This window comes from Bidens hawaiensis, unplaced genomic scaffold (assembly GCF_021521415.1).
Source record: "Bidens hawaiensis isolate Kalapana, Puna unplaced genomic scaffold, B.hawaiensis_p1.1 tig00001236_1, whole genome shotgun sequence".
Lineage (NCBI taxonomy): Eukaryota > Viridiplantae > Streptophyta > Magnoliopsida > Asterales > Asteraceae > Bidens > Bidens hawaiensis.
This window is the reverse complement of record NW_027491070.1, coordinates 2,650,703-2,785,758: the sequence shown is the minus strand read 5'-3', so window position 1 is coordinate 2,785,758 and position 135,056 is coordinate 2,650,703. Positions and strand designations below refer to the sequence as shown.

At 35.8% G+C, this 135,056-nt stretch overlaps 3 protein-coding genes and 2 pseudogenes across 5 annotated transcripts; all 5 read right to left on the bottom strand.

Moving 5' to 3' along the window:
• Window positions 1–9,355: 9,355 nt before the first annotated feature.
• LOC143566517 (uncharacterized) lies at window positions 9,356–11,031 on the bottom strand. Its single transcript, XM_077053200.1, has 2 exons — window positions 10,164–11,031; window positions 9,356–9,360 (listed from the first exon to the last, which is right to left on the bottom strand). Exons 1-2 carry the CDS (start codon window positions 11,029–11,031, stop codon window positions 9,356–9,358), a joined length of 873 nt encoding a protein of 290 aa, XP_076909315.1.
• Window positions 11,032–52,378: 41,347 nt separating this feature from the next.
• Window positions 52,379–53,713, bottom strand: LOC143567724 (uncharacterized). Its single transcript, XM_077054068.1, has one exon. It carries the CDS (start codon window positions 53,647–53,649, stop codon window positions 52,447–52,449), a length of 1,203 nt encoding a protein of 400 aa, XP_076910183.1. The 5' UTR covers window positions 53,650–53,713; the 3' UTR covers window positions 52,379–52,446.
• A 26,989-nt stretch (window positions 53,714–80,702) lies between these two features.
• On the bottom strand, window positions 80,703–128,148 carry LOC143566507 (GDP-fucose transporter 1 pseudogene; annotated as a pseudogene). The gene is made up of 2 exons (XR_013141245.1): window positions 127,588–128,148; window positions 80,703–80,758 (listed from the first exon to the last, which is right to left on the bottom strand). The product of XR_013141245.1 is annotated as a GDP-fucose transporter 1 pseudogene (transcript).
• On the bottom strand, window positions 81,524–85,599 carry LOC143565736 (disease resistance protein RPV1-like; annotated as a pseudogene). Its single transcript, XR_013141120.1, has 5 exons — window positions 85,111–85,599; window positions 83,999–84,806; window positions 83,650–83,967; window positions 82,970–83,260; window positions 81,524–82,820 (listed from the first exon to the last, which is right to left on the bottom strand). The product of XR_013141120.1 is annotated as a disease resistance protein RPV1-like (transcript).
• On the bottom strand, window positions 85,692–88,292 carry LOC143569076 (toll/interleukin-1 receptor-like protein). The gene is made up of 2 exons (XM_077055068.1): window positions 87,598–88,292; window positions 85,692–85,869 (listed from the first exon to the last, which is right to left on the bottom strand). Exons 1-2 carry the CDS (start codon window positions 88,134–88,136, stop codon window positions 85,692–85,694), a joined length of 717 nt encoding a protein of 238 aa, XP_076911183.1. The 5' UTR covers window positions 88,137–88,292.
• Window positions 128,149–135,056: the final 6,908 nt, after the last annotated feature.

Here is a 135,056-nt window from a genome sequence, read left to right as displayed (position 1 = left end):
GATGATTTTTTAAAACAGTAAACACCATCATATATTGTAAACAAGTTTGCTGACGTTTATATGCTAAAGTTGTGTGGATAGGTTTTTTGTATAAAATTAGAAAATAGCTGTTTACATATCTTATAATTCTTGAAAAAATGTGGACTTATAAGAAAAAATATAATATTGTTTCCAAATATAGTAATATGATTCCATAATAATCCACCATTAAAATGTGTTTAGAAGAATATATTACTCCTATTTAAAAAGGTAATTGCCAACTTGTAGTTTGAAACTTTTGGTCAAAGTATTCCGTAGAATCGTACCGTGATAACGACCATGGGCCAAGGTTGGCAAGTTGATTGATATTAGTTGGTAATTTGATTGATATTAGTTATTTATAAACCAAAATTATATTCTTATGTTCTAAGGAATAATACATGGATTATAACTTTTGTAAAACTTTACTATAAGAACCATTATTTGTCGTGTAACGTCTGGGCGCCATCGTCATCACCATCATGCTCAGCAGCACTTTTATAGGCGGAGTCGCGGAGAGGCGTTAAGGGGGTGCTTAGGGCCAAGGTGCCACCCGGTTAGCACTTGAAGGGGTGAAAGGAGGAGGCGCTAAGGTGGATATGGTGACATGGTTTGTAGTTGGTGCTATATGTGCGAAACCACAGTAGGTAACCTAAAAAGTAAAAACCTTGCATTTGTAATTCGTAACAACTACTAATTTACTCAAAGGTAGGCAAACGGGTTTATGATATAAGATATACTTGATTTTTCTAAATGATTAATAGATATTATATATGATTTATATACCATATAAAATAATTCTCTTATTAAAATTTCATTACACAAAATAACTCTTAAGGTGTACAAATTGTAAAGGTTGAGTAAAACCCATAAATTAGGATATTATGAATGTGAATACTTTTAAAAAGAAATAATTTATTACAAAAATTTTCTAAATTTCAGCTTAACAATATGGATGTGTGGTATAAATTCATATATCATTACGAATTTGTTAACGGGCTTCTTATTACTATGGGATAAAATGTAAAAAGTTCAATCTATCTATGTGGCAATGAAGTGTCATTAAAAAAAACGTTTTTTTAGCATTTCATTACAGATTCCCTTGTTAACAAATTTAGTATAAGACAAATTGTATTAAAAGATACACTTTATAATTAAACATATAAAAATTGTACCAGGAGATTTATGATTAAATTTGTATGATATTAGGCTGAGGGGTGTGGGGGGGCTCTAACGGGGGCGCGAGTGGGGGCTCCAGCCAATAATATTGTGACGTGTGGCAGAGAGAGAAACTGGATAAGATGGGTGTTGGAGCCCCCGGTGGAGCCCCTGGCCCTGGTGTGGAGGGGCGCGAGCAGGGGCTCCAGCGGATTTTTTTTTATTTTTTTATAAATATATTCAAAAAACGTATTATTAAAAAAAACTCATAAATTATTAAAAAAAACACACATTAAAAAAAAACATTAATATCTAAAAACATCGATTGGTCCCGGCCCGTCCGTTGCAAGTTGTTTTTTTCGGTGGACGCGTCTTCTTGCTTCCGTAGCATCACTGTGTGATTCTTGTGTCTCCGGAACAACAAAGTTAGGAGACGGTTGTATGTTGGATTGTTGAAAGCCGGATGTTTCTTGCGACCCCGAAAAAAACATCGATTGGTCTGGTGACAACCATAAATCGTCGTAACTATAACCTGAATCTAGGTTTGGGTACCAATTACCAGGCATGTTTTTAAAAAAAAATTTGGAAGATGGGTTGATTTTGGGTTTTTTTTTGAAGTTGTGGTAATTGTTTTATGTGATTTTGGGTGTGGTAATTGTTTTAGGTGATATTGGGTTTATATATAGGAAAAATAAATTTTTTTTATTAAATTAAAGAGCCCAACGGCTCATTTGTGTACACTCCAACGGCTATGTCACGCACCCCAATGCTCCTTTACGCCACCTTTCTCCCGCGACCCACCTTGCGACTGCTTTGAATTCCGCGCTCGCGCCCCTCTCGCGCCCCTCTCGCGGCCCGGTGGTGTGGTGCTCGCGTCTGGGGGCGCGAGCGGAGGGGCTCTCGCGCCCCCGCTGAAGCCCCACACCCCTCAGCCTTAAGCGACAAGCAATGCTATTGTGTCCCATATAGTCATTGACCTATGAACTAGACACCAGTGGAGTTTTGGAGTCAATGATGTAAAACTATGACAGGGCTGACCAGATATGTTAAATGTATACCCTCATAAACTTGGTTAAAATACAATGTCAATTTACTTGTTTGTTTACCCTTGAAAAATCCTGTGGATATATATATATATTTTTTTTTTTGAACAAAACTAATCTGTCATTTCAAATAAAAGAATTCAATTACAATAAAGAGGCAGGTAAGCGGGCAACAAGCTGCGCCGCTATCCCCTTTTGAATAGCAAAACCGATCCTACTGAAAATAAAATTATCGTTCGTTGGCGTCGTTGAGTTACTGTGCACGACCCGCTGAACTGTTTTTAGAAACGTAGCAGCATCGGGAGCAAGAGACCAAAATGTATCAAAAGCAAAAGGAATGAAGGCGTGTTGATTCTCCACACACGCCTTCTCGTGCTTAGCAATTTTTCCTGCTTCTGTCTTTAACACGGCTTGCCTAGCAACAAACCTGGTGTCCCTAATCCCGACAAGAGGGGACACCCCAGTAAGGTCCACACAAGCATGCTTCCCCCCAGCCCATCCAAACACAAGAATGTCCGCTGGTCGGAGAGTAGACTTTCCTTCACGCGGATCCGACAAGAAATTCACAGGAGCCTCTTTTCTTGCCGAGATTCCCGCTCATTTTAACACGTCAAAAAGGACATCCCTGACCAAATCATGTCTATATTTAAATCCCGGGAGTTCTTTGCAATGAACCGCATGTTCACCAAAATTGTCTAAACACGCCTTACGACAAACCGGGCGGGGCTCATCAACTGGGAACATGGGGATCATTAACCGATATTTAAAAATAGCTCGGTACTCCACTGCTGACATGTGCTTGCCTAACCCTTCGATGGGGGTGACAGTCAAAAAGTCTTGAGCAGAGTAGCCTGAAGACATTCTAATACCGCTCTCTGACGAGTGGACATGCCAAACTTTTCTCCCAAACTTTGGACGGTTTTACTATAAAGGGCACTCGCCAAAACATTTTGGGCTTTAGGGGGGGGTGTCCTTATTAGCGAACCCGCCAAGATCAAGATCGGGAATAGAGTTATGCAAATAATCCATTGCACACCCAAAATCGGAATCTACCCCATCAACACCACAATCACGCAAAATGTGGTCCTGTAACTTCCAAGATTGTGCTCTCGAGGCTACGAAAGCATAGGTGGAAACATCCTCAGCTGAATATAACCCTAAACCACCGAAATGGATGGGGAGAGAGGCCAGTCTCCATTGAAAGTCTCCAAAAAACGGACCCACACATACCACAATATCCTCAATCGCCGCTCGGAGCCCTTTGTCAAAAACAGAGACAGCTTCCTTAACAAACATAGGCTGGCATGTTCGGAGTCCGAACAACAACTTAGCCACCCCCATACATGAGCGAAGCAAGAGAAGCTCACATTGAGGGTCACGCAGGAGAATAAGACATCTCATTAGTTCCATAGCTCTTGAAGCTCTGGTACTGGCCAAACTACTGATAAATCCCGCGTCTCGGCTAACCGCACCTCCAAGGAGTTTTACCCCTAACTCCGGTCTCCCAATCCCGATAAGAAATAAACCTACTTTTTCCTTTATCCCATTGCACGACGGCCAATATACTTCGGTCTTTTTATTATTAAGCTCAAGCCCCAGACTTGGCCCCTTGGATCTAATAATATCCAGGGCTTTAGCCACTTCAATGGCGTCTCCTATAATCGTACCATCATCTAAGTACCATGCATGGAAAGGTAACTTGCAACCATCTCGTACTTGATGAATGAGGGGGTGTAAAGCTAATGCAAAGAGAAGTGGTCCTAACGGATCGCCTTGTTGAACCCCAGTCATTGACTGGATACAATCATGTATTTTGGTATGTATTTTGGATGCTTCATTACTTTGGATGCTGTTTTTTATTTCTGGCTTGGATTTTAATATGTATTTTGGTTTTTACACATTTGAAAATCAAGCAATTGCTGATGATCCATAGTCCAAATGGTTGAGATGATACTCCAAAAGACCTTGTTTTAAATAAACGGATGGTCTTGGTACTCAAATTCATTGAATTTTATTCATTCGAATTCGTTGTATTGGAACACAAATTTGCACAAAGAAAAAGGGAAACCGGATCTCCAAGATGTTTTATATGGCAGCTCAAGTTTAAGAAAAATCCAAAAAAAGTAAAATCTTACAAAAGTTAAAAATCTCACTAGTCACGTGACTAGAAGTATTTCCATGTATCAAAATAAAATACCCGTATAAGTGTAAAAAGTAAAAACACATTGGTGAAAGACTTTCTAACCTATTTTTACACCTCATTTTCTCTTCTTTTTAGTTTGTTACATGTTTAGCACTTCTCATAGACAGGGCCGATCTTGATGATTTAAATGCCTTAGCAAATAGAAAGAAAAAGACCCTTAAACTGTAACAAATTATATAAACTATATCTTTTAAACGACGATCAATGGTGGCCTATTGATGGACTTGACAATGACTAATGGAGGTTGATGGTGATGGACTTGGTGATTGGTTATTTGGCAGTCGACTGCTAGACTCTTTCCCAGGTCGTCACCACTCTTTCTTTTTAATTGTTATTTTTTATTTATATCTTATACTTTTAATCTAAGCCCAATAACTCAATAAGTTACAATTGAATATTTAGATTCTGGATCAAAAAATTATTGGGACTCAATAATTATAAGGATATAAACGTTTAACGATATCCAATAATTTAGGCCCTCAAAGAAAAGGACCTCAATAGGGGATGTGGCTCGCCCACCCTTGGGGTTGGCCATACTCATAGGGTAAATATATCCTATGTCGCATCATAATTACCGGATACTTACCTATAAAGAGTAAACTACACGGATTTTACATACGATATAAACTTATATACTTTCATGTTGACCCGTCTAAGACAATTTGGTCTTGTGAAAATCAAACTTTATAAATATGAAATATCATAAAGTGATAGAAACGTTCAAAATGAAGAAAGTGAAAGGCATGTGAGATTGATAGGTGGTACATAAAACAACTTCAAGATTTATGCCAATTGGCATGATACATTGGAGGTAAAGTTGTGTAATTATGATATAAGTAAAGGGTGTAATATGTAAAAAGTTGAAAAAATGAAGGGTATTTTGGGAATTTAGTGGGCCGGCTGATGTTGAAGACCATTCTTTCGACGACCGGTCAGTCTGACAAGACAGAATCTACCAGTGTAACCAGTTGGATTCCACACACCAATGTACTGCTAATTAAGCAGAAGGTACAACACTTTACAGCATCTTGTTATTGTCAATTCACATTCCCATTTTAAACTTCTATGGCATAATTTGTATTTAAGGATTTTGGTGACCTTAATTTGTAGTATAATTTATCCATTAACATTTATAAAAGTATAAGCTCGTAAGCCTGCTCAAGCTTGATATGCAGAGACGTGACTCGCTTAGTGCACGGGTGTCCTTGTTCACCTTCCTTTTTTTTCTTAGTCATGTAAATTTTCATGATTTCGTCAGAAATTTTTTTATAAGTATTAGTTCGGTCACCCCTGAATATTTTTGCTCCCTCTATGATTTAGTTCTAGTTTCGCCAATGTCGATATGTAAAGTTCGGGTTTGAGGTCGCTTACTAATCAATTTTTTTAACGGCCAATAATATAAAAAATGAAAGCATTAGCAAGGAGCTGACCAAAACCGTCTACAAGAACCCAAACATACCAGAAAAGAAAAACAAACACATATAAACCAGAAAACTTAAAACGGCTCGAAGGGTTTTCATTCCACCTCTCCCAAGTAATAGATTTCTATATATAACGATTCTTTGAATATAGTCACTATAATCTCACCCACCGTCTTATTGGTCGGTTTTTAAAACTTGTTAAAACTCTAGAAGTCGACTCGTTTACACCCCTAGCAGACACTAGTGAGCTGCTAGCAGCATATCAAGTTATCAATGGTCGCATGCTATATACTAGTGTGAATATGATCACATGCCAAAAAAAAACATCTCTCAATCAATCAAATTCACCTCAAATAATTGAGCTATAACCACAACTAAACAAATTTGTTGTTGATGTAAAATAATAGTGGTAAGTCCATGTAAACAAATTGGTTGAACATCACTCGAGTCATGGTTCTTTATTCCACTCAAAGGCACACATCCATTAATCCATCCCATGGTTACCAAAACCACAAGAATTTGAATTAAAAAATTCTAAAATATATTCAATAGAGGTAAAATAGGTATAGGCATGGCCGAATGGGTATGAAAAAAACCGACCAGAAACCGAATAAACTAAACCGATGTAAACGATGAAAGGTGACTTACTGAAAAGTCATAGTAAATTTGCGTAGTTCTAGTGAAAACATTATTTAAGTGTAGCAAATTAATTTGGTTAATTACTAACACAAATCAACTTGAACCAATTGATTAGTTGTTAACACACCTAATTAACTTGCAATCAACTTGAATTACCTAAGTATTTGATTTACAAGACCTTGAGGACCCATAAAATTATTAGTATACATCATTACATCAATGAGGACCCATAAAATTTTTCACTATGTCACAATGACGAAATGGTGATAAGTGTACCTAACATTTAGCTTGTCTTACTTCGATGACAATGGTATTGAGTTGAGTTAGTTATAAGTATCACAATGACACGATGTATTGATATAGTGACATTAATTAATGTGTTCTTTTAATGTAAACATAAGTGCACTTTCTTTTTGTGTGTATTTAATACATATAATTTCGGGTTAATGATTTCAAATAACTCATGGTCGGTCTCGAATTTAAATACTTTTTATACACTTTACTTGTAACCCTTTAAACTAGTCAAAATTTGATGAGGAGACATTCAACTTTTTTACACAAATTCCTTTTAATCATTTTATTGTAAAAATATTTCATGGTAAAAAGTAATTAGTTTGAATTTTTTTCTAAGTATTTTTGTTTTAGATAAGTTTGGAAATCTAATATACCAAAATAGGTTAGGGACTTTTTTTTAATGATTTTATACATGTATTAAAGATTAAAAGTTATGTTATAGTAAAGTTGGGTTGAGATGAAAAATAAGAAAATATCTTAGTTTTTGCTTAAGATGAGAACCCAATTTTTTTATAATTCTTTGTGTGGCCGGGGTATTTTAGGCATTTAATCATTATACAGTTTATGGATTTATGCAATGCATCAAATGAAATTTTGGTGTTTCTTAAAGCCATTTTAGTAATTTTTAAGACAAATATATTCTTCACATTGCATTAGAAAGCCATTTTAGAATTTTGAAAAATAAATTACAAAAATAAGAATTGACCACTTATAAAAAAAAGACTATTTTTACCCTTCATTGACAAGTGATTGCACCATTATCTAGTAGACTGAAAAGCTTGTTGCTCTTACAAGTAAAGGACCACTAGCACATATTTGAAGTTCAGTTACACACAAATATGATGATAGAGATGATTGTTTGCCATTGAGTTCAATCCCAAAATGATTATATCTTTTGAAGTGTATATTCCAAGTCTATGATTATTCCAAGCTTTGTGATTTTACATATTAGATTTGTGACCAATTTACATAATACAATAGAGGTATGGAAATTAAAATCTTGTTAGGCAATGGTTTTAAGATATTGAAAGTATAATGTGAATTAGCATATGAAGCATAGGATATTAAAGAAAAATAATACTATTTTATTGATGAAATTAAAACTTATCATAAACATCAGGCTATTACATTTTGGGTGTCACAAACAAGTACTAAAATTGGCCCGTGTGCCCGACTTTCTGAGTTCACGGTTACCGTCCAATTTCCAAAATTTAATTGTGAGCTTAAGGTAATTAAGATCCTGAATAATTAATTATCCATATATGTATTAACATAGTTGGGCTTAGGTTAATTTGAATTTAAAAACTCCCTCTTGTGAAAACGTATAGGAACCCTATAAATAGAAAACAATATTAAGAAAACTATGAGTCTAGTTTCAAAAATAAGAAATTTAAAAACCCAAATAGAAACAACAAAGGCTGGCCACGTCCACTTTGGTGGAGGTGGTCGGGATTTTTTTTTAAATATTCTTTCAGGTTGGTGTTCAAGTTTGAATCTCAGCTTATATTATATGTACGTTCTGAAATATAAACAACACCGCTTGAGAAATATGAGTTGTTTATATGTGGTAAGTTTAGATAAAATCAACAAAGACCAACTTTCAACAAGAAACAGCCTTATTAAATTTCACCATCATGCTCTGCAGCACTTTTATAGGCGGAGTCGCGGAGAGGCGTTAAGGGGGTGCTTAGGGCCAAGGTGCCACCCGGTTAGCACTTGAAGGGGTGAAAGGAGGAGGCGCTAAGGTGGATATGGTGACATGGTTTGTAGTTGGTGCTATATGTGCGAAACCACAGTAGGTAACCTAAAAAGTAAAAACCTTGCATTTGTAATTCGTAACAACTACTAATTTACTCAAAGGTAGGCAAACGGGTTTATGATATAAGATATACTTGATTTTTCTAAATGATTAATAGATATTATATATGATTTATATACCATATAAAATAATTCTCTTATTAAAATTTCATTACACAAAATAACTCTTAAGGTGTACAAATTGTAAAGGTTGAGTAAAACCCATAAATTAGGATATTATGAATGTGAATACTTTTAAAAAGAAATAATTTATTACAAAAATTTTCTAAATTTCAGCTTAACAATATGGATGTATGGTATAAATTCATATATCATTACGAATTTGTTAACGGGCTTCTTATTACTATGGGATAAAATGTAAAAAGTTCAATCTGTCTATGTGGCAATGAAGTGTCATTAAAAAAAACGTTTTTTTAGCATTTCATTACAGATTCCCTCGTTAACAAATTTAGTATAAGACAAATTGTATTAAAAGATACACTTTATAATTAAACATATAAAAATTGTACCAGGAGATTTATGATTAAATTTGTATGATATTAAGCGACAAGCAATGCTATTGTGTCCCATATAGTCATTGACCTATGAACTAGACACCAGTGGAGTTTTGGAGTCAATGATGTAAAACTATGACAGGGCTGACCAGATATGTTAAATGTATACCCTCATAAACTTGGTTAAAATACAATGTCAATTTACTTGTTTGTTTACCCTTGAAAAATCCTGTGGATATATATATATATTTTTTTTTTTGAACAAAACTAATCTGTCATTTCAAATAAAAGAATTCAATTACAATAAAGAGGCAGGTAAGCGGGCAACAAGTTGCGCCGCTATCCCCTTTTGAATAGCAAAACCGATCCTACTGAAAATAAAATTATCGTTCTTTGGCGTCGTTGAGTTACTGTGCACGACCCGCTGAACTGTTTTTAGAAACGTAGCAGCATCGGGAGCAAGAGACCAAAATGTATCAAAAGCAAAAGGAATGAAGGCGTGTTGATTCTCCACACACGCCTTCTCGTGCTTAGCAATTTTTCCTGCTTCTGTCTTTAACACGGCCTGCCTAGCAACAAACCTGGTATCCCTAAGCCCGACAAGAGGGGACACCCCAGTAAGGTCCACACAAGCATGCTTCCCCCCAGCCCATCCAAACACAAGAATGTCCGCTGGTCGGAGAGTAGACTTTCCTTCACGCGGATCCGACAAGAAATTCACAGGAGCCTCTTTTCTTGCCGAGATTCCCGCTCATTTTAACACGTCAAAAAGGACATCCCTGACCAAATCATGTCTATATTTAAATCCCGGGAGTTCTTTGCAATGAACCGCATGTTCACCAAAATTGTCTACGCCTTACGACAAACCGGGCGGGGCTCATCAACTGGGAACATGGGGATCATTAACCGATATTTAAGAATAGCTCGGTACTCCACTGCTGACATGTGCTTGCCTAACCCTTCGATGGGGGTGACAGTCAAAAAGTCTTGAGCAGAGGAGCCTGAAGACATTCTAATACCGCTCTCTGACGAGAGGACATGCCAAACTTTTCTCCCAAACTTTGGACGGTTTTACTATAAAGGGCACTCGCCAAAACATTTTGGGCTTTAAGGGGGGCGGTGTCCTTATTAGCGAACCCGCCAAGATCAAGATCGGGAATAGAGTTATGCAAATAATCCATTGCACACCCAAAATCGGAATCTACCCCATCAACACCACAATCACGCAAAATGTGGTCCTGTAACTTCCAAGATTGTGCTCTCGAGGCTACGAAAGCATAGGTGGAAACATCCTCAGCTGAATATAACCCTAAATCACCGAAATGGATGGGGAGAGAGGCCCGTCTCCATTGAAAGTCTCCAAAAAACGGACCCACACATACCACAATATCCTCAATCGCCGCTCGGAGCCCTTTGTCAAAAACAGAGACAGCTTCCTTAACAAACATAGGCTGGCATGTTCGGAGTCCGAACAACAACTTAGCCACCCCCATACATGAGCGAAGCAAGAGAAGCTCACATTGAGGGTCACGCAGGCGAATAAGACATCTCATTAGTTCCATAGCTCTTGAAGCTCTGGTACTGGCCAAACTACTGATAAATCCCGCGTCTCGGCTAACCGCACCTCCAAGGAGTTTTACCCCTAACTCCGGTCTCCCAATCCCGATAGGAAATAAACCTACTTTTTCCTTTATCCCATTGCACGACGGCCAATATACTTCGGTCTTTTTAATATTAAGCTCAAGCCCCAGACTTGGCCCCTTGGATCTAATAATATCCAGGGCTTTAGCCACTTCAATGGCGTCTCCTATAATCGTACCATCATCTAAGTACCATGCATGGAAAGGTAACTTGCAACCATCTCGTACTTGATGAATGAGGGGGTGTAAAGCTAATGCAAAGAGAAGTGGTCCTAACGGATCGCCTTGTTGAACCCCAGTCATTGACTGGATACAATCATGTATTATGGTATGTATTTTGGATGCTTCATTACTTTGGATGCTGTTTTTTATTTCTGGCTTGGATTTTAATATGTATTTTGGTTTTTACACATTTGAAAATCAAGCAATTGCTGATGATCCATAGTCCAAATGGTTGAGATGATACTCCAAAAGACCTTGTTTTAAATAAACGGATGGTCATGGTACTCAAATTCATTGAATTTTATTCATTCGAATTCGTTGTTTTGAAACACAAATTTGCACAAAGAAAAAGGGAAACCGGATCTCCAAGATGTTTTATATGGCAGCTCAAGTTTAAGAAAAATCCAAAAAAAGTAAAATCTTACAAAAGTTAAAAATCTCACTAGTCACGAGACTAGAAGTATTTCCATGTAGCAAAATAAAATACCCGTATAAGTGTAAAAAGTAAAAACACATTGGTGAAAGACTTTCAAACCTATTTTTACACCTCATTTTCTCTTCTTTTTAGTTTGTTACATGTTTAGCACTTCTCATAGACAGGGCCGATCTTGATGATTTAAATGCCTTAGCAAATAGAAAGAAAAAGACCCTTAAACTGTAACAAATTATATAAACTCTATCTTTTAAACGACGATCAATGGTGGCCTATTGATGGACTTGACAATGACTAATGGAGGTTGATGGTGATGGACTTGGTGATTGGTTATTTGGCAGTCGACTGCTAGACTCTTTTCCAGGTCGTCACCACTCTTTCTTTTTAATTGTTATTTTTTATTTATGTCTTATACTTTTAATCTAAGCCCAATAACTCAATAAGTTACAATTGAATATTTAGATTCTGGATCAAAAATTATTGGGACTCAATAATTATAAGGATATAAACGTTTAACGATATCCAATAATTTAGGCCCTCAAAGAAAAGGACCTCAATAGGGGATGTGGCTCGCCCACCCTTGGGGTTGGCCATACTCATAGGGTAAATATATCCTATGTCGCATCATAATTACCGGATACTTACCTATAAAGAGTAAACTACACGGATTTTACATACGATATAAACTTATATACTTTCATGTTGACCCGTCTAAGACAATTTGGTCTTGTGAAAATCAAACTTTATAAATATGAAATATCATAAAGTGATAGAAACGTTCAAAATGAAGAAAGTGAAAGGCATGTGAGATTGATAGGTGGTACATAAAACAATTTCAAGATTTATGCCAATTGGCATGATACATTGGAGGTAAAGTTGTGTAATTATGATATAAGTAAAGGGTGTAATATGTAAAAAGTTGAAAAAATGAAGGGTATTTTGGGAATTTAGTGGGCCGGCTGATGTTGAAGACCATTCTTTCGACGACCGGTCAGTCTGACAAGACAGAATCTACCAGTGTAACCAGTTGGATTCCACACACCAATGTACTGCTAATTAAGCAGAAGGTATAACACTTTACAGCATCTTGTTATTGTCAATTCACATTCCCATTTTAAACTTCTATGGCATAATTTGTATTTAAGGATTTTGGTGACCTTAATTTGTAGTATAATTTATCCATTAACATTTATAAAAGTATAAGCTCGTAAGCCTGCTCAAGCTTGATATGCAGAGACGTGACTCGCTTAGTGCACGGGTGTCCTTGTTCACCTTCCTTTTTTTTCTTAGTCATGTAAATTTTCATGATTTCGTCAGAAATTTTTTTATAAGTATTAGTTCGGTCACCCCTGAATATTTTTGCTCCCTCTATGATTTAGTTCTAGTTTCGCCAATGTCGATATGTAAAGTTCGGGTTTGAGGTCGCTTACTAATCAATTTTTTTAACGGCCAATAATATAAAAAATGAAAGCATTAGCAAGGAGCTGACCAAAACCGTCTACAAGAACCCAAACATACTAGAAAAGAAAAACAAACACATATAAACCAGAAAACTTAAAACGGCTCGAAGGGTTTTCATTCCACCTCTCCCAAGTAATAGATTTCTATATATAACGATTCTTTGAATATAGTCACTATAATCTCACCCACCGTCTTATTGGTCGGTTTTTAAAGCTTGTTAAAACTCTAGAAGTCGACTCGTTTACACCCCTAGCAGACACTAGTGAGCTGCTAGCAGCATATCAAGTTATCAATGGTCGCATGCTATATATTAGTGTGAATATGATCACATGCCAAAAAAAAACATCTCTCAATCAATCAAATTCACCTCAAATAATTGAGCTATAACCACAACTAAACAAATTTGTTGTTGATGTAAAATAATAGTGGTAAGTCCATGTAAACAAATTGGTTGAACATCACTCGAGTCATGGTTCTTTATTCCACTCAAAGGCACACATCCATTAATCCATCCCATGGTTACCAAAACCACAAGAATTTGAATTAAAAAATTCTAAAATATATTCAATAGAGGTAAAATAGGTATAGGCATGGCCGAATGGGTATGAAAAAAACCGACCAGAAACCGAATAAACTAAACCGATGTAAACGATGAAAGGTGACTTACTGAAAAGTCATAGTAAATTTGCGTAGTTCTAGTGAAAACATTATTTAAGTGTAGCAAATTAATTTGGTTAATTACTAACACAAATCAACTTGAACCAATTGATTAGTTGTTAACACACCTAATTAACTTGCAATCAACTTGAATTACCTAAGTATTTGATTTACAAGACCTTGAGGACCCATAAAATTATTAGTATACATCATTACATCAATGAGGACCCATAAAATTTTTCACTATGTCACAATGACGAAATGGTGATAAGTGTACCTAACATTTAGCTTGTCTTACTTCGATGACAATGGTATTGAGTTGAGTTAGTTATAAGTATCACAATGACACGATGTATTGATATAGTGACATTAATTAATGTGTTCTTTTAATGTAAACATAAGTGCACTTTCTTTTTGTGTGTATTTAATACATATAATTTCGGGTTAATGATTTCAAATAACTCATGGTCGGTCTCGAATTTAAATACTTTTTATACACTTTACTTGTAACCCTTTAAACTAGTCAAAATTTGATGAGGAGACATTCAACTTTTTTACACAAATTCCTTTTAATCATTTTATTGTAAAAATATTTCATGGTAAAAAGTAATTAGTTTGAATTTTTTTCTAAGTATTTTTGTTTTAGATAAGTTTGGAAATCTAATATACCAAAATAGGTTAGGGACTTTTTTTTAATGATTTTATACATGTATTAAAGATTAAAAGTTATGTTATAGTAAAGTTGGGTTGAGATGAAAAATAAGAAAATATCTTAGTTTTTGCTTAAGATGAGAACCCAATTTTTTTATAATTCTTTGTGTGGCCGGGGTATTTTAGGCATTTAATCATTATACAGTTTATGGATTTATGCAATGCATCAAATGAAATTTTGGTGTTTCTTAAAGCCATTTTAGTAATTTTTAAGACAAATATATTCTTCACATTGCATTAGAAAGCCATTTTAGAATTTTGAAAAATAAATTACAAAAATAAGAATTGACCACTTATAAAAAAAAGACTATTTTTACCCTTCATTGACAAGTGATTGCACCATTATCTAGTAGACTGAAAAGCTTGTTGCTCTTACAAGTAAAGGACCACTAGCACATATTTGAAGTTCAGTTACACACAAATATGATGATAGAGATGATTGTTTGCCATTGAGTTCAATCCCAAAATGATTATATCTTTTGAAGTGTATATTCCAAGTCTATGATTATTCCAAGCTTTGTGATTTTACATATTAGATTTGTGACCAATTTACATAATACAATAGAGGTATGGAAATTAAAATCTTGTTAGGCAATGGTTTTAAGATATTGAAAGTATAATGTGAATTAGCATATGAAGCATAGGATATTAAAGAAAAATAATACTATTTTATTGATGAAATTAAAACTTATCATAAACATCAGGCTATTACATTTTGGGTGTCACAAACAAGTACTAAAATTGGCCCGTGTGCCCGACTTTCTGAGTTCACGGTTACCGTCCAATTTCCAAAATTTAATTGTGAGCTTAAGGTAATTAAGATCCTGAATAATTAATTATCCATATATGTATTAACATAGTTGGGCTTAGGTTAATTTGAATTTAAAAACTCCCTCTTGTGAAAACGTATAGGAACCCTATAAATAGAAAACAATATTAAGAAAACTATGAGTTTAGTTTCAAAAATAAGAAATTTAAAAACCCAAATAGAAACAACAAAGGCTGGCCACGTCCACTTTGGTGGAGGTGGTCGGGATTTTTTTTTAAATATTCTTTCAGGTTGGTGTTCAAGTTTGAATCTCAGCTTATATTATATGTACGTTCTGAAATATAAACAACACCGCTTGAGAAAGATGAATTGTATATATGTGGTAAGTTTAGATAAAATCAACAAAGACCAACTTTCAACAAGAAACAGCCTTATTAAATTTCAACTTTATACTTGAATCATTAAATTCATAAGTTTTAACTCAATAAATAAATAATAATAATCAGCGGAGGCTTGGAGGGTGTACGAGCCGCATCATCGGTGGGGGCCCATAAGTTTCGGGGGCACAAACTTTTTTTATACATATTACATATATATGTATTTTTGGTATAAAAAATAAGGTTATTTGCAATGGTTTATGATATAATTACATGCTCAGAATGATTTCTGTTTATAAAAAATCGATCGATAAAAGTTTTATCCATGTACATTAGCGAATAAAAAAATTTCGTTAAGGCCTACGGGCACTTTTTATTTTGGCTCGGTCAAAGTATTTAAATTCTCGAAGACGGCCCTGATAATTATAATAATAATAATAATAAAGTAAGTTTAATACAAATTAACATACAAACAACATATTTATTTTGGTAGTGAATTATATGTATGGAATGTTACTAGTTAGTACTTAGACCATGTGTAGTCATAAAGCTTCACTACCAGACATTATGAGTCACGTGACGCCCAATCGGAGTTATGGTTTTTACAAAAACAGGCTGTAGTCATAACTCTCTACCCCAGGCATTATACGCCACGTGGCGCCCAGTCATTATTAATTTTATTTGTTTTTTTAAATACTAAATCATTTAAATAAATTAACATAAAATTAAAAAAATACATTAAACTTCCAAATAAAAAGTAAATTAAAAAAAATACATCAAATTAAAAAAAAATACATAAATAACTAATAAAACTAAAACTTATTTATATTTTTCTAAAATTTTCGCTCGTCGAGTGGCTTTTAGAGATTGGACTATCGGGTCGTCTTCGGATAACTCATTTAATAAAACCTCGATGTCTTTGTCCATTTCATTCCTTCTAAGTAGGTCGACGGCGTCCAAATTTACTTGAAGTCGTTGGGTTCCAAGGTCTTGTAAAGCTTGGAGTCGAGAGTTCATTTCTTTGAATTGACTTTCCAATTCGGGATTTGAACCCGTTGCCGACGACGAAGCGACCACTTTCCCCCTTCCCTTGGCCTTGCTTCTTCTACCCCCCGGCCGAGCCATCTCGGTAGTATTCACGGCGTCATTATCGCTTAGGTTGAAGTTTCGAGCGTCGGAACAGGGCGTGTCTGGATTAACCGAAGACGATGTTTTAGACTTTTTCTTACGCGGACCACCTTCGGCTTCAGCTTCGGCATCCAACACCATGCCCCATTTTGGGTGAGACCTCAACTGTTCTTTCCAAATGCCAAAGTAGTTGAAGGCCCCCCGACCTTATGTTGATACTCTGTCAACGCGTTTTTCATGACTTCCGCGTCCGAGACATCGCTACTCCTATGTCGATTCAGCCGAGAGTAAACCGTATGGAAAGCCAAGCATTTGGTGTTTATGTCGCCCCATTTCGACAGTAACGAATCTTTTTCTCGACGTAAGTCCCGCCAAGCTCGTGGAACAACTCTATAATTTTGTGCCAAAATACCCCTATTTTTTGATAGTTCGCTAAAAAAATAAAAACATTACAAGTTTAATGTTTGTTATAAGAAATTTTAAAAAATATATATGTATTTTAAAAACCTACCGCATTTGGCATCTTCCGATATCGCGCACCAAGCACGAGCACATAGTACGCACATGTCGATACTCCACGGTATCACCGTCTTTTAACCCGAGGTTCGCCGGTGGACTTCTTTCCGTGTTTTCTCGGACGTCCGCGTTGGCTCGAATCGCCTACGGTCTCCGGGACGGGTTGTGTCTCCGGCACGAACTCAACCTCGGGTTGGGTCTCCGGGACGGGTTGGGAACCCGAAACGGAAAAAATGTTTGCGGGTCATACATATGCGGGACGGGTACGGTTGGCGTCGGGGCGGTAGATTGGTTCGGTTGTGGATTTTGGTTGCCTTGACGGGCATATTGACCGAAACCGAGAATAATTTGGTTAGTGCCGTCTCCGTGAATTTAAATACCTAGGCCGAGCTAAAACAAAAAGGCCCATAAACTTTAACGAAAATTTTTTATTCTTTAATGTACATGGATAAAATTTTTATCGAATGATTCATTATAAGCAGAAACCATTATGAACATGTAATTATCTCATAAACCATTGCAAATAACCTTATTTTTAACACAAAAAAACACACATATATATAACATGTATAGAAAAGTTTGTGCCCCAAAAAATTATGTGCCCCGCCGATGGTGCGGCTGGCACACCCTCCGAGCCTCCCTTGATTTTGGTTGTTATTCGGAAACATTATGGTATAAATATTTGTGTAAAATATATAAATTGGTATAAGAGTGGAAGGAATGTGTTAAAAAATGAGTTTGGTTTGTTTATATAGTATAAATATAATTAATATATATATTTTAAAAAAACCCCCAACGGCTCCAAAAATGGCCTCAACGGCTCTTTTTTTTTATTTGCGTGCCGTGATATAGCGTTCTGCATAAAACGTTGCCAAGAAAAAAATACATAACGCAGAGGGGCGGTATACCCCCACGATTTCCTCAAAACATACTCACACAACGCACCACTACGGGTGGTCTTATGATCGAGTCTTGCCAACTAAAAAGAAGAAAAAATAGGCCCACAATAAAAGGCAAACGGGGGTGGGTGCTGCTAACGTCAACTTTCGGTGCACCAGAACACAAAAACTTTCTTTTTCTTTACTTTTTTCAGGACACGCCACGTGGCCTCACTCATAACTAAATTCGATAAAAATTATGTGTTAAATGATGAAAGGCTTCGAGATATCAATATATCATTATCATATAGATAAATGGTTTAGACTTTAGAGTTAAGATATGATGGTTCTCTATCTGTATCTTTATAATTTAACTAATAAATATAATATTTTTAATTTATACATTATTTTTTAATAACTTTCCCCAACCCATTATTCATTACCATCTCTGTATTCATTTGTTTTATTATTATTTTCAATATAAACTGATTTATAATATAAATTTATAGAAGGGTTGATAGAAATAAAGTATTGTGGAACACTCTAAATTTGGAGGCTTCTTATATCATTTTACCAAAATTTAGAGATGGAGTTTGGGGATAGAGAATGGGTTGGAGTGATTATTTGGATGTTTTTTCTAAATTTTAGAAATGAAAATGGATGTGGAGAACCCATTGGGAATGCTCTAACTCGTACAGGTAAAGGGAGTTCGTGTTATCTTTTAAGTTTCTTGACGAAACATAATTTTAGGGTAATTTTTGTTTTTTATTCTTTTTAGTTTTACGCATCGGTTAACCCTAACAATAGCGTTGTTAGTCCACGCTGCCTTCAACTTTTTTTATTTATAGATCCATCACTGATTATGAATGTATAGGTTATACATAAGGTACAAATACAATATCATTTTTTCATTTTTAGTTTTATTGTTTAGTAATGTACGCCTGGTTATACATAAGGTATAAGTAGAATAATTGTTTAGTAATGAAACCTTAGCGACAAAAATAACAAATTTTAAATTGTTGAACTGAAATGGCAAAGTTGACCAAACTACATGGATAAAAACCGCAATTCACTCTATAAATAATAAACAATATATAATTCTTTGAAAACAGTGGCCTGTTACATCGTCTTCATGATAATTAAAAAAATTCTTGAAAAGTAGAGGATTCATAACGGGATTGATGTAATCCGGTTATTTGATTACTTGCTCAGATAATTCTAACCAACATTTGTAGTTAATACAATTTTGCTGTTAAAAAAAATTAAAGAATTCATATAGTAATTTTTTAACTTTTAAAGTTTTAATCTAAGTAATAGGTTTTTCAGTGTTGATTAAAAGGCCTATCTGGCTTTCTATTTGCATTTTCAATGGGCCGCAACTCAAACCATATTGGACTGATCTGGTAAGACACTCGGAGGCTTTTTAACAGTCTCCAACACATATGAAGTTATGAACTGGGCTTTAAAGTTTAAATTTTAGCAGGTCCAAAGAACATACATTTAACAAGTCCACTGGATCATTTTCTTGAAGATGTGTTTGTGAATTGTTTTTTTTTTTTTTCATATATTTCACAGAAAAAAGTGATCTAATACCAAATAACATACATAAAATTCACCTAGTCTTGCATACTTGATGCCGAGTTATTTTTGTGGTCTTGTTCAAATTCGATCTCCAAACCATCAGTTATCAACCCACAACCGGTCACAACTTAGTAGCCCTTGTTCTTACGTTTTACAAAAAATATTGTAATCGTTTCATCAACAACCCCGTTTGAACCAAAGAGTATGTGTAATTGAGTCAACCTAAATGGAGAAGTAATTGAATTTTTAAAATAAATACGGCTTCTTTAACTTGTCCTCATGAAAACGAGAGTAATTGGATCCCAAGAAACTGCATTTGGTGACACACCCTTTAATCGCATTTGGTAGAAAGGTTAGCATGGTACCAAAGGGTGAATTTTTATGTGCCCATTTATAACAAAAGATTCACCAACTTTATATAGACCCGTTAAAAGGGAGATAAACACTTTGACTATTTGATATTTTGGTTTTTGGATGGATAAAAGGAAACACGTGTGCGTGGATCTAATAGGGGTATCCCCTCTAGTGGGTCAGACATTTTGGCTTGGAAAGTGGCACTTTCACACTGTGTCAGACTGTTTTAAAAGTTGGTTCATGCAAAGTGAACAAACACAAGAAAACGTGCCCTGACAATCAACACATATTTATATCATATGCATTTGATACTTTTGGGTTCCTACGCCTGAGCGATTGCCCGTTTGCCTTTATTTCAACGTAAAAAGTCTTTGATTTTAATTTTAAAAAAACATTCAAGAACAATTCTTGTTTATCAATTGTGCATTTGAACATTAGCATAGTTAATTGTTCGAATATGTAATTTATGCTTTTCAAGTTTCATTTTGAAGTTGATATTATTTGTACCCTAAAAAGCAATTGTATTCTGGTCCAACGACATGAGAGTGACGGTTAAAACATAAGATTTGTGGTCTTAGGTTCAAAACCGACTTAGGGAGGTAGTCTAGCAGTGGTGGCCAGTGAGTTTCCTCGATGGTGTTCTTGAGTCAGTCAAGTTTGAAACATCAAAATCAGTATAGAGTATGGACAGTTGATATTCTGTCTTAAGAAAGTGCACTCGGATATTAGGGGTAATTCCAAACACTGCTAAAAAAAATATTATACTCTAAAAACAAGGACATACTATAAGATATTTACAACTCATTTATGTCGGCAATCAGTTGACCCGATATTTATGTAATTCGAATCCCTAATTTAAGGTATGCAAATAGTTAGTGATGGAGGCCCTACACTTTTATTTCATCTAGAATATTTGATTATTTTCAAACACACGTTTAGATTACTTGGACCACATTTTATAAATAACTTTCATTTTAGACTATAAATCTAAAGAAATATGATAATATTAGAAGAAAACAAATCTATGCTTTAAGATCTCAAATTAGTAAGGTAAGAACATAGATTAATTTTCTAGTTATAGAGAATATATCCGTGCAAGTTGTTATTTTAAAATTGACAAACATGTGGTCAGTGATTCTTTTCATTCTTTTCATGAGGTCGGTTGTCTATCGCTAAATGTTAAAATTTTGGCATGTTTCACGTCGAATCACATAACAAAAGGTAAACCAAATTAAATGTGCATGACAGAAGTACGGGAATCGTCATTAGAAATGCATAATTTAAATACAATAACAATATAGTTTGCTTTGTACGGGTTTTCACTTTTTAAAGTCTAACCATTAATATCAAGCTAATATTTACAAAATGACATAATCATTTAATTAGTAATCTAATCAAACTATCAAAGTAAGCTAAACTTTATAACAAAAAAATCAAATACTTCAATTGAGGGCTTACAACCTAATCGGAAATCGGATTCGGACTAGGGATAGTGGAGCGATGGATTGAGGGTCATGAGCGATGCAAAGTAGAGGTAGGACTAAGTCGGCAATCACATGAAACATCGAGTGAGTCTCTTTCTTTCTTTCTTTTTTTCTAACAGACTGAGTCTCCATAAACATGTTTAAAAATCTGACAGAATACGAGGCTCTATGACTAATTCAGGTATTTTTTTAAAGAACTAAACACAATTTAATGCTGACGGATTTAATCGAAGTGACCTATAAAAAACAACCAAACAACCCCTTATTCATAATTGCATGAAGGAAAAAAAAACTAATTATATTGATTAGTTCGTTTACCAATGCACCGAAAAGGTTACTTTATTAGATTCCTTTATACATGAGTAAGAGAGAGACATATTGTGTATAGGGCTGACATATCGTGTATACCCGTACACGATAAGACACGAACATAAAACGTGTATACCTGTACATGACACGAAAACTTATCGTGTATCTGTAACCTAAACACGAACTTGTTATTACCTGGTTTACACGATAGTACACGATAATATGGCCGGCGACAGGAGGAAGGCCGGCGACACGATAATAGTACACGATATTTATGGCCTGCTAAAGATGGAATGATGGACGATATTAGCAGCGGAGAGAGATATGGCCAGAGACAGGAGGAAGGTCGGCAACGGGTGATGGCCGGTATGGCCGACGACGGTGGATGGATGATGAGAGGCAAATAGGTGACAACTGTGGTTTGGTTTTTAAGAATGGTTTGGATGAATTTAGGGTTAGGGATGATATAATATAACTATATTATATATATATATATATATATATATATATATATATATATATATATATATATATATAACCAGGTATTAACAGGTACCTAACAGGTAAACATGTATTATACCTTTTTAGACATGAAAATTAACAGGTAATTTCGTGTCTACCTATTTAGTACACGAAACCTGTTAAGGCCTTAGCTTTTACCTGTTAAATTCGTGTAGGTATGTGTCATGTATTCGTGTCTCGTGTATAAATTGTCAGCCCTAATTGTGTATGTATATTTATTAATGTATATATATTTAGAGAGAGAGAGAGAGAGAAAGAGAGAGAGAGATTGTGCAGCAAAACATGTGAAGAGGAGAACATGATGTGGGGCATTTTGACAGTTAGGAATTTTGGGCCCATCATCTATTCAATTTTGCATATAGGATGTGGTCCACCTCGGCCCCTGGCCCATTATGAAATAATGTCAACCCGGTTGACCCAGTCACGACGGGCTAAAACTATGCCGGTACATCATGTGAATACAATTTAGTTGTGCCAAAATTACTGTGGACAATCGCAAAATAACTAGCAAGAAGCTACATACACCCAAAATACACAAGGAGAATAACTAAAATACGCGATAACACGTCAAAACTAAACCATAAATATCACCACCAAGAAAACTCTCCTTGATTTGCTGGTGATAAGGCGGAGGAATGTAAGGATGACTTTAAGTCATCGTGCCCCTATACACTGGGCGACACACGTGCTACAATGGCAGAGAAAAAGGGTCGCAATCCTGCAAGGTTGAGCAAAGTCCAAAAGCCCGTCCTCAGTTCGGATGGCAGGCTCCAGAACCACTAGTAATCGTTGGTAAGCCATAGGGCGGTGAATCAGTTCCGGGGCCTTGTACACGTCGTCACGGTGGATAGGTCTTAGGGAAAGTAAATTTTTGGATTATTAATTTATGTGATTACAATTACTTGAGCATTAATGAAATTGTTTCTTAAAACATATATTAGTTTATTTTCACATTCAGAATTCTCAAATAGAAAATAATTTCTAAAAATCTTTTGTAGCTCAACATTCTGAAGACCATATGGTCTTAAAGTTTGGGAAAATCTAGCATTCATGTCACTTTGATATATGACTAAATAATACATACATCATAGATGCCATAAAATTGCACAATTGCCAATTTAGTGTAAGGTGGTGTCTCCATTGTACAACCCATCAATGCACATTTTCTAAAGGCATAGTGATAGTTCTTTTCAAAGTGTGGTGCAATTGAAAAAAGCAAAGGTACAACTCTCCAAAAGCTAGACAATGAGTGTTGTTTGTACAATTTACCAAAATTTGATAGGTGGAAGTAAAGTGGTATGTTAGGTAACACTTTTTTTACAGCTTATAAAATGATAATCTTACCTTCCTTAGCAAGTAAAGATGGCAACATGTCTCCAATAGCAAATTTAGGTATCCCAAGCTCTACATCGAGACCGTTTTAATTAAAATACTGCAAGAACCGCATAAATATTTCATACAAGTGCAATATACTGTTCTTGTATTGATTAATTAAAATTCTTCTTGTATTTGTCACATGTATATGTGTATATTATTTTGTGTTTTTTAATGAAAAATAAAAGGTAAACATGATAGCACATAGATTGTATTAAATTTGATGGATGGAATGTGTAATGTGAGGGGAGGTGACAGTGGAAGCTCAATACAGTGGATGGGGGACACAACACAATATCATGTGATTTCATACATCTTTCCCTTTCTCCCTCACTTTCATGAACATGTTGGAATGTGCCCACTATGCTCAATTAATTTCCTTTATTGAGTTGTAATTGTAACTTTATTTAATTGTTAAAAACTTAAAATAGAAGTTACATTTTGAATCATAGGGGTTATTACTTATTACTCATTGATGGTCGGGTATTTTGTATATATATTAGTGTATTAATTATGTAGTTTTATTGAGTATATTGTTAGAACTTTGGTACTTCATACGTGCTTTTGTATTTCAAGTTATTGATCACTAAAGATGTTAAATTGGAGACTTGTGCTAGCATGGAATGATATCTCGGGAAAACCAAAGCATGATTTGATGTCTTGGGAAGTGTTACAAGGATTCGGGAAGAGTATGGATGAGAAATCATAAGTTGATGCTAAAACTGAACAAGATGGGTTGACAAAATGCGACCTTGAAGTAAAACGAGCATATCCTGAGCTAGGAAATGAGTTACGGGAGCCATAATATATGAATTTTGGGTTTCTCGACGAGATGAATCTGAAAATGAGGTTTTCTTAGGTCTCTATACGCGATGGGATGGTCATATGGCAATCGCGTATCGCGATGGACATAAAAAACGGGAATTTTAGGTTTATATCACATTCTTCATAAACAAGAACCCGAACTCCGTATTGACGGCCAGCAGCAACTATTAGGCATTTTTGGTGAATTCCAGGGCTACCAATCATCTCTTGATCAATCCTAATGGCCTTCCTCATCATAATTGAAGATCTATCGATTATAATGCTCGGCTAGTCTTCTCCGAATCATACTCGGGATTTATAGTTTGTAACTTTTACAGTTTTCTCATGTGATTAAGAACATTCTTGTATAATTATTGATGGTTGATATATGATTATTGATGTTTAGTATTTCTGTGTGTTCAGTTGGTTTAGGTTTACATTGGTCTGAACGATTTGTTACTAGTTGCTAGATAATTAGTCATATAACTGTTTGGTTAGATTGAATACGATAAAACATACAATTACCCTTAACTGAGTCACACTGGCAAGGACTGTTTGATAACCAGTGCCGTGTGTAAAGTAATTGTTGATGTCTAAGGTTTTGTCTGATTGATCAGTTTTCAGTTAATCGTTAATAATTAATCTGTTAGGTTGCATGAGATACTGTTGGTTGCTTACTTGAATTCCCGGGTGTGATTTGCTTTGTTAATTGTTTGAAATTCGTTTACTTGTTCATTGCTTAGTTCTCTTAATTTACTAAAAATTGCTTGTGTGATCAGCACTAAAACTAGTTACTTCATAATAGTAAATCTGTTACACGAATTCATTTACCACATACTCCTTCTGATATGATACCCAAATTGCTCTAACTATTTAGAATAATTAGGTTTTTAATTGACTCAAACGACGGTCATCACTCATCAATTTCATTGTATTCATGTGTATAACCCATATACCAACAATTTGTATTAAGGATTCATTCTATTCTAATAATGCAATCAAACATGCATGTAATGTGAGGGGTGGTGATAATATAACTATAAAGGTTTTATAATGGTGTGTTGATTTTTACTTATACAGAAGTCTCTATTTCTACCGATGCATATTTATATAAACTACATGATAGGGTATCATTTTTTGTTAACTGAAATTTAAATCAAACACGCTGCCGGAGATGGAAGAGTCGTAAGGAGTCATGTGTGTGTGAGTGTTTGTGAATCTGAAGAAGGTGTTGGTGTTGGTGTTGGTGTTGGTGTTGGTGTTGGTCTTGAACTTGGGGTTTGAATAATAATAATAATAATAATAATAATATTGGGAGAGAGATGGGTGGCAGAAACGGTGAGCACAGGGGGGCTGTGGGAGTGAGAGAGAGAAGGGTCACTTCACATATGATAGAGGCTCCATGTGAAGGCTATCTTCTTTTAAAAAAAATGAAATATAATATAATAAAATTTATGTTTCGATACTTTCTAAATTGTTTATGTGGCAAAGATAATATAATAATAATAATAATCAGTTTTCAATATTTTCAATATTTTCCATTTATGATTTAAAACGAGTCCCTTCTTTCCTTATTCAAATCGCGATGGAACCTACGGATTTGCTTGAATTTATTAAAAAAAACCAACTTAATAATAATAACTTAATAATAATAACAATCATAATTTGAAACCTAAAAAAATAAAAACAAAAAATGATGGTTTGATTTTATGTTTATGTAAAACTAAACATTATGTTCAATTTCGATTTTGCTTGTCACTAAAACCAAAGAAACCAATTAAACAGAATTATCAAAGGTTTTTATTTTATTTTAAACGCAGGTTGGTAAAAATCGGGTGGTGGTAACCCAAGCGTTGTCGGTCCTGGGTGTTAAGGCAGTAAGTAGATGCAAATTCGGAACTAAAACAAAATATAAAACCAAAAATTATAAAAATTGAGGTAGCCCAATAGGGAGTCAGACAGTTTTTAGTAAAATTCAGGTATTAGTAAAACACAAACATTGTCGATCCCGGTCATTGAAACAATGAGTCTACGAAAATTCAATCAGCTAATGTCATGTTTGCTACAGTACCAGAACTAAAACAAAATAATAAGAAATGAAGACAAACACAAAAATTGATATTTGGTTGGTTTTTCGTTGCGCTGGTTATGGTACCATAATTAAAACAAAACGAGGTATGCTAGTCTACACAAATCCAGTCGCTTTCCGTTAAATTTGTTAAGGTATATAAACTAAAATATATAAAAACAACCAAAATTGACATTTGATCGGTTGTTCTTGCATTCGTTACGATAAAATAACTAAAAATAAAAAAACGAAACAAAAAAAATCCTACCACCAATTGGGTGCCGCAAAGTTGCCCAATAGATACTTTGCGACATCAAAGTTCTTAAATATTATTATTAGATAATGTTAAGTAATTTATAATTGTTTAATATATAATTTAACCCGTATATTTTAGTAAAATGTATTCAACTCCTTTTTTTTAATTTAAGGTTTTTCAAGGCCAGTAGTTGATTGAAAACTTGAAGCTTGTAACATGATGTATTGGTTCAATCTTCTTGTTATATTTTTGTTGTTTTGTATGTGTAAGATTTTCTTGGTTAAAGGTTTCTCATGATAACGGATATTCAACATCTTATATTTTGCATTGTATATTATTTATTTATTTTTAAGTCATAGTCTGTAAAAGTTGTAATAGGGATTGTTTGCCAATCTTGTGTTAAATTAATAAAAAGTCGGACAAATTAAGAGATAATCTCTAAATCATTTAGCTTGTTTCTGAAACTTTACTATCAAGAAACTCTTGTCAATTTTTATTAACCTTTTTACTATGTCACATTTTATATAGCAACTTTCTATAGTCAACTTTTGAATGCACTAAATTACGTCTTCATACGTTAAAATCATGTTGACGGACCACAATGACTTATTTAACCAATTGAATTTTACGTTTTTAAAGCATGACTAGTAAATGTACATGTGCATTGCAGTAGAGTTTTAAACCGATTGAAAACAATAAAAGCGAATACTCAATACCGGTCGTGATAATACCGACGTCAGTACCTGTGTTGTGAAGGAGATCGACACGTGTTTCACATCGATTGAAAAATATGGAAACGAATATCGATGTATCTCCCGATAATCGTGGCACTGATACCTATGTTGTTTGGTGGCTATCACTTTGGTTCATCAAGGCACAAGTATTGTAACGACACACGGTATAGTTTGTAACCCTTGAAAGTGCTAATTCTGAGTATCACTTTGTTTTTAATAAAATTTATATCTTAACGTTGCGAAAGAAATTGATCAAAACCACGTAATTATCTTTTTATTAAGTTACAGACGCAACATATAAAATATGTAACACGGTATGCTATATATGTATTAGAGGAGACAATACTATACATGTATCTCATGGCATTGCCCCCAATAGGAAGAGTAAGAAGGTTGTCAATTCATGTATTAACATGTTTAACAGGTTAGAAACAACTTGCTTAACATAAGTATCATACATGAATACGACTTATTTAATTACTTTATATGTCATGTTTATAAGACAATTTTAAGTTTCTTATACAAATAAGGAAAAATTACGGAGTCTCGTCTATCAATTTTAGCACATTAAAAGAATAGTAAAATCACATCATACTTTTTTGATTAATTGGTTTTATCGTGTTTTAAACATATGCCCGGTTAACAGCATTATAAAAATAACCGCCTTAATTTGAATAAGAAACATTGAAGAGTAGTTTACTCAAAACCAAAAGTTACTTTTTGATTATATAATAATGCAATATTAATTTATAACTTTCTTTTTTTTATATTTATTTATTTTGTTATCTTGCTTATGATATGTTATAAAAATGAGAGTCAAATGATATATCCACAAAATTACCTATACAAAAAAATAATCGGCCTATAAAAAAATCTATAAAATTTGTTGTTATTATTCTTAGTATCATTAAAATTTATTTTATTGATAACTTAATTTTTTAGCAACTTAATTAGTTAAAAATGTCAAAATTGCCGAGTGATAAGGAAAAAGCTAAATCAGTTTTTGATGTATGGAATTTGTGATCATCAACATTGATAAGAGAGATGACACCCTCTCCAAGAACAAAAAAGATGCCTTCATCCAAATAATTATATTCAAAATGAAAGAATTACTATTTTATATCATAAAATTAATTAACCGCAAATACGTGATTTGGTCTTAAATACCAGAAAGATTATTGCTAAATTTTCGATTGAAAATTACTAAATTTACATTGCATATAAAAAATTTGGATGAAAAACGGGTAAATTTACACTACTACGGAAAAAACATGGGGACAGGGCCAACCCGGGCACTCAGTATACTTCGCCAATGCATATGACCTCACTCTAGGCACCTGCTCCACGCTCAAGATTTGCGAATACAACATAGTTTGCGGGGTGTGTACGGAAAACAATCCAAGACAATGTAACAATCTAATTATCTAATTCACTCATTCACTTCATCTACTTAATTTGTATTTAGACTACATGGCCATGAGGTTTGTTTTTATTAGTCTCTAACATTTTCACCTTTTTAGCACCCGTCAACCCGTCTCCCCCCCCCCCCCCCGACGCCCTGGTATATCGGTGTTTGGCTCCCTTTGACCCCAGAAGATGCTGACATCGCCATGGGTGATGCCCCCATAACCTCCCATAACACATGTTCTTATTGCAATTCTATGGGTTCTATAAATAAAACTGATTTTTATATAAAGCGGACCGTATGTCTATACAAATATGCACATCCTTACATATTTAGTCGGTGTATTTTTTTTAATTTTGCGTAACTTCCACATTTGTGTATAAAAATATACTAGTCAGGTGCCCGCGCGATGCAGCGAGATACGCACGAACATTATCGATGTCAGTGCGTTCCTCGCAACAGTACGTGCATATATAAAAATCTAATTGAAGTTGAAGGACTAAAATTGTAATTTATTTTTGACAAAGTTGAACTTAACCGTTTATTATATGGTTAAAGACAAAAGTGCCCTTAAAATCTTATAATTTGATGCATTAAGTATTGTATAAGTTGCATTATTGATTGGACCTCTTAAAATTTAAGAGGTCCTTCACTCACTCTTTATATATAGTATAGATGTGTAGGTTAGGTGGGTTAACTTTTCAAACTTAAAAACAAGTTTGCAGTTGGCCTTTTATTTCAATGGGATTGTAATACTTGAAATTGAGTTCTCAAGTTTGAAACATGACTCAATAAAGTTTTTTACAAAGTAGTGTGTTTTGTCCTTCAGAGTGATACTAGATAACTTCAGTCTGAAACGTGATAATAAGTATAAACTTTGTCTCCGAAAGACATACTCAAGTATTGTGATAGTTTCAAATACTATAAAATAAAAAATTAAATAGGTTTAAGCCAGAAAAAAACTAGCTCGAGAGATACAGTTTTTGGTAAATGAGTAAAATGAAATAGAAAACAGAAAAAATGCATGAATCATACGATTGCGACATCATTGATGGATACGTTACAATTAAAAAACCATAAACTCGTTATCAGAAAATGACTTTTTACCAATATTAATCGCCTTAAAATCATCAATCAAACTGCAAAAATTATATATCAAATTATTATATTTATAGTAATATTTTTTGGAACTGTTTTTTATTATCTTAAATGTATATAAACAATACTTTAAAAGTTTTTTAGTTGTTCTCTATATTCTCTTAAACCATTAAATTATTTTATTTATAAATAGAGGTTTCTCATGTATTTGACCCAAATTCATGGGTATGGGTCTCACCAAACTCAGATAACCCTTTAAAAAGTTAAAAAATCTCATAAATTAAAAATTAATCTCACCATATATTTGATAAGAAAATTCTTTAAAATATAAATATATTAAAAATTAATATCAAATTAAAAAAAATGTATTATTTATAATTAAGAAACTATTTTATAGTAAAAAAAATAAGCGAATCATGGGTCTCACCAAACCCAGAGAACTTTTACACTGGGTTATAACATCTCATATATTTGTGAAGCCCTTTAATCATCAAATCTTAAGTATAATATTAATTTTCTTACAATAAAAAAATTAAAATCCAAAAAAATATATAAATATTATAAACGAGTAATATAAAACAACACTTTAATACAAGGATAAAAGCTAGTAAAGTAATATAAATGTAAAAAAAATTGTTTTGCATAAGATAGATTTTTACATAATATAAAAGAAAATAAATTTTCAATGTATATGAGATTCAATGTATATGAGATTCATGTATTTTAGCCAATGTTTTTAAATTTGAAAATATCATGAAAATCTCACACACTCCTATTTATCTCCCAAAAAATATCATGTTATTTATTTTTCTGTATATTGAAGTTTTTAAAGTTTGTATATACCTGTGAATAAAACAAGGATTTGTTACCCTGATGCGTTGTTATAAAATTCAAAATTATGTGCCGATTAATCAATAGTTCTCATTATGTTAGTCGACAAATGACTGGCTATTACTACTACACTGCCTTGGTGGAAATTTGATAAAAATACAATAAAATTGTACAATTTAATTTATGACATATCTTATCGTACCAGTTTAAATTTTGCTAGTCATGACTTTAATTTTTTTCACAAGTATATTTTAATTTTTTTTTTTTGAAACTTTAATATACTAATATTAGTTAAGGCACCTTTTGTTTACTTTGACAAGTTTTAAAGTTTAAGGGCACTACTATTTCCATCTTTAGAAATAACATTCACATTTTTTTAATTTTGATGTGATGTTTATTTTTCAATTTACCCTTTTAATTTGATGATTTTATATATGATATTTAATAAATTTAAAATGTGACGTCTTTATGTGTTCGAGTTTAATTATATTTAAATATACATTTTATAAAAGATTTAGGTTGTATTCAATAAAATCTACCTAGATTAACTATAGATAAAATAAAATAACTAGCAATGAGATATTTGAATTTATGATTTATCTCGAGCATCATATTATTCGTATATCAAAACTCTTAAAAGAAAACATAAATTTGTCGTAAATAAATAAATAAAATAATTGAAAATTTACCGGTCAAATTTAAAAAGTGTGATTTGTGGTTTTTGTTCATGTGGTTTATTCAAATTTGTTATTTCAGTCCCAAAGTTTAAAAGTTGTTATTTTTGTTCCTAAAATAGTAAAATTTAATTTTTGTTGCAATTTGCATCCTCATGATTTGTTAAAATATGCTATTACATTCCAAAATATATCAATGAAATAGATGAAAACGACAAAAAAAAAATTCTAGTAACAAAAATAGCATGTTTTAAACTTTTGAACCGAAATAACAATTTTATACATACCATAATAACAAAAAAGTGAAAAACCATAGTTCTTTCAAGCAAAAAAGTGTGAAAGGTAATTTCAACATGTGAATACTGCATAGACTACTCTTGCTCTAAAGTTTAATATACCAAACTTCAATTAAGTGATTATTATTTTTTGTTTTTTATTATTTCAATTTAACTAAAATATTTGGCGACTTTTATTTTGTTAAGTTTTGATTTAAAATTAATTAGATAATTAACTAAAAATAATTAGTCTACATCTTGGTGCTTGTATCGACGATATTTATATTTATATATTACGCCAATATTTTTATATTTTAGGTGTTTTGATAGTTTTTTGCAACATTATGTAAGGTCTTAAATCAATATTTAATGTAAGGTGACTTGATTAGTAGGCATACGTGATGGGTTTATGGTGTGATGTGTTAATGAGGAGATGGTGCTATGACACAATTGGATTAGTCCTTACATGTTGGGTTTTGATTGTAAATTTCATAAATAATTATAATCAAATAAGAAATCGCAACTCATATGGTGTACCAAATAGTATCGCATTTAAGCAACTCATATGGTGTACCAAATAGTAGCGCAAATCTATTAGTCCAGTAATTACGTGACTGAAGATACCAAAAAAATTGGCGTCTAATGGTATGCAAATACGAACCGGATGTGTGCACTGAGTGATAACCCTTGTGTTTTTGATCGTCAGGAAAGCTCTTCATAACTTTACATAGGGTGGATTCTTGGTCGATCAAAAGAATTGATGAGTTAACTTTGAATGATCGAAGAAGTCGTCAGTCATTGTCTTTATTCGGCCTTAGTTATCTTTGACACGAAAAGCGTTTTTAAGATAAAACTTCTAGCCTAAATATGTTTTACCCATATTGATCCATGTGACCAATACTAAGCCACATATTATGCTTTTGACCATAAGGGTGTCTCTTGTCCACTTCACTCATGTACCCATCATAGTATTAATCTTTCTCATTTGAAAACCCATTTATCAAATAGACTTAAATGTTTGACATCAACTCCTATTCGATGTGTTAATTGTGTCGTGCTTGTTTTAAATTTGCTACCTTTAAGATTCATATGGCATCTCATATGGTAGTGATATTGATGTTAAAAGTTGTATAACATAATCTAACAATGATGCATTTAGAATACGAAATAACACAATTAAAAAGAAACGTAAAACCTTTATTCACCACGTGTAGTTTTGTAAGGTCTATTTGACAACACATCGGGTCATGGTACGATATAAACTTCTCAATAGGTATTCCATTGTACCATTAACCGGCTTCTTGCTAGTTCGCTTAATTAAATTCTTATTCACCGTTAATAAATTTAAATGTGTTAGCGCCAAATGATCATAATAAAAAAAACTGAATGGTGGTATTATAAAAAACAAGGGAACATGCAAAAATCTAGTCACCCAAACAAAACATTACACATGAAATATACTTACAAACTCATCACAATAAATTAACACCATTTTCCCAATTTATCCATTATATTTTTGATGTTGATAACGCTCAAAGGAGGCTTAGAATCTTTAATTTGTTTACGATCTTGTTCGAACATGTTTATTAATGTTATTAAAAATATTATTTTGTTCACGCTCCAAATTGTAACACGAAATGTTGATTGAATCATAAGGATAGTGGATCTCGTTGATTAAATCGATGTTGTTGATCATAATCAAATTAATTGGACTTGTGATTGAAAGTCAAATCATGTCTAATTGATTGCCTAGTGCCATTAATCATCATTGTCGTTGTCAAGAAATCAAAAAATATTACACACCTAAAAAGTATACCATCATGTCATCCACACCATTACAAGATTGTGATTTGATTAGCTAAAATGAGTAAAATATCAAGTCATTGTTACGTAAACAGTTGATTTAACTAATTAACCTTGATTCATGTGTAATGAATGGGTTACGTTGGAAGCACCATTATTGTGGTATTCTATTGGAAAACCCCCAACCCAACGGCATTGTCTTATACATTAGGCTGAGGGGTGTGGGGGGCGCGAGAGGGGGCGCGAGTGGGGGCTCCAGCCAATAATATTGTGACGTGTGGCAGAGAGAGAAACTTGATAAGATGGGTGTTGGTTGTGGTGCTCGCGCCCCGGGCCCTGGTGTGGAGGGGCGCGAGAGGGGGCGCGAGCGGTTTTTTTTTATTTTTTTATAAATGTATTAAAAAAACGTATTATTAAAAAAACTCATAAATTATTTAAAAAAACACACATTAATTAAAAAAACACATTAATATCTAAAAAAAAAATTAAAGTACTAAAAAAAAACATTATTCTTATTCTTCGGCTTGGCCTTCTTCGATCAACCTCTTCCGGATACGTTCCTTTTGTTTTTCCATCAGCATTTGGTCGACCGGATTTAGGTTACTGAAGTCTCTTGTTAGGAAGTCTCTTACTGAAGTCTTTTGTTTTTCCATCAGCATTTTATTCCGTAACTGTAATCTGAATCTAGGTTTGGGTACCAATTTCCAGCCATGTTTTTAAAAAAAGGTTTGGAAGATGGGGTGATTTTGGGTTTTGGGTGTGGTATGTGATATTGGTATGTGATATTGGTTTTGGGTGGTATGTGATATTGGTTTTATAGAGGTAAAAAAATTTTTTTTTTAATAAACAAAGAGCCCAACGGCTCTATTTACGCATTCCCAGGCAAATTCACGCGTTATCCCAGCCGCTACCCATCTTGCGCCCGCCTGGAAATCCGCGCTCACGCCCCTCTCGCGCCCCTCTCGCGCCTCGGTGGTGTGGTGCTCGCGCCCCGGGGTGCAAGCGGATGGCCTCACGCGCCCTTTCTCGCGCTCCACACCCCTCAGCCTTAGAGGCGTCATTGTTTTGACGAGATGAATGGGTGATGCTGGTAGCCAATGGGTTACAATGGTGGTTGCCGCCCACCACGATTGCGTGGTTGACAACCATTTTCTTCCACTATAAGTTTTGAGATAAAATATCCAATCATGGTTTTAAACAAGATACGGTAATTCATCCGTATATGTTTATAAAAATATATAAAAAAAGGTTTTTCACATTAATTTTTCTAAGAGTGAACATATAAAATATAGTTCGAGCAGTAGAATGACGAAAAATAATTACTATAAATATGTAGTATATTACCATCAACTGAACACATTTTAAAAGCTTACAAATTAAAAAAAATATGGACTTCAAAATAACGATGTAATTTAGTCAAAGAGTGGATACATAATTATTGGATCTATAATTGGTGACTATTTGATTTGAGGGATATTAATGTTGGATTGGAATTCAATAATCCATAACAATTAAATAAGTTATCGAATTAATTATCCGCGACCAATATGGTTTGAATTTGATAATCATAAATTGATACAAAATTTGCTATGCAATAATTTTTATTTATTTTAACCTAAACTTTACATTATTAATCAAATTTTATAAGTGTTCTATTAAAGTCACTCGTGGATTCAAGACTTTAAATTTCAAGATAGACCCATGTATAAGTTTAAGGCAGCGTTAGTTAGTCGAAAATAACAGATGAAATGGAATATATCATTATAAAAGAATGAAAAAAAATAAGTGTTTGATTGGTTAATAGAATATAATCAATGGTTACACAATGAATCTCATTTTTTCCCACCCTCATTTTTTTCCTTCCATCCCTCTTTCACCATATTTTATTGACCACCACCACCTAATCATCACCATCACCACAACCACTTGACGCCACCACCACCTGGACCCCTATGAATGCCGCCACCGTCACCATTCCATTGCACCCATGGCGTATATAGAAGAGAGATTTAGAGATATTCTAAAATGTGTTTTTTTTGAACTACTGGTAATCTAATTTTGTAAACAATTTATAGTTAATTGATCAATCTGGTTTTTGAATATTGGAAGTGGGTGCAAATGATTGTTGATGACTAATTTTGCAAACAGTTAATAGTTAATGTGTCATTTTAAAAGTTGTATTTTGGTAAGAGAAAAAAATATGACAACAGGTTTTGAACCTACGAGTGGAGAATCCAAGCGATTCATTTCATAGTAATGCTTGATAACCACCGTGATACTTCCGGACAACATTATTGGCTGCTAATCGTAATATACATACTAGTTAAGAAGCTAAAAACCTTAAAATATTTGTACTTCGCCGACAAAGTTAACGGGTAGCCCAATCTACCCCTAAAACCTTCCTAATTCCGCATGTGTCTACCAAACAACGTAAAATAATGATTCTATCCATTCATATCGGTTAACCAAACAAGTAAATGAATGATAATGATTTATTTAATTCGATTGCCCATTCCATTTCCCATTCAATCCATTACCTCATACTAAACAAACATTCGTGTTCCCGAGTTCCATTTAAGAGAAGAAAGTAAATGAAAGGGAGGGAGAGGGAAAGGAAGGGAGTGTTTTGTTCCCAAGTTTTAATTTAAGGAAAGAAAGGGAAAGGAATAAAAAAACTGTGTTATCTAGTTTCGTTTAAAGGAAGAAAATAAAAGAAAGACAGATGAATTGAGAGAAAATGAAGGCAAAAAAGTGCGAGGTTTGGTTTTCTTTCAAATTAGAAGAAAGAAAAGTGCATGAAATGAGAAGAAAGGGAAATGAAAAGAAAGAAAAGAAAAATGAAAACTTTATTTTTCTTTCTTTTGTTAAATGAACTCGGGAACTAGAAGATATCTTGGACAAATGTACAAGTCTATAATTAGAACTAAAAGAGTAGAAGATGTGTGTTAGCATAATAAAAAAAAATACAATAAAGTTAAAAGAAATAGGTCTTCAAATTCATTTTGTGGTATATTAAAAAATCAGTACCGATAGATGATTAATGTAAACAATACACCCGATCTCATGTCACACGTGACGTTGCATAGACACAAAATAAGTAATAGTTTGTACATGACATGCATTCAGTATATATAAATACATCTGAAAATGATATGCTTTGATTAATGAATATTATAGTAGTATGAATATCAGTCGACGTAATCACCATTAAAATATGTTTATGAGTTATTGGAATGATCTAACGTACGATTAAAACAATGTAGAAGTATTTTAAGGATCAACTTGATGATATTAATATACAAAAAATTAATATAAATATGTGGTAATGATATAATAAAGTAGAATACCGTTTTTGTAATTCATGTGGTGTATATTTTATTTTTAGGCAAAAATCAATATTCTCATTATATAAAATTTAAAGGTTATTTCCTTTTCCATTCTATAAGTAATACACATTATGTCGTTTCCACTTTAATGGGATGATAAGTTGGTTCGGATGTATAATTAGAGGTCAATGATTCAATTGATGTCGAATATAAAAAAAGAAAAGAAAATACTCCTATGACTTACAATATTGTTTGAATAAACATGCTAGAAATTCACTATTTGAATATGGTTTTCTGAGTATTATGGTACTACATGTATTTAACTGTTTATAAAAGGTTTTCTTGTATGTGTTTTGTTTTTGGTGAGGTTATCGATCGCTATCAAACTAATTTACTTTAATTAGATTTACTTAAAATCCATATGGAAATTCAAATATAAGTTGATACGAGTTAAAAGGTGTGGGGTGCACACCCAGTCAGAACCCCCCCCCCCCCCCTTCCTAGGGGGTAGTGTGCCTAGCATGGTCCAATCCCCAAGGGCCCTGGCTTGGGTCTCGATGATCATGAAGTTGTTTCGGATTTGCATACTTGATGAAAAGCAATGTTGGTTGCCGGAGATGCTTGTAATGATTTTTCACATATTAAGCACACGTAGGGTTAACTTGAAAATGAAAGTTTTCCACAAACAAAATTATTCATCTTCTTTGTTTTGTTAACTTGAATATATATACATTCATGCATACCGTAAGAGTATTCAATTAAAAAGACTATATATATAAATAATCACAAACTCTCTCTCAAGCACACACATATGTTATATATAATTTTATATTAATATATAAGTGTGTGTTATTTTTGTTTTACGGGCCTATTGGGAGATGATCATTTAGGAGTCCAAGGAGCCAAATTATATATAACATTGGTCTCTTGGAGATTCTTGAAACTTATTGTGGCTCTCCAAGTATAAGTTTTGAGTATATTCATGTGATATTGTACTCTTGGATACCCTTTGTACCCTGTTAACCCTCTTTTGCGCTTAATATGCTTTGAATTGATTACTGATTTCATATTTTAATCGATATTCTTTTCTTTTGATTACGGGCATTTTTAAAAAAATAAATCCAAGTGCTCGTGTGTTTGGTCTCTAACGAGTAGTTAAACTTAAATAATAAATAATCATGCATTCGTGCAAAGTAATAGTCAGTATAAAATATATTTACCTAAGCTGTGAAAACTCATATCACCCTCAGCAATGACTTATCATGAATTTTCTCGAGTGGTGGACGAAAGGAATGGTTGAAAAATAGATGTAGTCGAAACAAGTCCGGAATAGAAGTAGAAGGCAAGTTAATTTGATATGCAAGGCACAAATTAAAGGAAGAAAAGAGATTCTAATGCTTCCAAATACGTGTCGGTTTGATATGTCAAGTTTCTACTGTTGTTGCTATTATTATTATTTTTCTATTGTTTACATATTGTAATTAGATTCAAACATGTTTAGCTTTGGTGTATATAAACCTTATAGGGTTTCATTATTGTAACTGAGTTTAAAGTAGCTTCTTAATACAATAAAAGTTTCGGGTGTTAGCCAAATTACTGAGTATACCAATAAGTGGCGGACATACACCTTTGGTGTAGGTGTCAGCTGAACCCTGTGAAAAAAAAAGAAATTTAAGGTATATATATGTTAAAATCTCAATCAAACCCTCTAAAATTTTTACACTGATCATGTTTAAAATATCATTAATGTTATCACATTTTCATCTTGTTTTCAATTTGATTTATAAGTTTTGATGTTAAGTATGTATTGGACTAAACACTAAAGCGCTCATTCGAGTGGTCATATCCAAGAAAATTTTCGTAAATAAGATTGTGACTTGTGGAAAGGAGATAGGTGGTCTTTTCGATGTATACTTTCCAACAAGCCAAATTTGACAATTAGCTTAGAATATAATCTTTCTAAAATGCGACTACTATATATTTTCAACAAATAAATTCATAAGTGAATCATACGAATATAACTATTTAGTTTTTTACTTGTATCCTTTTCTATTTAACACATACTTTGAATTTTTAATAAATTTTCATTTTATATAAAGTTTTATATAATTACAAATACGTCATGGATATTTATTCATTTTTATTTATATTTTGATATAAATTTGATAACAAACTACATTTAATTTGATAAAACTGATAAAACTTACCACAAAATGTTGATAAAATAAATACGTTGAATATTCCAAATTATAGGAAACATTACATACAAAAAAACATATATATAATAAAGCAAAATTATACAATACAGAAAAATAAATATTAAGTTAACTAATAACATATATTCAATTGATGATTTCACACAATTTATGTTGTTGGTTCAGAACTAATGTTATTGGTCCTTTGACTTTGACGAAAATTGACTAGTAGCCCCCTATAAAACCATAAATTTGCATGTGAGTGCTCTACTTTATTTTTTCTAAACGACAAATTTCTTTTATTTATTTTAAAGCACTATTCAAATGTAGAGAGCCCTGATGCGACAATTTGTTCAGGCTATGTTGTTTTAACCAGACACACGCTGACTTCAAAGTTTACCCTGGACGTTCCCCAGGAAACCATACCGTCGGCTACCATTTGATAGTCGTTGTGATGCGTGGAACACTTTCTGGAGTAATAGACGATGAGACCAAAACCTGGGTGAGCTTGGAATCCGAAATGACAACCTTGTACAAGGTCTAGCTCAAATCCACCTAAAGTGACACAATGATGATCGAATTTTGCTCTCCAAAGTTTTTTATAAACTTTTTGTGTTAAGATGTTTAAATTTGCAAGTCCTTAAGAGATATCTTGTGGTTAGGGGACGTTCCTTGCAACCTAAAGGTTGAAGGTAAGTACCATTTAATGATAGTGCCTTGGTTCGGTAATAGGTGTTTTTTTTTGTTTTTGTTTTTCAGTTTACACAACATAAAACTAAATCAAAACTGATATTACAGATTTTATTAAAAATCAAAATCAAATCAGCAGTTCCAATTGTTGATGTTTTTTCGATTTGATTTTTTTATTTCAGGTCATTATATTCGATTTGATACACACTCCTAGACTCCTAGCAAATCAAATACGGTATGCTCTTTGAAACAGTAACTTATAGTGTAAATAACATATGGTTTGCTATTTTTAAATATGTCTTTTATTAATTAAGACACTATTTACTTTGAAATTAAGGCTGGGGGAATGAATCTCTCCACTTCACATTATTATTATTATTATTATTATTATTATTATTATTATTATTATTATTATTATTATTATAAATTTCCATTAAATCATATTTATTAGTTTGTTGATAAAGTAGTATATTTCGTTGGTTTAGGATCGGTTACATGTCCATCAATAAATTTCAACTTGAAATGTACCATTGTAATATGCCGTTTATTAAAATAAAAAAAAGAAAAGAAAAGAAAGCTATATTTATCATACCTAGAAAATCTTGGAGAATCTTTAGTATGAAAAATAGTGAACTTTTGGAGAATTTTACCTAAACCTAGTGGCGGTACCAAAAATTTATACTAATTAATAAATAAAGGTTTTCTTGTGCCACGTGTCATCTATTTATCCCATCATTTCTCTTAATTTCCCGCCTCCCACCACCCATATGTTACAAACTCGGTTCATATCTATACCTGTAAGGCCCCGTTACCGGTAGCCCTACTTTCGTGTTGGATTTACTCATAAACGCAGTTCTAAATATCATAGTTAATTAAAACATTCGCGGAACATTAAAAACATTCAAACCATTACATTCCATAACCATAATTCTTGTCTTATCGAGCATTCATAGTCATTTAAAAACAAAACATAGTCTTTTAAAATAAAACATCATAGCAAAATCTTCAGATGTCAGCTTCGTCCAACTCTGCCATGTGTCCTCTTCAAGCTACCTGCCTCATTCTACTCACCTGCGTGCATACTAAAAGTCAGCTACGCTGAGTGAATTCTAGTTAATCACATACTCATACAATACCTTCTTACATTTCATACTTAATCTCTTAACTTTCTTTCATACACACATAAGTGCATATACTTTCATTCTTATATTCATACTTTCTTTACATACATAATCATACGTTTTAAAGAGCCTTTCGCCCTATAACCTCACAGATATTATAAGGGTCTGGTCCCTGACATCACAGATATTATAAGGGTCTGGTCCCTGACATCACAGATATTATAAAGGTCTGGTTCCTAACATCACAGATATTACAAGGGTCTGGTCCCTTTGTTTCGTGTAACTGTACCGTACCTGTTCATACATACTTTCCTTCTTAATACGTGCAATCTCCGAAGAGCGTTCACGTACCATCATCATAACATACATACATTATGCATACATCATATATTCATACATACATACATCATATCTTTCATCATACTTTATCAATCATATCTTAACTACCACCTGACGGTACATGCAATATCCGAAGATCGTTCACGCACCGTCAAGCAATCATCATACATAAATCATACAAGGCATACACTTACCACTTAAGATAAGTGTATTAACTATCACATCGAGTATGCACACAGCCCCGAAAACATAACAAGGAAGTGGGGCTAGAAACTCACCTGAATCCTGTTACGCTCTCCGTTAATCGTTATTCCCTTCTTGAGCTGTGCACAGCTAACTGTATAATATTTACATGTATCAATTAACTACTATTACTCATGTTGTATTTCTATCTTTATATAACCCACAACGAACGGGGGTCCGGGGGCAGCGCCCCTGGCAGCGGGGTCTAGGGGCGGCAGCCCCTAGCAGGGTCCAAGGGGCAGAGCCCCTGGCTGGGGTCGAACTCATCATTTTTCCATTAACTGTCTTAACACATTTTTCATTAAGTTTTTAATTTATTTTCTAATTTGCTAACTCCAGCGAACTCATCATTAAGTTAACTTAACAATAAGCGAACTTAACATTAAGCGAACTTACTGTAAGCGGACTTAGTGTTAAGCGAACTTAACATTAAGCGAACTTAACATTAAGCGAACTCAGTGTTGAGCGAACTTAACATTAAGCGAACTTATCACCAGGCGAATTAAGCATTCAGCGAACTTAACTCAGGCGAAGTTAAGCTTGGCGAAGTTAAACAACAGCGAACTTGGGGTCCAGCGAAGTTAATCATAGGCGAACTTGTTAACAAGCGAAGTTATCAGTTAGGCGAACTTGCTTGCAAGCGAAGTTAAGCTTGCAGGCGAAGTTGCCCAGCTGCGCCTCTGTTCAATCTTAATCCCCCAAAATCATCATCGTTTTACTAAGAGATCCATGGGTATGGTATTTGACTAACCCGCGATCATTCCTATGGTCGTTTTTGGACAAGATTTGACCCGAAAACATGTAAAGTTTGGACCTTTAATTTCATGAACGTTCAATACAAGATCTACGGTTTATCTTAAACGAACCGTACATGTTTATGGGTTTATTAGGTTCGTTCTAGCATCAAGTTCGCTACTTTACGCTTCGTTTAGATCCGATCTATTATCGTTTCAAGTTTCATGGCAAACCGTCTATAAAAACATGAACTTTAAGATCGAAATCTTACCTTTATGTGTTCGGTTTCCGTGGTTATCTCGTATCTAGCTCGTATATCGAAGATCTAATAATGGTCGGCTTGATTTTTGGACTCGAATCCGTTCTCTCTCTCTCGGCCGTATGAGGTGTAGTGTATGTGTGTGTTTTTGAGTGTGTAGAGATTTAGATGGAAATGAATGATGGTTTAGGGTTTAAGGGTGGTTTAAGAGGGTATTTATATCCCTTAAAGCCCATGGACCTAAGGCCCATTACCCTTAATCCATCTTAATTAATCCAAGTCCATGATCCGTTCTTTACTCGGTATTACTTACTTAATAACGCGAAATCACTAAACGTAACTTTCTTTATTTAACGTTATAATATTTAGGATGTTACAACCTGAGCCAATTAACATAATATATACCATATATAAATAGATATTATAATTTAGTATTTTGTAATTTTACTTATTAATTAGAGTCAACTAATTTAAACATATATATCTTACTTATTTAAACATAAACTTCTAATTATGTTATTTCCGTAATTTACGTCATAATTATGCTTCTCTAAATTAAAAAGATTCAACAAAGATTTAAATATTGCTAATTACACCTCATATTATGTTTGAATTTTTAATTTCAAGTATATATGTTAATTGCATATTTTTGACATTTTAATCAAATTAAGGATATTTTTAAATTACAATTAATCCTTTAAAAATAAATTGATTGATTCATACTCAAAATAGTTGTTCTGTTTTCAAATTACCGATAAACTCATTAAATGATTCATAATTCTATAATGTTATAAATACCATAAAGTGATGACAAAAACATATAGGATTAACTCTTCTCTAAATTAAAAAGATTCAACAAAGATTTAAATATTGCTAATTACACCTCATAGTTTGAATTTTTAATTTCAAGTATATATGTTAATTGCATATTTTTGACATTTTAATCAAATTAAGGATATTTTTAAATTACAATTAATCCTTTAAAAATAAATTGATTGATTCATACTCAAAATAGTTGTTCTGTTTTCAAATTACCGATAAACTCATTAAATGATTCATAATTCTATAATGTTATAAATACCATAAAGTGATGACAAAAACATATAGGATTAACTCTTCTCTAAATTAAAAAGATTCAACAAAGATTTAAATATTGCTAATTACACCTCATATTATGTTTGAATTTTTAATTTCAAGTATATATGTTAATTGCATATTTTTGACATTTTAATCAAATTAAGGATATTTTTAAATTACAATTAATCCTTTAAAAATAAATTGATTGATTCATACTCAAAATAGTTGTTCTGTTTTCAAATTACCGATAAACTCATTAAATGATTCATAATTCTATAATGTTATAAATACCATAAAGTGATGACAAAAACATATAGGATTAACTCTTCTGCATCTTTTGGTAAAACGTTTTTACCATCGAAGTATATTTTTCTGTTATCCTGCATTGATCATCATATTTTGTAATAACTTATTAATTACCGTACACAACAATTATGTAATTAATTATTCTATCAATGTCTCTAATACGTAATGAAGCAAATTTTTTTTGTTTATATTGAGAGACTACAGACAAAACAAACAACAAACGTGTTAACGAAATTTGGTAAATTGAAGAGGAACTAAATATAAAATATTTAACATCATTTTTTATATGTTTAATATTCAAATATCACAACTAGGCTAAACTTTCATGGAATGAAGATTCAAGTAATCGTGTTCAAACCTTACTTTCCCAAGAAGTTTGAAGAACATCTCCAAGAGAATTCATGCTACTTTATTTATAGGCCCGCACTACCTAACAACAACGCAAAACCCATGCATGTGAAGTAAGCCCAGAAAATCTTCCGAAACATATCTAAAATTTGCACCGACTTTTATGGGTCGAAGTACGGTTCCATTTTTAGAAGACCAACTAAATCAATATTCTAGACTTTGGTTGATTATGCATTATTGAATTTATTATTCACACATAATTTTTTAACAAACATTTATTTTGTGTTCGATCATTTAATATTTTGCATGTTCTATGATAAATGTATTATTAAAAAATATATATATTATTTAACTGGGATGTATGTTTGTACGTTTTATATTTAATACTCAAATTTGTTTTTCATGACTTCTTATTATTTATATTTCAAATGTTTATAAAATTAAATTTGTTAAACCCGTGTTGTACACGGGTAATTAACCTAGTTAATCAATAAAACCAAATCAAAATAATGAAGAGAAAATTCCCAAAATAAGCGTTTATGAAAACGTTTTTAAGGTTTTAGGTGCCATTTACAAGAAATTCCTATTTATAATACCTATTTTTGGAATTTCTTGCAAATGACACCTAAAATAAAAAATATTTTATAAAATAGTAATAAAGTTATAAAAATGTTTCAATTGTGTCAATCATACAATTTTTCTTCAATTGAGTCTCATCGAATTTTTTATGCATTTAGAATACAATGGAGGAGAACATGCGAGGGTTGAGATTTGCAATATTTATAGATATATATATATATAAGTTTTTTTATATAAAAACTTTAATTATATTAAGAATAAAATATATAAAATAAAATAAAATCCACGTTACCACTCGACATTAACATCAAAAAATAGATAAATTTTTTTCTCATCGAAACAAAAACAAAACAGGATAAAAAAACACGTTAAAATCTATAATTTAAAATAACATAAAACTTATAATATGAAACTCGACTTATGTAATTGAAACACTTTTAGACTCTAACGTTAATTTTTCATTAATTCTATTTGACGTTAAACTTTTAACTCAGCCGTTATTTTGTTTTATTATTGTAAAAAACCTTTGAAAATATTACATTAATCAAATAGTTTAATATATTTGCATAGTCAACAAAATCTTTCTGTTTACTACAATTATTTGAGGCTCGGACTAAAAAAAAAGCTAGACTAATTTTAAGTTTTTTATTTTTTTTATCAATTTAAACTTAAGTAGCTCGCAAGTCGCAAATAGCTTAACTTATCTGCATCCTTAAACGTAGCCTCATAAGATGTTGTTGAGAAATGAGAAGTAACAACATTTGTAAACCAAAATACTAAGTTTTACAACAATATTGTTGAAAGAGAGGTGGGACCCATGTTACTAGAATGAACATGTTGTGTTTGGGACAAACGGACACAAGACCACAATATCACGTTCTACACACACACCGTTATATCTAACTATGTGTGTTGTGAGTGAGACAGCCCATTGCTAAGGGACCATCTACAGGCCCCCATACTTTTATTTATATCACTTTAACACCCTAAGTTTTCAACACTTTATTATAAGCTGTTATCAGAAACAGGATCCAATGTGTAGAATTAAGTGGTCTATTATATTTTTATTATTAAAAATTTCATATTCATTTATCATTTATTTGTGATATATATATATATATATATATATATATATATATATATATATATATATATATATATTTGTTGAAATGTGTGTGAAAAATTGACCAGACAAGTACTTTTTCATGTGCGTAATAATAGCTTGAATTGTTATTTATTTTTATCACACCTATGATAACTAATGTCATTTTAATATTTTTGTGACGTGCTATATGGGTAACTTAACTTTATGCAACATTCAGCCTTTTTAGATATTGAGGTTTCAACTAATGATAACCGGATTTTATAGTTCGGTTATGGTTATGTGTGTATGATACTGAAATAATCAATCCCCAAGGTCATTAAAACCTTAAAATTTATATTTTTGGTTTTAATTTATTTTATAAATATTATATTGTTTGTTTCGCTTTTTTTTTCTTTTTTACTTGATCCAAATCCTAACCGGATTTACCAACTTACATAGGTTTGAAAAAAAGTTGTAGGCCTAAAACCGATGGTTAACAAGCCCTTAAGTGAATTAATCAAAAGACCAAGATGTTTATAACCGAGTCGAATTGATAATTATACTAGAAACAAAATGATTATAGATTTTGGTTTCGACTTTCAACCAATAACAAAACGTCCAAACCAAACCAGCCCGACAAAATTAACTTGGTCCTTCGAGGATTCTTTTGAGTTTACCAAACTAGTTTTAATTTAGTTGATCCGGACCAGAATCGGTTTACAAAAAGAACCCGGTTTGTAGACCTCTAGCTGCTGCCATATTAAAACTGAAACGAAGCAATCTTAATGACTATGGGCCAAGGATCCAAACTTATAAAACAGCATCTTTATAAATTCGGTCTTCTGATTAGTGGCCCAATTCCCAAACCAGCTGTATCAAAATAGCCCAAAGCCCACTAGTAACATCATGGCATATAAGAGTAAATTGTATGGAGGTCCTTGGTTTGACGCAAATTATAAATTTGATCTCTAATTTTGAAAGATTTAAGGATTTATTTTAGTGTTTGCTTTCATAAATGGTCCTTTTGACTTAAAAAGGTTAGCTTGATCACTTAACTAGTTAACTCCATTGGAATTTTAGTCTTTCATATTTTAATAAGCTATAACATGTTGTAAACCGGCTAGCAGTTTTTATGAAGATTTGTATTTTAATTGTTAGATGTCATTAACCTAGATAAATTGAAATAATGAAAATTTAAGAATTCCATATAACAAATAATGAAGTTTAAGAACTTTAAAACTTTATTTTAAGATAAATTATCATTGAATAATTATATTTTAAGAATTCCATGTCGTGACTTGATTATTTGGTTGGGTAAATTTCTGGTAACCTTGAACTAGTTGGGGACTGGGGCATTAATATTAACTGCTTTCTTTACTATTCTAGCCATTTTAGTGCAATAAACTCATGATATTCAAGTCCTTTTGATTAAATGAGTAGGGATGCTTATTGTTTTGGGTTTCGGGTATTCGGGTTATTTGGTTCGGTTCATCATGGTTGGGGTTAAGCAGGTGTTGGGTTTTTTTAGCTGAACCGGTACCATGAGCTAATATTATTCTAGTATAACGTTTAGTTTTACTTATTACTCGAACAAGCCATGGAGTGGATCTAAACGTAAACTGCCTCAAATTCGGGTTAAAAACTTATACGACATTACGACCCAAACTAACTAGATTGGGCTTAATTTAATAGAGTATTTTCAAACAATATCCGAGCAACTTCAAGATATGAGTTAGATAAACAACTCACTTGAAGCCCATTTGAGTAAATGAAAACCACCATCCTTCAAAACGGATTAACCATACATTATAATTTAGCTAGCAAATAATTGTGAGGATAGCATTTTGATTTGTTCATGGACTTTGTAAGGCCCATGGGTGTCATTTTTATATTTTTTATAGTTTTCATTTTATGTGTACAAATTTTTGTTGCATATAATGTTTATGTTTTCTTCTCTTTACTATAAAAGCATTTCCTTCGTATAAGTATCACATAACCCTTATGGTTTACTTTTATTTTTAATAAATCAGATAGTATATTATTATTATTAACTATATTTCATATATTTATTTATTATAAGATTTCGGATTTAACATAAAAGTTTTTTTTTTAATAACAAGCTTTCAAACACATTCCGCGGTTTAACATGTGACATTTGTATTTGTTTTTTAACACATACACGTGACATGCTAGTTTTGCTTAAAAGAAAAATGTCTTGTATAGGAACTGTTGAAATAATCAAAGGGTTGTTAGGTTATGTGTAGTGGCCGGTAAATCTTGATGATTTTGGGCGATAATCAATAGGACCCCCCCACACCTTTATTGACCCTCTTATCGAAAGGGGGGGGGGGGGGTTGGAGATTCTTGAGAGTTGAGGTTGGGGTGGAAGAATGGAGGTTGAAGATGTATCAGATGTTGAAGTAAATATTTGGTAGGTTGAGTGTGAAAGTATTTTGTTTGGTATTTCTTTTTAGGTTTTTTTTGTGTATTTTAATGTATTTATTTAATTTAATGATTTTTATTTGTTTAAATTAAATAAAAAAAATAAAAAAGATGACGTGGTGAAGGAGTGATTACAACGCCATTACACTTTTAAAACTAAAAACTCATTTTATTGACTGGGCGTCACATAACACATCGCCTCATTTTATAGCCCATCCACTACTTATCTTCATGACCAGATTAAACATGCATGGTAATGTTTTACCCCTTAGGGATGCATGGTAGTTGTATTACCTAAATAAATCAATCCGTTATAGTCAGGTTCCCCCCCTCCCATTCCCAAACAAACTACGATGGTCGACCCACCAGAACCGAGACCAAGACCACCAGCGGCTGATGTATACAAACCCGCATTCAATGGGGTTTTTTCAAAGTTTTGGGCTGACCCAAGCATCCGACCGAATGATATGTGGTTTTACCACCCATATCCCAAACTTCTCATCCCTGGCGAGGAGCCCGTCTACTCAGGTTCTAAAATATTTAATTTTCATTTTTATGTTAAATGCATTTTGGTAGATCTTTAACAAAAAAATTTATAGGTATATCTTATATATGGTTCAATTTGGGATAAACGAAACCATGATTTATACATTTTGCATGGTGACCTATAAATTTGTTAGGATATTGTGTTATAAATTTTAATGCAAATTAATAGTAGGTGTTGTTATAGATCATAACGCTTGTGTGGGACCTTACACGAGTGTCCGTTCTTGTTGGGCTTAGAGACAATAGGGTTTGTTGCAGGCCAAGCGGCGATGAAAACAAAATCATGGAAAGTTGCTAAACATAAGAAAACCTACTTAGAGAATCAATATGCGTTATAAGTTAAAATGGATGTTTCATTATAGTTTTTGGTGCTTCGTATAGGCGTATAGTTCAAATTCTATGTTGGCCTTATAGCCCCTTTACGATTAGTATAGGTTTTATGCTGTGTCGAGCTCCATACGAGTTGTTAAAGCTTCGGTTATACGGGTTGTGTAGGCGGCAAAATGCTCACTTTGTTACCTCTGTACACTTGTCAGTTATCTGCGGCCTATATGAGTCCTATAGACCCCATGAGGGTGGTGTTTATATACAACATCCCTTCACATGATATAGCGGTAATATAGAAAACTCACCAATCTGTCCAACGAGTACTATCTTAGCCTCAACTTTCTTCACTTGTACTGGTTGTTCTACATAAATCTCAAAAGGATGATATATACATTAGTAGGGGAAAGTTAACGTGCAACTTAAATTAACGTGCTAACTGCGCAAATCAAGTAGTTAATTATATATAGAAGTAGTATAATTATGTAATTACATCGCAGTGTAATTACACTATGCTGTTATTATACTACACTATAATTACACTATATTATATATAATTACACTACTTAATTATCACATTTAGCTACATTAGTAAATGTGACATGTTACAATCACTAGCCTATGTACATAAAAAAACAAAAACAATATGTAATGTAACACTACCTGCAGAACTCACTAGAGTTAAGAAATCAAACTTCAAAGAAAAAAATATCACATATGTTATATCTCGGGTCACCCATCCGTTCCATGCAATTGATAAACAAATTTCATGCAAGACCACCTAAGCTCAAGTTTCCGCTATGCGCTGGTGGCTCGACATTCTGTTTATGTAACTTCTTTTTTTTAGGCAGTTATTTATTTCCTAGCTTTAATTCATGTTTATTTGCATGACACATAAAGTGTAGTTTTATATAAGTTAGTAATTAGTTATCACAGCCTACAACATAAGTCCTTTAATTACTTGGTTTATTATATATGGTGGTATTTGCGTTAACTTTGCACCTTGTATTCACTTACAGATGATGAACCTGATCACGACGAGGGTTCTGGTAATTAACACCGCTCTTATGCTGATAGTGTTTGATCCTAACCGATTATATTGTGTGAAATGTTTTAATAAATTTTAACATATTGTTATTAGATAAAAGACATGGAAAATTTATGGTGATGTGCTCCCTCTTAGCCTTTGGAATATACATTGTCAAGCACTTCAACAACCGGTAACAGTTGCATCCTTCTTTTAATTGGTTTGAAAACATGATTGCTGATCTTCATGGGAGGCTCGGAGGGTGTGCGAGCCGCACCATCGGCCGGGGCACATAAGTTTCGGGGGCACAAACTTCTTTTATACATATTACATATATATGTTTTTTGTTGTTAAAAATAAGGTTATTTGCAATGGTTTATGAGATTATTACATGCTCAGAATGGTTTGAATGGTTTCTGCTTATAATAAATCGATCGATAAAAGTTTTATCCATGTACGCTAGCGAGTAAAAAATTTTCGTTAAGGCATACGGGCCTTTTTATTTTGGCTCGGCCGAGGTATTTAAATTATCGGAGACGGCCCTGCTGATCTTATTACTACTATTATTATTGTCAGTTGTGCTTCACTTGGAAAGTGAAAGCTGCTATGTTGAGGCTACCATACTGCTAGGTCAGTAAACAAACCGAACGAACACGAACAAGGGCACATTCTTGTTCGCTCATTTTTCTTTAAACGAACAAGAGCACTTGATCGGATAAATAATTGTGTTCACACTAGTTTGTTTAATAAATGAACATACATGAAAACACTTAAATGAACACAAGCGAATAAATAGAAAACATATTTGGGTGATATAATTTGTAAAATGCATATAATATTATTTTTCGGATACTCGAATTTTCGGATAATTCGGATTCAATTTTTTTTAACACATTATTAAAGCCTATGTTCTTTTTTGTGTTTAGGGATGCACATGAGTGTGTGTGTGTGTTTAACTTTTTAATGATTTATTTCTCTCAAACTCATCATGTTTCCCCATGTGTGCAGGACATGACCGGGTTATAAGAGCGAATTCCTTTTGGAGCTTTTTATGTTCTTGTTGTTCTATTTTAAGGTTGAATCAAAAGACTGTTTGTTTTGAATGTTTATGTTTGCTATTATTGTGTTGGATTTTGGCTTTTCTTTTCATGATGGAATGTCTTCGACTGTTTTGTGATATGGAATCGATATGAGATTGTTGTTTTGAATGTTAATATTTGTTGATTTCTTCTTATTGAGGGGATTGTATGGGTTAGCACTTTACCTTTTACACACCTTTGACTTTTGTTGTAGTCAAAGCATGATACTTATGATGACCATTTGGATTTGAAGAAGCACTACGATAAGGTGTTTTTCTCATTATCAAATTACCTGATGCGTATGATACTCATATTGGTCAATAGTCAAATGCTAGACCATGTTAACAATTTTGTTCAAACATTTAGCATTCGAGCATAGGCTATTTAGCTCATTTAAATCGTTTAGGCCCGACCCATGTCGCTCATAACGTGAGCCCCTCTCGGTAACTCTTTTGAGTTTTAAAATTGGTGGTGATAGATCATCTTGTTCACTTTATCAAAACATAGGCCCAGGGCCGTCTAGTGTGTAAGCTAAATGAGACAATGGCTTTAGGCCTCCAGATTTATAGGGCATTCATCTTAAATAAGAGTTACGTATTATGAGATTTTTAAAGTATGGTTCTTTTAGAATTAGTAACTCAATGATAAGTCACAAGCTAACGATGATTGCTTCATATTCATTATCATAGCATATCATTCATATTCTATAATTTATGTATACTCTCTAGCGCTATACGCATACAGAAAAGAAAATAAAAAGTCCTCAACATTTTAGTTAGTTTTAGGCCTTCGAGGATGTTGAGACGGCCCTGCATAGGCCTTGGAGTAGGGTTATTTTGGTCACTTTATCAAAATCTTTGATATTTAGAAGTCTTTTTTAGTTATATTTTTGTGGTTATAATAGAATGACAGTTATTCAATCCAAAATACAAGGTTTATGTTTCATTGAGTTATATCAGTTCGTCTTGATCCCCATATGCAATTAGATTTCTTAGTAAACAATTGGATTGTATTTGTCTTCATAAATACATAACAAAAAATAAACCATACGTTAAAACAAACAACTCGCTTGAATAATTAACAACTTGTTCGTAGCTTTACGAATCTTAGTTTTAATAAACTCGATACATACAATCTCTAGGCCTTGCAACCCATCGGTGAAAGCAAAATATCAAACAAATAACCAACCCAACAAGTGTGTTTTGAGGTCACCAATTACAATATTATACAAAAACAAAAAATAAAAATATACATAATTCACAAATAAGTTTGGTCTAACAAATAGTAAGCCCAGAAGAAAAGGTGACCCCAGCCATGTTTGAACCTGCCATCTTAAATTCAGGAAGAGGTTCAAAAGCCCATTTTGACTTTTCTAAGTCAAAGCTAAGCCAAATCATGTCCCAAACACCCTCAAAATTTGACATCAAAATAGCCCCAATTGTCCCTTCTCTTTCCTCCAAACAACCCATCATAACCCTATAAGGCTTCTTAATTTCATTAATTAGCCCATTTGGAACCCTTGACACAAAGGCCCATTGCCTTCCATTTGGGCCCATCCCCCATAACTCCACCACTTTCACAACCCTAATTCCTTGATTCACATCTTCCACACTTTCGGGCCCGGACCGAACGATCAACATCCGCCCGTCGCCATAAATTTGTAACCGATTAATCACGGTTCCCCAACTAAACCCAACCGCTAACTCCCCGTCCTCCACAACACCCGAGAACACGGGCCGTACAACCATGGGCCCAATTGTATCGGGCCCGACCGAAATCACAACACTTCTCCTAGGCCCATTTGATGCGCTTAAAAATATACGATCCCCGGATCCTTTATTATTAACATGTGACGCATTTGCCACGCTCTCACTAGCGACCGTTGACTTCCACTTATTCGTCCGAGAATCATACTCGAACAAAGTGGGCCTATCATCAACCATCTCCGCAAACAAAAACCGAAAGTGACCCGACCCGGGTGGGCCCGCAAGCAACTTAATCCCGGACCGTCTCCACGACGACGTGCCACGTGGGCCCAACGGGCTATGGGGCACTTTTCGTACACTTTTCGTCATGGGATTGACCGAAACAACTTCCCGACTACAATTCAAAGCGAATAAAAAGAAATTCCCAGACGCTGTGAGGAAATAAAGATCCTCACCGGGGGGAATAACTTTATTCAATATATCTCCAATCATAACGTTAAACCAACGTTTAGATGACTTGGTAAACCCGTGAACCACTACGGGATCACGGTGCCATCTTTTCTTGTAAACAAATAGGTACGTTGATGAGCTAGATTGGATATTGTAATTATGAAGGAAGTGATGGTCCGTGATCACGGACGTGATTAACTTGTTGACGGACTTAAGGTGGAAGATATCGGGTAACGAGAGTCGGATTATTATGTAGTGGATGAGCTCCGATGGGAGGAGTGTGAAGCCGACTACGGTGGTGGAGTTTGGCCGGGTTTCCATGAAAGTTTGATCGAGTTTGAAGACATGATTGGTTTAATATATTTGTTGAATAGATGGATGATGTGGGACATGCAAATTATTTCTAAAAAAATATATAAAAATGGAGGGTAACCGGTACCAACATAATATATGGGTTAAAAGTGACGTAGTGGAAAAGATTGATGAGTTTCATTTTAGGACATAAGTTTAACTAGTTTTATATAAACAAGCCGAGTTTGGATGGGCTCAGGCTCGGCTTGTTTAAAAGTCTAGTCGTGTCAGCTAGTTAGGGTGGTTCACAATCGACTAATGTAGAAATTTAGCTGAGCCTTATTGGTTCTTTTATCTTATTGATATGAAACTTTAAGCTTGAGCTTGGTTCGTCATAGTATTATTATTTAGTCACCTAGTTTAAGTGAGTTAATGAGCCAACTAACTTTAACTTGGACTCGGATCGTTTATAAGCCTAGCAATGTTGGTGTGATTCGTTTACAAACAAGTCGATTTTAAGTAAGCATTGAGTTCTTACTCCACAAGCGTTTTGATTTATTTGTGAAGTAATTTGTACAATAATAGTATAAATTGTGTTTGGTTTTCTTATTAAGTTGATTTATTCACAATAGTTATTTTATTTACGCTCAAAAAATAACATACACACCCTATTGATACGACTTGCTATCTTTTTATTATTGTTAGACCATGTGTAGTGAGCGTTTTGGGTGTCCTCCCACCCCCGGGGCTCTTTAACAGGCTTGGGATGGGGTTTTTTTAACACGGTGCCCCCTCTCTTTTTCTTTCAACCAATCACATTAATTCTCACAAACTCCAACTGATCGAAAATTTATCTTATTTATATTTAATTTAAATTATGATAATTTTGTAATGATTATAGAGGCTCAATCCAATACAAATCATTTAGCAAAAAAAAAAAAAAAAAAAAACCTCTATGATGATGTGGCCTCATATGGTCTTTAAACGTTTATAACGATTGTCTAAAAAGATCTATAAAAATATAAATGAATCTTAATACGACACCAATATGTATTTATATTCATAATTACTTTTCGGTATAAATTTTATCAAATGCCGAGCCATAAGTTTTGATATATATTATAAGTAATACCACTCAGTTTTTTTTTTAATAAATTTTGAATTTAGCCGTATATATAATGATGTATTTAAAATAATATAAAACATTTTACGGTCAAAATAAATAGAAAAAAGAAAAATAAGTATAAACAAAAGGCTCAAAATAGAAAAGGAAGTTATTTATAATCGCTCAAAATTAAAGGACTGAAAAGTAAATAATGGTAAGTACACAAAAGGTAGCAAGTAGGCAGCGTCGTCGTTTCATTATAAAAAATGAATGGCTGAGATTGCACGCCTGATGCAACAAGACAAAATTAGTACATAGTGACTAGGCTTGTACTTAAATTAATAGTCTTAAAAGTCAAATATATTCACGAGGGCCCACTTCATGTTTCTTGTAGGATTCGATTATGCACTAGTGTAAAATATTAAAAAACGGCACTTAACGTTTGTTTAGCATTAATCATTGAATTATTTATATATATTTGATTTAAATATATCAATTATAAAGTTATGTAAGTATAGGAGTGACTTTGGTCATCATAGGTGCGTCTAGGAGGTCAGAGGCTTTGACATAGGGCGTTCTTTGTGGAAATTTTATGTTCGAATTCAATAAATGCTTGCCACTTAAAGAGTTAGAACTTAGAATACTGCTATTTTAAGATCGAATTTGGGTAAGTAAACATTAGTAAGTGTTATGACCTCTGAAAAGAGACAATAAGTGTATATCACTAAAAGATTTAGAACAATGTTGGGTAAGTAGATGTTTGTAAGTGTTATGACGTCTGGGAAGAGACATTGATGCCACCAAACTATTGTCGTTAAAAAAATAGAGTAAATGGGTGTTCAAAAATGAATATGGTTGGGGATCATAAATGATAGCATATTTGTTTAAGTAAACATCTTAATTTTTGTTTCAATAAACATGTAAGAAAACCAATCATCATAACTATTTACGATTAACGTTAAAAAAAATTATTAAATTGTTAGAAATTTTTACATATAAGGGCGGAGGTTTATTGGGACGAGAAGGGGGTGTCTGGCCAAAATATATCTCATTAATTTGGAATAACGTTATATGTATTTACTATTTAGTTACCTCCTACTCCAAAAGCCCAAAATAAACATATGATTTCGGCTCTCCGTGTTTAAATGTTTAGGTTCAACAACTGCTCACATAAATGTCTTACTTCTCACATAAATGTCTTACTTATCTAGCGTGACCCTCAATGTGAGAATGTCTTGCTTCTCTCTTGGATGGGGTAGTTAAGTTATAGACATATGAATTATTATAAAGTATAAGAATTACTCAAATCATACACTTGTCGTTTATATATTGTCAATTCTTTTTTAATAAATATCAGGATATTGTATCTATTCCTAAACACTTGGGTCGTTAAAGAAGTCTGTTCATTCCTTCAAATAATAGATCGAAGGCCCTGAAGTATACACCCATGTTCGAACCAAAGACATCTCCTACCGCTAAGTCATATGGTATATAAAACACGCCCATTTTAAATAAAATGATTTATATAAACACTAACGTCTTTTGTTTAAATTGGGGTACATAAGATGGTATATAAAAACACCACTTTAACGAGGGGAGATGAAGGAAAAGAGAGTAAAATATAAAAAATCATGTTCTTGAGATTTTTTAAGAAAGGGAGGAGAGGGGAAGGGAGGGAAAATGTTAGAAAATATAAATATATTATCATCCTCCAAAATTGGAGAGATTATGAGAGAAAATATTTATGTTTAATTATAACGTTTATCAATTCCTAAATTACCCTTATATCTAACTTCATATAATAGTTACTTAAAGGGTATAATAAGAAAATGTATCTTTCTTTTCTTTTCTTCTTTACTCGGGAACACCTAAAATATTTAATTTCCCTTCTTTTCCTTCCCTTTTCATTAAACTCGGGAACATAAAATAAAATCACACATTTTCCTTCCCCTAGCTTTCTTTTCTGTCATAATTCCCCTTCCCTCCCCTCCCTTCGTTAAATGAGACTCGGGAACACAAAGCTTACTGTTAATTTATTCGTAATCGAATTCAAAAACAAAATAAGGCGTGAAAGTTGCCGTCACTATGATGTACTAAAAACAAAAAACATAAAACCAAAAGTATATAAAAACAGATAGAAAAGGGCCATGCAAACTCGAGTCACCGGCCATCCCCACCAATTTTTATAAAGTTTAATAATAGTTTGTGATAATGTAAGCGTGAGTCATATTAAAAAGTTTATATATTGTTATATATAAATCATTTTTTTTATTAATTTTGATTCATATGACGGATGTCGGATCCTGATCTTAGGACTCTGAACTATCAGGTGCACGGATCAATCATAGCAACACAAGAATACACACTATCAAATCATATCTAGTAGGACAAGCACACGGACCTATCACATAACAAATAGTCCAAATTTTCGACCGTTGAAACATATAAGTTCCGAGACAGGCACAAGTTAGCATCCCAGTAATACGTCACGCAAACAAGACCCTCGGAAGAGAGCATTGTTTGGGAAAGTAAAACGTTCCCAACACTAAAATAGACCATGAACAATCATCGCATTAAATGCCATCAAGGCATCAATGACTCTCAAGCACTATAAACAAAATCTCAACAACCAAAGGAGGGGCATTCCACCAAAGCACAATCTATCTCGATCCACATTGATTAGGATATCTCTGGTTCCTACCTCGACAACTTAAAATTTCAACACAATTAAGGGAGCTTTTAACACTCATCAATAAACTGTGTAAGACTTAAATCGCCTTTGGTCTAGTCGTATTAAAAAGTTCGATATTTGTCTTCTCAAATGGTGTAAATTCAAGTCTCCTGGTTGTAAATAATACAAAAGTGTAATTTACGAGCAGAACATAGAGCATGAGTTGTCATCCGCCCATTAAAAAAAGAAAAAAAAAACAATTATGTAAGAACCTAAAAGGGTTATAATTTTTTTTAATAAAAAATATGTGTACAATGCACAACTTACGAATCTGATTATATTATATAAATGTGTCTTGGGTCATACCTTTTTTCTTTTTATAAAATAGATGGCATGAGTCGACCAATATTATTATTGTAGCTCTTGAGCGCCATTAGGACCATAATTCTTTTATAGCTTATGGTCACCATGTAACGACCAATTCTTTTGTTTATTTGTTTTAAATGAAATGGGTTAAATCATGCCATGTCATTTTTTATTTTACTTGATGAACTTTTTGTGTGCAAAATAATAGATGTTTTAATTTTAGCCCATGAGTATTTCTAATTTAAACAACAATGAACTATTGGGGTCTAAACGAAACCTTGAATTCGAAAGGAATAATGTTATGTGGTTGAACGTAATTAATTAGTTTGTTATTGATGGTTCCCAGTCTGTAAAAACGTGATCCTTTACCTGGAAATCATTTAGTATCCTTTTACTGGTTATCCTATGTGAACCCGTTGTCGGTGCATGAATATTACCAAATCACTATCATTGGCGCATCAGTCTTGAAGAAACACTAAGTGACCCGGGGCAGATTATAGATAATCTGGGGGTTAAGTAATGTTTCCCACGAGGATGAGGTCTAGCAGAGAAGGTTGTTCTTCAGGGGACCTGCAAAACAGACACCGCAAGCTCGTCACTGAGAAGGGGGGGGGTTCCTCCTTGTGACCACCTTCCGGCGTGAGAATCAGACTAGATTGCTCTGAATATAAGTGTATATTAAGAGATTGCTAGATAAGATTGAGATATCAGATGATGTCCTTACCATTCCAAAGTGTTGGAGTATTTATAGCCGAATGTAGGTTTCCTAGAAGGTACAGCCGGCTGAATAGTATTCCTGTTCTACCAACAGTGGACTACGCACAGGCCATGCTGGTTGGTGGATAGGCTACGGCCAACAGTAACAAGGTCGGCTGTACACTGTTCCTTTGCTGCCGGCTACGCACTGTTCCACCAACTGTAGGCCGCGCACGTCCCATTGTAAGGGTTGGTGAGTAGGCAGCGGCTAATAGTGACAAACAGTACTAGAGGGTGCTCCTCCTTGTACTGTTGTCGGTGAGCTGTCACCCTGTGATTGGTTCATGGGCTGTTCTGGTCAAATCGTCCGTTCTGCCCATACCTTAGTAGGTATAGTACGAAAGACCTTCCGGAAGCATACAGACTGGCTCATTTAGGCGGGAGTATTCCCGCCTTGCTCATTCCTTCATGTGACTACTGAAGTAGCTAATGCCTTGTGCGTGTAGCCTTGCTGTTAATGCGGGTAGCCTTCCCTGATGGCTTGTATCCGCAGCTGCGGGAACAGGCGGGGTACTTCACCATTGGGAGGCTTTCCCTGCGGGTACAGCTGGCGTACTGCGCGTAAGGTTCTTTGAGCATGGTGGGTCCTGCTGGAGCAGTTGGTCATTGCGCAGACGTCCCTTTTCAAGGTGAGTCTTGCGGGTCCAACTGGGCTCTGCTGGGACCTACCTCTTCAAGTCCCCCCAGTCCAATGTTCTTCTCATGAATTATTAATAAGTGAGGTGAACTTTTGGACTTAGCAAGGGGTTTTGAAAAGGGTTTAGTTTTTAGGTTTTCCGTGGTGATTCTTCCCGCGGTTTTCCTGATGTCACGCAGAAATTCCCGACTTTTCTGCTTGATCTTTGGGTGTGAAGCGGGTAGGTTTGTAACCTCCTCGCACGTCAGGAGCGTTGAGTCCCACTTGTGTGGATTCTCCATGGGGTTTTGGGAGTTTTCAACATATTGATCAATTATGCTAAAACCGCCAATCCCATCATAGAGTTTCAAACAATATAGCTCTCGACGTTCCCGTCATGCGGGGATGTTATTCCCGTTTCCGCAAGCATGGCCCAGAAGATCCTTCTTGGTTTGAATTCCCTGCAGAGTGCTAAGTATGTGAAGGTTTTTGCCTTGACACTGTACCCGCACTCGTCTTACGGTTACTTTACTTCCAAGGTATTCCTGGCGTCAATTCCCTGCGGGTGCTAAGTATGTGAAGGGTTTTGCCTTGACACTGTACCCGCACCCGTCTTATGGTTACTTGGTTGCCAAGGTAAGGGGTATTTTCCCGCTTACTTTTGAATCTTTTTGAAATTTCTTTTTTGAAATTCGAAGAGTTGGTGAAAGGATAAGAACAGTCCAAATCTCTGAAACGTCGTGCGACGGTTTCTTCTGACTGTGTCAGGACGTGCAGGAAGTTATGGTAACGTGACAGTACCTGGTCATTCCAGTCGCTTTTTCAGGCGCGTGGGCCCGTTTTTTCGGGCGCGTGGCCGCGAAATTAATGGTATGCGTCCTTTCAACAGCTGTTGCCAGCTTGCTTTTTGCCACCTGTCATAGTTTCATTGCACCTTCGATTTCTCTCTCCTCCGCATTAAATTCATCGCATTAATTGCGATTAGTATATAAAGGGGGAGAGGGTTCTTTGTAATCCACACTTTCACTCTTCTCTTCATCTTTTAAGCGATTTCCGGTGAATACTCCCCTTTTCAGGCAAGCATTCTCTCAAAATCGCTTTCTTCTTTCCTTTGCAAGATGTCGTCTCGTGATCTTGAATCTACAGCCGATGACAAGAGTACTGCTGGCGAGTGCCAGTGTGCTCTGCCTGGCGATCTGTACCAGTACGTCGTCAGGAAGTTCATGCTCGAGTCTCTCGAGCCTGAGTTTCCTGAACCCCATCAGACTGTGTACGATGCCCTCAGAGGCAAGATCGGGGTATATGCTGCATTCTTTGTTTATGGGAATCTTAGGTTCCTATTGACAAAGTTTGTTTACCGTGTCCTTGAGAGGCACGGTGTTCATTTGACCGAGTTGCACCCCATGGCGATCGCCAAGATTCGCCACTTCGAGTGGGTGTGCCGGATTCTGGGCATTGAGCCCTATGTTGACCGCCTGATGACCTTCTACACTTGGAGGTGCATCCAGGGGTGGTATACATTGATAACCCGGATAAAGGGTTTGAAGATTTGCGCAACGGAGCGCAGTCTTCGCGCGTGGAAGCGAGAGTTCTTCTTCATATCCGCTCGCGCCATCCCCCTTGCCATGAAGTTTAAGAACGGGCAAGCTCTTCCCAGCCTTCACGCCTCCAACTACGAGGAGGCGGAATGGTTTTCGAGGATTTCCCGGGTCCAATCTCCGGTTTACCGGTTTGCGGAGTCTGGGATGGTGATGTTGGGGATGAGCCGGGTGTGGAAGGCGGCGGATGCGCAAAAAATCCCAATCGTCCTTGAATACGGTTCGAACTCTGTTCCTTACGGTATGCTTTGTTTCCTTTTTTTGATTTTGAATTTCTTCTAACTTCTTTCCTGTTTATTTCAGAGGGGAACGACTTGCAGTCGCTCCTGAACCCGCGGGAGGCTGACGGTCCCGCTCGGATGGGTACTCGCGCTCTAGACGAGAACGAGTTGCCCATCCTAGAACAAACTGCGGATCGGTTCGTGGAGGTCTACCCGCTAGGCCACGAGATCCTGAGCGCCAGGCGGCCAGGTAAGGCGCTATTCAACCCTCGACCCCTCAATGTTGAAACCTCTGCAAAGATTTCCTCTAATCGTATGTTCTGATGAGGAATCCGCAGATGGTCATCCGTTGGTGCGGAAGAAGAAGGCTGCCGGCGGGAAGGGAAAGGAGAAGGTGGCCTCCACTGCCGATCCGGCGCCTCGGTCTGATTCGGAGACCGAGAGCGAAGAGGTGGCGGGGAATCCCGGTGGTGATAAGACCACCGCTCCGGAGGCTGCGACTGTCACCTCCGGAGAGCCCAAGAAGATGACGGTAACCGGCGCAAAGAGGCCGGCTCCATCGGGTTCGTCCCCGCCTCTCCGTACCTTTAGGCTCAAGAAAACCCGTAAGTACAAACTTCTTGTCTTTTAACTTCATAGCTTTATCATTTAACACTTATCTTCTTTACGCAGGCGTGGATGTTGACGCATTCCAGGGTGGAGCGCAGAGGAGTACCTCTCCGCCAATGACGGTAGGCTTGGTCAGCCTACCTGAGGCGTCGACCCAGGCGCCTGCGCCTGCTTCCGCTGGTTCAGTTGCTCACTCCTTTGAGCCGACTGTTCCAGCTGAGATGACGTCACCGCCGGCTGTGAGTGCGATTTTTACAGCATCTTTCACCGAGCCGGCGGTTACTATTGCTGCGGATTCCGCGGCGGCGACCGCGGCGGCTGCTACCATGCCCCCGTCATCGGCAACGACGGCCGATCCATCAGGTACGCATGGGGCTTCTCGCCAATCTCTGCCACCTTCCCATCTGCCTGACCTCTTGGATGGATTTCCCTTGGGTTCAGGTGATGGGTTCTGCGGCTATCGGCCTGTTATTGATCCTACAGGTGCGTAGGGTTCTTTTGGCCATTTTCATATTTTTTTATCATCTTTTCCTAACTGCTTTATGTTTTTTGCAGTGTCGGATTCCAATGAAGTGTATGTTCCACGATGGAACATTCGCCGAGGAACAACCCTTCGCACCCCTGTGGAGTGCGTGGAATGGGCTCGTCACGCTGCTCCCAGTGGTGCGTTGGGGGAAGCCATGGCTAGCTACCAGGAGGGTAGGCTAACCAATGAGCTTCGGGTTCTCCTGGCCCGGATGCAGCCGCGCGTCGAGCTGCTTTGTCGTGAAAACGACAAGTTAAAAGCAGCTCGCCTTAAAGAAGTGGCTCAGGCGGGGCTGTCCGGGAGGAGAACCAAAGGCTTTCCGCAGTGGCTGCGGAAAAGGAGAAGGCCTTCAAGGCCCTCGAGGTTGAAGTTCAGGCTCGACTCGAGGCCCGTTCCAAGGCTGCCCAAGCTGTTAATGAACAGCTTCGGCTGGCTAAGGAAACTGCAAGGAACGCAACCGAGAGGGCCACCAAGGCTAAAGCTGTTGCTGAGCCTCTACGCGTGGAGAATTAAGAGCTTAAAGCCAAATTAGAGGCTCTCCAGCAGGCTCATGATGCCTTGGCGATGGAAGACGCCAAAAAGCTCCAGGAGATCTTGGACCAGATGGGGGTGCTTGACCATACTGAGCGGAAGCTAAAGGGCGTCGAAGAGGCTGCGGCTAAAGAAGTGTTGCTTGCCAACCTCAACAAGAGTGAAGCCGAACGCGCCCGTAACGAAGCTCAAGCTGCCCTCCAAGAAGCTCTGGTTGCCAAGGAATGGCTTCTTCGAGAAGCGTTGTCTCAGGTATGTTTTCACGTCTTCACGCTTTTCTTTGTAGATAGAAAAGGTTCTGATACTTGTATTTTTTTCTTTGTAGGTTGTGCATCGAGTCTTCACCGAGACGTCTTATGACGATGCTATGAGCGCAGCCCTCAACGCTTCTCACGAGGATGGGGAAAAGGCTGGCTTCCTGCTTGGTCTAGGGTTCGTTGAGAAAGGCATCCCGCCTTCTAACTTCCCTTTATTCGATGTAGATACTGAAGCTGTATACGACCAAGCAGTAAATCAATATGCCGCCTTCCCGCATCCGGTGGTGGAGAAGGTAAACGAAGTTGCTGCTGCTGATGATGGGCTGGCTATCCTTAAAGCTTTCCTTGAACTGCCACGCTCTTCTGATGGTGCTGGTCCAAGTGGAAGTGGTCCTGAAGCTTGACTCAAGATCCCTTTCCACCATTAGCGTAGATTTTTGCTTTTGTATAGCTTTGTAATATTTGAATTTGATGAAATAAAGATTGTGTTAGTTCTTTGCCTTGTTTATTTTACGCATGTTTTGATCTAACTTAGCAATTTCTTTAGTACTTAGATAAGTTAACTTTTTAACGTGGTAAATTATAAGTTTGTTTCGCTTCCTCTTTCATGATTGTGCGGGTATGACCGTCACTTACACTTAGTAGGATGGCTTAACTTTACTTATATCTGACCTGCGTGGAAGTTTTCCTCATCTTTTCCTTTGAAATTTTCTTAAGTGTTCAGAATAAGTTAACCTTTGAACGTGGTAGATGATAGGTTGAAGTTTTGCTTCCTTGTTCGTGATTATGCGGGTAAGACCGTCACTTGCACTTACAAGGATGGCTAAACTTTACTTACATCTGACCTGCGTGTAGGTTTTCCTTAAAACTTTAAGATTTTTAGCGTTGTGTTTATGTGGGTTTTGCCGCCTTCCACACGTAACGACTTACTTCTTCCCCCATTTATGCGGTGAATACCGGCACATCAGTGTGGGAAGTTCATAAGTATAAAGGTAAGGCTATCAACACATTGTGAAAGGAGAATCATTTCCATTAGAAGTGGCTCTAGGCCTTTTCTTTATAAGTTTGGAATTGATCTACATATAACATTTGCGTAATTGAGCTCCATTCCATGTTCTTGGGATGGGAGTGTCATCGAGCCTTTCGAGCCGGTATGCGCCCTTTCCCAGGACTTCTTTGATGATGTATGGCCCTTCCCAGACCGGGGCCAACTTTCCTGGGCGTTCTTGGTTCGAAGCCTCGTTGTTACGCAGTATGTAGTCTCCTACTTTGAAGTTGCAGAGTTTTACCCGCGTGTTGTAGTACTTTTGCATTTGTCGCTTGTAGTTCTCTTCACGCACTGCGGCTAAGTCTCTGCGTTCCTCGGTTAGCATAAGGTCCAACCGTCTTTCAGCATCATTGTCTTCTGGCTGAATCAAGACCCTTGGTGAGGGTAAACCAATTTCGACCGGGACCATGGCTTCCGTGCCATAAGTGAGGCTGAACGGGGTTTCTCCCGTACTGGCCTTCTTCAGCGTTCTGTTTGCCCAAAGGACGTGCGGAAGCTCGTCCACCCAGCCGGATCTGTGTTCCAAGAGTCTTTTCTTGATGCCTTCGACGATGCTCTTATTTGCTCTTTCCACCTCACCATTACCTTGCGGGTGTGCCACTGAGGTAAAGGTGTGGGTGATTTGAAGTTCTTTGAGCCACTGTTGTAGCTTCTTGTCAGCAAAGTTGGTGCCGTTATCGCTCACCAAATTCTGTGGAAGTCCAAAACGACAAATAATAAATTCCCAAATAAATTTTTTGATATGTTTTGCGGTTGTTTGGGCTAAGGGTTTTGCTTCTATCCACTTGGTGAAGTAGTCGATGGCTACCACTAAGAACTGAACATTTCCTGCTGCTGTAGGAAATGGGCCTGTCACATCGATGACCCACTTCTGAAATGGCCATGAAGAAGTGACTGGAACAAGTTCATTCTTCGGGCGGTGCGTGTTGGGTGCGTAAAGCTGGCAAGACCTGCATTTTCTGATGTATGCCAGTGCATCCGTATGCATCCCCGGCCAAAAGTATCCCTCGTTGTTTAGCTTAGCTACAACAGCGCGGGGACCTGCGTGTACTCCACAGATGCCTTCGTGTACTTCCCTTAGGAGGTAGTCAGCATCTTGGTTGTCCACGCATCTTAAAAGTGGGCCAAGAAAGTTACGTCTGTAAAGGATGTCATCGATGAGTTGATAATTTAGTGCTTTACAGCGTAGTTTTCTTGCCTGTGTTTTTGATTCTGGTAGTGTACCTGCCGCAAGGTATTTTATTATTGGTGTCATCCACGTTTCCGTGCCGGTTTGGATGACACAAATTTCCTTGTGCGGGACCGAAGGTGCCTCGAGGAGTTCAATGCGGATATCCTTTCCTAAGTGGGTGAAGGCTAATGATGCAAGCTTGCTTAACGCATCCGCAGATTTGTTTTCACTTCGCTTGACGTGTATAACTTTGCAGTCGTTGAAATCGCGCATAAGGGATTTTGCTTGTGCGAGTTACAGGGCCATTGTGTCGTTCACGGCCGTGTACGTCCCGTCGATTTGATTGGCTACCAACATGGAATCCACGTGGGCTTCCAAGTTTTTCACCCCCATCTTACGCGCAATTCTCAGCCCAGCCAAGAATGCCTCATACTCGGCTTCGTTATTCGTACTTGGAAAATCCAGTCGAATAGCGTAAGTGTATTCTTGGCCTGCTGGGTTGGTTAGTTTCAGCCCTGCGCCTGAACCCTCGTTACTGGCTGCTCCATCAGTGTAGAGTCGCCAGACGTCATTGATGTCTTGTGCTGGAGAGGGTTGAGCCTCTTCCTGGCACTCTTTTTCCCGCGATGCAGGCACTTTTGCAATAAAGTCGGCCAGAACCTGGCCTTTTATGGCTGGTATTGGCTTATACTTTATCGCGTATTCCACCAACTCAATTGCCCATTTGGCTAGGCGTCCCGATAACTCGGGTTTGCCTAGAACGTTTGCAAGTTTGAAGTTGGAGAGAATGGTGATTGGGTGACCCTGGAAATATCGTCTTAACCTGCGTGAAGCATGTATAAGTGCTAAGACTAATTTTTCGAGGGTAGAGTACCGGGTTTCTACGTCTGTTAGGATACGGCTGACATAATAGATTGGCATCTGGATGCCTTTTCGCTCTACTAGCAGGACTGCCCCGGTTGCTCTATCTGTTGCGGAAAGGTATAGGATTAACTCCTCTCCCGCCTTTGGTGCTGTGAGCGTTGGGAGTTCGATCAAGCGTGACCGAATCTCCTGAAAAGCTGCTTCCACTTCTGGTGTCCAGCGGAAGTGCGTTTTCTTTAGACAGTTTCTCAACGTTGACACGAAGGGAAACGACTTATCTGCGTGGTTTGCCAAAAAGCGATTAAGTGCCACTAGTCGTCCATTCAGTGTTTGAGCCTGTTTGATGGTAGTAGGTGATTCCATTTTGATAATGGCTTCGACCTTTTCAGGGTTCGCTCTGAAGCCATCTTTAGTGACGATGACCCCCAAGAACTTCCCTTCTTCCATTCCAAAGGCACACTTGCTCGGGTTGAGCTTCATGTTTATCTTCCTGAGCGTGTTGAAAGTCTCTTCGATGTCTTTCAACATCGCTTCTGGGTCAGGGCTTTTGATGACCAAGTCATCCATGTAGACTTCCAAGTTCCTCCCAATTTGGGTATGAAACTGGTTGTCCATCAGGCGTTGATATGTGGACCCGGCATTCTTAAGTCCGAATGGCATCATTTGGTAACAAAATGTGCCATCGGGCGTCCGAAAAGCGGTTTTGTCCTGATCATCAACGGCCATGTGTATTTGATGGTACCCCTTATACGCGTCCAGGAAGCATTTAAGGCGGAACGGTGCCAACGAATCCACCTTAAGATCAATTTCGGGTAACGGATAACAATCTTTGGGGCATGCTTTGTTCAAGTCCTTGAAATCTATGCACATGCGCCATTGTTTGTTATTCTTCGGTACCATAACGGGATTTGCAACCCAAGTTTGATATCTACTAACGCGTACAATGCCTGCGTCAAGGAGTTCCTTGACTTGGGTTCTACACGCGTTAGTTTGTTCTGGCCCCATTACTCTGCGCTTTTGTACGATCGGCGTAACAACTGGATCGCATTTGAGCTTATGCTCTGCCTTACTTCGGGGTACACCAGTCATGTCAGCTGGTGTCCACGCGAAGATGTCAGCGTTTTTTTGTAATAAGCTCTTGAGTAGGGTGCGTGTGGGATCAACAATTGTCGGGCCAATGGTGACGGCCTGGTCAGGGTACTTGCCATTGAAGGCCCATCTTTCTGGTTCGGTGATGGTTGGTTTAGCCATCTTTGGTTTGGGTTTAGATGAGACAGATGCGATGCATACCTGGGGAATGCCGGTGATCATCGCTACACCCTCAGCTGTTGGCCATCCCATCATGCCGTGGACTGAGGATACCACGGCGTTGAATCTTGCCATCCCGTCTCTCCCGAAGAGAATGTCGTATGTGTGGTGTGGCTTCCTCATCACGGCAAAGTCCACATCTTCTGTGCGGGAGTGTTTCCCATCCGTAAGAGTGACGGGGAACGATAGGATACCCAGGGGGGTGTTTGTGCTGCCATCAAACCCTTCCATCGAGGTGCAGATCATTTCCAGGCGTTCCTTGTCTTCGTCATCTAGCTTGTCAAAGAACTGCCTGTACATCACCGTTGACGAGGCGCCGTTGTCAGCAAGAGTGCGAGAAGTGATGTAGTGCCCCAGCTGGCTTTTGATGACGATAGGGCCTTCTTTGCTGGGTCCTCCTGGCACTCGCGGGAAGCGCACCTCAGCTTCCTTCCACGCACATGGTTCTGTCGTTCGCCTTTTTCTTCCTCTGATCTTACCATGAACCATGTTGATGCTGATGTCAACGGGCTTTCGTCCGTTGCCTCGGTACCGGTTGTCGTTTCTTCCTCCCTTCTTGATTGATGCCACCAGGTGTGCCAGTCTTCCATCCTTGACGAATGCTTCAATAATATCCTTCAAGGATGTACACTCTTCCGTACTATGACCTTTTGTCCCGTGGAAGTCACAGGATTTACTCTGATCCGCATTAGGTCGCTGCCGGATCATTGGAGCCTTTGGCCATGGTAGCTTTTCAGTGGCAAATATCTTCGTGACGCTTTTGGTGAGTGGCGTCCACCGGTGCTTTTGGCTTGAAGGGTGTGTGTGATTTCTTCCACCAACAAGAGGGTGAGAGCTGGATGAGGTGTCAAAGTTTACCCTTGACTGCCAGATACCTAGCTTCCTCTTTTTGTTCTGCCGGGCGATCCGAACATTGTTCTCTCTTGTCCTCTGCGTGTAGAGGTGTGTACTCTGGGGAAGATCCCTTCCCAGTTGCTTCTCCGTCTCGGCAAAGCGCTTTGATGGCATGCCATCCTTACCCGTCAATGTGCGGATAAGCTCTGGGTACTCGGCGCCTTGGATGAAAGCGGCGCGAACAAGATCTTCACTTATGTTGCCGAGACTTAGCTTTTTGGAGTTGAAGCGGGTGATGAAGTCTAGTAAAGATTCGTCCTCCTCTCTAACGCAGTTGAGGATCGTCCACTGTTCTTCAGTATATTTCCTCTGCTGGCTGAAGTGCTGGCTGAACTTATTCTGAAAGTCCGCCCAATCATAAATGTGGTGGACCGGTAAACGGTCGAACCATGCCCTGGCCGCTCCAACCAGAGTCATCTGGAACATATAACACCATGTGGGTTCCGTCCAGTTACTGACGGTTGCCCCCGCAATGAATCTGTTCAAGTGGTCGTCCGGGTCGGATAGACCATCATAAGTGCCAATGTTGGACATTTGTTTGGCACTTCTCGGGGCGATTGCTTCCGCAATGTCCCTTGCGAACTTTGACTTTCCTGCATTTGTAGCAGTTGGTCTAAAGGTTTTGGAGAAGTCACGCGGGTTTCTCTCCGCATTTGTTGGTTTAAAAGCTTCCCCAAAATTCCTTTTTGGTTGGAAGTCCGTTTCCTTACGCTTCCCTTTCGCCTTATGGCGAGGGTTTGCGTCGGTATCGGATTCTTCCCTCTCGTCGTCTGAGTACTCGCACTCACTGTTCATATTGAGATGTTGGCGAGTACTGCCGAATTCGTCAGCCTGTTGAACTGAACGCAAGCGTTCATCCAATTCAGCTTGGAACTCTCTCTGACGTGCTTCGGCCCACGCCTTCACTTGATCTAGTGTTTGGCGAGGGACCCTCGTTCGTTTTTCCAACTGGGCATCAGTGAACCCCAGTGGAATATTTACTGCACTTGCCCCGGCTTGGGTAGCCGGGGTAGTGTTCGTAAGATTTGTATAACCGCCGGTGTTCCCAGTTACTGGGGTTGTGGTCACCGGGGTTTCTTGGTCACTTACTGGTCTTGGGACCGGAGTAACGTTAACCATTTCTTCAGAAACTTTGAAAAAACTAAGAATTAGTTCTAGCTTTTATGCACGGATGGTGCCAATGAAGAAACACTAAGTGACCCGGGGCAGATTATAGATAATCTGGGGGTTAAGTAATGTTTCCCACGAGGATGAGGTCTAGCAGAGAAGGTTGTTCTTCAGGGGACCTGCAAAACAGACACCACAAGCTCGTCACTGAGAAGGGGGGGGGGGGTTCCTCCTTGTGACCACCCTCCGGTGTGAGAATCAGACTAGATTGCTCTGAATATAAGTGTATATTAAGAGATTGCTAGATAAGATTGAGATATCAGATGATGTCCTTACCATTCCAAAGTGTTGGAGTATTTATAGCCGAAGGTAGGTTTCCTAGAAGGTACAGCCGGCTGAATAGTATTCCTGTTCTACCAACAGTGGACTACGCACAGACCATGCTGGTTGGTGGATAGGCTACGGCCAACAGTAACAAGGTCGGCTGTACACTGTTCCTTTGCTGCCGGCTACGCACTGTTCCACCAACTGTAGGCCGCGCACGTCCCATTGTAAGGGTTGGTGAGTAGGCAGCGGCTAATAGTGACAAACAGTACTAGAGGGTGCTCCTCCTCGTACTGTTGTCGGTGAGCTGTCACCCTGTGATTGGTTCATGGGCTGTTCTGGTCAAATCGTCCGTTCTGCCCATACCTTAGTAGGTATAGTACGAAAGACCTTCCGGAAGCATACAGACTGGCTCATTTAGGCGGGAGTATTCCCGCCTTGCTCATTCCTTCATGTGACTACTGAAGTAGCTAATGCCTTGTGCGTGTAGCCTTGCTGTTAATGCGGGTAGCCTTCCCTGATGGCTTGTATCCGCAGCTGCGGGAACAGGCGGGGTACTTCACCATTGGGAGGCTTTCCCTACGGGTACAGCTGGCGTACTGCGCGTAAGGTTCTTTGAGCATGGTGGGTCCTGCTGGAGCAGTTGGTCATTGCGCAGACGTCCCTTTTCAAGGTGAGTCTTGCGGGTCCAACTGGGCTCTGCTGGGACCTACCTCTTCAAGTCTACATAATCATTGTCATATTTTTCGCACTGATTACGTCTATCTTGTGCTAGAGTTGGACTGTTTGGTTGTTTGAAGTGTTACCCATTTGGTTATCAAAAGAGAAATTTACCAATTTGGTAATTCCTTAAACATTATATGGCTATGTATTAACCCAATGGTCATCTTCATTCCTTTGCATAAAATACATTTTCTATAATAAACATTTGTAAGTATTCTTTTTCATGTGTCATTTTGTTTTCATTTAGGGGGTGTTTGGTAGAGGGATTTGATTGGGGAGAAATGGAATTAGAAATATTTCTTTTGTTTGTTTTCCACTTTTCATTTCTATTTTTATTTCTCTAAAACTAGAGAATTCCATTTCTCTTTAAAACAAAGAGAAATCCATTTCTCAGCAGCCTCTTCATAGCATGTCACCACCTCGTCTCCGGCCACCACCTCGTCTCCGGCCACCACCCCGTCTCCGGCCGCCACCTCGTCTCCAAGTCTGCAACCGCCACCTCGTCTCCAAGTCTGCAACCGCCACCCCGTCTCCGCCGTTCGCAGTGGTGAACACAGAGATGGTAACCGGTTGTAGGTTGCAGGTGGTACGGGTGAACGGAGATTAGGGTTTCGAGTGGTGGTTCGTGGTAGGTTAGGGTTTTCAGATGGTCGGGTGATTGTGGTCGCAGGTGGGTGACAGTGGTGGTGGAAATCGGCGGTGGTCGCAGGTGGCATCTGATTATCATCATCATCATCGCCACCACAACCACCACCACAAAATCTCCAAAGAGGCAGTGATGACAGATCTGAGCCTCCTTTTTCTATATCTTATGTTCCAAAAATTTGGATCTTTTTAATTTCTTGTGTACTGTGGTTGAAGAAGGGGATTTGGTGGCGGCAGCCGGTGGTGGTGGGCTGTGGTTGAAGAAAGGGCTTTGGTGGTGGTGCTGGTGGTGTGGGGCTGTGGTGGTGGGGCTGGTGGTGGTGGTGGGGCTGCGGTGGTGAGTGGTGTCAGGTTGGGTGGAGGTGGGGTTGGGTATGGTAGAGTTCTCTGTTTATTTTCTCGTGTACCAAACAAGAGAAATGATTCTCATTCTCCATACCAATTCTCTTTCTCTACAATTCCATTTCCATTTCTATTTTCTCTCCTTTTCCATTCTCTGTACCAAACACCCCCTTAAGGTGTAGCGTTTGCCATAGCCACGTAGCCCTTTAAATGGTTTACAAGGTTACTAAAATAGTAATTAGTTTTAAAAGTCACTAAAAATACTAATTTGTTTTATTTAAGGAAGAAAAATCATGTACAAATTATAAAATAATAATATTCTAAATATTTTTCTAAAAGTATGATTGCATAAAAACAAAAGGCACGTGAATCTACTTAAATACATATATATTATCCATCCATATATAGTTGAACTCTTTTGAGTAAATACAAAGGAGCAGTTAGGAGTTCTAAAAAATAACAGAAATAATAACATATTAAACTAAGAGCCAGGTATGCCACACATCAATATCAAAATCGAACCATCATTTAATTGTTCATCTCCATTTGATTAATTCGGTTTGGGTTCAGTTATTTGTTCATCAAAAGAATTACCGCGTTTGATGGTTAAGTTACTAAAGGTAAGAGAATTGGTTTTATGGTGCATAGTTTTGCATGAGTTCCATCTCTAAGGATGAGGAATCTAACTTTAATAAAATGGTCGGTAAAAAAATGGTTACTACAAGCTATATATGTTATTTAGTATTTTCTTGTCTTGATGCCACTCTATAAGTAGATATATGGTGTAGCTTTATCATTTTATAACTGCATAAGTAACACAATCTTTAAAGTATATAAGCACTTTATTCTTTATACATTTTGTTCATAAATATTTGTTCCGAGATTTTAATTATTAATATAAACAAAACTAAATCAACAGTCAACACATGTGACATTTAGAAATCTTTTATATTTAAGTGACTTTAATGAAAAGTTTATAATAATTGAGTGGCAATGTGTATTAATGTATTATTCTGTCATGTTTGAGTATTAGTTATATAGCTTGTTTTGTTTAGCAAAGCTTGCAATATTCTTTTTGTCACCTGTCCCTTTTAAAATTAATATCAATTTAATTAAAACTCTTGAACATAATTAACTCGTTATTAGTTTATTAGTGTTAGGTCATGAGGTATACTATAACCCATCTAAATTTCACACAAGCTTCACATCACTCATTTTTTCTCTTTCACTTTATGTTATCCAAAGAAAATAGTTTAAGACAGAATTACAGAAATTGTCCTTTATGTTTACTCCAAATTTCACTGGTGGTCCTTTATCTTCCAAATTGATGTTTATTATCCTTTACGTTTAAAAATGTAACACCTTTTGTCCTTTAGGCCTAACCCCGTTAAAAAATCTCGTTAAGTTGTGTCATGTGTGCTCACGTGGGGGTATTTCTGTCATTTCGGGGGTTGGATTGGGTATATAACTGATGTTTATTATAACGGAACCTGAAATGACGGAAATACCCCCACGTGAGCAGCATATGACACAACTTAACGCGTTTTTTAACGGGGTTAGGCCTAAAGGACAAAAGATGTTACATTTTCAAATGTAAAGGATAATAAACATCCATTTGGAAGATAAAGGACCACCAGTAAAATTTGGGGTAAACATAAAGAACAATTTCTCTTAATATTTAATTTAAAATCAAACATTTAGTTTAATTACCAAAATAAATAATAACAAATTAATTATTAATTAACACATTTTTAATACATATTGTTCCTTTTAACCCGTTAGAAGCATAATCCATGAGCCATTTTAACACATTTAACACAAGCAGAGAGTGGTTTAATCTAGAGGTGTGCACAGTTCGGTTCGGTTAGGTTAATTTCGTTTAATAACGGTTTCAAACCCGGGCTAAAATTTTGCTTAAAAATACATGAAATGAATGTTTAATACAAGAAATGAATGCATAATTACATGAAATGAATGTATAAATATATAAAATTGAGATATTAGTACATGAAATGAAGATATAAATACATGAAAAATGATATTATTAAACTATTAATACATATCATATATGAAATAGAGGGAAAAATGCTTGAAAATATTAAAAAATGAAGAGTTCGGTTCGGTTCAGTTAATTTCGGTTAATTCGGTTTTCGGTTATATTGGTTCGGTTTCGGTTAAAGATTCGGTTATTGCTCTCCCCTAGTTTAATCCATCTTTAAAATGTCATGTTAACCTATGTATGAGTTATAGTATACCCCATGATTTTAGAAACGAAAAAAAAGTTTAAGGAGGTGTCAATTTCACGGTGTTATAATCTTTCATTTCATAAATCGGATATTTGACCATTTCCAAAAGTAGAATCATTAGATATGAAAGTTAATAAACTTTATTCCCAACGTATATTACAAGTGATTAAAACCACACAATTAAAATTATTTATTGATGTTAGAACTATAATGGTCAAACCAATTAATCACTATAAGATTGTATATATTATTTGGTAACCTAAATAGGATGTGGGTAATTTAGGATGGGCGAGGGGCAATGTTTTAAAAATCGGTATTTCACCTGTATCGGATTGGGTTAAAACATGGTACAACCGGTTGAACCGGGTGGGTTATACCGAAAGGTTCAACCGGTTGAAAAATTTACCTTATAATTTTCTTTAAATGTAACTTCAATCCAAAAATAACCTAAAACTAAATGATTCTTATAACAAAAAATAATTTAAAAGTTAATCCATATTAAAAAAATAATGCAAAAGCACTCAATTTTAAAAAAATAGTCCTAAAGTTTACACATTTTGAATATTAATTGTTGGGTTAAAAGTAATTTTGAAAAAATATGGTCCGCAAAGATCAAAATATTCTCGGGCTTAAAACTGGTATGCCGGTAAAAATCGGTATTTTAGACAAAAACCGCTGGTTCGATGTTCTAGCAAACCGGTCAAAAATATCGGACTTAAAATACCAGCCAACTGTGCGAAATCCGGTTTAACCGGTTCAACCGGCCGGTTTGAACCGGTTTTAAAACACTGGCGAGGGGTACATAATCACATAAATATATTATTTTGGGGTCGTATATCCGTTTTTATGTCAGGAAATGATTTTTGCATAATAAGGATAAGATCGATAGTAAAGTTGAAATTGACGAGATTTAAGCCTTAGACACCTTAGACACCTCGGGCCTTTATGTTGTGACCGGTCTTGGCTCAACATATGTGACCATTTGTGACCATTTGTTTTGATTTTGGCGAAGAGATGGAAAAAGGATAAAAGTAGTTGAAAAGGACATTAGTTAAAGAAAGATGGCAATTTATCTAATGGGTCTTATGTTGGTGATATGAATGATGGTATCATCATGTCATGGATCTTGTTATCCATTGAACTAGGGTGGGGTGAATTGTCTCTATTATCAACTACTCCCACAAGATATCTTTCATACTAGTTATAGTGACCTTAGCAAGTCATCAGGGGCGGATCCACGGTATTAACGGGTGGTTCCTCGGAACCACCCGAGTTTTGAAATAATAGTGTATTTTTATATAGAAAATAATAAAGAAACCATCTTATAAATTAGGAAGGAACCACCTTATAAACAATTGAATCACTTGTCCAGCTGGTAACTTGTTGGTTTTGTAACCCGGAGGTCGCAGGTTCAATTCCCGGTTCTGAAACTCTTTTTTTTACTAACTTACCCTAGTATCATTTAGGGTTTTATAATAAAAACACACACTGAGTGCGATGAACACAAAAGGAAAAATAGCTATTGGTCGGTTACATGCTGATGTTTTAAACAGAGGCATGGATGTTCGTGTAAGTTTAATAATATTATTTGAGCTCTTGTATAGTGGTTCGTTTATTTTATTTTGAACTTTTCTTGCACCTATTTAAAGTGTTATAATTTATAAATTCAAGTAATAGAAGCGGATTTTTAGACCTATGAACGAATCGAATGCACACAAATGGAGCATGTTCGTATTCCGGTGTTCCTTTTTAACTTTAACTGAACTCTGAACAAACGATCGAGCATGAACTTTTAAACGAATAGGGGTGTCTTGTTCCTGACCATTCGTTAAGAAAATGAACAAGAAGACCCCCTTTGTTTTAATTCGTGTTTGATCGTTTGTTTTGTTAAGTTAAACGAGCGAACACGAACATGCTCTGTTCGTGTTCATTTACAAGCCTAGATATTTTCCTAACAATCTTTTGGTCTGAAGCAAATCAGTTGGTTTATTTATTTCTTTTGTTTGTTAATATTTCAGATACGCACATCGGATGACGCCTGCAGATTTGGAAGAGTCAGTAGAGTTATTTGTGTTTGAGAAATTTTGTAGGGCTCATGCTGAAAATGTTGAGGCTGGTGATATTTGTGTGTCTGTGGTATTTGGTGATATTCAAGTAACAATAGTTTTTGGAAATAAGATAATAAATGTTGATTGTTCTTGACTTCTTGTTAATTGTTTTTAATTATTCAGTGCTCATGACCTTCACAGTCCACAAAACACACAACGCCTCTCCCTAACCCTATTCAAACCTACCACTCTACCAGCCGAGAGCCGGCCGTCCCCGTCACTCCGACCACCGTGGCACGCCGGCGACCACCGCGGCACCCTGTCACCCCGCCGCTGCCTTCTACTCTTTCTCGAATCCTCCCACTTTGAAGGTAAGTTTACATTCATTGTTAAATGTTAATTGTTCTTGATTGTTAACTACTTAATTTCTAATGACAGTGTCTCTTTTATTATTTTATCGTATCCTTATTATGTAATGAACTTTGCCCGAACCATCGACCCGACCCGAACCTCAAATCGACCCGGAATTTTTTATACCCAACTCTATGAAATTAAAACATCTAAATGTAGTGCACCACCTGAAAAAAATTCCTGGATCCGCCACTACAAGTCATGTAATCAAGCATACACAAGAAACATTTACATGTGACTTCCATGGGTTATGCCTTTACCCTGCTATTAGCTATGTTATCACAAGCCCTTCAAAGTTTATATAATAATAATAATAATAATAATAATAATAATAAGGAAAATTGTTTTTTTTGTCATTGCCGGTCCCAACTAACGAATTGGTCACTGATGATCCCAACTTTTAAAGTATTTGTTCCGAACGGTCTGCGGCTAACAGAATCCTAACACCGTTAGTTTCAGGTCGCCGGAAAAATGTGTTTTGCCGGGAAAGTCAATTTTTTGCCGGAAAACACCACTTGAACATCGCCACCGCCACCACCACCAATTGACTCACCGCCAACCAACCACCATCACTTAAGCACCATCAACTGATTTCGACGATGGTTCTAGGGTTTCGGCGACCTCAATAATTGAGGTTTTTACTAGAAAAAGTTCCTAAAGGTACGATACAAAGTTACCATGATAATTGGGACAAAATTGTTGAGTTTTAGGGAAAAATTTATGTGTTTTCCGGCCAAAAACATTTTTCAGGCGACATGAAACTAACGACGTTAGATTCTGTTAGTCGCGGACCGTTAGGAACAAATAAGTTAAAAGTTGGGACCGTCAGCAGCCAATTCGTTAGTTGGGACCGACAGTGACCAAAATACGATAGTTAGAACCAATAAAAACAAATTTTCATAACAACAACAACAACAACTATATATAAGCGAACAATCTGGGTCAAATTTGTAAACAAAATGGTTAATCTTAGATTGAATGCACACAATATTTTTCTTTAAATTTCCAAAAGCACCTAAAAGCTTTGAAAGAGAAACTTATGTGGTAGCATAAACTAATGAAGCAAGAGAAGTATGGAGGTGGTTCGCGAATGGAATTTCGGATGCTCAAATTATTCGAATGCGACTATTCGAATGCTCAAAAATGTCCGCGCATGCTCTTTTGTTTGCGCCGCGCATACCACGCGCAGACATTTTTATCTGCATGATGTTTTTTTTTCGAATACGTTTCATTAAAAAGCGTATGCACAAACTCTTTGTGGTGTAGACTTGACGCATCCACTTATAAAATCTTCTAAGGTGCAAAAAGTTATGTATCACCATCTACCAACATCCACTGTCCACCACCACCACCACCCACCGCCGCCGTCTACCACTACCGTCCACCACCACTCACCGTCTGCCGCCACCATCTTCCACCACCGTCCGTCACCACCACCACTTCCACTGTCTACCACCACCACTGACCATCACCACCACCACCCAATACTACTGTTCGTACACCACCGGTTTAATTTAGCAGTTTACAGACGTTAAAAAACAAATAGTCTTCATTTGCCATCGAAATTAGTATATCTTAAGACTTCTGATTGTCAGGCATTACACACTATTTTTGTTTCCTGAAGACTTATGGTGTAAGGTTCGCCAACTCTAACAGTTCGCTCAACCTTGGGTAGGATGACTTACGACACCTAGATCTCAATATCAAATGGAACGCGTTCAAAGATTTAAGGAACTTGTCGTGTTATATGTCTTATATTGATGTTGACGTGTCTTCAACTTCGCTATGGGCGACAATATCCGTGAGAAATTGGGTACACTAGAGACGCCATCGATAAAGCCAAACTTATCTGATGAATTAGGTGTAAGAATTATATTTTGATCCATTTTGTCGTTTAAAATTTTAATGAAAATTGTAGAGTAGGAAAAAAAATGAGTGTATGGTATTGGTATTGGTATTTTTGGTGCAACAAGAAATTAACGGGGATGACTTAATTTTATTTATACAGGTTAAAAATATTTTGTTTTCTTTTAATATTAAACGATCATATGATTGTTGAAGAACGACCACCAGACATTTGTAGTCGGTTTCATGAAACCGAAATTGAAAGCCGATTCTCCATAACTCCAACCCAAGGCTTCACTACCTCACCGAGCAACCCGACCAAATGGAACCCGTGTAACTCGGCTTAGTACCCGAAAAATACTCCACTTTTTACAATTAAAAACCTACTTTTTACTTTTTTTATATAAAAAATTAGTTACTCGTTAACATCAATTGCCACTTTTTTTTTCCTTTTCAAGATCTAACATGTAAAGCATTTTCGTTCTGAAGGTGATTTTCTTAAGGTCTCCATTCGATCGAATCATCCGGCCCGACACCTCGACCGAGCCACCGTTCCAACCACCAAACCGCTAGCAACCGGCTGGTTTTTTGTGAAACGAGCTAACTATGTGTAACCGGACCGCTCTTACATAACCAAAAAAAATAAGGATTTCTGTATTCTATCCTTTTCTTACATTTCAATGGGGAATAATAATTCGATACCCGAAGCGATTCATTCAATCCCAGAAGATACAATCGCGTGCATACTCTCACGGCTTGATTACGACAGACCTTTTGAGATTGAAATCCGTTTGCAAACACTTTCAGTTCATGATTTCAATTCCTAATATTTCAGATATGTTATTCGTCCACATAAAAGATAGTTTTGATACTTTTGGAAAGATGAGAGGATATGATCATCAATGTGGTGAGTTGCGAGTAACATTTGGTTCGCGTTCTCTATTTCCTTGTGAAATAAGATCGGGCGAGTCTCCTAATTTGTTGGCAGCTTCGGGTGGTATGTTTCTGTTTATGCTACTTTCCTTAAGAGTATTGCTTGTGGTAAATCCTATCAAGCATACATTTCAAAGAATGCATTGGCTGTTTGCGACTCCATCCGCTGATATTAAAAATCATCTAAAATTCATTGTTACATCATATGATCATGAGATAGAGTTTAAGATCATTTATGCGCAGTACGTGAAGCTAGAACCTTTTCATTTTGTCTATGATTCTGTGCGTAAAGGGTGGTCGTGTACCGCGAATAGAACACTAATCGATTATACGCTTATTGATATGAGTGATGAGAGTACTATATTTCTTTTGCATAACAATGTTTGCATGATTTCGTTCCCTGAAGCGAAGTGCGTTAACCTCCCCAATACCTTCTACGAGACTTTGTCGAATTTCAGTTTGTTGAATGCTAACGCCCTGGAACTGGGGTGGACCGATCACTAGGAAGAACACTACTTCCAAGAGTGGATGATTCTCGCAAACCATGTTATAAACGTTAAGTACCCGAGTTTTCAAGCTCTAAAATCGGTTTCTCTTTTAAAGTTGAGAAACAACTTGACAAAATTTGAGTACGTGTCGCAGATCCCTGACCACATGATTAAGCATCTTGAAACTCGTCCGTCTGCTCAGTTTACGTATGTTTTCTTTGATGCTGATGAATTAGAAGACATGGTACATGTTTGTTTCATGAATGCTTTTGAGAATGAGAAATTTAGGTTGTACCGTTTCACGTATGACATATCACGAAGAAAATGGACCGCGTCACCACATATTGCATTGGTTCGTGTTTTAGGCGTGGGGTTCATGCGCCGATTGCGTTGGTTAGTCTTCTTTACAAATGGTTTAACTACTTACATGTGGTTTGATCATTAGTTGACCATCTTAACCTGTAGTTTACCCGTCTGGTGGATGAGAACATTTATGTGTAAATGTGACGCTTGTATTAATTTAGTAACATCAACACGAAAACCCTTTGTGACTTGAGTGCACCTTGCGAATTTGACTACTATGATACCAATAATCTTGTTCTTAAAGTTTGTTTGGTTATACCAATTAAATTGATGCTGAAAATAAAGCTTTGTTTACATATAATAGTAGCAGAAACTTACCATTTTAGCTCTATAAACTATCAATTATAGTTCCTAATAATATAGATCGATGTTAGTATATTGTAGTACGGAAACGCGGCCTGTTGAAGAGCCTAATTTTGCACTTGAGATCTGGAAGCAGTGTGTGAAGCCGTTTAGAGTGCGGTCTTGGGACGGATAAATCTTTTGGTGACATCCTCAAATTTTTATAAGTACGCTATTTATGTCATACTGATGTTTTGTATGAGCTGATATCTTTATAAATGGCAGTATTTTCAATATATTTTTTTGTTATTTAGTATGTGTGAAATTGGCCTGGGTTAGTTGTTTGAGATACCACTTTCATTCACATCCCATCTCCATTCTTAAATTTTAAGAAAAATAACTAAAAATCATGAAAAACACCTCTACATCCAATCCCCATATTTTTACTGGAAACAAACCAATCCTCCAAATTTGCTTGTAACTATTTTTCCCCGTATCTTTTTTAATGCTTTTTGTATGGTGTAAGTGGAAGATAGAGAAAAAATAATAATAAAAAGAATTATAATAAATTTTTAATTGTATGGGGATAAATAGAGGGAATGTAACGTAGGAACTTTCTAAAAAATGAGAAAAAAATTTAGAAAAATATGACTTTTAATTAAATTATATGGTTAAAGATGAGGATGAGATGTGAATGCTCTTATGAAGTTCTGTTTCATGTCAAAATTAAAACAATTAGCGTCGGTGAGCAACAAAACACCCATAGCATGCACCTAGGACGACATCTACATAGCGCCGGTGAACCCACTTACACCAGTAACAGACTGCTGATACAAAACACCTCCAACAATTGTTACAAACAAACAAAACAACCCAAATGGCCTAGCAAGTTTATCAAATAAATTTTTCATAAGTCCATATACAGACGACAATGAAACCGTTGTAGATGCTATAGCTTCCAATAAAATTCCCATTATTTTATGCAGTTGCAGCAAACACATGCGAATACCCAAGATCTGTAACCATGTCTTTATTGTAAACCATTTCAGCTGTACTTTTGATCAGATAAGCAAAAACCCATGAGTATGCAGTCAAAGTATGAAGCGGTAGCAATAATAATAACTACACAAAGGAGCGTTAAGTATCCACCACCGAACCCGCATAGCTAGATCACATCTTGTAATCCCTGCCTGAACTCTTCTTCTTGAACCAATGTTGTGCACTTAGTCTTGCATCTTCGTGCTAATCAAGACTTTTAGAATATAGCATACATTCCAAGATAATGAGTTGAGCTCTTCTTGGCAGATATCATGCTTGACTCTCTTGATTGCACATATATTGTGGATAAGAAACATTGCCAAACAACATTATCTTAGTGTCGTACAAAAATAAATTTAGTGGCACATCATCACGAACTAAGCATACTACGCTGTATCGATATGTCAGATCACTGATACAATCCAAACAGAAATAGAAGAAAAGCTAGAGAGAACAAGAAGATTTCCATTTCCATTTTGATAAACTGACTATTACAAACTCCAACAGTATATAACGACCTACCCCCCCCCCCCCCCTCTAAATTATGACAATTGACAATAACCTTCTAAACAATAGTCTAATGACCAAAGTACCCTTTTATTCATTCTTACTCATTTATTACACATCAATCACAAATCCTTAAGTCGCATTGAATCGATCAATGGGGGGGAGGAAACTCTGAAACACGTGGACCGGATATATAAATCTCCTCCAACCTTTCAATGTTGCTCAGATAAGTAGGAAGTTATTGCAAATTAAAACAATCAACAAAGATCAAGTATTTTGAGGGACTTTGAGCTGCCAATGCTGTCTGGGATGACCATGATTGCAGAGCTAGAGGCACGAAGTACCTCTAATGATTCCATATCACCTAATGCTGGAGGTAAATGTTTGAGGCTCTTGCAATCATGGACGTTCAGATTTTTTAGATGTTTGCATCTACTAATGTTGTTTGGAATAGATCTAATTCCGGTGCATGATACAACAAGGTTCTCTAAAGATTCTAAATGGTTGAGGTTCTTAGGCAAACTTTTAAGACTAATACAGCCATGGAGTTGAAGTGTTTTTAGATCCTTCAATCTCGTGATGTTGGCTGGAAGCCTCTTAAGATATTGGCAACAACTGAGATTCAAACGAATAAGCTTGCCTAGATTTCCGATTGATGAGGGAAGTTCTTGTATCAAATAATGAGACAAATCAAGTTTTGACAAGTTAGTCAAATTCCCTATGGATTCTGGGAACTCTTTCAGTTGTATGCAACACGAGAGGTTTAAGTAGGCAAGATTTTGTTGAATTCCATTTGCACTGAGGCTTAGAGGCATTTCAATACTCAAGCAATGATGGAGATCAAGAGTTTTCAGACATTTTAACCTGGAAATGGCATCAGGAAGACGTCTAACACCGGCTCTAGATGCAATAAGATTCTCTAGGCGTTCTAAGCCGTCCAAGTTTTCAGGAAGTTCCTCAAGATTTAAGCAATGGTTGAGATCAAGAGTTTCCAGATGATGTAATCTAGTAATGGTGTTTGGTAGACTCTTTAAATTTTGGCAGTAACTGAGATTTAACTGCACAAGATTGGAGAGATTACCGATTGTAGATGGCAGTTCTTCAATCATACAGTGAGAAACATTAAGCTCTGCTAAACAAACCAAATTCCCTAAAGATTCTGGTAAGTGCTTGAGATTTGAACACCCAGACAAACTTAAGTAAACAAGCCTCTGTAAGACCCCAACAGAAGTATGAAGCTCTAACAAATTTAAACAAAACCCAAGATTTAGTCTCTCGAGATTTGGAATCTGGTTGAAATCTGGGATCCTGATTAGCTTCGAGTAACTTAAATCAAGAAATTTTAGTTTGTAAAGAACCTGTTACAATATAACAGATAAGTTAATACTTATTATGGCTTCATCAAAATAGAACATTCATTTACACCTGGTTAATTTTGATATAGTTGGTGTAATCTGTAATATGATACAGATAATTATATGAAAAAAATGTAGCAACAAATCTATACCTTTACTTCCGTCAGGCCCCAGAGTTGTTCAATTTTACTGCATGACATTTCGAGTCCAACAAGGTTACTTCCATGGAAACTTTCTGGCAAAGATTCTAAATTGAAATGATTCCAAGTGAGCCACCGTAACTCGTTAGGCAGATATTCAGGTCCGTGAGGAGTCATTTCCTTGGTCATGGCATGGAAATAAAGCAGTCTAAGTTTGTCCATGTTTCTAAAAGCTTCTGAAATGTTCATTGAATCTACCTCATGCAGATCTCCCACTACAATAGCTTTGATATCTTCCTTACCCTTCAAATCAAAGATAAGAGCATAAAGATGTAGTGCTAGAAACTAACTATGAGCCAAGATATCGGCTTAGAATGAAGCTCATCTAATAAATGAGCTCTAAACCGAGCTTTTGACATGGAGCTTGATTAGGCTTGCGAGCCTAAGCGATCTTATACATGCTAAACAATATATGTGTGTGTGTGTGTATTCTTAATAAAATGTACATACTACAGTCAGTTTAATATTAACATGTGAGCCGAGCTTGAGCCTGTAAAACAAATCATGAGCCATGCTTGAGGTTTATACATAAGGCTAGAAACAAGCTTGAACTTAACTTCTCTTAAATTAAACAAGCAAGCGCTGCTTCGGTTACTACGATAAGAAAACTGCATAATAAAAGTTGAGTGTACCGTATTTTCCTTTAGAACGTCTGCAATTTCATGAGGGTCCCACAATATCCTACGTTTACCAGGCTCATTGGGCTGCCTCCGATGAACAATATCTTTTCCCATTTCGTGTAGAAGATCGTGCATCCACAAACGCTCATTTGAGATTTTTATGAGGGATTTTTGCTCAAGAACTCTAGCAACAATATCCGGATAGAATTCACAACCTTCAAGTATCCGGAATACAATATCTTTCTCCCACCCTCTGAAACAACATGCTATGTGAAGGAACGCTTCTTGGTACTCATGGTCCAAACTGTCATAGCTTATTTTCAAGATTTCCATAGTTTCCTTTTATGGAATCTTTTTTCAGTTTTTCCACCGCACTTGTCCACTCAGCCAGACTTTTGCCACATAAGAACGAACCCAAAACTTTTAGAGTCAAAGGAAGGCCACGAGCATAGTGTACCACCTGCTGTGAGGCCTGTTCATACTCTTTCGACGGAATACTTCTTTTAAAAGCATAACATTTGAAGAGTTGACTTGCTTCGATGTCATTTAGCAAACTTAAATTGTATATGTTCTTATCGTTTACCCCATGTCCAATAAGAACATGCTTATCTCTTGTTGTGATTACAATTCTACTTCCTTTACCAAACCAACTCAATGCTCCAGCTAAAGCCTCTAGTTGGCTCGGAGCATCCACATCATCAAGAACAAGAACCTTTTTACGGACCAATCTTTGAATTAGCATGCGTTTTCCATCAACAACACTGCGTATTCGCAAGTTTCTTTCCATTGTAACATCCTCAAGAAGCAACTTTTGCAGATTCTGTAGACCGTATTGTTGTTGTGATACTTCTCTAATGTTTTCAAGGAAACTTGCACCTTCAAAGAGACAAGAAATCTAATAAAAAATGGCTCTGGCAAGAGTAGTCTTACCAGCACCACCCATAGCCCATATCCCTATCATACAAACATCATCTGGTCCATCTAACAATGATATAACATCTTCTATGCGATCTTCTAATCCAATTAAATTCTCATCAACAGTTACTGAAGCTATTTGATTCAGTTTGATCTGAATCTTTTTAACAATATCTTTGATACATGCTGCTTCATGCCTGAAATTCAAATAGGAAAAAATATAAACAATATCATATAGACAATCTAAACCATTTTTTTTGGTTTACTCTTGCCGCCTTCAATCAAGATGTACTTCTTGTTTAATCTAACATTTCATTTTATTAAATTTAATAATCAATCAATGTTAAGTTTTGCATATAGTTGCATATCGATAGTGCACCGTAACTGTAATATACATGCAATCAAGAGTTTGATTGCTCCTCAAACTCTTTGATCTATTTTAGTAAATCTGCAAGTTCTTCTAGATAATCTTAACAGTTATCAGTGTGCTTATAAATCGATGAATACTCAACACCAACAGAAAGGAACTATAAAGACAAAACTTAAACAGGCAATTACCCGTTGGCAAAGGTTTTCAAGTCCCAGCCAGACAGATTAGCTGCTTCTACAAGGGCCTCTCTCCATATTTCCAATTTATGTGACTTGTAATGTTGAGCAAAACCTTCCCCAAAATGCCCTTCTTGATTCCGCACATCTGAAGGACAAACGTCATAGAACACAGGCAAAACTATATGTCCATGCGTCTTATGACAGCTCATTATCTTTACAAGTTCATCCAAACACCAAGTTGAAGAAGCATAATTCTTTGAGAAAACAATGACAGAAATAGCTGATTCTTCAATGGCCCTCAAGAGTTCCGGGGCTATTGATTTCCCTATGTCAAGTGTTTTTTTATCACAAAAGTATGGATTTTATACCCTTCAAGAGCAACACGAAGATGGTCAACAAAGTTCTTACGGGTGTCTTTTCCTCTAAAGCTCAAGAAAACATCGTAAGTCCACCCAAAATTCTGCAACTTTGAAGAATTGGCCATTGAAAGCTTGCTAGAGTATACATCTGAACAAAAATATCCTAGTTCAGAGGTGTAAAAAGAGCCAATATAGAAATCATCATGTAATAATTACATGAATGTGTAGGAGTTAATTAAGTTTGGCATAAATCATTGTAGTAAGATGAAAGAATGCTAGATTACTCCCGGTATTAACTTTACCTGATGTGACCTTTGAGGATCTTGCATTTCTTTTTGCAAGGCTTTGCATGAGACCTAAATTCCTCATAACGGTTTTAGCAATCTCCTCAACAAAATCAAGGTAATCCCTGCAGATGGAAACGAACATTAGTTATGAATTCTTAAAGCTTTTTCATCATTTCAAGTTTTCAAAATGACATAATAAAGACTTATTTTCTTTAATGAAGTGTCTTTTAAAATGTTAGTGGCCTGCTCGTTAGGTCGTTTATATGGCTCTCGTTTATTTAGTTGTTGGGTCAGTTTAGTACGTTAAAGCAATGGTTTGGACCGTAGGCCAACAAACCCGTTTAAAGGGAATATGGTTGAACTCCACGATGATAGGAGTTGGTTGGTGGTGGTTATAACAAATAACCGTATCCATATGTGACTGTTATCATCAAAACCGTCATCCCCAAACCATCGCGACCTTCCGGTTCGTTTAAATAGGGTTCCAAATTTGGTTGTAAAATAGTTAACAAGTTTATCACGTTTGTTTATCACATTCAAGTTTGATTGGTTAGTTTTTTGTTATCATACAAATGTTTATTGTGATTATGGTGTCCAAATCGAACTTGTTTAATCAGAGACAAAATCAAGATCGGAGGGCCATCACAAACAATACTTTTGGTATTGTAGAGAAAGTTATGAATTCATAAAGCATTTTGCCATTATAGCTAAAAAATTCTTGCTATTACATTGCAGCTTATGTTTGTGAAGTACTACTAGAAAACTAATGGTTATCCTGTTGTAATTAAAGGCAATATTGGTGCAATTTGGATTTCAAGTTATAATGAGCACAAATTTTAGAAGTCTTCTAAGCAATCATAATCACGAGATCTTAGCAAACTTTACTGGAAATGAAACAAAAAACGATCTTCATGATTAGGCCTCAATGAACATTAACGGGGTATGTTCGTGTTCGTTTACTTAACTATACAGTTTAACCAAACATATAATTGAACAATTTTTTTTGTCATGTTTGTTCATTAAGAAAATGGGCACGTTCGTGCTCATTCATGTTCGTTCGTTTAAACCCAAACCGAAAATTTCACAAACATATAGAAACACAAGCAAACATAAACAAACATAAATAAACACAAATTAAACAAACATGATTGAAGAAACATAAACAAATACTAGACTTAATCGTTTGGGCTCACATGTTAATATGGTTAAGAATGTTCTAGATTCAGTTTTTTGTTATTGTTAATCTTTGGTAATACTTAATAGATTGGGTTACCTTATTTTTGGAGTTTTATTTTAGGAACTCTATTTTAGGATTTAGATATCGGTCTTAAATTTGGTGTTTTAATTTAGATGATTCATTCAAAATATCCATCATGGTTCTACCAAACGAGCCCCCTTTTTGTTTATACTTACACATATAAACTACTTATGTTCATAAAATTTGAACGAACATCAACAAACAAGCATAAATGAAAAAAACATAAACTAGTTCACGGACATAAATGAATGAACAAAATGTGTGTTCATGTTCTTTCATTTAATTAAACGAACACGATTTTTGTTCATACTCGAACTTCCTGCCGAATACCTCATGAACCTTTGGTTTGTTTACGGTAAGAGTGTAAACGAGCTAAGCCGAGCCTGAGCTTGGCTCGTCAGTTGTTTTCTCAAGTTCAGTTTGGGCTCGGCTCGTATATTGTTTATTAATTAATTTATATACGTTTTTAATTATTTGTATATATTCTGCGAAAAACGTTAACGAGCATAAGCTCAGCTTGAGCTTGTGTAGTACCTTAAATGAGCCAAATCTCGAATGTAAAAATTAATAAATAGATAAACAAATAAAATACCAATTTGGAATATTCTGCAATTTCAGCGTCAATCCTTGCAAATTAGTTAATTCCAGTATAGCCTGCCTCCACGATGTCACACTTTCGTTGGAATACTCACAATATGCATTCCCAAATTGCGAAGTACTACTAGTCCTCCGGTGTATTTCCTCAAAGTGCCACTCGGAGTTGCGAAGTTCGAAAGGATCGACGTCGTAGTACACCGGAAGAACATTTAAACCGCCTTCAATCGCCTTTCTTAACTCCATGATCTTCACCAGCTCGTCCAAGCATCTTGGAGAAGTAACATAGTTTTTGCAACAGACTACAACTGCCATTGATGACAATTGCATCGAGTTGTAGATCCCTTGCGAGAGATACGAAAATCGACCTCCCACTATGCTTATATCGACCATACGTGTGGTGATTCCTTTTGTGTCTAGTGCATAGACCATATCGTCTACAAAGTTGGTATGACTACTTAGATCATGGTAGCTCAAGCATACATCGTAAATCTTTTGATCGCTTGGCGAATATGCAGAGGAGAGTGTAGAAGCCATAAAGTACGTACTAATAGCTAGCTAGTAGATGGAAGACTAGCGATTATTCAGAATTATTCAGTGATTAATCGGCGTTTGGTCGGAATTTTTACGAGCATTGCCGTTGAAGCAACGAAATGAAAATGTGAACAAATGGGGGAGACTATTCTAGTGCCAAAGTCATAAACAGCTTAATTTACCACCAGTTGTGGCTTTTCATGACTAGGATCCCACGACATCAAGACCCTACAAACATGATGACTTTTCTCAATCAATGATTTTTCTTTTTTTTCTTTTTTAAATTGGGGTATATTTGAAATTTCTAATCACTTGGGGATTGACCTTATATTTAATCATAAATAAGGTGTTGGTGTTTAATATTGGCGAATAAGTAATTTGATCTAGGTGTGTAAGAGATGCGTCAGGAATTGTAAGATGAGTGTCGTATTAGAAACTCTTATTAGTACTTGATAGTGGCGAATAAGGGTGAACCAATTCTATTTATAGTTGATATCAGCGAATAAAACTAATAGCAATTTATATTGACGAATAAGAGTTATTATTGATTATAACCTAATTAAAACAACTACTTTTAATCTTAAAAAAAACATAGGTCATACGATATGGCCACTACCCATATTGTAAATATATTTAAAATGCATGTTGCTGGCCTCTCACATAAAACACTGTATATCAAATGTATTCCTTTTCTTGCCGAATGTACAACATTTTAATGCCTCAACTTCTTACAACGTGTTCACATTCGTTGCCACGTTCACTAGCCACTTGTCTGTCCCAGCTTCATCTTTCATTCCAACAACATCACTACCTAGGGGGTGTTTTGCCTAACTTTTTTAATCTAAGCTTATAGCTTTTTTAGCTTTTTGTTACAAAATAAGCTTAAGTTGGTGTTTGGCTTAGCTTTTTAAGCTTATGCTTATTAGCTTATATAAGCTCATTTAAAGAAGCTTATATGAAGATGGTTTTTTAGCTTATTTGATAGAAACTTATTTGTTTAAGGGTGTAAATTACTCATTTGTTCTCAAATGGTGGTGGATTAGTAATTATTACTCTAACAAATTAAAGAATGTTTGATTTAACAACTTACTAAGACACATAATTAACTTGTAAAATATAAGCTAATCCAAACACTTAAAATGAGCTTATCAAATAATAGAAAAAAAAAAACTATAAGCTAATTTTATATATAAGCATAAGCTTAAAAATAAAAGCTAGGCCAAACAACCCCCTAGACACCTCTTTCTCCTTCCTTCTTTTGATTTGAACATCATCTGGAAACACATTTTTCAGCCATAGAAAACTTCATCGATGTTTCGGCAGTGCTATATCTTCGTAGATAGGCGGAGGTTGTATCTCAAGAGAAGATTGGCGACGACAACCCTATGTCAAGTTACCTACCCACGACAACTTAGGCAAGTCAAGTATCATCCGACTGAGTTTTCGACCGGTTGGGCTGTTTTTACGTAGACTGTTGATTCTAAAGATGGTGTAAATCAGGTTGTCAGTGGTTCAACTACCATCTCGACTTAGGTTATAATTTCATACAAATTCTCTCAATCTCATATTTTTACACTTAAATTTGGTTAAAGATTTTATCAATTCTCATAATTTGGTATAGATGGTGATGGTAGGATAAGAGGGGATGATGCAAGGACTTTCTTTGCTAAATTGAATATAGGAAAACCTCGAATTAAGCAGGTGATTAACACTTGGTCATCTTTACTTTGTTCATTGTATTTCATATGTTGTTTATGATTCATGCTAAATTGGAATGATATATGGCAAATGAACTTTTGTATGATTCAACAACTTTAAAATGTTTGTTTATGTAGGAATCTGGATTATTCAAAGAAGGAAATCTAGATAAGGTAAATTACTTTTCATGCTTCTTTCTTATCATAGTTTGATAAAAGTTGGATTTACTTACACAAATGCGCATTTAAGGTTTGGAATGTGCAGTTTGCTTGATATTAGGTTTTCATCAGCTCAGTTGATCATTTTGTAATTTGTCACTTTGTAACCAACTAACATATATGTGCTTTGTTCAGTTCATAATATAACAATTCAAGGCAGCGAACCGGCTCAATAATTCTACATCACCTCGCTGCTTTATTGCGCGTCAATCATCCATGGTGAATTCATCTCTTTAACAAATTTTGAATATTATATTAATTTGTTTATTTTGTGTGCACACAACTTATTTGCCCCAAACAAAGGAAATGAAACAAGTCATGTTTGCTATGACACGTTAATATGGAATACTTAAGTTTTATGAGTGTAAGTTTTATTATTCTAAACAAAAGATAAATCCTTTTTATTACTCCATTTGATAGTTAGTTATTTCAGATTTTCTTGCAACTCGATACAATCTAGGACTTGAAATTGTGGCTGCAATTGGCTATATTGACCTTATATGAAGGTAAATATATCATTCTTATGTACCTTTTTTCTATGCATTTGTTTTAAAGATACGGGCTTTACAAGATTATGCAGTAGTGATGGTTGGTTAATTTGTATATATTAAAGTTCGTTAATTTATTAGTTTTAATCGTTTATTATTGTAGAAACTTCGATACTTCATATGTGTCTATTGCATTTCAGGTCACATGTGTTAAAGCAGTTAATTTGGACCTATTGAGGCACGTGATGAAGATCCAGGACGTCCAACACGCATAACAAGAAGATTAAAGAAATCTGCTGGGGACAAGGCCCATCGCGTATCACGATGGGCAGGCTGAAGACCCATCGCGTATCGCGATGGTTAGTTTAATGAAGTTTGACTTTTGGTCCATCGCAATACGCGATTGACCAGTGAAGACCTCATCGCGTATCGCGATGAGAGGTGCAGACGGGGAAGCTAGGGCTTTTATGTTATTTTCATCCTTGACGACCGATCTTCCAACACATCGAACCAGGTGATTTCCAGAGCTTAGTTGAGGCGATTCCATCATTCCAAGTCAAACCGAGAATCCACGTATGATCCATATCATCCAGATTGAAGATCCTACGATGTCGAGACGTGGCTAAACTTATAGAATCTCACCCGGGAATGTAAAGTTGTAACGATTTCAGTTTTCTCATGTAACTAAAAACGTTTATGTATAACTGTTTATGGTTAATCTATGGTTATTGATGTTTAGTATATATGTGTGTTTAATCGGTTTAGGTTTACGTTGATCTGAACCATTAGTTACCAGTTGCTATAATAATTGACCATAGGGTTTATTTGATTAGGTTGAATACGATAAAGCATATAATTGCCCTTAACTGAGTCACACTGGCAGGGAGTGTTTGATAACCAGTGCCGTGTGTAAAGCGATTATTGATGCCTAAGGTTTTGTCTAGTTGATCAGTATGTAGTTAACCGTTAATGATTAATTTGTTAGGTTGCATGAGATTACTGTAAGTTACTTACTTGAAGTCCCATGTGCCGATTTGCTTTTACTATTTGATTGATAATTGTTTGCTCGTCCGTTTGCTTAATTTTAAACTAAAACTATTTGCTTGTATGATCAGCACTACAATTTGCTACTTCATAATACTGAATTCGTTTACACGATTTGCATTGACCACATACTCCTGGTGGATACGATACCTTACTTATCCTAGCTACTTAGGTTAATTAAATTTTTGTACGACTCAAACGACGGTCATCAAATAGTTGGAGGGAAGACTCGCCAAGCTAAGATTAAGTCACGAGTCAAAAAGGACAACTTTTTATACATTGTATTTTGATGCATAAAAAACTTATGTACATACATTAATGTTATTCACGTGTTAATGTGTTACTTTTGAATCTGTACTGTGGTGTAATGTGCAAAACAGAGCTAACGGAAAATACCGTTGCAAGGCATGAGTATTGTCTAATATGCAAAGAGAATGGTATCAACTCGGCCCGCCGCAACGCGCAGGTACAATTACTAGTTCATCTTACAAAGCATTCACCTATTAAAAAATCAAAACATGTCGAATTTATCATGCATTCATGTGAATCCAAAACTCTATATCGTTTAGCATGCATTTATAGAGTTATCTTTTTTTAGCAGTCAAATATATTATTTATATTTTTAAACAATGAAATATATTATTTACAAACTACCTTAAATAGGAATTGAACCTCATACTATTATTTTAAAAGTAAACCAGTTTTGCCACCACACCATATAAATGTTCACTATCTTACCATATAGAGTTTTGGATTCACTTGAATGCATGATAAATTCAACATGTTTAGATTTTTAGTAGGTCAATACTAAAAATTGATCGCATAGTAACCATCCAAATTTCAAACTCTTTTATGTATTGTATAATCTTGAATGTTATAAACTTTTTACAATATTTATGGTAAAAAAATTATGACCTCGCATAAATTTGATAAACTGGTATTTATTTGATTGAATTTTATATCATATATCTACATGCTCAAGATGATTGAAAAATATCATAATTTATAAGTACTCCGGTATACATCGAGTTTTAAACTGTCACATACTATAAATTCCATTTGATGAAATAGGAAATGATTTTGAGAAAAGAGGACGTTAGTTTCTAAAGTAGTGAGCGGTTTTGGAAAAATTGTTTCCAAAAAGATGTATACAGTTTCATGTATTTTCAAACATAAACCGTTGTGTTTCATGACCATATATATATTCCATTAGTCTTCTTAAACATTTATTTAATTGAAATTATCTATAAAGAAAATATAATCTTTTTAAAACGTTTTCTTTAATACAGTAAGTATAAAACATAAGGTGCCATGAAATAAGACATTGTCACACGAAGATATAGCCAGTCATATTTAAATTCGTACAACCAACAGTAGTGTAGTCATAACCAACTGTTATATGTTTCATGACCATATATTAGTATTTAATCAATTAATTTTTTTTTGTTCATATGTTGGTACATAATTTATTATAAAACGATTACTAAAAAGTGGCAGACAAACGGGCAACAAGCTGCGCCGCAACCCCCTTTTGAATAATGTATATTTTCACTCACATGCGTATTAAAATATAGGATGTGAGGTGAATAGTAAATACCTAAATCAAATATAGGGTTTTACTTTGTTTAATAATTTAAGGTTTATGAATGGGGACTTTAATGATAGAACATAGTGAATGGAGACCACATTGTGAATGCTTTGTGCATGGGTGGATCCATCATGTAAATGGGTGGTTGCGAGTTTTGAAATAATAGTGTATTAGTATATAGAAAATAATAGAGTGAACCATCATATAAATTAGAAAGAAACCATTCTAATTTGAATGTAAGTTGTTGGTCTGGTGGATAAATCCCTAAGTAGGTTAATTGATTGAAGATCACAGGTTCAAATCCGTTTCACAAATCAAAACCTTTAAACAAAGATACAATTACAAAATTTGCTCTCTGCCTCTCTCCCCTCTCCACCATACCTCATTTCTCCGGTAGTCCGGGCATCCGGCCGAACGATGTATTTATATTATGTAACAATTTTAGAAGATGAAGACTCCTACGAAACAAACATAAGTATATATTTTGTTTATAATTCATAAAGACCGTTGTATTTATATTATGTGTTTTTAATTTCGAATGATGGAGTCTTTTTTATTATGTATTGAATCGACCCAAAATATTTATATCCGATTTCATAAAATTTAAGCATCTAAAAGTAGTGCACCACCTGAAAAAAATTCTTGAATACACTATATCGTGCTCCCTAAATTTTTGTGAGGAGTGGAAAGAAAATCATGAAGAAATAAAGGGAAATGGGAAAGATTTGAATGGTTTCTAGGCTTTAAAAAATCGCTAGTAGTCCACTTGTAAATTGTGGTTGAGGCCATATTAATGAATGGTCTCTTGGCTTTAATGTTTTTGTATTTAAAATAAATTAAAATGGAAAAAACGGGAACAACGCAGTTGACACTATCGTCCACTTGTAAATTGTGGTTGAGGCCATATTAATGAATGGTCTCTTGGCTTTAATGTTTTTGTATTTAAAAATAAATTAAAATGGAAAAAACGGGAACAACGCAGTTGACACTATCGTGTTTGGGAAAAACTGTGAATAAAAAAATAAATAAATAACACTTGACACTTTGACAGTGACATTTGCGAACAAACGGGAAAACAGGATGGCTCCCTATTGAAGTTAGAACTGAATTTATAGTGCAATGTTTTGCATGAGTATGTAGCCCTCTTTCACAGGGGCGGATTATGTACATGTGTGTGGGTTTACGGGAACCCACTGAGTTTCGGATTTTATATAGAACACCTATGTAAAATAAGATAGTGAACCCATATATAAATTGTGAGTGAACTAATAAACAAAATGAAATCATACTTATGGTAAACACTGTGCCTCTTGAATGGAAGGTCATGTGTTCGACTCCCTGCTGAGTAGTTATTGTTTTTAACTGGTTATCAAATTGAATCTGTCCTCCCTCAAATGTTTTTTTTTTAAATTTAATTGGTTCCGTAATCTCTTGCTGATGTTTCCCTCACGATTGAAACATTGAGCTATATCCTAATTTCTTATCCTAGTTTCAAGTCTTCTCTTCAACCCCGATTATTGATTATTTATTTTGGCTAGTTTTTGTGACTTCAGTTATGTTCTAGCTTCTTGTCTACTTAGATGATTAATTACAAATATATAGTTGGAGCAAATTCACTGATTGATATTGGTGAATTTTGATTAATTCTAGAACATCAATACAGTTACTTTGTTAGAATGTGAGATTTATTGATTGTTGATTAGACGAATATTGTTAATTTGTTTCTGATAAGAACATCATAGATTTTAGTAACTTACATCTCTATTGCTATTTGTATAAATGCTAATGTATATGCTATATTTCTACTAATAGTTCAATCTCAAACCAAAACCAAACTTATAAATTTTGTTAAAGCTTTTACTAGTAATTCAAAAGATGAAAATCCGTAGCTAACACTACATGTAGTTTTTCTCATCGTACATACTTATATTATATGTTGTTAATTTCTAATGACGATGTTTTCCTATTATTGTATCGTATTTTTTAATAGTTAACCGTACGTACTTATATTTTTTTAATAATTTCTATTATACGTATTTTTTTCAATCTTTTTATCAATGGGAGAGCTTACCAAGAAGAACATGACAACACAACCGTCCAACGACAACAACCGAATAACTGCTACTTGCCGACGGTTCACACGAGAAGAGGCGCATACTGCACTTAAGAGGATGGGAAGGGCTAAGACGCTTGGCCCAGACAACATACCCATCGAGGTGTGGAAGTGTCTGGGTGAGGAAGGAGTCATGTAGTTAACTACTTTGTTCAACATTATCCTCAAATCTGGTAAGATGCCAGACCAGTGGAGGAGCAGCGTTGTAGTTCCTATCTATAAGAACAAAGGAGACGCCCAATGTTGTGGTAACTACCGAGGAATCAAACTTCTAAGCCATACTATGAAGCTATGGGAAAGAGTGATTGAAGTTAGACTTAGACGGGAAACTCAGGTTACGGTGAACCAATTTGGCTTCATGCCGGGGCGTTCCACCACAGAGGCAATACACCTTTTTAAGAAGATTGATGGAAAAGTATAGGGAGAAGAAGCGTGACCTACATATGGTGTTTATTGACCTAGAAAAGGCCTATGACAGTGTGCCACGACAGATGCTTTGGGAGTGCTTGGAGGGTAGAGGAGTACCTAGGAAATACATAGAGATAATTATGGATATGTATACCATGAGTGTAACAAGTGTCCGTACGCCAGTGGGGGATACTGATTTCTTCCAAGTAGAGGTAGGTCTTCACCAGGGGTCAGCGCTGAGTCTGTTTCTTTTTGCAGAAGTATTGGATGAGTTGTCAAAGTCGATTCAGGGGACGCTTCCGTGATGCATGATGTTCGCAGACGATAATGTGTTACTTGCTGAGAGAAAACAAGATCTAAACATGAGGCTTGAGGAGTGGAGAACAACCTTAGAGACAAAAGGTTTAAGGATTAGTCGCTCTAAGACGGAGTACCTCCACTGTGTTTTTGGTGGGGGAAATGACAATGCGGATGTACAGATCACCATTGAAGGACAGGTGGTTCCGCATATAACGAAGTTCAAGTACCTAGGATCATTTGTTCAGAGCGATGGAGAATTAGACAGTGATGTGACCCATCGAGTTTAGGTAGGATGGTGTAGATGGAAAGCTTCCACATGTATATTGTGCGACAAGAGTTTCCCAACTAATCTAAAGGGAAAATTTTATAGGGTTGTGGTTAGACCTGCAATGCTATACGGAACGGATTGCTGGGCCATCAAGAAGGCTCAAGTGCGGAAGATGGAGGTAGCAGAAAATGATAATGCTACGTTGGATGTGTGGGCACACAAGGTTAGACCGAATAAGAAACGTCGTGTTTCGGGAGAGATTAGGGGTGGCGAATATAGCAGACAAGATAAAAGAGTGGAGATTGAGATGGTTTGGACATGTGAAGAGAAGACAGACGACGAATCCTGTTAGATCCGTAGAAAACATTACTATTGAAGGGAGGAGGGGTAGAGGACGACCTAAATTGACGTGGGATGAGAGGATTAAGCAAGATTTGATAGGCCTAAACCTTTCCGAGGACATGGTTGAGGATATGAATTCATGGAGAAGTAGAATCAAAGTTAAGGATTTTTAGGGAGAAATGAATTCCTTAGGACTTCTATTTACCTTATTTTGGTCACATATACAGTATTAGTATTATTACTATTATTAGTATTAGTATTTTTCTTTCCATATATATAGTATTAGTATATTCTTTTCATATATTATTATTATTATTATTATTATTATTATTATTATTATTATTATTATACTGTTTTAACTTTGATTTCCTTTGTATTGTTTCCTAAATATGTACTTTAGAGCTGAGGGTCTCTCTGAAAGCCACCTCTTTATCCCTTTGGATAGAGGTACGGTGTGCCAACATCCCACCCTCCCCAGACCCTACCTATAGCTTTGCTATTGGTGGGACTTCACTGGGTATGATTGATTGATTGATGTACGTACTTATATTATATGTCGTTAATTTCTAATGACGATGTTTTCCTATTATTGTATTGTATTTTTTAATAGTGATGAACCTTACCCGTCTGCACCGTTGAACCAACCCGAAAACTTTTTTATGTCCGATCCTATGAAACTGGATCATATAAAAACGGTGAACCCACTGAAATTTTTTTCTGGATCCGCCACTGCTCTTTCAGCTCAATTAGGTACACTAAATAAAAGAAGGTGGAGCCCTTTTCGTGTTGGTGTAAAAAACTAAAAAACTGCTAACCCCAAACAAAGTGTGTAAATAATTACACATGTTTCATGCCTTCATGGTGTAAAAATAAGGGCAATGATATAGAAAAATTAAAATAAAATAATGGGAGAGGGTCGGGTCGCGGAAATGAACTTGACAAAGATTTGAATCTTAGACACATCATTTGAAGGGGCATTCATCTTATGAGAGGCGATAGCCAAACATATGCTTATGATTACAATGAGAGATGGAAAAAGAATAAAAGTTGTTGAGAAGGTGACAATTTCAAGAAAGATTGCAATTCATCTCATGGCTCTTGTGTGTTGATGATATAATGTCATGGATCTTGTAATCAATTGAACAAGATCAAGTGGAGTGAAGTTATGGATGAGCATTTGGTACCCGGGGCCGACGGACTCGGACCGACACCCTGTTAGGCCCGAATTTCTATTTTTATTTTTAAAAATTATATTTAATTTTATGACAAACAATATCATGTATAGTTAATGTTTAAATTCAATAACCACGGTTTTTACACGGAATGTGCTAACATGTAACAACAATATTGTATGATTTGTATCTCGTAGACTAAGGGTGTTCTTTGGTTTTTTTGGGTTTCGGGTCGTGTTGTCGGGCTTTTGGCTAGGAAAAGTGGCCAGATAACTAACCCAATTGGGGTTGGTTGGGTATGGGTTATTCGGGCTCGAGTCGAATTATTCGGTTTTCAGTTTAAGCTGTAAGATAAAAAAAATACATATGTTTTTTGGTCAAAAAAAATATCAAATCAGAATCATATAAAAGTTAATTCATATATATAGTGTTTCTCTTCAATATTGCAGGTCAACAAAATAAAGCATGATTTAGTTCTAATAGATTGCTTCTGTTCATATGATCAGGTAGTTCTTATTAATACTCAAATTGTCAACAGTGACTACTAGGCTAGAGCTCGGCTCGTTTTGATGTATGTGTTTTGTCAATTTTAGTACTCAAATGGTCAAAACTCACTTGTAGGCTCGTTTAGCCCGTGCTTAATAAATAAACAAGTTTTATTTGACATAACATATTACTGCTAAACTACTACTGCTACAAATGTAAAATAAAAAAATTGGCATATGAATCACTAAGATGAACCATTAATGTATTCATATCACACAAAACAAGCATTGTTCACTACTATAACAAATCAAAGAAGCCCAAATTAATAATCAAATTTCAAAAACCAAACCGCTTCATACGCGAACCAAAAACCTTATTCTTGATCTTTTTCTTTGTACTCATCGTCGTCATCTTTTTTGCCCATTAGTCCATTACCTTAGACGCACCGCTATCATAGTCGAGATATACAAAGTCTGATAGGTTTTTAGAGTTGACCCTTCTTATTTTCAGAATATAACAGCTGAAACGAAGAGTAAAAAAGTGACAAAAGCGTATATGTTATTTCATTTTTCCAATTGCCTCCCGGACTTGCAGAGTTGCAGGTGCTGAAATACGTGAAGAAGAAAAGGAACTGAGGAGTCCTTTTAATATTTAATAATTTATATTTGGGTTAAATTTTGTTTTGGTCCATTTAAGTTAAACCCAACGTATACTTTTATTTGTCACATTAACATCTTCCGGTTATTTATTTATTTTTACCGAGCATTAGTTATGCTTTACAACTGTCAAGTGCTAAACAATTAATATGAAGAAGATCTTTCACTTGTGATTAGTAGTAGCAGGCTTGGGAATTATCCATTAAAATCCTAAATTCGAAAATCTCGCTTGTGTCAATTGTGGGTGGATATTGACAATGAAATATTTGAACTAAGTTTGTGCAAATGTTGTTAGTTTGAATCCGGAGTCCTCCCGGGTTTTCGTCTCACCATGTGTTATGCCAGAGAGTTCTGCTCTTGTAGTCTTGTGGCGACACGACTATCAAGTGGCAGTCGACGATATGGTTTCCCGTGGGAACGCCCAAGCCAAACTCTGAAGTCACCGTGTGCCCAGTAAAAACAACATATTTTGATCATAGTGGAACATCGGAGCTCTTCAAATTCAGAAAGTGTGGTAGCTAAATACAAAAAAAAAAAATCGCCGTTCTATAAGAAATAGTGAGGAATCATTGCATTTTTTTAAAAAATATTATCATTTGCATTTAATTCAGATTTAAAATATATTGTAAAAACATTAGGTTCTTTAATTTATTTGAACAATTCTATTTTTTTTAACTACATTATATTACTGTTTTGTTTAGATATAATAATATATTCAACAGATATTAGTGAACTTAAAAAAGGTTTCATTGACCCTCTGCTTATAATTATCTTGTTCCGCCACTGTCAAGAACAACTTTATATAACTCACTAAAAAGTAAACGATGAATTTTGGATTGAATAACTCTAAATTTATTATAACTAGAAAAATGTAACTCGATTACAAACTCATTTAAAATTCAAAGATTTTGATAAAGTGACTGAAATAACCATATTTCAAGGCCTATGCTTTGATAAAGTGATTGAAATAACCCTACTCCAAGGCCTATGTTTTGATAAAGTGAACAGGATGATCTATCACCACCAATTTTAAAACTCAAAAGAGTTATCTGAGAGGGGCTCACGTTATGAGCGACATGGGTCAGACAAACGATTAAAATGAGCTAAATGACCTATGCTCGAATGCTAAATGTTTGCACAAAATTGTTAACATGGTCTAGTATGTGACCAATATGACCAATATGCATCAGGTAATTTGATAATGTATGAATGAGCATTGGCAACATGGACTGCTTTCTCTACCTCAACCATGGATCCATCGGGCCGACCCAAAAGTATGCTTTCCGTTATGGTGGTTGCAAATAGTGCCGGCTCTTGGCTAACCAGACCAATTTATCGCCTTAACCATTTCAAGTTTAGTCCTTTAATGACATGCCCATCAAGCATAACTTATCCCGGAAACAACTAAACATAGAACATTTACAATCTACGTGTTGTTGATAGAACCCGGTTACCCGGAAATCGAATGCTTGATTTTATTGGAAAGGCAAAGATAGTTGGTCAGATTCGAGAGGGGCTAATCTCCGGTTTAACCAATTCGAGATGGTAAGTCTCCAACTACAAAATATGATTTTGAAAAACTCGTAGTGCTTCTTCAAATCCAAATAATTAACATGAGCATCATGCTTTGACTACAACAAAAGTCAAAGGTGTGTAAAAGGTAAAGTACTACCCCATAACAATCCCCTCAATAAGAAGAAATCAACATATATTACCATTCAAAACAACAATCATCTCATATCGATTCCATATCACAAATCAGTCGAAGACAATCCATCATGAAAAGAAAAGCCAAAATCCAACACAGTAATAGCAAACATAAACGTTCAAAACAAACAGTCTTTTGATTCGACCTTAAAAATTAAAATAGAACAACGAGAACATAAAAAGCTCCAAAGTAATTCGCTCTTATAACTCGATCATGTCCTGCACACATGGGAAAACATGACGAGTTTTAGAAAAATATATCATTAAAAAGTTAAATACACACACACACTCACTCATGTGCATCCCTAAACACAAAAAATAACATAGGTCTTAATGCAGAAACCAAGTCAAATTCTGAATTAAAAAATTATGTTTTCTAAATGCATAATGGGGCACTACATGCACAGAACTGGATCCATATTCCATTACCATGCACAATTAATCAAGCTATGAAGAACAAGTTAAACATATCAAGATATTGGACAAAATACTCAGCAGACCTGGACATTTTAAACCGAGTCAAAGCGACCAACACACACATATATATCGTGCCAATGTATATATATGTGAACAATATAATGATTTAGGGCGAACATGTGTGTATGTATGTATTTACACCTGAGTTGATTATATAAGCCATGGGATGTAATATGTATTTAATCTTACAAATAGTTTAGCTAAAAGTAACATGTGACAATAACAAAAATGATAAAACTAAAATTGATAATGCACTAGGTAGGCCTGTAAACAAACCGAATGTTCAGCAAGAAGTCCGTTTATATTCATTCATTTATGTCCGTTCATGTTTATTAATAGTAAATAAATGAATATTATATGCATTTTACAAATTATATCACCCTAATATGTTGTCTATTTGTTCGCTTGCGTTTATTTAAGTGTGTTCATTTATGTTTGTGCTCATGTATGTTCATTTATTAAACAAACGAACGTGAACACAATTATTTGTCCGATCAAGTGCTCTTGTTCGTTTAAACTTTAAAGTAAAATGAACGAACAAGAGCGTGCCCTTGTTCGTGCGTTCGGTGTGTTTACTGGCCAGCAGCAAGGTATAGCAGCTTCCACTTTCCAAGTGAAGTACAAGTGACAATAATAATAATAATAATAATAATAATAATAATAATAATAATAATAATAATAATAATAATAATACTACTAATCAGGTCGTCAAACAAATTAAAAGAAGGATGTAAATGTTACCGGTTGTTGAAGTGCTTGACAATTTATATTCCAAAGGCTAAGAGGGAGCACATCACCATAAACTTTCCATGTCTTTTATCTAATAACAATATGTTAAAATTTATCAAAACATTTCACACAATATAATCGGTTAGGATCAAACACTATCAGCATAAGAGCGGTGTTAATTACCGGAACCCTGGTCACCATCAAGTTCTTCATCATCTGTAAGTGAATACAAGGTGCAAAGTTAACGCAAATACCACCATAATAAACCAAAGTAATTAAAGGACTTATGTTGTAGGCTGTGATAACTAATTACTAACTGTGCTCTCTTCTTTGTTTCATATAAAACTACACTTTATGTGTCATGCATAAAAGTTTTACTTCTTAACTCTAGTGATAATCTGCAGGTTGTGTTGCATTACAAATTTGTCTTTTTTTTTCTATACATAGGCTAGTGATTGTAACATGTCACATGTACTAATCATCCTGTTCAGATTTATGTAGAACCAGTAAAAGTGAAGAAAGTTGAGCATAGCATAGAACTGCTTGGACAGATTGGGTGAGTTTTATATTTTAATTAATTACAACTATATTGTGTAAAAGCAGCTCTTTGAAAAGTTTGCCATCTGTTAATATATTGACATATTAATTAGGGCGGTCTATTCACACACCCATTTTGCTATTTAAACACCCTAGGCCATCTATACGAGACATACTGATCACACTACTCGTATGGGGCTTTATAAGATCACTACTCCTATGGGGCTATATAAGATCTATACAAGTCAGTGGCGAAGCTTGGACTACGACACGAGGGGGCGGACACAATGCATACAAAATTTCACAAACGAGGTGTGCCGGGCTCGATTTTTCGGCCGAAAACGGCTAAATTTACAGTACGTATAGAAAATTTCGTGCGAAAACGGGTAAATTTACACAATGCGCAAAAAACAGGGGGCCCGCCCCCAACTAACCTTCGCCACTGATACGAGTGGAGGTCATACGTATAGCGTTGACCCGTACGAGTTGTATCATGTATGGACTATATGAGATGAATCTGATTATTTGTTTTTTTTTTCAAAACACACCAGATGAGTAGTATTTATTCGTAGGAGATAAAATTGTTTTTTCCAAACGAAAATACAAGTAGTGTATTCTTTAAACACTAAAAATTCTCACTATAGAAAACATTTATGCTACAACCTTATTTATCTCACAACTAACAGAGAAAGCAATTATTTCTCGTGCCTATTGAAGATCCGGTCCCCCGCTTGTAATCGTTAATTTCTAGCTTATTTTTACTCAACTGAATTTAATTATTTTTATGAAAAATACATCATCGTACTCAGTATATCCCACCAATAGCAAAGCTATGGTAGGGTCTGAGGAGGGTAAGATGTAGACACTCTTACCTCTACCCATTAGGAATAGAGAGGCTGCTTCCGGTGAGACCCCCGGCTCGATAGTAGTTTTGCATCAAGCCTTGGACATAAGGCACATAGCAGTCAATCATCGGGACACCGGCTGATTGGTGCATGTACCCTAGTCTTTTGGCTATCAACGCCACCACATGATGCCTGATTAACCTTCCGCCACTTTTAACGTTATTTTCACGAGATTAGTAAAATAACGTCAAAATTAGTGCAATTTCACTTTTGCCCACCCGAGGTTCACACATATATACATTATATGCGCGCACCGCAAGCAGGGCTCTTTGAAAAATACGATATATACATATATACATTTTATGAAAAATACGATACTAGTAATTTCCTAAACAACTCATATAGTGTATACAACTCGTATGAAGGGTATATGGAATTCCCTATAGGCTATACTAGTCGTATAGATGGTACAAATGTGCCTTTTATTATTCTGAAAACTTTATAGGAGTTGTATGAAGAAGGGTGTTTGCGTTTTGGAGCCATTAATTATTTTATAAATTTTGTGAACAAAATGCATTTTACAAGTAAGACCGACGTAAAGTAAAATATGAATAATAATAATAATAATAATAATATTTAGAACCTGAGTAGACGGGCTTCTCGCCAGGGATGAGAAGTTTGGGATATGGGTGGTAAAACCACATATCATTCGGTCGGATGCTTGGGTCAGCCCCAAACTTTGAAAAAACCCCATTGAATGCGGGTTTGTATACATCAGCCGCTGGCGGTCTTGGTCGTTGTGGCTGTGGGTCGGCCATCGTATCGTAGTTTAGTTTGTTTCGCAATGGGAGAGAAGAATGCAGGAGGAGTTAGATACAATTGAACCCTGCCTTGATATATAAGGAATAAAAGTGAGTTAAAATAAGAAATTTGATTTTCAGGAGAGGAAGAATGGTATTTTGGTTCGTTATTTTTAGCTAATTTTTATCTCAAAAATCTACTTGTATAACACAATATGATAAAACACAATTTAGGATAAAACATATTTTTTTTTAAAAACCCATGTTTTTTTTATATTTTTTATATAGCATTATGATGATCATATTAAGGATAAAAAAAACGCTCGTTATTTTAATGATTTTTGTTTTTAAAAACAATATCTTATAAAAATGTTATGAATGTTTGAAAGTGATAAGTTGATTGACATGTAAGAAAAAATGTCATTTGACTAAATTAATCTCAACCATAATATTCAATATCAGTGGATTAGATTATTTTTTAAACTTTCTAAAAAATATTTTCAATTTTAGCCTAACCCTTACTTTTAGTACATATAAACATTATAAGCCGCAAATGCTTGTACATATAAAAAGCAAACAATGTATATATAAATGACCACCCATGGAGGTTGCAAAGTCCATCAACCAATCAAAAGATGCTATCCTCGCAACAAATATTATTCACTAAATAATGTATGGTTAATATGTTTAGAAGGATTGTGGTTTTCATTTGGCTAATCAATGTTGATCCGGATGCAATGGACGTATTTGCGGTCAATGCGTTTGTGGAAATACTTTATAACGATATATTATATTAATCAATTTGGAATTGTTACAATACATACATGACATGATTACTAAGTTTGGACTTTGTTGTGGTGTTACAGACCACAACTGTTTACGGGTTCGTACCAAACGGTTAGGCCATTACTAAAGTTGAACCCAAGGATTTACGGTATAGAGGCAAAAGATGAATGGGTCGGGTCAAAAATACAATAAATAAAGATTAAAGTAATATTTTTAAGATGGTTAAATTAAAGAATTCAACTGATACAATAAAAGAATTACCTAAGTCCGCTTTCTTTTGTAGTTTTTTGTAGTAAGTTTGCAGTTTGCTTTCCTAAAGGACTTTTGGATGTATACTAAACAAGCGGGTGACTGGACACTGCTGACTCATCTCTGGTGGCTTTTTCAGTTAAGCATCAATGGAAAGTCAAACCAAACCAAAATGGATAAGTCGGTAAGGTTTAAGTTTTTGGTTTATGGTTCAGACCCCCAAAGTAGCAAACATCAACCCGGGCCAGGTTAAAATCATAGAACTAAGCTTAAGCCAATGCATGCATTAAAATTAAATATTCAACATTAGTAAATATAAGAACGCTTACTTTTTATTGATTAATGAAAAAAGGTTTTGGCAAACACAAACTTGGTCCAATAGTTAAGGTGTATGTCTTACAAATAATAGGTTGTGGGTTCTATTCTCACTTGAGAAATGACTGAAGGTGGAAAAAAGATAACTTTTTCAAGCATAGACTCGTTTATTATTTAACGAATATAAGTTTTAATTATTTTTTATATATTTTGAAACAAACAGAAACAAGCTTAGTCGAGCTCTTGTAGTACCTTAAACTAGCGAAAGGTTGACATAGACGTTCAAAAGATGTAAAACGCAAAAATACACAAGGCAAGCCTAAACGAGGTTTATTTGAGGCTCCTGCTTGCCTCGGCTCAAACTCGAGGCTCGTTTCATAAACTATCAATATTCAATCCTCGGCTAGAGTAGCTCCCAAGCGGCTCTTTTGCACACCCTTGTAATAATAATATTATTAATCGTGTGATAGGCTTCTCTGCCACAGTGGGCTCTTCAACCGAATTAGGCTCCATCACGATTATGGGCCTTTTTTTACACCTTGGTTCATCACTTGCACAAGTCCTCATGGGCCCAGATTCAAGCCCACTGAACACATTAGTTTTTTTGACTTGGGCCTTTTTTTCATGAAAGCCTGTGATACCAAATTGATGAAATTGAGTACCGAGGAGTATACGTAGTCATCAAAATATCTATGGAATGGGGATAAGAGCTTGATTTATACACCAATTTTAATCAACTTTGGTTCAAGGTTTATAGTTGAGAGTTTTTGGGATGAAACAAATATGTGGTTAACAAGTTTTCTATTGACTCAAAATGGGATGAATGGGGTTAGGGGGTAGGAAATGAGGTTTAGGGTTTTAAGTGATCAATTGACTAAAGTTGAGGTTTAGGGTTTAAGGGTTCATTGTTGTTGGTATTTATACCCATGTACGTCTATGGAGTATGGATCATTTCTTATCTTATCCATATTAATCAATTGGGCACTTTTATATCATTATGATAATTTAAATAATTAATAACGACTAAGTGATCTATTGACTATATCGGGGTATACCTCGCCCGTGTAGGCCTTGTATAGCCCTATACGGGATGTATAGGGGTGTCTATAGTAGGACCCTTCAAAAATTCTGTAGGCTTGGTCAACAATCAACTCGTGTGAACTGTTTTCTTTATAGGCCAAGATTTATAGATGTTGAATACAGAGCGTTTAACAACTTTAAATGTCTGGTAATAGAAAATTAACATTTTAGCCTTATATGATATTAGTTTTGTTATATTTTGAGAGTATGGAGCTATAGAGGCCGGGAGGAAAAAAAAAGATGATGTGTTGTGCGGCTTCATTGGCCCGAGATTCATCCTCTAATATTACGGACATCATGCTGATTGGGTTTCGAATAAAGCTCCTGCTCGCTCACATGATCATATTGTGGATAAAGCCCCTGCTCGCGAGCCATAAATAACCAAGCATTCCCCTCCCACGTCCCTTAGCGGGCACGAATGGGATGAAGCCCTTAATTGTTAGAAGGTGTTATAGTGTTTGCGAGTGGCATGGCTGGAACCTCTTGTTGGAGTTGTTTTGGTATTTTGGAGTATATAAATGTTTTGGTGATCGACATCCACTAATTGATATGAATATAGGGTTTTGGAGTATACTTATTTGTGTGGTTCATAGTAGATTTTTACATGGTGATATATATGATGGTTTCATAATAGTTGATCGAGTTTTGTATGTGAACTAGAATTTAGGGACCGCGTTTTGCGACGGGACCGTTAAATCTAACAAAAAAAACATAAGTAAAAATGTTAAACCATAAACTCGTTGCAAGTCGATGCGAAGTCAGTCTATATCAAGTTACGACATTGAAACTAAACAAAATAAATAAACCCGTCAATGCCAAAATACAACAAATTAATTTTCATATGTGGAACCAAAAAGACCGGCATGTTATGTTGCGAACTAACACATATTCAGTTAGTATCAGCGGTACCAACACAAATTGGTTCGTATTATCGGTATCAACACAAATTCGTAAACATAAATTAGTAATCCAAAAAAAAATATTTTAAAGGCGAGCTTGTTATCAAACATTGATACGCGGATATAAACCATGCAACGATGAGATGTTTTTAAATCACGAAAAAAGTTCCGGTCATTGTAAAGACGAACTATAAAACTTATGAAAGCAAAATTTAAAAACATCGTTTAACCATATGTAAAGCCAACACTTGTCTACATTTAGTGTTTAAAAATATAGTTGGTTAAATATTTTAATTAGTTAACAAAAAATTTATAATAAAGAAAGTATAGCCTACTATTTTTATTTTTGAAATTATGATTAGTGAATTAATGATTATAATAAAATTATGATTAGTGAATTAATGAAATTATGATTAATATTTTAATTAGTTAACAAAAAATTTATAATAAAGATAGTATAGCCTTTTTTTGGAGTCACTAGATTTGCTTGATTTTTAAATGAAGGCTTCTCATGCATTTGACCCGAATTCACGGGTATGGATCTTACCAAACCCAGATATTCCTTAAACGGGTTATAAAATCTCATTAAATTAAAAATTATTCTCACTAAATTATTTATGTAAAAATCCTATAAAATAGGATATAATAAAAAATAATTTTTTATTTTTTTAAAAAAAGATATATATATATTATTTAAATTAAAAAACCAATTTGATAGTAAAAAAGATAAACGGGTCTTGGGTCTCATTAAACAATAAGTATATTATTAACTTTCATAAATATTATTTATAATTAAAAAAACCAATTTCATAGTAAAAAAAATAAACGGGTATTGGGTCTCATCAAAACCATATAGCTTTTAAACCGGATTATAACATCTCATTTATTTGTGAAACAATTTATCATCAAACCAAAAGTATATTATTAACTTTCATACAATAAAAAATATATAAATTAAAAAATAAATAAATATTAAAACAAACAATATAAAAGAACCTCCGTAATACGGGGGATAAAAACTAGTGGTCGAATATTTGATTTTAGATAGCCATCAGTTTAGAAGAAACCATATATATATATATATATATATATATATATATATATATATATATATATATATATATATATATATATATAGGGTAGGGTTAACGTAAAAAATAATAGTTTTGTGAGAAGCATAAGAATAGATGTAGACCCTTTGATCTAGCATCTAGTGGTTAAGATTGGTAGTTTTTAAAAGTTGTATAGTTTCCTATTTATATGGTATAGTGTCCTATTTAGGTGGTGTGCTTTATTTTAAAGCATTCTCGCACTTCTCACAAAACAATTGTTTTTTATTTGAACCATTTTTTATCTATAATATATATAAACGAAAACCCAAAAATCCTACGTGTCGCGATGTGGTCGCTCTCCCTTTTTATGGAAGCCACCAGATTGCTTTATTATTAAATGGAGCCTTCTCATACATTTGACCTGAATTCATGGGTATGGGTCTCACCAAACCCAGCTAGCCCTTAAACGGGTTATAACATCTCATTATATTAAAAATTAATCTCATCAAATATTTGATATGAGAAATCCTATAAAATAGGAATATACTAAAAATTAATATCCATTTAAAAAAATATATATATTATTTATAATTAATAAAACAATTTTATAGTAAAAAAAATAAGTGGGTCATGGGTCTCACTAAACCCATATAACTTTTAAATTGCGTATAACATCTCATTTATTTGTAAAACTCAATTATCATCAACTCCTAAGTATATTATTAACTTTCTTACAATAAATAAAACTATAATCCAAAAAAATATATAAATATTATAAACGAATAATGTAAAACAAATATAAGGATGCAAATAAATTAGAATACATGTTGCGCGTAAAATAAAAAGGATAAAAAACATTAGAACTAAGAATTTTAATCTTAAATATATATAAACGAATTCTTTAAATCCTCTCTGGTTGCTTCATACATTCTTTCAAGCCACCAAATTGTTTTATTTATAAATGAAGGTTTCTCATGCATTTGACCCGAATTCACGGGTATGGGTCTCATTAAACCCAGATAACTTTAAACGCGTTATAACTCGTATTATATTAAAAAATAATCTCACCTTGATATGAAAATCTTATAAAACTAATATCTAATTTTTTTAAGAAAAAGATATTTTTTATATTAAGTAACAATTCTATGGTAAAATAAAATAAGCGGGTCATGAGTTTTACCAAACTCATAGCTTTTAAACGGGTTATAACATCTAATTTATTTGTGAAACCATTTTATCTTTAAACCCTAAGTATATTATTAACATTCTTACAATAAATAAAATTAAAATCCAAAAAATATAAATATTAGACACGAAAAAGAAACACAACCCCCGTAATACGGGGATAAAAACTAGTATGTAAAATAAAGAAAAAGAAAAAAGGTGACAGAAAGGATAATGCACAGAATAAAAGAAGTAAATAAGGCACACTTTTGTTCATGCTAAATGTGGCTATATATGACCTTACACGTAAATGACGTTGGAACCATTAAGTTAATAACCCTAAAGAACTGGTACTATATGGATGGCCCACTAAAGAATTTCTGTCAAACCACTTACCAAGTCAAACTAATTAAATAAACAAAATATAAAATCTTTAATACTTAACTTTCAAGATTCCACCCATGCATGCAACTCACGTGAAGCCTTGAAGTTTAGCTTATTCCATGCATATATGTCAATCAATAAAAATAAATTAACAAAACGATACAAAAATACCAACTGATAACCCGGTAAATAAACGATTAAGCCAACACACTGCTCTTGTAAAAGGAAATGAAGCGTGTGTAGTCTTGAGCTTTAAAAATAATGCTTGTTGTATATTATGAGTACTATTTGGGAGTTATAATGATCAGAATTTATGCAATAACCATTTATACCAAACACCCACTACACATTGTGTTATAAAGACATGCATCGCATCGATTAAAAGAGTACACAATTTTATGACCATGGTTCCTACTTCCTACCCTAGTAGACTGATGTTTGCATCTCCTAATGCTGTTTGGAATATATATATACATATATATATTCTAAGGCTGATGCTTGATACAGTTAGGTCCTCTAAACATTTTGATTGGTCTAGCTTCTCAAGCAAACTTTCAAGACTAATACATAAACAGTTGTTTATTGTATATATGGCTACATAAAATACTTAAAATAACGCTTATTGAAGTACATAAAATGCCTTCTTATAATAAGGGAAGTGTCTTTTGAATGCATTTTCGATCTCTGTCACTTAAAAAATCAACCTTGGCATTTTGGTGCGTCTAGGAAATTGTTTCAAACCTTAAAAGTCTAGATGAAATTATGAAAATTCATTTCAAAATATACATCTATTATACTTCACATATATACAACATTTCTCACGCATTGACTTGAGTTTTGAAAAGTCAACCTGCAATGTATAGTGTAAGGCAGTACTGTAGCACACCTGCAGAAAGCTACACTGTTGCAGCATCCCAGTTAATAGAACAAGAAAACAAAATAAGGTGTCATATGAAACTCAGGTCTGGGAATGCAGTACGTACGTGCATTCACCATAACAAAACATACACACACCGAACCTTTAAAAAGCAGCTCCAAAGCCTCTCCTAAATGGCAAGTGACAATTATGTGACATATTTATACACACTTTGAAAAATGCAAAAACAAATTCTTATGTTGTGAAATAAATATATATTTATATTTCAAAATGGCATTTTCAGAACTTATATTTAAAATGTTAGTATTAGGTATCACACGTTCACACTAAATGGCAAGTGACATATTCATAAACAAAAATGACAAATGAAGACAACAATTTTTGAAGCATCAACAAAAAATATAACCTTCCATAGATTGAACAATTAACTTATTGCTACAGTCAATATAAAAGGCAGCCTCGTTTCTAAAATGGTAATCTAATGTAAGTTGGTTTATGTTTTGCACCATTTAAAGTAATTGTTTGCTAAATCCCCTAACGGTAAATACGGTGGCGGGCAACGTCTTTGAACGGTTCATAACGGGTCATGCTTATAAAACGTGCAACTTAAAATGGGTCATCTCTACAATGGGGACCAATATTTTTGCACCAAAACACATGCATATTACATATGGTTTAAAACAAGCACATGGAATGAATAAATAGAAGAAAAACAAATATAACCATTCAAAACACAATGATCATATCAAGTCCACATATATCCCAAATCATTCGAAATTAAACAATCTATCATGCGAAATAAACGCCAAAATCCAACACGGGGATGGCAAAGATAAACATGAATAGTCTTTTGATTCAATAATAAAAATAGAACAACAAACACCTAAAAACTCGAAAGTGATTCGCCCTTGCCCTCCTATCCCAGTCACGTCCGTCCTGCATACACTGAAAATAACATAAGGAGTTTTAGAAAAAATAAATCATTAAAAAGTTAAATATACATGCACTAGCTCACTGATCATGTGCATCCCTAAACACAAAAAAGAACATAGGTATATATATATTATTGCAGCAACGTACCAAGACAGACAGCTTCTGAATTAAAATTAGGTTTTATTAAATGCAAAATGATGCCCTAATTGCACAGAACTGGGAATATCCATCACCATCCACAAGTAATCAAACTATATATGAAGAATAAGTCAAACATATCAAGATATTGAACAAAAGAGACATGGACATTTTAACATATATATACAGCTAGTTGCGACTTTAACTAACTAATAATGTACATGTATATTATATATGTATAAGAAAAGTAGTACGTAATTACTTACCGGGCATTGATCATGGACCCAAAGCGAGCCTAGGCAAAAAGCTAATTCCACCGATGGAGGAAAACACCATCTAGTGAAAAGCTTGGGGTCTCGGTCCACGTGTCGGTTTGTATGTTGTAGTGAAAGTGGTGCACGAAATACCTTGATAAGGCATAGGCTTACCTTTCCATATAAACTTTCATATCCACAGCCACTTGGTCGGTTTGACAGTGCTGCACCATTTCAGCAGGAAGGCACGAGATGTAGTTGAACCCGATCCAATCGCCTCTAACCTGGAACAGAAAGATAGATTTGAGAGCCCTAAGCTCGGGATTGTTTAGATTCATGGAGTCGTTTACCATGATTAACCAACCCCGGCTGTAAAACTAAGCCCACGTGTCTTCCCACAAAATAGGGGACAGCGGGGTCCCTCAAGAAGGAATAGACGTAATCTGATAACACTGGTCTTCAAACAAGAATATGGATGCCTGGTTTGTATCCACTTCCGTGCCTTGGGGTGGCCTTCTAGCAACATTTGAGTCCCACTTATTCGTCTTGGTAATGATGGCCATTGAGATCAACTTCCGCATACACCATCGTGAAATGCAAACGCTCAGGATCATCCACTGTAAATCTAAACTGCATATGGGACGCCAGTAAAAGGGTTAGCCACATAGATTGCATTCTTAGCTGGGTAAGTGACAAAGAAGCAAAGGTTACCGGTTGAAGATTTTGACCGTCAGGTGGCGCCAAGTGAAGATTTCGAAGGTTAAAGGAGAAACTTCTTAAGCCTTGCTCGTTGTACCCGTGTAGGTATCCACAGTGATCAAGGTGGCTGTTTTTTAGGTGCAAGAGCAAGAATGGTGCTTCATTAGCTCTTGGACCATATTGTCTCCTAAACCAGAAACTAGACACGACTAAACCAAACCCTACACAGACCGATTTAATCCTAGTCGCTTCAGCATAATTTAGGCGCCTGAAAGATGTTTCCAGCAACATCCTCAGGAAGTGATTGGAAGGTAGCTTCTGCCTAAAGCTGTAGCTGAGGTACACTAGTTGCCTCAACATTAGTTATCTGCCTAGTCCTAGACCTAGATAGCCAATTTCCCATTTTGAAAATTGTGTTGGAGATGAAAAGTGAAGTGATTTGAAACTGTTTGTTTTGGAGATGCAAAGTCAAGTACGAAAAGAGAGTGAAGAGAGTAAGCAAAGAGAGTGAAAGGAGACTGATGCAAAAAGGCATACATGATACATGTGTCTAAATCCATATAATAATAATAATAATAATAATAATAATAATAATAATAATAATAATAATAAATTTGAAATCTTTGCTCTCAAGTTTGATTGTGTTTTTCTTTTTTATTACAGTATATTAGTAAACTATAATAAGTATAACTATCTTTTTAGTTATTAAGTGTATTCAACTTAACTTTAAAATCATTTTGATTAGTATTTTTTTAAAAGCAATTTTATTGACTCTATTAAACGAAAAACGGGTTCACTCGTAGCTAAAGACAAGGTGAGGTGATGTTAACATATGTCAATATATATATTCAATTTCCCGTAACATCATGTTTTCGGTTTAAAAATAAATGAGTTGTAGTAGTGTTTGACTGTTAGTAATTGTTCAGAAAAATTAGCAAGTTAAAATATTTCAGTGATCATTTTAATTAAGTCGAGTGGCTAACTATTAATTCATGCAGTTCATAACTGCTGATAAGCAATCAATAGTTACAAAATTTGTTAATAATCATTATACAATAAAACTATCAAGCATTGTTAATACACAACCCCCCCCCCCCCCCTTTCTTGCTAAGTAGTGTAACTTTACTCGTTTTTGTCCGAAAATTTTGAGCATACCCCTTGTTTATGAAATTTTTTACGTATTGAGTTCAACCCCCGAGCGTTTTCATCCAAACTTCACCACTAAGCTAGAACCGTTGTACAATATGTTTACAATAGTTTTATAAGGAACAATACGCTATTAAGTTCTAAACGATGGAATCAAAGTATGGTTAGGTTAAAATAAAAGGTTGCATTTAAATATAAATACACACATTCTCCATTTAAGAAAATGTGAGAAATATAATCAAACCCTTTATTTTTATTTTGAATTCTGGCAATACCAAAACTTCTTTTTATTCTTATGAATCACATAATAATAAGATGTTATTCTCAATACTTATATTAATTCTTTTTTACTTTGTTAATTTGTTGGATTATTAGGAATTACTTTCAATCAATATCCAGATATATTATCAAAATGGTTACCATGTATAATTTGATCAACCTTTAACTAGAGGATAAGGGGATCCAGCTAAGGGTGTCATTAGGGTAATTTTATCGGTTTCGGATGTTACATGCTTGAGCTTAAAGGCAATTGACCAAATAACCAACCCAAATGAATTCGGGTTGAACGGCTTAGGTAAATTCGGGTCACATGAATTTTGGATTTCAACCCATATACTAACCGAAATGTTTGATCCCGGGTTTTCAAGTTAATTACAAGTTTAAACAGCTTGGGTAATTTCAAGTCAGGTTATTTGAATCTTAGGCCAGGTTCGGTATTCAGGTATGGTTAAAAAACACACTCACATGTCCAAAGAGGTCACAAGATCAAAAGACCAAGTGCAAATTAGGAGATCTAGTATACAGTGATCAGAATCCAATACAAAACTCCAATTATGTAAGATTGTATGTTGTGGGATAATTTGTAGGAGCTAGTAAGAATCATGTCACGTCACGACCACGTAGACAGTGAGGTAATAACTATTTCCTCCATTGTTTCTTGCATTGTGGGACAAAACATGCAAGAGAAAATAGACTTCATTTTTTCTATTATTCATGTATGTGTATCAAGTCCTGTTAGTAGAACTGATCAACTGATTCCTTTATAAAGGTTTTAGATAAGCCAATCACTAAGGTTGAACTTTGTTGTGGTGTTACAAACCACAACTGTTTACGGTACACACCAAACGCTTAAGGCAGTACTAAGGTTGAACTCAGGAATTCGAAAATACAATAAATAAAGATAAAAGTAATAAGTTTTAAGAGGGTTTAATTAAAGAGTTTAAGAGAAACGGATACCTTTATTAAAGTGAATAAATTGATAAAGAAAGTTTGCAGTTTGCTTTTCTAATGGACTTTTGGATGTATATTAAAGGAGCGGTTAAGTGCACACTCATCTCTGGTGGCTTTTCAGTGGGAAGTCAAACCAAACCAAAACAGGTGAGGTTTAAGTTTTTGGTTTATGGCTCAGGCCCCAATTTAGCAAACAAACATCAACCCCTGGCCTGGTTAACACTTAACAACAAAACGGAAATATGAACAAACCAGCTACTTATGCATTGGCTGGTTGAACCCTACTCCATTTTTGCCTTTGAAGTTTAACGTATCCATATATTTAACTTGTTGTGTACCAATTAGCAGCCAACATTCATAGTGCATAAACAAAAGAACATTATATATAGAGAGATATTATGTAATTGATGAATGAGAGAATTCTTCTCATTGAAAACATCTTAACAAATACAAGAAGCCTCTATTTATAGGGCCATAATATGAATACAAAGTAAATGCTAACATGGGAGTTAGAATGTGGTTGGTCACCACAATATAAACGTGTGTTTATGATTATTGGATTTGCAATCAATCGTAGACGTATGTTCATTGTCTTCGACAAAAGTAATTTTGTGACAAATTCGTCACATGTAATTTAATACTTGTTCCAATAATTGGAAATAAGATCACTTCATTTATCAAAATAATATGTGCTTGCTTTTAGCTAAGTCACAAGCCGTGCAAACTTCTGGTTGAGAATTTGATAACCATTTAGACGATGCATTAATATTTTAAAACACTAAATGATATCATGTCGGGATATACATATTATTGTCATTTTCATAGTATATATGACATTTACACCCAACTTAGTTGGTTAATAATTAACTTCTCCTTGAGAGCAAATATTGTATGTCTAATTACCATGAAGAATCTTTTGGTTGTTTAATATTTTCACATCATCAATGATTCGAATGCTCTAACCGGTCAAGCCAATATATTTAACAATCATGATCCTCAAATTTTCGGCTTTTGATCACATTAGTTTCACTCGTGTTTGATTAATACATGATAGAAAATACGAAAGAATAACGTATTATCATTTCAAATATTCAGATTTAAACACGTATGTATTTCATTCTCATATATTCACTTCCTTAGTGTGTCACTTCTTGTGTTAAATTTTAGTATTAACATGGTTAATCTCAATGTTAACGTGAGGGTCATTACAATTCCTCATTTACCACATCACGACCTTTATAACGATCATTGTATAATCATTCACATTTTTAACATAGTTGTTCTTATTATTAACATGCATATCACAACAAATTCTTCAATTACCATGATCACATTCTTCACACCGATCATTATATCACATCACATTCACTTCAAGGTATAGATTATTATCCCGACATATATCATGGTAACATCATTACAATTTCTTTAGTTATGCACATGATGGTGACCTTTATGCTGATCATTCTACCATCTCATTCACTTCAGGGAATAGAATGGATTAACCCCACACAACTTTTATGGTGAAAAAATTTTCAGAATGGCCGTCTCAAATATTGTATAACAATCTTCCTAATTTAAAAACATATTTGAGGGTTGACAATGAAATTTGTTATATTCAATCTATATAAATAATCTTCTCATAACATAACATAAATTGAGTGGTGTAGTGCTCATTTATCTTTTCAAAATCTTACAACTTATGATAAACAATATATATCTAACATTATAACATATTACACAATGCTAACTATATAACATAAGACCACAAACGCACATACCATATGATAATTCTATACGATATCAGATGTTTTCTTTCTATATCTAAGCATGTTTTGTAGTGGATGGTTATATAATCATATAGCTTCAACTAAACCATGTGTGCAAGACTTATAGAAAGAAAACTAAACATTCAAAACGGAAAAGATTTAGCACCCTATAATTTTTTGAACATAAACTCATAAATAAAAACTTAAATAAAAAGTTAATTCAAAGCTTCGTTGGCTAAACCATAATTGAGCGGTCTTTGCCAAATACACCAAATCATATTCTCAAATTAAAAAAATGAAATAGGACTAAACACCAATAAAATATATATGACTTTAAGAAACATATAAATAACATAATGTTATAACATTATGCCTTATAAAACACGTTGTAGTAAATAAGACATTTTTATCATCAATTAATCAATTAGAAGCATATATAAAAATTTATCTATACTCAATCATGGTATAATCAATCAATTACCATTATATGTCATCATCAAATTTCCGGCCAACATATAATCATTTATTTCGTTCAAATAAGTGTTTCTTTAATTTGTTCCGCATATGTAACATATCAAGAAAGTAATTTGCAAAACTATCTTATGCTATTCATGTATTATTGCTAGTTTTTAACTAATATAAATATGGCATGTTTTCATAAATCATGGAAAATAAAAGTATGATAATGCGTCTAATAAAATTACGTATTAAATTCTACATTCAAATAATGTGGAATTCACGCTCAAACTTATAGTTATATATCCAGTGTAGATTTGTAACTTTGCATAATATTTAAACTTCACGTAAGTGATAATTATTATCAAGTAAATGATCTCCAATTAATTTCCTGTTCAATGCAAATTAGATACATTGTGGTTCATAAATGATCTCCAATTAATTTCCTGTTTAATTTCCTGTTCAATGCAAAATTCCGGTTTCTTACCGTGTTACGATCGGTTTCGGTTCGGGTTTTGAGTAACGGTGGGTTGGGTGGCTTGGATTTGAGTTATGAGTCCGGGAATCACAGCGGCGATTTCTTTTGCTACCATTGTGGCCATCCGACGACCGGAGCTCGGCTTGCGTAGTTGGCGACGGATTGGAGGCATTCTAAAATAATAAAAGAGAAATGGTATAAGTTTAGGGTAATTGATATAAGTATGAGGGAAAAAGAGTAAATGTAGGGTTTAATGATTGTGAATCCTAGAGTTATGAGAATGAGAATGTTAGTAAAAACCATTTTATACTTACATCAAAAGATAAAAATGTATATATATTTATAAGTTTCAAACTTTTGCCATTCAAAAATTGGAGGTTTTGAGATTTTGAAATTTATATATATAGTCGGGAAAATCGTACATGAAATCACCAGGGTTTGATATCCCGACAAATAAAGTTGTATAAAATAATAGGTGGAGTCGAACATGTGCACGTACCACCGCGTCTTAATTATGTTGTTGTGACTTAAATAACGATAATAATATATAATAAAAACGGAGATACAACGAGATGTTAAAAACAACTTGTATTTTTAACACCAAAAAATATAAGGAGGCAACCGGAACGCTTGCATTTGACAACTTAAAGTATTGACATATATAACACGATTTGTAAGCCTAGAAAACACACACTATAATTCAACCATCCCAGGTAAGTATATCACCTTCAATTCTTGGAATCTTTTTGTCAAATGGTCGTTTCATAGTGTTTCGCTTTCCATGATGGCTACAAACCCGATATAAATGCAACCTTTAAGGAGATCTTAAATAACGGGATCCAAATTAAGTTTGTGATCCATAAAACACATTATGAAAACTAATGTTTTTGCGTTTTAAGGTAAGGATACATTGGAATACTATGAGAGTGTGTGCATGTGTATATTTTTGAAGATTAAATGAAATAAATAAGCAATTAAATGTATAAGTGTAATGAACAATCAAGTAGGGTAACACGTATAAGCAACACGTATAAGGACCCTAAAGCAAAACTATACTAGGCCGTTACGTCTAACCACCTATCTTACAGTCTTGGCTCTGATACCAATCTGTCACACCCCGACCAAAGGCGGCGGAACATGCCGGGGTGCAACGTGATTGGACAAATACACAAGACACTATTAAAGTGACAATATTTAATCAACTCATTAGTTTCATTCAATCACCAAAGTAACACATATTGTTCATACAAATAACATCAAAACATAAGAAATAGATATTGTTCATTCTTCTAACAACCTAGCGGTATCAAAATAGAATGACGTCTTCAAACTCCAACTCAAGTAATAATCAAATCTGTAACATGCATAAAATAACATTTGTCAACACGTATGTTGGTGAGAAATTTCATAGTTTTGAGTATATATAATATGAGTGAAATCCACAAACGTATATGAGACTATAAATAAAAGTATCAATCATGGTATATAAAACATATGTAAATGAGGATCCTTTCTAATCGGTAAGAATACCAACATACTTGGATAATGAGGCCCTATTCTACTAGCACAAGGCTAAGTAGTTAGGGAGCGTATGATCATACTAAATGAGGCTCAACAACAACATAAAATAAACACTCACGCACGTAAAGCATATGAGACATATAACACACAATAGAGCAAGTATTCTAGCATCATATACCCTAAAGTTTGTGGTTTGAGAAATGAGTATAATATAAATCATTTTTGTTTGAATAGGTATGCATGTTACCCCTAAAAGATAAAAGTGAAAACGGGGGATGAAATGTACTCACGTTAACTAAGTAACTTGAAAGATTGATTCGTGAATAATCGTAGATCGGGTTTAACGAGCAAGACCTAGATTAAACGGGTCTTAAGTTAGTAGGTAGTCTTGGAAGGGTTTAAAATAAAACATGATAAGTAAAGTAAATAAATGAAGTTTATGGTTTAAAAATGTAAATACTTGGGAAATTAAAGACATGTTCTAAAAAGTAAGTTTTACTCGAAACCGGGTCTTGGTATTTCATTCATAATTATTACTCAACCTATGTTAAGTAACTTATGTGGGTTATAATGCACTAATGCAAGACCCTTTGGGTATATGAACACCAAAACAAGGTTTTAATCGAGTGTTTGGATTTGTTAACTTGGGCCTAGATAATTAACTAAACTCAAAGTTAACTTTCCAAAATGTTTTGAGATAACTCAATAAAATCGAAAGACTTAACCAAGTATATAGTTCTATTATGAAGAACCTTAACATCCGTTAAGTGTGTATTTGGTATCACCGGTCCAAGCTTGTTATAAGATCAAGTTGGATACCGACACACCAAGTAAGTTGATAAAATACTTAAAATTAGTTTAAAATACATTCTTGAAGAAAAGATGAGTTTCGATGGCCAAAAACACACTTGTGTGTCTTAGGCAAGTGAACTCGGTTTAGTTCGGTTTTGGTTCGGTCATTGACTCGGAATGATACCGAGGATGGTTGCCACATACCCAAATACCATAGAACTATCAAAATGGTTTTAGAAGTTACAAGGTTCAAATATTTCATAAACATGTTTATTTAACTATTTTAAACAAAACTAGTAAACAAAACTATTTAAAACAAAAGCTAGTAAACAAGAGTTCGGTCTTGGTTCGGTCTTGATCGGGTCTAATCTCGAGATGAAACCGAGACTAGTGACTTCATATTCAACACCATGGAACTCTTTAAACATGAATTAAAACTAAACTACTTACAATATAAACAAAAGCATTAAAGTGAAATAGTATAAACAAGACTAGTAAACAAGAGTTTGGTCTTGGTTCGGTCTTGATTCGGGTCTAATCTCGGGATAAAACCGAGACTAGTGACTTCATAACCAATACCATGAAACTCTTTAAACATGAATTAAAAGCTAAACTACTTACAATATGAACAAGACTAGGAAAGCATTAAAGGAAAATAGTATAAACAAGAACTACAAAGAGTTCTCCATGTAGCCTTGCCTTGTAGCATATCACCTCCCGAAGAAGATGAAAGCCGAAGGAAACAAGGGGTGCATATTATATATATGTTGTGCCACAAAATATGAATTAATAAGTAACAAACAAGAATTAAAGAAGGTTATTGCTTGATTATTAAGAACCTTACAGGTTAGAGATATGAACTTTATTTGGGAGAGAAAGAAGATGAATGAGCAAAGAATAATGAAGAGGATGGGGTTGTTTATATAGGGAAGGAGTCAAACTTGTTTTCCTTGTTTTATATCAATACTTGCATGTGTTTTTTTTAAAAAATATTTAAATAATACAATCTAGTAACAAATCCGAAAGGTAAGAGACGATTATGAAACATAAAAATCCAACATTTTATATTAGTGAAAGATTTTGTTTACAAATCGGGTCGGTTTTTGATACAAATACAAATACAAAAAAGATCGAAAATGACGAATGTTACAGTTCCAAACCGGTTTCTACACAATCGATTTCAAACCAGTTCGGTTCCGATTCGATTTTCGGGTCGGTTCAGTTAACCAGTTTGTTTGCCCACCTCTAGATTGTATCATGTCATGGATCTTATTATCCATTGAACAAGGGTGGGGTGAATTGTCCCTATTATCAACTACTCCCACAAGATCTCTTTCATTCTAGTTATGGTGACCTTAGCAAGTCATGTAATCAAGCATACACAATAAACGTTTACATGTGACTTCCACGAGTTTTACCTTTACCCTATGTTATCACAAACCCTTCAAAGTTTATATAATAACTAGGATATGGACCCACGTTATACACGGGTTGATAAAAAAACTAAACAAACATTTCAATTTGCAAAAATTATAATATACATGGTGATAACAAAACAAAACACTAAAAATTACAAATTTTAAGAAACACAAAATAATAAATGATAACACAAATCCATATAACATTAAATATAGAATATCAATATGGTAACACATAAGGGGTTTTACACCTTAAAATACATATAATAATTAACCAAACCATATGTTATTAACATAAAATATCAATTTACATGATAAATTGTTTTCCAACGCTATACAAAATGCATTCCAAGTTGGAGGAAGTACGCTTACCATCCAGACTTGTATTAGAAAGTTCATATGCCTTTTGAATGATAGTATCACACAATATTTGAACTTCTCCTACTAAGAAGCATTCAGAAACATGTAAAAAAGAATTTATCAAGTGAAAAAATAATAAAATTATTTGAAATAAATGAAGCTTCAACCCGTTCAAAGTATACTTTGATTTTTTTTCAAGAAACATTTATGCGCATGTTAATTTTTATCTTTGTTGATTAAGCACTGTACACAAAATTATAACATAAGAATCTTCAATTCATATATCAAAATGATATTTGTCATGTCAAAAATAAAAAATAAAGAAAATAAGAATCACACCTAAAACATGAAAATCAAAACACTAATACAGTAATACAAAAGTTATGCAAAATATCAAATACAACTACATGCAACCAAAAAACATATTCCCTTGCCCATAATCAACTATTCAAGAACAAAAATTATTAATTACCATATTAAGACTATTAAAAACCATCTTATTATATATTTGGACAAACCTAATGTAAAAAGATAGAAGTAAAAGAGCTACATCACATTGGATCAATAAACATTGCTCGAACAAGGTCTAAACATTCTCTAAAATTGTCATCATCAGAAATCAACAGGCAAAAACCAAGAAAAAATCAGCGGGAAAAAATATTAATTCTAACCTTTTATATTCAAGGAACACCTATAAAGCCACACAGCAAATAAAGAACACAAAAAATGAATAAGGAGGGAACGCATAGAATAAGTACTTGTCTTAGCATTAAAAAATTAACATAATATAGTCTATAATTTTAAAATACGCATACATAAAATAGGTTTGATTTGATTTTGGCGGTTATGAAAACGTTGTTAATTACCGACCCTCTAGGTCTCTATTATCGGTTATCAGAAAATCATCAAACTGGCCCACCATTTTTTGGCATGTTTCGGTTTCGCATGTTTTTTTGGTTTCCTGCACGACCTTTGGTACATAACTAAATCAACACCAACTTATAAGACATTTTAGTCTATCATCAACTTCTTTGTGCCCGTGGCTCTGTGTTACATAGCCATTCACTAGGTTTGTAATATGTTTGCACCATTTGCTTTCGAAGTCAGTACATCTTAAGACTTTTGATTGTCGGGCATTACATGTTATTGTTGTTTACAGAAGACTTATAGTGTAAGGTTCAACAACTCTAGCAGTTCCCTCAACCTTGGGTAGGATGAGTTACGACACCCAGATCTCAATCTCAAATGGAACGTGCTCAAAGATTTAAGGAACTTGTCGTGTTATTTGTCTTATATTGTTGTTGACGTGTCTTCAGCTTCGATTTGGACGACAATATCCGTGAGAAATCACGTACGACTAGAGACGCCATCAATAAAGCCAAACTTATCTTATGAATTAGGTGTAAGAATTGTATTTATATCCATCTTGCCGTACAAAATTTTAATGAAAATTGTTTGTAGAGTAGGAAGTGTATGGTATTGGTATTAGTATTTTGGGTGTAACAAAAAATTAAAGATGACTTTATTTATACAGGTTAAAAATATTTTGTTTTCTTTTAATATTAAACGATCATATGATTGTCGGAGAACGGCCACCAGACATTTGTAGTCGGTTTCATGAAACTGAAATTGAAAGCCGATTCTCCATAACTCCAACCCAAGGCTTCGCTACCTCGCTGAGCAACCCGACTAAATGGAACCCGTGTAACTCGGCCTAGTACCCGAAAAATACTCCACTTTTTACAATTAAATACCTACTTTTTACTTTCTTTTTTTGGTAAAAACTTAACATCAATTGTACTTTTACTCGTTTACATCAATTGTACTTTTTTTTTCCTTTTACAAAACTCAATCCATATTTAGGGCTATACCTCATAAACTTTCAAGATCTAACATGTAAAGCATTTTCGTTCTAAAGGTGATTTTTATTATGCCTTATGATCTTCATTCGATCGAATCATCCGGCCCGACACCTCAACCGAGCCACGATCCAACCACCAAACCGCTAGCAACCGGCTGGCTTTTTGAGAAACAAGCTAACTATATGTAAACGAACCGCTCCCACATAAAAAAAATTTCTTACCGAATTGATCACCACCTACATTTCAATGGGGAATAGTAATTCGATACCCGAAGCGATTCATTCAATCCCAGAAGATACAATCACGTGCATACTCTCACGGCTTGATTACGACGACCTTTTGAGATTGAAATCCGTTTGCAAACACTTTCAGTCCGTGATATTAATCCCCGATATTTCAAATCTATTATTCGTCCACGTAAAAGATTGTTTTGACAATATCGGAAAGATGAGAGGTTATGATCAATGCGGTGAGCTACGAGTGACATTTAATTCGCGTTCTCTATTTCCTTGTGGAATAAGCTCGGGTGAGTCTCCTAATTTGTTGGCAGCTTCGGGTGGTATGTTTCTGTTTATGGTACTTTCCATAAGAGTATTGCTTGTGGTAAATCCTATCAAGCATACATTTCAAAGCATGCTTTGGATGTTTGAGACTCCTGACGCTTACAGTATTAAAAATCATCTAAAATTCATTGTAACATCATATGATCATGAGATAGAGTTTAAGATCATTTATGCGGAGTACGTGAAGCTAGAGCCTTTTCATTTTGTCTGTGATTCTACGAGGAATGGGTGGTCGTGTAAAGGAAATAGGACACTAATCGATTATACGCTTATTGATGAGAGTTCTATATTTCTTTTGCATAACAATGTTTTCATGATTTCGTTCCCTGAAGCGAAGTGCGTTAACCTCCCCAATACCTTCTACGAGACTTTGTCGAATTTCAGGTTGTTGAAAGCTAACACCCCAGAGCCAGGGTGGACCGATAACTGGGAAGAACACTACTTCCAAAAGTGGTTGATTCTCATAAACAATGTTACAAACATCAAGGACCCGAGTTTTCAAGCTCTAAAATCGGTTTCTCTTTTCAAGTTGAGAAACGACTTGACAAAATTTGAGTATGTGTCGCAAATCCCTTACCACATGGTTAAGCATCTTGAAACTCGTCCGTCTGCTCAATTTACGCCTGTTTTCTTTGATGCTGATGAATTAGAAGACATGGTACATGTTTGTTTCATGAATGCTTTTGAGAATGAGAAATTCGGGTTGTACCGTTTCACGTATGACATATCACGAACAAAGTGGACTGCGTCACCATATATTGCATTGGCTCGTGTTTTAGGAGTCGGGTTCATGCGCCGATTGCGTTGGTTAGTCTTCTTTACAAATGGTTTATTTACTTACATGTGGTTAATTTGATCATTACTTAATTGACCATCTTAACCAATAGTTACCCGTCTGGTGGATGGTAGCATTTATGTGGAAATGTGACGACTGAATTAATTTAGTAACATCAATGTGAAAACCCTTTGTGACTTAAGTGTGCCTTGCGAATTTGATAACCATGTACTCGTCTCATATAATACAAAGAGGTGCAATCAGGTACAAGGATGACCTTTGGGCTGGGTTGAATCACACACATTTTTTGTCCATTTAAAAAAAATGTCTTCAATATGAGTAATAAACAACATTATAAGTTTACTACAGTATTAGTTAACTTTTTAGAAGAAAAATGATTGTAGGAAGGTGTATTCTCTAATAACACAGTATATAGTTAATTTATCTGATTTTACCTATTTGAGATGTTTCGTCCACTTCTTAGATTAAGAAGTGGACGAGCCTGGGCGGTAGGGGTGAGCACGGTTCGGTTCGGTTCGATTATTGGGTGAAACCCAAACCAAAACCGAAGTTATCGGTTATTTTAAAATACCAACCAATTGGTTTTCGGTTATCCGGTTATTCGGTTATTTTCGGTTTCAGTTTTGGTTATTTTCGTTTTTTTTATTGTGAGTAGACATTAAAAATAAGAATTCAAAAAAATAGAGTACCTCATACATGTTGAATTCAAAATACAAAATTAGGCACATGTTACGTGGAAACAAACAAATACAAAGTTGTTTGAGTAGTAGAGTTTAAAATTCAACAAAAATCTTAATAAAAAAAACACCAAAAGTTTGGCCCGAGTCTTCGTTCATTAACTTTTTCATCTTCAAATTTAGACTTAATCTTCAGCATCTTCATAATTTTCATTACCGTCAATGGTAGATTGTTTTGGTGTTTTGTTTCGGTCATAACATCTTAAAAAACACGTAGAAAACATAGGTTCGATTAATCGGTTAGGTTTTTTTTTTAAATGGATAATCGAACCTAAACCCAAAAATCGGTTTTTTGAAAAACTAAAAAACTAAATGTCTGTTAATGCTTTGGTTCGGTTTTTCGGTTATTCGGTTTCGGTTCAGTTAATTCGGTTTTCTGCTCACCCCTACTGGGTGGTGTAATCGGTCAAATGGCTCAACCACAAACCCCCTTTCGTCTATCTCTGTAAAGAATTTTGTTTGTGACTAACTATAACCATACGATACCAATAATCTTGTTCTTTTAAGTTTTTTTGGTTATACCAATATTAAATTAATGCTGAATATTAAGCTTAGCTTACATATTATAGTACGTAGCAGAAACTTACCATTTTAGCTCTATAAACTATCAATCATTTAATTGTGATAAACTTATAATTATAGTTCCTAATTATAATATTGATGTTAATATATTGTAGTAATTAGGGCCAGTTGAAGAGCCTGATTTTGCACATGAGATCTTGGGACGGATAAATCTTTTGGTGACATCCTCAAATTTTTATAAATATGCTATTTTTGTCTCATTAGCTAGGGGTGTTCATTGGGTTGTCGGGTTTTTGACTAGGAAAAAGCGACTAGATAACTGACCTGTTAAAATTTGGGTTGGTTGGGTTTGAATTATTCGGGGTATTCGGTTTTCTGTTTAAGCTGTAGGATAAAAAAATATATATGTTTTTTCGTAATAAATTATCAAAATCAGAATCATATAAAAGTTCATTCATATATATAGTGCTTCTCTTCAATATTGCAGTTCAAAGGGTAAAATGGTCATTTTGTATATCCATTAAGAGGTCCAACCAAACAACACTTGTTGATTCAACACTTACTGGCTCAGATCCTCTTAACCAGTTAGACCTCTTAATGGTTCAACACTTAATGGCTCAGCACTTGTCAAACAGCCCCTAAAGCATCATTTAGTTCTAATATATTGCTTCTGTTCATATGATCAGTTAGTTCATATTAGTACTCAAATTGTCAACACTCACTACTAGGCTCGAGCTCAGCTCGTTTTGTCAATTTTAGTACTCGAATGGTCAAAACTCACTAGTAGGCTCGTTTAGCTCAGACTTAATAACTAAACAAGTTTTACTTAAACATAACAGATTACTGCTAAACTACTATTCCTACCAAAAGTAAAAAATAAAAAATTGACATATGAATCACTAGAACCATTAATGTATTCATGTAACACAAAACAAACACTTTTCACTACTACAACAAACCAAAGATGCCCAAATTAATACCAAACCGCTTCATGCGCGAACCGAAAACCTTATTCTTGATCCTTTTCTTTATACTCGTCGTCATCATCTTTGTCGCACGTTACCTTAGACGCACTAGTAACCGATTGTTGATACAAAACACCTCCCACAATCGTCACGAGCAAACAAAACAACCCGACCGGGCTAGCATGTTTATCCCATATCAAAACATTTATACCCACTGTAAGAAACTTATTCACAACACCCGTAACAGTAAACGCAGTCGCAGATATCGCTTTCCTACACGCAAACCCAAAGAAACTGATCAAAAGTCCAAACACGCACGACAATGAGGCCGCTGTAAACGTTGTAGCCTCAAACAAACTCCCGTTGTTATCTCCAATCGCGTCTAACACGTCTAAATGTTCACCCGTTAATACCCAAAACACCGGAGCCATCATTAAAGACAACAAATTGTTGTAATAAACAAACCCCCATGTATTCAACCCGAGATTCGTAACAATGTGCTTAACATAAACCATTTCGGTAGTAATCGTGATTAAATAACCGAAAGCCCATGAATACGTAGCCAAACTAAACCCCGAATCCATTACAACATAACCAATAGCACCACTTAATATTACCAAAAGCGATAAAAACGTAACTTTCGACGGCATTTTTTGCCGTCGAAAAAATGTGTCCGCGAGTGCTACCAAAAGCGGTGTCAATGATCTAAAAACTATAAATGTGTCGACTGAAGAGGTATGTACCCGCCTCAACAACGAGCGAGGCGGGTCAACCCACAAGATATAGACAAGAGTCTTGAAATCAAAGACACAACGAAGGCACAAAGCCCAAAACCTATGCGCATGGCGCATATCACATATGCTCAGGCATCATATGCCCAGGCACCACACATGCTCAGGCATCATATGCCCAGGCATCACATATGCTCACGCATATCACATATGCGCGTGGCGCATCCGCGCGTGGCGCATATCACATCTGCGCATGAAACATCTGCGCGTGAGAATAAAGAGAAGACCTCGCGCATCCTCAGGATAGACGCGCATCACACATGCACATAATCAACCTCATCCTTGTCCAAATCAGGATTAGGGCAACCTTGATTGTGCACGTCAGACAACCTTCCAGAAGGTATCTTTTTAAGGAATAAGAATATGCTGATGTTGACAACTGCCAAATGAAAGGTGGACAGCTCAGCATGACACATGTGCTACCACGTGATTACAACCAATGAGAAAGCACCAGGTGTCCCAGAGGACACGTGGCGCAGAGCAATTGGAGGAGGCCAACAAGGCTGAGCCCAATTAGTGGAAACCCTAGCACTATAAATACAGCATCAACTCCACAAGGAAAGATCATCCAACAACTGACAGTTACAGCCAGTAACATACTCATTCATTCACATTCAATCATATTCAATCACATTCACTCACAGACAGTTACAGTCAGTAACACTCTCAATCACAGAAAGTTACAGAGTATTCAGCTACTAAGCAATACTCTCCAGATTTCCTTACTCTCATAACATTATCTTCTCCTACAAAGCACTTATTCTCACACCGGAGGGTTACCCCAAAGAGGACCCCTTTGTCCCTTTCTGAGGGGTAAGTTGACGGTGCTGTTCATTTTGTAGGTGGAAGAACACAGATCCAGGAAAACCATCGGTGAAGAAACATAATCACACCTGAGGAAAGTAGATCGTCTTCCAGTGAGTCGATCCACGTCTCTTCATTGGCGCCATCCACTGTTACAACGGCAATCAGATCTCATCAGATCTATATATAAAAAAAAAAATATCACCATGGTTTCTGGCGTTCATAACGTTGATCAAGTTCTGGAGGATATTGAACGTGAGGATGTTAATGGGGGACAACAGTTTCTGAGGGTGCCGCGTGATTCTACGCGCACCACCAGTAACCGTCCCTTCATCACAACTCCTCATGACCAGACTGAAACTCCTCCAGACGATCTCACGTTACAAAATCTTGCCGGCGCGAAACAAAAAAGACCAATGGGTCCAGAAGATGAAACAAACGATCCTAAAGAATGGCTCATAAACGAGCAGCGGCGTCTAATGGACAAGTACAATGAGATGGTCAAGCAGAAAAAGCTAGCCGACTTAACACAAAGGCAAGCGCTTGATAAGCAAACTGTTCATGGAACAAAAAGGCCGCGCGCGCCGGAAGAAGGACATTCTGTTCACACTGCACACATTGAGTTCAGTGATAAAGAAGTGCACAGCATGAGGAAGACGCGAGATACTCATGCAGGAGGCTCACAGCTCCGCGCGCCTGTGAACATGGCGTCTGGAGCCAGAGCCGATCTGGATCTGCACATGCCGTACAGCCCACCAGTTAGAGGGCAAGTGGACGTAACCACACCGTATAGACCAGCCATCTTGGTAAAACATTCAAAGTTCACGGAGCGCATCGCGAAGGCTCCCATCCAGCACAAAACCAAGATGCCAAGTGGTTTGGGCAAATATGACGGCACAACAGATCCAGATGATTTCTTGCAAGGTTTTTACAACACGGGAAACCTAGAGAGCTGGACGATGCCAACATGGTGTCATATGTTTGATCGCTGCCTCACGGGCGCAGCGCGGGTCTGGTTCCAGAGCTTGCCGACTGGGCAAATTGATGGGTTCGAGGAACTATTAGAAAAGTTCCAAGCCCACTTCGTGCAGCAGCGCAGACACACGCGCGATCCTGATGACATCATGCACTGCGTCCGCAGGAATGATGAAACGATTGAAGACTACATCACTCGTTTCAATCAGGAGTCTCTGGCAATCGGAGGTATAACCGAGCAACTCCTGCGCGTGGCCTTTATACAAGGCGCGCGCAGTGATCAACTCCGCCGAGCTCTCGTAAGCAGAGATGGCATGCCCACCACTTGGGCAAAACTAATGGAAGCATCGCGAGTCTTCGCGAGAAACGAAAAACAAATTGCCCAAGATAGGGCAAGAGAAAGAGCGCATCAAGCTGAGTCACCGCGCAGCAAAGAAAAGAGGGGCAAGCAGAACTCTGTATGGTCCAGGTTGCAACCAACCAGTTTTTCTTCCGCAGAAAAGCAGGCGCAACCAAGCTCACCCCAGCCCCAAAAAGATGTTCGTAATCGCGGGGAGGGTGACAGGCGGGAGGGCGGCAGAGATTCTAACAGACCTCTGCCAAGAATATGGACTCCCCTCACTAAAACGCCTTCACAGGTGTTAAGCACTGAGAACGTCCACTTCAAAAGCCCCAAGCCGCTACACTACAAGGGACCATCAGACAGTGGCAAGTACTGTGAGTTTCACAAATCCACAGGACATAACACTGATGCATGCCACCACTTGAAGGATGCAATTGAGAAGGATGTGAAATCAGGCAAGCTGGCTCACCTGGTAAAAGGCTCGGGACCAGAAAATGAACAATCAGGAGCCTCAGCCAGCAAAAAGTACAAAAGAATCTGTGTAGCCGAGGGAGGAAGGCAAGGGCAAACATCAAAAAAGAGAAGCGCGCAAATCCAAGGAGATTGGCGCGAGCAACAAGTCATCTTCCCAAGAATCAGGGGAGGCCCTTCCATCAGCAGTCCTCTTGTTATCACTACACACATTGCTCATTACGAAGTGTCAAAAGTCCTGGTGGACACTGGCAGCGAATCAGACATAATGTATGAGCAATGTTTCAGGAAACTGGATCCGGCAGACCAAGCAAGGCTTGAAATTGTGAATGCGCCGATCTCTGGTGTTTCCAATGAAATCATCCATCCCCTAGGTCAAATACAATTTGAGCTAACTATGGGGGATGAGAAACACAAGCGAGCCGAAGTTGTTAACTTCTTGGTCTTGCCCACCACTTCTTGCCACAATATGATCTTGGGTAGGGGAACGATTGCCCAATTCAACGCCATACCGTCGCCAGCGCACGGCGCGTTGGGGTTCCCAACACCAACAGGTGTAACTTTTGTATACCGAGATCATTTGTGCGCAGTGACAAGTACTCCGCGGGAGGGGAGAATGAAAATTCCAATGGCAGAAAATGCGCCAGAGGAATTGATTCTCAACCCGAAATTCCCGGAGCAAAAAATCACAATTGGCGCTACGATATCGGACGACACGAGGGTGAGAATGAAAAGATTGCTCACAGCATACATGTCGGTCTTCGCGTGGCAACACTCTGATATGACTGGGGTTCCGCGAGACCTGGCGCAGCATTCTCTCAACACCTTCAAGTCTGTAGAGCCAATTGCTCAAAAGAAGAGAATCATGGGGGATGAAAAGGCGAGGGCCATGAATGAACAGGTTGAGGACCTATTGCCGCAAACATCATCCGCCCGATACGATACCAGACATGGGTAGCCAATCCTGTGATGGTAAAGAAAAGTAACGGGTCATGGAGGATGTTCATTGACTTCAAGGACCTCAACAAAGCGTGCCCAAAGGATTGTTACCCCCTACCAAACATCGATGCAAAGGTGGACTCCGTGGCGCCATTCAAGCTAAAATGTTTCCTGGATGCCTACAAAGGCTATCACCAGATTCAAATGGCACCACAAGATGAGGACAAGACCGCATTTAGAACCGACAAGGGTGTTTTTTGCTACACAAAAATGCCCTTTGGTTTGAAGAATGCGGGCGCCACCTACCAGAGACTTATGGATGCCGTTTTCAACGAGCAAATCGGAAGAAACCTAGAAGTCTATGTGGATGATTTGGTGATCAAGAGCAGGGAGGAAAAGCAAATGCTCAAAGACATCGAAGAAACCCTTGGGCGCCTAAAGGAAGTTAACATGAAGCTCAATCCGAGCAAATGTACTTTCAGCGTACTAGAAGGAAAATTTCTAGGTGTAATGGTCACCAAGGATGGTTTCAAGGTGAACCCTGAGAAGGTGGAGGCCATCCTTGACATGCCCTCGCCATCCACCATGAAAGAAGTTCAGAAGCTGAATGGTAGATTGGTATCAATCAACAGGTTCCTAGCGAACCATGCAACCAAATCTACCCCATTTGTCAATACATTGAGAAACTGCTTAAAGAAAAGTCAGTTCAAATGGACTCCTGAGGCCGAGCAAGCTTTCAGTGAGATTAAAGAATGTTTGATAAATCTGCCCGCGCTCACAGCTCCTCTTCCTGGTGAAACTTTGACGTTATACCTATCAGCAGGAGAGCGCGCCATCGGCGCAGTATTATTGGTGGATCGCAAGGGAATCCAAACGCCAATATACTATGTGAGTCGGGTACTGACAGATCCAGAGACGCGCTACTCCATCATGGAAAAGTTAGTTTTATCACTAACACACGCGTCGCGCAAGCTTCATAGATATTTCAATGGTCATCCCATTGAAGTTCTGACTGGTTACAACATCCAGCAAGTCTTGCGGCGCCCCGCGCTCTCAGGAAGGCTGACAAAGTGGGCGCTGGAATTAGGAGAGCACACGATCTCCTATAAGCCCCGTCCAGCAATAAAGGGACAAGTCTTGGCTGATTTCATTGCAGAAATCCCCGAAGGAAGAATTGAAGAGGCTCAGCGAGAGGTAGACCCTCCGCGAGCCAATGATGAAGAAAATGTTTGGAGATTGTTCACTGACGGAGCTTCAAACAATGAAGGGTCCGGCGCAGGCCTCAAACTGGTGGATCCAGAGAATCATGAATATACTTACGCCATCAGGTTGGACTTCAAGAGCACCAACAATGATGTGACATCTGCCCCGATCCGACCCGACCCAGGTACCCGTTTCTCTGACCCGATCTCTTTCTTTTATGATTTAATATTTATTTATACTTATATTTTACTTTTAATAATAATAATATATTTTCCTTCCCGCCTCTTTCTCTCTCTTTCTTTCCGCCGTCCCGTCCCTCTTCCTTCTCTCTTTCCGCCTTCTTTTCCCTCTTGTCGCCGTCCCGCCCTTAAGCCTTGTTTCCCTCTTTTTCTTCTAACTCTTTGCTTGTCCTTTGTTCCTTCCCGCCTAAGGTTGTCTGCGCAGCTCCACGCAAGGAATCCTGCGTGAAGACCACCTGTTACAGCGATACGCGAGACGAACTCTTCTCGCAGCGCGCTAAGAATTGTAATTCTTCTCGCAGCGCGCTAAGAACGGTAGTTCTTCCCGCGACACGCTAAGGATTTGTAGTTCTTCTCGCAGCGCGCTAAGAATCGTAGTTCATCCCTCGACGCGCGAAGAATTATAGTTCTTCCCGCGGCGCGCTAGGAATTTTAGTTCCTCCCGCGGCGCGCTAAGAAATGTGATTCTTCCCGCGGCGCGCTTAGAAATGTAGTTCTTTCCGCGACGCGTTAAGGTTGGTTCTGTCTGCCTTCGCGCTCGCGCTCTCTTGACCTTCTGTGTCTGCCTTCGCGCTCGAGCTTTCTCGCGCTAAACCCTTTGAGTTTTCTTCTGTTTAATCTAGCCGTTTGCTTTTGTGTTGTCTTATCTTAGTGCTGTTGACCTAATCTGCTTTATGTCTGAAAAGCCACTTTTGGCGCAGCATGCGCACCAACCCCATTGGTTGGCAGAAAAAGTGACTGACATTATCTTTGGAAATCTGCTTTTTCCATGCTTTGACCAGTACCTTTATCTGATCCGCCCATGCCTTTTTACTGTTCCCTGTCAGCCTTTTTCTCTTTTTCCCTGCTGCCATATCTTTTGATATCTTTTGCTTTTGGAATCTTTTGCTTTTTGAGATCTTTTCCCCTTTTTCTAGGGATTGTGTTCCCTAGGGTTTCTCTATAAATAATAGTATTATTTTTCCTAACACTACACACACAAAACACTTAATCTCTCCTGTTCTTCCTTGCTCTCTGCCGTTGATCCTCTGTCGCCTCCCTCTCTGCCTCCGTCTTCCTCCCTGTTCTGCCCTGCTTTTCCGGTAATATATAATATATATAATAATTTACTTATTAATTATGCTAACTCATAATCAAGACTTAAAACCAATCATTAAAACAATAATCTTGTTTATAGGTTAACTTGTGCTTGTTTAAAGTTGGTTCTTGCTTTATCTTACACCGCATCGTTTATCAAGTGAGTAATCTCGTACCTAATCCCTTTTTATTTTTAATGTTTTGGGATGTTCATGTGTTCGTACAAACTTAGAGTCTTAAACTTGTTTATGAACTTTAGTCGCGCAGTATCCCATGTGTTGAGGACGTTTACTTGGCTGTTATTTGTATGTGTGTATCATTAACCGCTTTGTTCGGCCTATTCCGCAGTTTTCATGGATCCATTAGATGAACACGGGAGACCTATCGTTTACGGTTTTCTTTGTTTACACTTGCACAGATGTTTTCTCGTTTTTGTGCTCAATTGGGAGCACGGATTGAACTATGAACTATGAGCTATGATCTATTTAGGCTTGATCACAATCTGATTGCACCCTTGTTAAACACCAGACATACACGTGTTGCGCGCAGAATTATTGTTATCTATGTATTGTATTAAACTTGATTTCTCACCAACAGGCAAGTGTTTGACGTTTATTTTAACACATGTTCAGGTTTGCAGTAGCTGTTTTGGAGCTTGTGGACACGTAGGAAGTTTTCTTTATTTTGGGCATAGATTAAAATATATCAAGACAAGTTTTTGCTGTTCGAATATTATGATTTATAATATAATGATTTATGATGA

Coding starts and splice junctions, on each gene's coding strand:
- LOC143566517 (XM_077053200.1), bottom strand. CDS start 11,031: ATGACTGGGGTTCAACAAGGCGATCCGTTAGGACCACTTCTCTTTGCA.
- LOC143567724 (XM_077054068.1), bottom strand. CDS start 53,649: ATGGAAACCCGGCCAAACTCCACCACCGTAGTCGGCTTCACACTCCTC.
- LOC143569076 (XM_077055068.1), bottom strand. CDS start 88,136: ATGGCTTCTACACTCTCCTCTGCATATTCGCCAAGCGATCAAAAGATT. Junction 85,870..87,597: donor TTGCAGAATATTCCAAATTG/GTATTTTATTTG, acceptor TTCCATCTGCAG/GGATTACCTTGATTTTGTTG.